Genomic DNA, 137,744 nt, shown 5'->3' on the forward strand with positions numbered 1-137,744 from the left:
TGTCGGTGCTGAGAGTTGGATCCAGGTCCTCTGCAAGAGCAATACATGCTCTAAACTGCTGAGCCATTGCTCTGGCCCCTTCAAATTTATGCTTTTGATTTGTTTTTTCAATAATTTCTCACTTTGGTTTTGATGTCATCTCCCTGGTTAGCAGTGATGCTGAGCGTTTTTATTCATACCTCTTGCCATTTGCTTATCTTCTTTAGGAAAATGCCTGTTCCTGTCTTTTGCCCATTTATAAATTGAAATACTTATTTTTGTTTCCTTTTGGCCATTGAGAAATTTTAGTGCCTTTTATATTCTGGATGTTAACTCCCCGTCAAATGCACAATTTTCAAATACCTCCAACTCCTTCCATAGGTTATCTCTTCATTCTGTAGTTTACTTTGCTATGTAGCAGCATTTTTTATTTGATTTGTTACCAGGTGTGATGGCACATACCTGTATTCTCAGAACCTGAGGGGTGGAAACAGAAGGATCAGGGGTTCAGGGAAAGGGTCATCTATCAATACACAAGAGTTCAGAGCCAGCTTAGGCCATACAAGGCCCAGCCTCAAAGAAAGATTACCACTTATCATTTTGCTTTTGTTCTCTGTTCTTTTGAGGTCTTGACCCAAAAGTTTTTGTCCAGATCAGTGGCATGAAGTTCCCCTCCCCGTGTTTTCTTCTAATAGTTTAATAGTTTTAGTCTCATGTATAAGTTCATTTTTAGTTGATTTTTGAAGGTGATGAGCAGTGGGGTCTAGTTCCAATTCTGGCTGTAGAATATCGAGATTTTTCTGGCACTATTTATTGGAGAGTTTTCCTTTCCCCCAGAGTGTGTTCTTGGCGCATCCATCAAAATGTGATTGGCTGTAAGTGTGTTTGCATATTGGTGAGTTTTCCATCCTGCTTTATTGATCCTTACATTTATTCTTATGACTACCATGATGTTTTGGTTACTATTGCTTTGTAGTATATTTTGAAGTCAGGTGGTATGAACAGTCCTCCCATTTTGCTTATTTGTTCTCAAAACATCCTGAGGCTGTTCAGGTCTTTTGTGGATCTGAAGGACTAGGCGTCAGACGGACTTTTCCCTACTATGGAAAAGAGGCTCTAAGAGGATTAGTGGACTCTTCACTCAAACATTTGAGGTGGCTAACATCTTGATTCTTCTCATTCTCAAAGCAAAGACATGGTAGGCTTTTTCCTGCCAGAGGGAACTGTTCCTGGAGACTTTCAAATACCGTGTGTGTCTGTGTGTGTGTGTGTGTGTGTGTGTGTGTGTGTGTGTGTGTGTGTGTGTGTGTGTCTGTGTCTGTGTGTCTGTGTCTGTGTGTGTGTGTGTGTCTGTCTCTGTGTGTGTGTGTGTCTGTGTCTGTGTGTCTGTGTGTGGTGTGTGTGTGTGTTTGCTTTAAATAACATATGGCTGAGTGCTAAGACCTTGCTTTTCCTGCCTTTTTACTTTTAAGTCGACAGATGGAAAGCTGTTTCTGCAGCCCTCGATGACCTCACCCTGATGGCATCAGTTCCATATGAATTTTTGTATTGATTTCTGTTTCTGTGAAGAATATCCTTCTCACTGGCACTCTGAGCACAGTGCCTGGACTCTGTAGACCCTTGGACAGTCCTTGGCTTTCCTTTGATGACAGATTTTCACTACTGAATGTCTCAATATTCCTTATCAGTCCACCTAGGATTTCTATTTCTTACCGATATGGGTATTATAGGCTGTCTGGTTTCAGCAAGTTTTTCCAGCTCTTCTTGCTGTGGATATCACTCTATATAAATAAAACACTGATGGCCAGTGACCAGGCAGGAAGTATAGGCGGGACAAAGAGAGAGGAGAATTGGGGAAACAGGAAGAAGGAGGAGAGACACTGCAGCCACCGCCAGGAGAAGCAGCATGTAAAGACACCGGTAAGCCACCAGCCACATGGCAAGGTATAGATTTATAAAAATGGGTTAATTTAAGATATAAGAACAGTTAGCAAGAAGCCTGCCACAGCCATACAGTTTATAAGTAATATAAGTGTCTGAGTGATTATTTTATATGTGGATTGTGGGACTGTGGGGCTTGGTGGAAGCTGGAGAGAAGCCCTCCAACAACACTTCTAAATTCCAAATTATTGACATATGCTTCTTCACAGAAGTGGGGCCTGGAAGCTGGCTGAGTGGGTAAAGTATTTGCTGTCTAGACTGATGCAGAGTCTGAAGAAGAGAAACTTTGCTTCAAAGTGTCCTCTGGCCTCCACCTGTGTTCAGTGGCATAGCCATTGTCTGCCCCACCACCAAATAAACAAGTAAGTTTAAAAAGGAAAAAGAGATCCTGCCCACAACTTCCCTTCTGGACCAGCAAAGCGACAGCCTACAGAATGGGAAAAGATCTTCACCAATCCCACATGTGACAGAGGACTGATATCCAGAATATATAAGGAACTCAAGAAATTAGACATCAAAACAGTCCAATTGAGAAATGGGCTTTAGAATTAAACAGAGAATTCTCAACAGAGGAAACCCAAATGGCTGAAAGACATTTAAGGAATTGCTCAACATCCCTAATCATCAGGGAAATGCAAATCAAAACAACTCTGAGATACCACCTTACGCCTGTCAGAGTGGCTAAGATCAAAAACACTGAAGACACTTTATGCTAGAGAGGATGTGGAACTAGGGGAACTCTCCTCCACTGCTGGTGGGAATGCAAGCTTGTACAACCACTTTGGAAATCAATATGGCGCTTTCTTAGAAAATTGGGAATCAATCTCCCCCAAGATCCAGCTATACCACTCCTGGGCATATACCCAAGAAATGCTCAATCATACCACAAGAGCACTTGCTCAGCTATGTTCATATCAGCATTGTTTGTAATAGCCAAAACCTGGAAACAACCTAGATGCCCTTCAACTGAAGAATGGATAAAGAAATTGTGGCACATATACACAATGGAATACTACTCAGCAGAGAAAAACAATGACATCATACGGTTTGCAGGCAAATGGATAGATCTAGAAAAAATCATCCTGAGTGAGGTAACCCAGACTCAGAAAGACAAATATGGTATGTACTCACTCATAGGAAGATGCTAGATGTGGAACAAGGATGACTGGACTGCTACTCACATCACCAGTGAGGCTACCTGGAAAACGGGACCCCAAAAAAAGACATGGAGAAATGGACGAGATCTACATGAACAGCCTGGTCATGAGTGGGAACAATGAAGGGCGACGGTCGAGGGAAAGAGAGTGGGAGATCCTAGCTGGATCAAGAAAAGAGAGGGAGAACAAGGAATAGGAGACCATGGTAAATGAAGACCACATGAGAAGGGGAGGAAGCAGAGAGCTAGGGAGGCCCACGGAGATCCACAAAGATACCCCCGCAAAAGACTGCTGGCAATGGTCGAGAGACGGCAGGAACTGACCTACTCTGGTGATGGGATGGCCAGACACCCTGATAATTGTGTCATAAACCCCGTCCAAGGACTGAGGAATCTGGATGCAGACATCCACGGCTGGGCCCCTGGTGGAGCACTGGGAGTCTAATTAGTGAGAAAGAGGAGGGTTTATATGAGCGAGAATTGTTGAAGCCAAGGTTGGATAAAGCACAGGGACAAATAGCCAAGTGAATGGAAGCACAGGATCTATGAACCAAAGGCTGAGGGGCCCCCAACTGGATCAGGCCCCCTGAATGGGTGAGACAGTCATTTGGCTTGATCTGTTTGGGAGGCAGCTGTGCGTTGGTGCCGGGTCCTGGGCTCGTTGCATGAGTTGGCTGTTTGAATCCTGGTACTTATGCAGGGACACTTGGCTCGGTCTGGGAGGAGGGGAATGGACCTGCCTGGACTGAGTCTACCAGGTCGATCCCGGTCCTCGGGGGAGACCTTGATCTGGAGGAGGTGGGAATCGGGGGTGAGTTGGGGGGAGGGAGAGGGGGGTGAGAGGGGGAGAACAGGGGAATCTGTGGCTATTATGTTGAACTGAATGGTGTTGTAAAATAAAAAAAATAAATAAATAAATTTTTAAAAAAAAGGAAAAAGAAAAGAAATCCCTAGTGGACCTGTGTCATATTAGTTGTATTTCTTTCTCATCTGTTATTTTATCTGAGTCTTTCAAAACTTCTTTTTCTTCATTAATCTGGCTGAAGTGTTAGCAACTTTATCTTTTCAAAGGATCAACTCCTTGTTTTATTAATCTTGTGTGTGTGCTGTTTTACTTTTTATGTGTATGGATGTTTTGCCTGCATGTGTGTAAGTGCACTCCAGTGCACCCCATCTGTGACAAGTGTCAAAGGAAGCCAGAAGAGGGCACATCTGGAGTCACAGATGTGAGCCACCATGTGGGTGCCAGGAATTGAACTCAGGATCTCTGGAATAGCAGCCAGTGTTCTTATCCATTGAACCATCTCTCCAGCCCCATCTTGTGTTTTTTAAAGTTTCTATTTCACTTGTTGCTCTGACCCTTCTCCCCCACCCCCCAGAAAGGGTTTCTCTGTGTAGTTTTGGTGCCTGTCCTGGATCTCGCTCTGTAGCCCAGGCTGGCCTCAAATTCACAGAGATCCACCTGGCTCTGCCTCCCCAGTGCTGGGATTAAAAGCGTGGGCCACCACCACCCGCCCCCCCTTTAATTATTTATGTGTGTGGATGTTTAGTCTGCATGTATGTCTACACAGCACATGTGTGTCTGGTGCCCATGGTGCTGGAAATTGATCTCGGCTCTCTTGCAAGAACAATCAGTGCCCTTACCTGTTGGGCCAGCCCCTCTATAGTCTGTCATTATGATTTATCCTGTATCCAAAGCTATGGAGAAGAATGCACATTCAGCATTGGGTGGGTGGAATGTTCTACAAATGTCTGTTAGACCCTTTTAGGCTATAATCCAGTGGTGGTGGTGCTGGTGCTGGTGCTGGTGGTGGAGTAGTGGTGGTGAGGAGCTATGGCAAGGTTTATTTATTCACCAGATTTTGCATGGAAAGGAAAACTGACAAGGAGGATATTTCGGAGCTGGTGAACCGCAGGGAAGGGTCATTTACTGTGCAGGTTCTCACATCCAGGCTGAGTCTGAAGGGGAAGCGACAGAATCCCACACAGCACTGTGGGTCTGAGAACAGGGAACACCCTCGGTTTGCTGTCCAGAAGGCTCGGAGGCAGTGGCCATTGATGGAGAAGGAAAGCCGTACTGAATTTCTAGGCCGGTGGAAACTTCAAAAGCATCAGCGCTTTCTGCAGCTCAGAAAAGGACAGAGAAAAAGCAGTGAAGCCAGACTGCCCCAGAGGGGTGTGAAAGCTGCAGGGAGGGAGGCCTTTCCAGCCCCTGAGGGCTTGGCTGCTGAGACCAAGGATGACACACCAGCTCCCTCTCTCTGTGAACTGATGACTTAGGGTAGGCTGGAAGGCTGCAAGAGGGCAGGAGCAGGGAGTCTGGAGGCTTCTTTGCCTCTCCCACCTCCTCAGAACATCAACACAGCTCTAATGTCAACACAACTCTGATGAAAAGTGTCCTGGGAGAGAACTTAAAATTGATTGCAATTTAATTTCTACTATCAGGTTAATAGGGTGTCTAGGGAAATTAAGCTCGATTTTTAAGTACCTAGGAAATTAAATTTTGTGCACACATGAGTTTGCAAATTGAGATTAGTGCTTACTTGGCATCAGATAGTGTCATTTAAATATTTACATTAAATTCACAAAGAGTACAAGTATACATATCAGACTGGCGTGAACTTTGCCATGCAAACATAATTTAATTCACTGATCTTTTCTCAATAAACATGTGGAAATGTTTAACTGCTCTGAGGGCCGGTGTCTTGCTCTATAAACTATGTGATATAGTGGGAAATTTGTTGATGTTAAAGCCAAAAAGTCTCCCAGCTGGTGACCTTTTTTCTCTGAGTGTCATTATTCTTATACCTAATAAATGCTCCATGCAAGGTAGTTTATTTTTCTGTTGTTACATTTAGGGTGTGTGTATGTTTTCTATTTATCTGTTGGATTTATATATGGAGTATGCTTTTCTTTCAGGGTCAGATATTGAACTCAGCGTATGAGAATATTGAGCTATATAATCAGCCCTTATTTCAGGGCTTCAGGTAGCTGACCTTGAACTTGCTGTGTAGTGCAGGCTGGCTTCCAACTAGCAACCCTCTGTCTTCCTTGTGCTGGGATTATAGTCATCCATCACCTATTCTTTTTTTTAAAGATTTATTATTTTTTATGAGTGTATATGTTTCACCTACATGCATATATGTGCATCACTTGCATGCCTGGTGCCCACAGAGGCCAGAAGAGTGTGTCAGATCCCCCAGCACCGGCGTTGCAGATAGTTGTGCGCTATTGTGTGGGTTCTGGAAAGTGAACCTATAGCTGAATGTTTTCCTGTGTCCCACCCGGTCCGCAGCCACTCAGACCCAAGTAAACACACAGAGGCTTATGTTAATTAAAACTGCTCAGCCGTTAGTTCAGGCCTACCACTGACTACCTCAGTCCATTTCTGTTCATCTCTATGTTGCCACGTGTTCTTTACCTGTGTGTTGTTACATGCTGTTCCCTGCACGGCGGGCTGACATCTACTCACTCAGCCTTCCACTTCCCAGAATTCCCCTTGTCTGTCTATCCCGCCTATACTTTCCTGCCTGGTTACTGGCCAATCAGTGTTTTATTTATCAACCAATCAGAGCAACACATTCACAGAATACAGAACATCCCACAGTATGAACCTGAGTCCTCTGCAAGCAAGAGGATGTTCTTAACTGCAGAGCCATCTTTCCAGCCCCCTACATACACTGTACTTGATGAATGTATTTATAATATTGTTTCTTATCTATTTTAAGCAACATCTATGTATTTTCTTCATAAAACCTAAGGGAATGTGTTCATGTCTCCCCCTAGGGCTGCATGGGTGTTGTCAAGACATGCTAATTCCTTCTTAGTGAGTGGTCCAGGATGAGTTGGAAGTTTCAGTGGCTTTCATAATTGAGCTCTCAAACTCATGCTCCATTCTCTGCCAGTGTCCTGTTTGTTCATCCTTGTTAGCTCCATTCAGTGTGAAAGCAAACTGCAAATGCCATGAATAATAGGAGGCAAGTCATACAGTTGTTGTCAGCTGTGAACTTCTAGAGACCGTCTAGAGGCTGTGTTTTGTTTGAGGGTTATCTGCTTTACATACAGTCAGGCCATTTCTCTCAAATTAGTCATGTTCCCCAAAAAATTCTACCTGGCATAAAAAAATATTTTATGCCTTGTATTATGGAATACAAGCTCTAGAGAGAATTTAGCATCAGAATGCCCATATGCCTTGATCTCCCCGCTTCCAGTATGCTACCCACATCATCAGCCAACCTTCGAATTTCTGTTAGAATAGATTTGACTTCCTTATTCCCAACTACGTATGTGTTATTTATTCTTTTGCATTGCTTATTCATTTGTGTATTTAAGTTACAATCTGGGTTAAAGCCCTCTCCTGCCACCCTCTTCTGTGTGTGTGTGCATGTGCATGTGCATGTGCATGTGCGCGTGCGTGTGCGTGTGCATGTGTGCATGTGTGCGTGTGCATGTGCGTGTGCGTGTGTTGCTGGACAGTGAAGCCAGAGCTTTAAAGATGCTAAGCAAGCAATCTGCTGCTGAGCTACACCCCTCCTGGCACCAATTTCTGTTTTGAGCCATGCTCGTTCTGTTGTTTACCCCCGTTAAATTTTAATTTCAATTATTAGCCATTTTAGATGTTCTGTTTGGCTCCTTTCAAAAACTGCCTAATCTTTCTTAGTGTCTTTTGATTTCTGTTTCTTCTATCTCTTCAATAGTTTTTTAAAGTATTTATTTTAGCAGGCTGGGGAGATATCTCAGTGGGTAATAACATTGACTGCACAAGCATAAAGACCTGAGTTTGAGTACCCAGAACCCATGTAAGAAGCTTGGTGTGCCTACACTTTCCTGTAACACCTATGTTGTGGAGGGATAGAGATAGGAAGGTTGCTGGGGTTTGTTCACCACCAGCCTAACTCTAGGTTCAGTGAGAGACCCTGTCTCAGAAGGATAAGGTCAAAATTGATGGAACAAGACACCAAATGTTCTCTGACTTCCGTGGATATGACAGATATACAAACCTGAACACATATGTGTACATAGACCACACACACACACACACACACACACACACACACACACACACACACACACCATTCATTTTATATTCAAAGTATTTCAATAGTATCTTCTGTATTCTTGATAATAGTCTTTTTAGTGGACGTGTAGTAGTGTCTCACTGTTGTTTTAATTTGGATCTCATAATTAATGATAGTGATCACCTTTAAAAGTTATTGCTGGCGTGGACATATCAAAAAGAAATGTCAATACTTTGTCATATTAAAATTGGATTGTCTTTGTATTGAATCATAGTGTGTGTGTGTGTGTGTGTGTGTGTGAGAGAGAGAGAGAGAGAGAGAGAGAGAGAGAGAGAGAGAGAGAGAGAGAGAGAGAGAGAGAGTGTCCCACAATGTAAGCCAGGCTGTTTAGAACTCACAGAAATCCTCCTGCCTCAATCTTCCAACTTTCCAACTGCTGGAATTGCAGGTTTGAGCCAGCATGCCTGGCGTGAATGTTTTCTGTATTTTGTAAATACAAGCTATTACTGGATAGATGAGTTTCAGATATTTCCCCTTAGTCTATGGCTTATATTTTCATATTCTTAATGTAGTATTTTGAAATTTTAAAAATGTGTTTTTTCTTTTAAAATCCAATTTGTTCATTTTTTTATTTTTATTCTTCTCATATATTACATCCCAACTGCAGTTTCTCATCCCTCTCCTCACCCCCATCTCTCCCCCTCACCATCCCTTTCCTCCAGATCCACCTGCCTCTGTCTCCCCTCAGAAAAGAGAAGGTCTTCCAGGGACATCAACCAATCATACATTTGGTATCATTTCTAATAAATCTTTGGCTTTATCCATTTTATTCTAGAAAATTTGCCAACTTAGAACTTACCTTTAAATCTCTGATGCATTTTGATTTTTTTTTTAGTGGATGAATTAAAGAGTCTAAGTTCAGTTTTTAAAAAGAATGAATGTCCTATTTTGCATCACTGTTTTAAAGACTTGGCTGCTGCTAGTGTTTCTGCCAAGTGCATGTGTGCATTAGCATGTGGATGTCAGCAGAGGCATGTGCGTGTGTGCATTAGTGTGTGGGAGTCAGTAGAGGTGTGTGCATGTGTGCATTAGTGTGTGGATGTCAGTAGAGACATGTGCATGTGTGCATTAGCATGTGGATGTCAGTAGAGGCGTGTGCATGTGTGCATTAGTGTGTGGATGTCAGTAGAGGCGTGTGCATGTGTGCATTAGCATGTGGATGTCAGTAGAGGCGTGTGCGTGTGTGCATTAGCGTGTGGATGTCAGTAGAGGCGTGTGCATGTGTGCATTAGTGTGTGGGTGTCAGTAGAGGCGTGTGCATGTGTGCATTAGTGTGTGGATGTCAGTAGAGACATGTGCATGTGTGCATTAGTGTGTGGATGTCAGTAGAGGCATGTGCATGTGTGCATTAGTATGTGGATAGAGGCATATGCATGTGTGCATTAGCGTGTGGATGTCAGTAGAGGCGTGTGCGTGTGTGCATTAGTGTGTGGGTGTCAGTAGAGGCGTGTGCGTGTGTGCATTAGTGTGTGGGTGTCAGTAGAGGCGTGTGTGTGTGTGCATTAGCGTGTGGATGTCAGTAGAGGCGTGTGCATGTGTGCATTAGTGTGTGGGTGTCAGTAGAGGCGTGTGCATGTGTGCATTAGTGTGTGGATGTCAGTAGAGACATGTGCATGTGTGCATTAGTGTGTGGATGTCAGTAGAGGCATGTGCATGTGTGCATTAGTATGTGGATAGAGGCATATGCATGTGTGCATTAGCGTGTGGATGTCAGTAGAGGCGTGTGCGTGTGTGCATTAGTGTGTGGGTGTCAGTAGAGGCGTGTGCGTGTGTGCATTAGTGTGTGGATGTCAGTAGAGGCGTGTGCGTGTGTGCATTAGTGTGTGGATGTCAGTAGAGGCGTGTGCGTGTGTGCATTAGTGTGTGGGAGTCAGTAGAGGCGTGTGAGTGTGTGCATTAGTGTGTGGATGTCAGTAGAGGCGTGTGCGTGTGTGCATTAGTGTGTGGGTGTCAGTAGAAGCGTGTGTGTGTGTGCATTAGTGTGTGGATGTCAGTAGAGGCATGTGCATATGTGCATTAGTGTGTGGATAGAGGCATGTGCATGTGTGCATTAGTGTGTGGATGTCAGTAGAGGCGTGTGCATGTGTGCATTAGTGTGTGGATGTCAGTAGAAGCACACATGTGGAGGTCAGAGGACAAGCCTGGTGTTGGTCCTGGCCATCCACCCTGTTTGGAAGTTGGCCTTCAAGTGTCCCAGAATGCTCCTGTCTCTGCCTCGCATCTCACCATATCTGAGTGCTGGGGTCACTGACATTCATGTTAAGCATTTAGCTTAGCCCAGTCTAAAAGACTTTAAATAACCATCTGTCATCCCGTTCAATGGCTTTGGCACTGTTATCAAACCGACTGACTAGACGTCTGAAGTTGTAAATCTCTTCAATCTCATTTTATTTCATTAGAGTCTCTTTTCTGATTTTTAAAATTATATTTAGTTATTTATTGTGCGTGTGCCTTGTGTATGGAAGTCCGAGTTCTCTCTTTCCACCACGTGTGCAGCAGGGATGTGAACTCAGGTAGTCAGGCAGTGTTCACCCCTTACCTGACGAGCCATCTCAACAGACCCAATCTGCTTTGTGCTAATACCATGTGTCCTGATAGTTGTAGTTTATTCTTAGTTTAGAGATTAAAAAATTACTTTTTGAATATTTTTATTTATTCTTTGACAATATCATACATGCATACAATGTATCCCATTCACTTCGGCCTTTTTCAGCAGCTTTTGCATGAAAGTAAAATGTTTCAAATACAGACATTCTCTGTGGCTTCCTTGCTTGCCTTGGATGGAACTTTCCCAAGAGCATCAGCACCTTTTGACATTTTGTTTTGTTGCCTTTATTTTCTCACCTTTTAAATCTGCCACAGTGATGAAGCCTATGTAAACTTTCTTATCGAAGTTTGCAAGAGTGAGACGTCACTGACTTTCAGACGTTATGAAATTTAACAAGAGTGGGTTTGCTTTCCCACAGCAATTTGACATGAGGGTCCCAGACAAGGGCCTGCAGCTGACACACTCGGCTGCAGCTCTGTTTTCCAGCCGTATGATTTAGCTGATGATTGGGAGTCGCCTGCCGTTGCCTTCAGAAATGGATGGCATCAGTACTAGGAAACAGGCAATGTTCTCTTTATCTCTCTTTAGCTCTGAAGCTATGCTCTTCTTATCACTGTGAGTTGAAGAACATCTCTGTACCCGACCCTTTCGAGGATGATGCCCAACACATTTGACTCGAATAAATACTCAGGTGTTGGAAAATGACAGAATCTTTTTGACCCTGTTCAATCAGGAGAGCTGTAAAATGAACTGTTTTTTATGTACTACAAAATAATTTATGTTCCTCATAAAAAATTTTTTTAGGAAATTCAGGCAAGGTAAAAGAGAATCCTAAAAACTACTTGCATTTTTTCTACTTACATGCAATAATCATTAATATTTTGGAATATGTATCTTGGACATATGCATGTATACCACCAGATGTTTGAAAAATGGATGATATTATTAAGTGTCTGAATTTAAAATGCTTTTTAAAATAGGGCTGGAGAGGCTGCTCAGTGGTTATGAGCACTTGGTGCTCCTGCAGAGGACCCGGGCTCAGTTTCCAGCACCAACTTGACAGCTCATAACTGCCTCTAACTCCAGTACCATGGGACCTGATGCCCTCTTCTGGCCTCCACAGGCACTGCATACATGTGGTGCTCATACGTGCGGATAAAACAATTATAAACATAAGATTTTAAAAATCTTTTAAAGTATTTTGTAATTACGTTTATGTATTGGTGTATGTATGAGAGAGAGTGCCGGTGTGCCATGTGCATGTGTAGAGATCAGAGAACTACATGTAGAAATTGGTTCTCTCCGTCCACCATGTGGGTACCAGGACTTGAACTCAGGCCACTGGCCTTGGCAGCGGGCACCTGTATTTGCTGAGCCATCTCTCTGACCAAAGCATCTGGATTTTTTTTTTTCCGTTAGGAGAGAATTTTATCTTAAAAGTATCATCTTAAACTGCAAGGCTGTCTGTTAAACATCCCAATTAAACATGTCAAAGGAGAAGACATGTCACAATGACCACTTCCCCCCACCAGACCCCTCAAACCCACCCTTGCTGACCGTCTATGGCTCCTTTTTTCCACTTTCCTTTTTCTTTTTATTAAACAAGAGAAAGTAGGCAGGTACATGTTGGTAAATGCTAACTGTCTGTATTCACATAGAGACACAGTGTAATCTCTGAGCCCAATATACAAAGAAAGGAACAAAGCTAGAAGTCTATGCACACAGGGGTCTGGCACCCCGCAGCCTCCAGCAGAGCCAAGGGGGCCGGAGGGCTTTTCTTCTTTCCCACAGAGCACGGCGGCAGTGTTGACTCCACAGTTTGAGACAAGAAAGGATAAAAAGGAGTTTAGGACAGAATCGTGGAGATTTTTTTCCCTGTTGTATTTTGCTCAAGTTGTTTCCCCCCAAATAGGTTGAGAACCATGATGTTGAGAAAAGAGAGACCTCAAGCAGGGGTGACTGAGCACAAGAGGGCTTGGGGCGTGAGGGAAATGACTGCTACTTGGTCCCAGGGACTGGAGAAAGTCAAAAAAGAAAAAGAGGGCTGGAATCCATCAGTCTTCTGTGCTAGTCATCCTCGCCTTCATCCTCCTCCCCTTCCTCCCCTTCATCATCTTCATCTTCTTCACCTTCATCTTCTTCCCCTTCTTCATCAATGTCTTCCAAGTCTTCCTCTTCATCATCATCAATCATAATTTTCATCATCATCTTCATCATCTTCTTCATCATCTTCATCTTCCACCTCTCCTTCATCATTCATATCAGGAACCAAATAGTACTGCAAGGGCTTTGACCAAACGCCGTCTCTGGTGACCTCTCCTAACTCATCTGCACCTACAGCAGAATGGTCAGTGAACCAGGCAAAGCAGCTCTCCGGCTCTTCGGGCTGCCTCTTCCTGCTGGCCTTATTCTATGTTTGACTTGAGCGTTTTGTCAAATCCTTTCCAGATTTTCATTTGATTTAGGGACTTTGAAGGTGGGTTACCACTCTCATTCAGAGGAAATTCTTTGGAGAGAACTTTATTTTCAGAGTAAAGATTTTCATCAAAATAAAAATCTATTTTGTAACCTGATTTAATATCTTCAAAATTCTGTTACTTCAACTCTGGTCAAGTAATGCCGATCCTCCCCAAGCAGAATAGACACTTTTGGGTGATTGACAAATGTTGTTACCCAAAATTTGGAATTTTGTAGATCAATTCTAACCTCTTCTGGGGGAAAAAAAAAAAAAAAAAGGCTGGCGCAGTTTGTTGTATTTTTGTTCTGCTTTCAAAATTTCCTCACTGGCTTGTTCATTAAGTCTGTGTATTTCATTTTGTACTTCATCAACATGTTCAATTGCTTCTTGCTGTTCTTTTTCGGAAGTCTCATCCACCCGTTGTGGTTGGAGTTGAGCTCCTTTTTTCTGGCTTGGGCCATCGGTGCCAGCATGGTGCGAAAGAAGAGCAAGGGACGGCCAGCCAGTGGGGCCTGCTTGCTCCGGCCTCCTCCTCCTGGCTAGCCCTCGCCGACCTGACACCAAGGCTGGCCAGGGTGGGGGTGTTGTGGCGGCTGGGAGAGGCAGCAGCAGCTCAGCTGGGAATCAAACCTGGGTCCTCTGGAAGAGCAGCCAGTGCTCTTAACTGCAGCCTCACATCTGGAATTTTTGTTATAGTTTCACCCCTGCCTTGTAGGTTTCTGGGTTTCAATTTTTTTTTTTTACATTTATTTACCTTGTGTTATATATGAGTGTTTTACCTGCATATACATATATATGAGCCATGTGCATTCCTGGTGCTTCCTAGAGGTCAGAAGAGGAAGTCCAATTGCCAGAAACTATAGTGATTGGGAGCCATCATACGGGTGCTGGGAACTGAACCCATGTGTGTTACATGCACGAGCAACAGATGCTCTTAATCACTGAGCTGTTCTTCAGCCTCAATCTGGATTTTTTAAATAAAATATACTATAGAGTTATTTTCATGTTAGTAAATATATAAAAATCAATTTAAATTATTTGGATCACTCTCCTATTAATCTCTCAATAGAAAATCTGACAATAGAACATCATCAATTATATCATTATAAACACTTTTAATGCTTGATACAATTTTCAGTTTTTGAACAAATGAAAATTCAAACACTATTGAAGATATAATATAGATACAGATACAGATAAAATCAAAACTTTGCTTTCCTGTTCTCCTCGTTCAATTTCCCACTAACATCATCAGGGATGCTTTGTGGCTGGGCTGTTCTTATGATTATTATTTTGTCTTTAAATATTGTTTCTACTGTTAGTAATATACCTGATGGTTCCTTGATCTGTCATCTTGAGAAATAATATGGGTACGCTTTGAAATATGGGAAATTGATTGAACTTTCCTTGACCCCTCCAACGTCACACGGTGGTTATGTTTTGTTGATGTAATTCATGAAACAGCATGCTAGACTCTCTATTTTTTTTTTTTAGATTTATTTATTTATTATGTATACAGCATGTATGACTACAGGCCAGAAGAGGGCACTAGATCTGATTACGGATGGTTGTGAGCCACCATGTGGTTGCTGGGAATTAAACTCAGGACCTCTGGAAGAGCAGTCAGTGCTCTTAACCTCTGAGCCATCTCTCCAGCCCTAGACTCTCTATTCTTATTGTCACCGTTAGCTACTATTCCTAGCTAGCCCGCTACCAAAGACTAGTCAAATAGCTGGCCTTCCAATGCATTAGTATTTTTAGTTGTATTAGTATTTTTATATTGCCAAGATTTATAACATCCTTGTGATGTTCCATGACTTCAACTAAATCTTTGTATCTTAGCTACAGGTTAATGAAGAAGTAGAAAAAAAATTAGTATACAATTTATCCTATCATTGAGTAAATATTACTGTAATTTTATTGGAACTGGGGAAACATATAATTCATTTCATTTATACTTTGCTGCTTGAAGAACATCATCCAGATAGTTAGATCTAGCTAAGGATGAACCCAGGCTTTGTTGGTCTTGAACTTTGTAACATTTAGGAGGTCTGCCAAGGGGAAAACATACAAATTTACAAACGCTACACCACAAGATCCATCCTTTGGCCTTCAAGAGAGCTTGGATAAGCAGAAGAGCCAAACCCCAGCTTTCCCAACTCCATGGTAAATTACCTTATTCCCTTGAGACAAGCTCTCACTAACGCTGGAGCTGGGATAGTAGTTCACACCCCAGCAATCCCCCTACCTCTGCATCTCCTGCGTGGGGTTCCAGGCTCACATGCAACTGTGTGGGCTTCTTCTTCTTCAGGTATGCTTTCACGAGTGCTCTTACTCACAGAGCCGTCTCCCCAGGCCTTAACAGGCGCTTTAAACACAAATCGTAGGCTCATAGAGATGTTCAGGGAAAGAACAAGACGTACCCAACAAGGGGATGAACTTCTCAAGGCAGAATTGTACTTAGGTGTCTTTTCAATGAGTATTTACAGATTTGGGGAGCGCTCAAGTTACATCTGTAAAGGTTGCTGAGAATTCCTCCCCCTTTTCACATTGCCCAAAGAGTGACACTTAGAGCAAGGTTCAAGGTTAAAGAATGTTCTTCTGTAAACAGAGTGGTAAGGTGGATTTATGGGGAGTGTGGTTTAGATTGAGGAATGAGCAGGAATGCCAGAACCGCAAAGTTATGCATCGTTGGCCCTAAGTAAGCACAGTTTATTGTTTTCAAAAGATGCCCTTGGAAAACAGCCCTTTCCTGTGTGCAGTCTAGACTATGAGGAGCATTTGAAGTTTCTCAACAGATAAGGTAGACCAGACCCTGGGACAAAGGGCCTGTTTTCCCCCCACGCCTTCCTTCCCATGTCACCATAACTTTCCTATCTTTCCATCTTGCCTCAGTCCTGTTGGTCTTTAGACCTTTTGTCCTCTGCTTACAGCTGATCTGCCTTCAGATGGCCTTAGGGAAACTTAACCCATATCCCTGAGTCCTTGATTGTCTTTGAAAGTCAATGAGAGTGGTCACCCTAAGTCCCTCTATGCCCCGTTTCATCCAGAAGTGGCCATTTCCTGACTGATTTTAGAGTCTTAGCTCTTGAGGGGGTTGATGTGGTAGCTAGTTGTGTATCAGAGACTGCCCCTGCAGGACTCTGGCCACTGGTCAAGAGGGATAAGGTTTAGGTCTTATCTCTAGCCCTTGTGGAACAAGACAGTCTGAACTGCCTATGAGGTCATAATACAATTATCTAGCATGAAGCTTTCTGCTAAAGAACAAGGACATAGCACTGTCCCCTCCCTGAGAGTCAATCCAAATGAGCCTGTCAATCATCTGTACAAGAAAAACGCCTCTGAGGAAAAGCTGACTGTTCTAGAAGCTTTAGAAATATTACAAAGCCTACATGAAATATAGGTCAGCACAGTGGCCCCTTAGGCCATTTTCTGCTCTTACCCTTTGAGTGGGCCCAACGGCAATGGTCCCCTCGGCTATTGCTCCATTCTCAGTCCTCGAGAGTACCGCACTTTACCTTGTAATGAACTCAAATTATCTTCCATGCTATGCTTTATGTGTTCATCTGAATTCTTTCAACAGAGTTCATAAAGCCCAGGGCTCCACAGTGAGACCCGGGGACAGGGAAATTTAGCATTTTTTCCTTTCTTTTCTTTCTTTTTCCATCTTTGTAAAAATGTTCCCAAAGTTTTAAGATTATTTCTATTTATTTATGTGTGCACACATACAGTGGCATGTAGGGTGGTCATTGTGTATATTCGTTGTACATGGTGTTATATTACAGAAGGACATTTTTATCCAAGCATATGTTGTATATTAAGTGTATTCTCTATACCATCTTTCTATCCTCTTTTCTCCTCTTCTTCTCCTATTCCCTATGTTTCTCTACACATTTTTGCTTCTGCATCCATGTCATGTATACGTACATGATTTTCTGTATATGTATAACATCTAGAAACACAAATAAGAGAATACATATCTTTGTTTGAGAGTGGCTTAATTAATTTAATCTGATAATCTTTAGTTTTATCCATTTTCCTGCAAATGATTTAATTTCATTCTTCTTTATGACTGAAAATATATAAATATATATAAGTTTAATATATATTTATATATCAGTATATATTATATGTGTGTAATATATATTTACATTATAGATATTTATATATGAGTATATTTTTATATATTTATCTATAAGTATATGTATTTTATATATTAGATAAAATATGCAAGTATAAATATATAAAACAAATATGAAGATATATAGAATAAAATAAAAAATTTTAAATATATATATTTTTTTACTCCTCTGTTGTTAGACACCTAGGATGGTTCCATAACTTAACTGTTGTGGATAGTACTGGAATAAACATTGAAGTGCAAGTATCTCTATAATGTGTTGACTTGGAGTGCTTTAGGTAAATACCCATGTCAGGTCCTGTCTGACTATCAAACAGTCTTGAATGGAAGAGTGAGGATTAAGAAATAATAGATATGAAAAATGGAGACATAGACATAAAAGAAAAATGCAGAGACACAAAATAGCAATAGGAGAGCTCTGAGTCAATACCAGAGTCACCCTGAGTTTATTTCTCAGGACTTTTTTATACCCAAAGCAAAGGGGGCAAAAAACCTCCCCCTCTCAATGACATCATGGTTCAAAGTACAAACAAGTGCAAACACCTCCTTAATTCTCAAGACATCTGATAACCACATCTTTGGCAAAAACATCCTGTTATTCATCCTTGAAGGGCAAAGCAAGCTCAGACTCTCTGACCTTGAGCCAAGATGGAAGAAGGCCACACCACAGAGTCCCTGAGGCCCCCACATACCCACAAATGGTCATATGTAGCTTGGCTTTTAGTTTCTGAGAAGCTTCTCAGCACAGTCCATGGTGGTGCACTAGTTCACATTCCCACCAGCCGTATATAATGGTCCCCTTTCTCCTTTGTCCTGCCAGCGTTTATCTGCTTTCTTAATGACTGCAGTTCTGACTGGCGGGAGCTGGAATCTCAATATGGTTCTGATTTTCATTTATCTGATAGCTACTGAGTTGAGCACTTTTTATAAGTTTATTGTCTGTATTTCACCTTTTGAGAACTGTTGTCCATTTACTGATTGGGTTGTTTGATTTCCTGTTGATTAGTTTTGAGTGTGTGTGTGTGTGTGTGTGTGTGTGTGTGTGTGTGTGTGTGTGTGTGTGTGTTAGCTGGTCATCCGCCGTCAGATGTACAGCCATCAGACACTTTCTTCCATCTATAGACTCTTTTCCCTCAGTTGTTTCCTTTGCTGTGGAGCTTTGTACTTTCATGAGGCTCCGTTTGGCAGTGATTGACATATTTCTGAGTGACTAGAGTCTTACTCAGAAAAAAAGTCTTTGTCCACAGTTGAATATTGAAGTACATACTCTATTTTTTCTTCCAACAGTTTTAGATACTTTGGAGTTGATTTTTTGTGTGTGTGCAGATTGAGAGGCAGATCTACATCTGAGAGATAAACCCATCTGCACCTCCAGTTTTCCCAGCACCATTTGTAGACGAGCCTATCTTTTCTCCAATGTAATATTTTGGGCGTCTGTTAGATCAGGGTATGCCCTACTTATTTTTTATTTATTTTTTTTTTGAAATGGGAGAAGTTTATTTTTTTAGTAGTTGCATGTTTATTTTATTATGTCGTTTATTTTTGAAATTATAATATAACTCCATTATTTCCCCCTTTCCCTTTCCTCCCTCCAAAGCCTCCCATGTGCCTCTCCCTTGTACTCTTTCAAATTCATGGCCTCTTTTTTCATGAATTGTTGTTACATGCAAATATGTATGTACATATGTAAATATAACCTGCTCGGTCTGTATAAGGTTACTCGTATGTATGTTTTCTGGGCCGGCCGTTTGGTAATCTATAACCCACTGGTGCCCTCTTCCCTGGGGAAGACTTTCTCCCACTCTCGGCATTTCTTAGTTGCCTGCAGTTCCTTGTGTGGGTTTGGGGCCTTGTGGGCTCCCCCCTCTCCCCCCCCCCCCCCCGTCCCTTTAGCATGACTGTTGTTATTGTCCTTGTTCAGCTCATGCTTAGGCAGCCATGATGGTGAGACTTAATGGGTGTAGTCTCTGGTGTTACTAGGAGACACAGTCTCACAGCAAAATCCCTGCTCCCTCTGGCTTTCATAATCCTTCCACCACTCACCCCCCTCCAGAATGTTCTCTGAGTCTTACATGTGGGAGTTCATTTTGTAGATATAGCCTCTGGGACTGGGCTCCATAACTCTGCCTTTTGATTGGTTGTGGTTTTTGTGATGGTCTCCAACAGTTGCAAAGAGAAGTTTCTTTGGTGAGGACTACATTCATCTATGTGTATAAGAATGAATATTTGGAATGTAGTTGGGGATTAGGCTGGTTTAGTAAAGTGATGTTTGTGGGTTCTTCTCCAAGATCCATTGTAGATGTCACCAACCATCTTATTAAATAAGAAACACAGAACCAATGCAAAGAAGAAAGTCAAGAGATCAGAGCTAAGAGCCTTACCCGTCTGCTGCAGCTAGCCTCTTCAGCCAAGAGAGACCTACTTCCTGTGGTTTTGTCTTTATATAGACTTTCTGTTCTGCCTTCTCATTGGTTGTAAACCCAACCACATGACTGCTTCGACACTGCCTGTCTGTACAGACCTCCAGGTCTTCTATGGTTGGTATTGAGATTAAAGGCATGTGTCTCCAGTGCTGACTGTATCCTTGAACACACAGAGATCTACCTAGCTCTGCCTACCAAGTGCTGGGATTAAAGGTGTGCACCACCACTGCCCAGCTTTCGCTAAGGCTCTAATAGCTCTGACCCCCGGGCAACTTTATTTATTAACATACAAATAACATTTTAGTACAAATAAAATACCACCATAATCCATGACCTCACTAGCCACACCCTACTCTAAGTGGTTCTTCGGGCTATACCTTGCCCTAGGGGGCTCCACTTTACAAACAGTTGTTTATTCCATTTTGAGGAAGGAGGATGACAGCAGTCCTGGTAGGGGGGCTGCAAACCATACCGTCTCTGCAGCACCACCCACTTAGCATAGACTGATAAATGTGTCCCACTTCAAGTATATTGGGGGTAAACTGAGAGCACCTGGGCATATTAAAACCCTCTCAGGCAAACCAGGCTCAAGAACTAAACAGGCACGTTGAAACCAAGGAAGGGTATAACTCCCTCAATTGGACTCCGTAAAGAATGGGTGTGCAGCCCTGTGACCTGACCTGACCCTGTGGGTGTTAGGATATACACGTGCTGGTGGGTGGTTCTGGCCGATAGAGCCAAGGTGCCCCACGGTGGGTGAGAGACAGAGATGCCATGCAGACAGAGCTCAGTGAAGAGTTTTATTTGGTGGTAGGAAGACAGGGGGAAGAGAAAGAGGAAGAGGAAGAGAGAGAGAGAGAGAGAGAGAGAGAGAGAGAGAGAGAGAGAGAGAGAGAGAGAGAAATGGGCGGAGTTTTCCCTTAAGAATAGGCTTTTATGTCAGGGCATAGGGTGGCGCCAAAGGGCGGGATCAGAATATTAACAGTGGGCATTAAGGATAAACAGAAAGAAAAAATCAAACTGCCCTATGAGCTCCAGTTCAACAGACAAGAGTCCCTGCCATTAACGTGGCCCACTTGAGTGCCTCCCACCTGTTTGCCAATCTCAATGAAAAGCTCCTGCCTCATGCTCTGACCGGTTCTGCTCTTTTGCTAAGCAGCTGGACTCTACCCTGTAGCCTTTACTTCAGCAGGGCCTCAGCCCCAGCAGCGATTCCATTCGGCCACTGGTCTTGGGTTCCTTATCTATACGGATTATACTAACATTTCCATCAACCACTTCTGAAACTTTTTTAACTCAACCATAGCCTCTGTATTAGTCAGGCTTCTCTACAGTAACAGAATTTATATATGTGGAATTTATTAGAATGACTTACAGGCTGCGGTCCAGCTAATCCAACAATGTCTGGCTATGAATAGAAAGTCCAGGAATCCAATAGTTACTCAGTCTACATGTCTCTGCTGGTCTTCAGCATATGTTGGAATCCCAAAGAAGTAGGTTCTAATGCCAGTGAAGGAATGGACTTGCTATGTTAGCAAAATGAGATTAAGCAGGCAAAGAGCAAAAGCATGAGATTCTAGGAAAATTCCAGTTTCTTGGGGGCCATTGTCTCACTAGTCCCTTAGCCAGGTAAAGGGACTTGAGGTTCCTTAAATAACTTCAACCCTACCAAGCTGTTTCTATTGTCCCCCATTTTCTGTTTTAACACTTCAATCTGGAGGTAGAATGTCTGTGTCTAAAACAAATGTCACAAATCAGGACCAAGGTTAGTGCTAAATATCCTTGTAAAGAGCAGCATGACCCGGCTGCCCTGGGAAGGGAGCTGACACGTGACTGCTCTTCGGGAATGAGGCCCATCAGGAGAAAGGGCACCAAGCCGGGGAGCATTAGAGAGAAACAGCAATGTGTCAAAAACAGCTTAGTGAGACCTAACAGAGGCTTCCCTTTAAAGCCTTGAAAGGCAGGCACTTATTTTTTTTTTTAATTAAGAGATTTTTCTATTCATTTTATATATCAACCACAGATTCCCCATCCTCCCTCCTGCCACCCAACCCACCCCCATTCCCACCTCCTCCAAGGCAATGTCTCCCATGGGGAGTCAGCAGAGCCTGGTACACTCTGTTGAGGCAGGTCCAAGCCCCTCCTCTCTGCACCAAAGCTGCACAAAGTGTCTCACCATAGGCACCAGGCTCCAAAAAGCTCATGTACCAGGGACAGGTCCCGGTCCCACTGCCTGCCCCCCTCCCCAAACAGTTCAAGCTAAACAACTGTCTCACCTACCCAGAGGGCCTAGTCCAGTACCATGGGGGCTCCTCAGCTATTGGTCCACAGTTCATGTGTTTCCACTAGTTTGGCTAGTTGTCTCTGTACTCTTTCCAATCATGGTCTCGATATCTCTTGCTCATAGAATCCCACCTCTCTCTCTTCAATTAGACTCCTGGAGCTCTACCTGGGGCCTGGCCATGGATCTCTGCATCTGCTTCCATCAGTCACTAGATGAGGGTTCTATGATGACAGTTAGGGTATTCAACCATCCAATCACCAGAGCAGGTCAGCTCAGGCACCCTCTTGACCATCATCAGTAGTCTATGGTGGAGTCATCTTTGTGGATTCCTGGGGACCTCCCTAGTACTCTACTTCTCTCTATTCCCATGGTGCCTTCATTTATTATGGTATCTCTTTCCTTGTTCTCCCATTCTGTTCCTGATCCAGCTCGAATCTCCCACTCCCCTAAGCTCTCATTCCCCTGTCCCTTGCCCTACATTAACCCCCCTCACTCCCAGCTTGCTCATGTAGATCTCATCCATTTCTCCATCGCTGGGCAATCCCTGTGTCATTCCTAGGGTCCTCTGTAGTATGAATCTTAGAAGGTCTTATTAATAAAAATAAACCCAGAGCCAGGTGTTGGGGTGAACACTGGGAGATCAGAGAAACAGAAGAGGCCACAGCCACCTCACCTTGCCAGTTCCTCAGCTAATCCTGTTTCTCAGACTGGAAGCTTCTGTGTCCTCATCCAGAATGGATCTCAGCTGAACTGCTGCTCAAAAGCTGAAATGCTTAGCCAGTTCTAGTTACTGGTCCTCACGCCTTATATACCTTTCTGCTTTCTTTCATCACTTCCTGGGATTAAAGGCTCACTTCCTGGGATTAAAGGCGTGAATCACCATGTCTGGCTGTTTACAGTGTGGCTTTAAACCCACAGAGATCCAGATGGATCTCTGCCTCCCAAGTGATAGGATTAAAGGCATGTGTGCCACCATTTTCTGGCCTCTATATCTAGTGGCTGTTCTGTTCTCTGACCCCAGATAAGTTTATTAGGGTGTACAATATTTTGGGGAATACAATATCACCACAGTCCTCCTTACTATCTAGTCTCACTGGAGGTATGGGTTGCAGTCTGGTTATCCTTTGCATTACATCTAGTATCCATTTTTAAGTGAGTACATACCATGTTTGTCTTTCTGATTCTGGGTTACCTCACTCAGGATGATATTTTCTAGTTTCATCCATTTGCCTGCAAACCTCATGATGTCATTGTTTTTCTCTGCTGAGTAGTATTCCATTGTGTATATGTACCACATTTTCTTTAACCATTCCTCAGTTGAGGGGCATCTAGGTTGTTTCCAGGTTCTGGCTATTACAAATAATGCTGCTATGAACATAGTTGAGCATGTGTCCTTGTGGTTTGATTGAGCATTCCTTGGGTATATGCCCAAGAGTGGTATAGCTGGGTCTTGAGGAAAGTTGATTCCCAAATTTCTGAGAAAGTGCTATACTAATTTCCAGAGTGGCTGTACAAGTTTGCACTCCCACCAACAGTGTAGTAGTGTTCTGTTCCCCTTGCTCCACATCCTCTCCAACATAAGCTGTCTTCAGTGTTTTTGATCTTAGCCATTCTGACAGGTGTAAGATGGTATCTCAGAGTCATTTTAATTTGCATTTCCTTAATGACTAAGGATGTTGAGCAATTCCTTAAATGTCTCTCAGCCATTTGAGATTCTTCTGTTGAGAATTCTCTGTTTAGCTCTATAGCCCATTTTTTAATGGTCAATAAGACAAAACGACAGCCTACAGAAAGGGAAAAGATCTTCACCATCCCCACATCTGACAGAGGACTGATCTCCAAAATATATAAAGAACTCAAAAAGCTAGACATCAAAATGCCTGACAGTCCAATTAAAAAATGGGCAGGCACTTCTTTTAGGCATTTTAAGTGAGAGAAAGAGGGGCAGCTGCACGAGGGGTGGCTGGGGATGGGGAGGCAATTGAACTTGCAGAGAAATCTCCTGAACACAGAAGAATATCTGGCTTTTATAACTTGGGCAGGGTGGGGGGAACTTGTCGGAAGTTTATACCACACCGTTTTGTGCTCTTAGCCACTGAATGTCTCTCTAGAACCTCATTCCTATTTATCAGGAAGATTCCTAAACATGTACACAGATATCTCTTCCCTGCCCAGAGGCGATAAGGCACAGGGGCCTGACATCAGCGACTCAGAATGGCTTTCTACTTTAAAAACCCCTTTGTCATTTTTTTTCTTGTTTGACAGGGACTCACTCATAGCTGTCCTGGAACTCACTATGTAGGCCAGGCTGGCTTCAAACTGACAGCGATCCACCTGCCTCAGCCTCCCAAGTGCAATTTCTTTTTATTTTGTGTGTATGGGTGTTTTTCTGCATATATGTCTATATACCATGTGCATGTGTGGTACCCATAGGAGCCACAAAAGGGGAGCCAAATTCCCTGCAATTGGGTTGGGATGTGAGTGCTGGAAATGGAACCCAGTGCTCTGGAAGATTAGCTAATGCTTATAACCCATAAGCCATCTGTTATTTTTGAAAACAACATAAATTTAACCTCTATCAATATTCCCTTGAAAATGTATCTCAAAGGACTTGGAGGCAGCATGCCTGCTTGGTAGGCAAGAAGTTCTGAACTGAGTTGTTTATGATCAAAGAAGTTGGGGTTAATTCCACCACTACCACAAAAAAAAAAAAAAAAAAAAAAAGGATAAACTCACCCTCCATTTCCATGCCTGACTTTGCTTGTCTCTAGAATCTGTCGAGTATGGCTGACAGTCTCCCCCACTCCCCAGTCCTCTCTTGCACACCTCCAGAGTGAGCTTTATTAGGAGGTGACCGGATCCAACCACTTCTAAGTACAAAACTCATTAATGGCTTCCCTTTGTGTGGTAAATCAGGTGCTCCACCAGCCTGCCTCTCAGCGACTCAGCACCCATAGCTTACATCACCTGCCACCCCCAGGTACAGTGCATTTCCACTATCATTACAAGCTGCATATTTTCCTATGAAACACATGCACCCTTTAAAAGTTCCCTCCACACATCACAGTTCTCTCTCTCTCTCTCTCTCTCTCTCTCTCTCTCTCTCCCTCTCTCCCTCTCTCTCTCTCTCCCTCTCTCTCTCTGTCTGTCTCTGTTTTTTTCTCTCTCATGTCCCCACTTCCAATGGCCTTTTACTCCCTACACTACCAACACACACACACACACACACACACACACACACACACACACACACACACACACACACTAAACCTCTTGGATTAGATCAGTTAGATCCTGTTGTTAGATCTGTTGCATGGTGTGATCTACACAGCATACTTTGGCCTGGATTGCCAAGGTACCATCCCCTGATTGATCCTAACATTGGTGTTGCTAACTGGAAGGCTCTCTTGGTACCTATGCACCCACCCACCTATGGCCTGAGCCACACTGGGACCCCACCCACCCGCTCTACCTGCAACAGATCCACCTTCTAGTCCACCAATCACTTGGCCTTCCATCAATCACCAGCAACTGGTGAGTGATCTCTCTCAGTCGGTATAAATGCTTCCCTGAGTCTCTGGTACTCTTGGAGGCAGAGGTACCCATCTCTGACCATTTCCCTTGGGTGAAGCTTCATTTTCTAGAACGAATTTTCACCTTCTGGCTTCGTTTAAAAGTCCTGGTACCAGGTGGCCCTGTCTCCTCCGGCTTTAGCCCTGGTCCTTGAACTGTGTGGACTGATGACCCACTATTCAACTTGCCTTCATTCAGTCCTCCCTGAGTCCTTGGGATGCCTTGGACTCTGGGTTCTGGACCTTCCTCTCCACCTCACTTATGGGAACTGCATCATCCACCTCCTCACTCCCCCTTGGGATGTCTTTTGGAGAGCATCCAACCACTCCTCTCCAGTCAAATCTGCTGGCCTCAATACCCCTCAGATAATCAATCCAAATGCCACCACCAACCAAGCAATGCAGGAATGTAAAAAAAATCCCCATTCCCTATGTCTTTTTCTTTGCTCCAAGTCGTTTGTTTCTCCAGCCCCACATTGTATAAATGTCATGTTTTAAGTTATGGTTGATGGATCTTAAGTTTGTTGCAAAGTGGGAGTTGGAACTACCGAAAAGCTGGAGGTGGGGAGAGAATCAGGCCAGCTACAGGTGCTCAGCAGTGTCCAATGAGCTAAGCTTCCTAAGGTATGTACAGATCATTTGTTTGTGAATTTGATTCCAAGTTCTAGAGTCCAGTTCTTCAGCGGCTGCTCCCTCTAGCCTGGTATCTCCCATGTGGCTCTGGCTCTTGTAACCTGCTGACCCACGTGTGCAGCCCCCTTCTCTCCTGCTCTCTCCTGGCCACCTCTGGCTCCAGCCTGCAGTCCCACAACTTCAGCTCTCACCTCCCGCTTGGAACTTACAGGACACACCCACACAGCGTTACACTTTTCCCTCCACGGACTCGGATTTTGTTATAACAGCTTGGCCTCAGCACAAATCAATGGCCAAAAATTGGTGAACCTGATTTCCAAATTCTCACAAATCATTAACAACTACTACTGCCACAAACAAATGATCCCCAAAAATCTTATGTCTAAACTTGCTCTGCTCTCCACTTCCAAAAATCTCTTCCCGCCAAGGTTCTGCTCCTCACTCTTCAGATCTTTTATCTCTATTTCTTTGCATTCTGCTCTCAAAAAGAAAAATTTAAGATTATGCTGTAAACTCTTATCTCAGGATTTGTAAGTTGCTCATCTGTTATGGTTTAAAATCTATATAATCTGTAACAAAATTCGGCTTTAAACTTATAACAAAAGGCTTATAATTAAAATTCTATACATGGGCGTCTACATATGTGATTCAGCTCTATATGTGTAAATGTAACTTGGACTCAACTTAATGTGTGTGTGTGTGTAACTTGGATTCAACTCTCATTTAAAAATATAGATAGAAGATAGATAGATAGATAGATAGATAGATAGATAGATAGATAGATAGATAGATAGATAGATAAAGTTGCCAGTCTCTCTGTGGACTGTATCTATTATTAAAAGTTTTATTTTGATACTAGAAGAGTTTCAATTCAAAATTCTTATTTTTAAGGCTAAACCTAGCAGGGATGGAACATAAAGTCCTAGTCTTATAAAGGCTACTAAATTATTGTAAACTGTTAAGGATAATTAAAGGGAATGCAAGTTAATAATTAGTCACCTTATAAATCATCAAATTCTTTAATGTGTTCAGAACTATACTTGTAGTCATGCTAAATACTAATGTAATTAATTACAGAAATAGGCCTTATTTAGCTTCATATGTATGTTTTCAAAATTAAACCTAAAGCAAGTAGCTAAATAAGGTATACTTAACAGACAAATGGTCTTCAAACTCTCAGAGATCTGCAGAATATGGTATTTAAAATGTTTAATAAAAAGGCTTTTTATAGCCAGGCAGTAGTGGTTCATGCCTTTAATCTCAGTACTTGGGAGGCAGAGGCAGGTGGCTCTCAATGAGTTCAAGTCCAGCCTGGTCTACAAAACAAGTTCCAAGACAGTCAGGACTGTACACAGAAATCCTGTCTCAAAAAAGAAAAAAAGGGGGGGAGCTTTTTTTCATGATAGAGAGACATGCCAGCTCCTGGCAGCACCCTTTCTCCTCCAAAGAAGATGATGGGGCACAGAAGAACCTCCACCTGGAGCTTGCTTTAAATGTGGCAAAGCTGGCCACTGGGCAAAAAAACTGTCCTTCACCTTAAATGCTACCAGGACTCTGTCCAAACTGTGGACAAGCAGGACACTGGGGAGTTGATTGCCCCACTTTGCCTAGACAAGGTAGGCCAGTCCCCTCAAGTTCCTCCTCCACAGGAAAGTCTGTCAGGGCTTCTGGACCTGGTAGCTGAAAACTGACATCACCCTGGGACCTCAGTCCCCAATGACCACAGAGGAACCTAGGGTGATTGTCATTTTTTTTTTTAATAAATTTGGAAGCTACAAGGTCTATGCTTCCTTTTTACTTGGGTGAAATTCATCCTTCTCAGGTCTCTGATAATGACTAGGCTAGTAATAGCTTTGTTGGTTTTAACGGCAGCAACCAAAGCTTTAGCTGGCTTCTCAGTTCTCTTCATTTGTAAAAAAAAAAAAAAAAATCAGGCCACAGGCCTCACTTTCCTAGAGCTACTACTAGGTCTAGACACAGGTGACCTTGTTATCAGATTCAGAAAATAGATAAACTCACAAAACCGATATCAATGTAACTTTTTACTATGCCTTTATTTAAAGGAACTTGCTTTACGATGACTGCCCTCAGTAGTCAACCACCTGTGTCTGGTGGTGAATGATTAAATAAAAAAAGGTATAAGGTCTGAGGATACATAAGCTTAAGTTGTGAGGAGCTAAGAAAATGTTTTAGGGTCTAAGATGGTGTTCTAAGGTATGTAAATGCAAGTTATACTCTAAGGTGGGTAAATGCAGGTTATAAAACTTGGAGGACATGAGAGCTTAAGTGGTGATGAGAAAGTGACTTAAGGTGCATAAAAAGAATGGAAAGCGTTTCGGATTTCTCTCCCTTGCTCTGCTACTGTTGTATTAAGACTTCAAAGTTCAGAGTTTTTAACATTAATCCGTGGCGTTCTGATGAGCTAAGCCTACTACTGTTATCACAGCCACAGCTCAAGATTTTAAATTTCCTTTGATTAACTTCTAAGTAGAGACTTTAAAGTAATTCACATTGTGCTAAAAAAAAGTCTATCTAATCTATATACATCCAGTCTTCTGGATAGAGGAAAGAGGCCCCGCTTTCATGGTCTGTATTCATGCCGAAAATCAAGACCAAGAGAGCCATAGCCCTCTGCTCCAGGGGAGGTTTCCACCCTCCCTGAGCACGCCGTAATGAGTGTTCCTGCTTTAACCCACAGTCACTGCCCAAGCTCCTACTATGACCCAAAGGCGTACATCCACTGCCTTTCCTACGATGTGGAATTCAGTCTAGAGTACAAACAATGGTAATGCTAATGGGTCTAAAACTTATCTCTTCTTGTAAACTTAAAAAAATTTCATAAACTTCAGGGAATTGACGCCTGTTCTCCCCCACCCCCACCCATCTATTCCGCTTATTCCTAAAGGTGGGATCTCTCTCTCTTTTCCTGGTCCTGGGACTCCCCTCCCTCAACTACCAGGACCATGGGCCCAAAAGTTTCCAGTGTACAGCTAGAAAAACATTTCCCCCTAAACTCCTTAACCTTATCTTCTGCCCCTAATATATATCTATTCCAGCAGCCTGCCAGGTCCAGGTGTTCCCTCAAAAATCTGTACCCCAGGCAGCTTCAAAGCAGCTACCCCAGGCGGTCCAGCCTCACAGATTGCTCCAACTAGACCTGCACTTTCCTAGCCCCAGAGGGTCCCACAGAGCCTGGATAGCAAGTGATGCAGTTGCCTCTCCCAGCTTGGGCCGGCATCCCAGCTTTCTTGAGTCTCCAAAAACGTCATCAGGAAACAGTCTGAAGAGCATGGGACCCCCATTCCTGCATCACCAGCACCCCTTCCTATTTCCTTGCCTTTTATAAAATGGGCCAGGCAGTGGTGGCGCACATCTTTAATCCCAGTACTTGGGAGGCACAGGCAGGAGGACCTCTCTGAGTTCAAGGCCAGCCTGGTCTACAGAGCAAGTTCCAGGACAGGCACCAAAGCTACACAGAGAAACCCTGTCTCAAAATAAAAAGGGGGGAGGGGTAAATCGGGTGCTCCTCCAGCCTGCCTTTCAGCGAGTCAATGCCAGCACCTTACGTCATCACCCACTAATACCAGGTGCAGTGCATTTCCACTGTCGCTATGAGTTGCGTATTTTCCCATGCAACACGCACACCCTTTGAAAGGTCCCTCTGGACAGCACGGCTTGCTCTCTCTCATTCTTTCTGTCTCCCAGGCTCTCTGTCTGTCTGTCTGTCTGTCTCTTTCTCAGTGTCTCATGCCCCCACTCCAAGATGGACTTTCGCTCCCTACCCAATAACCTCTTTCATTAGATCTGTTGTACGTTGTATGCAGACCCATCAAAGGTACCTTCTGCCGCTCCATCCTAACACTTCGGTCTTCAACTAAAACCTTACATCTTAGTGTCCTATGCCAGTTCTGAGGTCATTGGAATTTTATTTCACTTATTTATTTGTTTGTTTATTTATTTATTTATTTATTTATTGTGTTATTTATTTATTGTGTTATACACACACACACACACACACACACACACACACACACACACACACACACACTGATTCCATGGTATATATGTGAAGGCCAAAGGACAATTTACAGGAATCATTCTCTCCTCCCACCATATTGAACTCCGGTTATCAGGCTTAGCAGTGCCTTTACCCCTGTCCCACTGCGCTATCCCTGGCCGCTGGACTTTCTGAGACGCCCCGGCTGACTGACCTTGTCTGGCCCAGGCCTCCCTGCCAAGCTGCTACCTTTTACTCCTTGCCCATCCATCCTCCAGCCATACTCCCTCCACTAAGGTCTGGACCACTCTCTGCTTTTCGTACACTTGAGGCCTATCAAGGACTTTCCTCCAGAGAGGTGCTTTCTCCATTCTGCCTGTGAGTTCAGCCCACTCTTCAGATTTCTACTTAAATGTTATTCTCCAGGGATGTCTTCCCTGACCACTCTACCTATATACATTCTTTCACCCTACAGGTCCTTTCTTTCTCAAATTTATTTCATTCACAGCACTTCAAATTGAACACTGGGGCTGGAGAGAAGAAGTCTTAGCAGATAGGAACACAGACTGATCTTGCAGAGACCTGAGTTCAGATCCCAGTACCCAAATCAAGTAGTTTGTAGATGCTTATAACTCTAGCTCTAGGGGGTCCAATACCTTCATCTGGCCTCTGCAGGCACCCTGCACACACACACACACACACACACACACACACACACACACACACACACACTACAAGTACACACAATTTGAAAATTAAATCCTAAAAATTTAAAGCTAACCCTTTCTTATCCCCACTTCACTAAAAGCGTGCTCAAGACAGGGTCATCTTCTTCAGGCGGGCGCCCTGCTGTGCCAGCTTTCTTCCTGCTGGCTGTTGTTATTGCATTCCCTTTTGCTGTGTGCAGAGAGAACAAGTCCCCTCTGTATTTACTGCCCATGTGGTGGGGCCCCAGAGTGTGTAGCCGGGAGATACCCACAAGGTGGTCAGCAGGAGGCCATAGCAGGGAGATGCTCATGTGGCGAGTGTGTTGGGTCCGGGGTCCCGCAATAATGGGGGACAAACCACCAAAGTCTATTAAACCAGAAGCAGAGTTTATTAAAAAAAAAAAAAAAAGTTAGAATAGAAATATCACCGCGGGGCACAAAAGCTTGTCAGTGAGTGAGACCACAGCCAGTTTTCAGGATTCTGAGGCTGTGGCAGCTGGAGGGGACTATGAGCCCCTTTTTATAGTAAGGGGTAAGCATGAGACATAGACAAAGGAATTTTTACAATTTTGAAGTTAAACTTTTAGAGACAAGTTGTTTTAGGTTTTTACAATTTTCCATGAACAAGGTTTTAGGGAGTTTTATCTAAACAATATTTGTATATCCTGCAGCCTTTCCTGACTCAGTTAACTGATGTTTGCCCAAACCTGCAACTTCTCCTGCAGCTGGGTTCCCATGGGCGGGGGGTGGGGGGGATAGGAAACAATACAAGGCAGCTTGTCACGTAGAACTCATATTAAAAGTTAACTTTGGTTTCGGTAGTGAGTGGTAGGGGGTTATCAAAGAATAGCTAACCCCAGGGCTGCTAAAAGAAAACTGACATTTGGGTTGTTGACAGAGCTGCCCATCGTGAAACAGGGAGGGGCCCAGTTAAAAGTTAATCCCTTTCTGCTAGCCAAGCTGATGGCTGTCACTTTCCATTCCTTAAGTTTATTCCTTTATTCCTATCTTATTCCAGCGTCCACCTGCTATGGTGTGTTAACTGGCACTTCAGCCATTGTCCTGGGTTCCTGGAACCTACTACCTACTTTATGTTTTAAACTTCTGTTTTATTTCTGTCAAAACAACGACAACATTTTAACACATGGGTGCACTCATTCAGCTTCTTCCCCAGGGGCTGAGAACTCCACCTCTGCTTTAACACACGGAATCATTTGGAGAGGAAATTCCAACTAAAACCCATTCCCGTCCTCTCTTCCTAGAGAGCCGGAGCAGGAGCCCGGGACTTCAGAGTGGCCTCTCTCATCCCACTGTCCACTGTTGTCCCACATGAAGTCCCCAAAAGGAGGAGAAAAGAAAACTGGCCACTGAAAAACACATGAAGACATTAACCTGGGCTCTCTCAATTCCATAAATAATATCCAAAGGCTGGGGACATAGCTCAGTGGTAGAGCACCTACCTGACATGTTCAAAGCCCTGGGTTCAATCCCTAGTCCCCTAGTCCTGAAAGGGTGGGAGGAAAGAGAGAGAGAGAGAGAGAGAGAGAGAGAGAGAGAGAGAGAGAGAGAGAGAGAGAGAGAGAGAGAGAGAGAACCATAAATACTTTGTGAAGTTCCCAGGCACATAGGCCTCACCTATATTGAAGGTTCTACTGATTGGAACCTGTGTGATTCTGGAGAGAGAGCTGAGGTGATCCCGAGACAAGTTCTCTTGGGCCGTCTTGAGTTCTCTTACTGGCTCTTTATTGCTCACCACGCTGTCTAGTAAAACCACTGCCTCTTAGATCAGAGGCCAGTGCTGTGAGCAACCTGAGGAGGTTAGGGCAGCACCAGGAATTCCAGGAATGCAAAAGACCAGAATGTTCTCTCACGCTTGGGGAAGCACGCTTGCCTGAAGGAGATTGTGGCCTTTTGGATTTAAAAGCGTCCCTCCCCTTTTCGCTGGGCTGCAGTCCCAAATCTGACCGCGGGAACTGAGGACAGCCGCAGCTTTAAGGAGAAATCAGCTGATCACAACTTGTGACTCTCAGGTAGGTCCTTTTGGAATGTGTTGGCAGACCACTGGCCCCCACCAACCCAAAAGCTGAGCGTCATCTGACAGCATGTGGGGCCGATACCAGAGGTGCCCGTGCTTTGCCGAGACGCCCACCTGATGTTTCCACGGATGTATTGGAAGAGGCCGTAACAGTCTTTCATTCTGTTGATCTAAAAACATCATGAAACCATTTCCACCTTGGAATCTGTGTTCCCAGGCCAGGGCCATTTAAATCTGACTCAAGAATAAATTAGCTTATTCCTTTTGAGATGAGAGTTGCGCATTACATCAAAAAAATGTCCGGGTGGAAACTTTCTTCTGAGTGAAATGTCCCTGCCCCGAAAGGGTGTAGTGGGGCTCTTTGGAACCTGTTCTCTGGGGCTACTTCCAAGCAAAACCTTTCCTGCCTGATCGGCATTTTCCCCACATTTTCCATGTCATCATTGTGGAATAAGATCCAGTCTGTGGAGCTGAATACCACTCAAAACCAAGGTTACAAATATGTCCTAGGCAGGGCGGTGGTGGCGCACGACTTTAATCCCAGCACTCTGGGAGGCAGAGCCAGGAGGATCTCTGTGAGTTCGAGGCCAGCCTGGTCTACAGAGCGAGTTCCAGGATAGGCTCAAAGCTATACAGAGAAACCCTGTCTCAAAAAACAAAAAATAAAGTCTTAATGTGTTTCCAATTGCCTCTCCTTCCCACCAGATAATTCTCTTTTAGGTCATCTGCCTTCAAAGAAGAAAGGGAAACTGAGTCATTGCTGGAGGAAGACATAATGAGTTTTGTAAAAACGGTGAGAAAGAGGCCTTGGAGGATGAAGCCAAGGTGTCCCACAGTGAGGGAGACACGCTGTGCAGACCGTGGCCAAGGGGGCACCATGGAAAGTCACTCACACCATGCAGATGAGGCACCATGTGGAAAACTGTGGGGGGGGGGACAGGCAGGATCTGAGGAGAGGAGAAGAAAAAGAGAAAGAGAAAAGGAAGGGAGGAGGCACGTGCTACTTCATGGCAAGAGAGGAAGGGGGAGAAGGAGGAGGAGGAGGAGGAGGAGGAGAATAGTTTTCTCTTAAAGAGGACTTTACTAAGATGATGTTGTCAGGGCACTGGGCAGGCCAGAGTCGGGTCTGAATGCTAACAGTGCGATTTGGGGATTTCTTGCTGACCCTCTGTGAATAGTACTGACCAGCACTGAAATGTTGAGATTGGATAGAGAGCATTAGCCATGGCCACACCAGTCAGTAAAGCTCCTCCATTTTGGTTAAATAATGAGAATTCCTGAAACTAAAATAACTTGTTTCTCTAGAGTCTAATGTGAGGGCTAAAGTTATGTTTTAAGTTTAATTTACCGTGCTTAAGAGAGCTACAAAACAAAAATGCTCTGACCTGTAAGCCCCACCTGCCCAAGGACAGATACCTTACTGGTTGCTAGGAGCTGTTCATGTAAGATAACAAGCCATGTGTTTTCACTTCAGTAACCAAGGTTGGTTGCCCCAACTGTACAGGATGTGCTCGATCACATGTAGGCAGGAGATACATAGGCAGGAAGTATGTCAGGATGTGTGCTTGCCCCCATTGGACTAAGGTAGAAAGTACGCACGCATGTAGCCTTGTGGATTTTGCCTTTATAGCACCCGACTAAGGTAATTTGGAGCCATTCTCTGGGAATTCTGGGTATGGACCAGCCCAGTGTCCATCATCTTGGCCAGTATTTAATGAAGCTTTCTTCAAATTTGGCTCAAAAAATGTGGTAGTATCTTATTCTCAACCCGCAGGATTAACACTAACCCTCTTGAGCCCTATCGACCCCCAGTGACTCCAGGGGATGGCTGACACGAAGGATGTTCATAAATCACTTGACAAGCATTACCTCACCTCTCACCTCATTTCCCAGCTACTCCTAGCAATGGCCAAGCATGGACCAGGAAAGGAAACTTCTCAGCCCCTTTCTCCCTTCCTCTTTCCTGCCCCAAAGTTACCCCAGCCTGTAAGCAGCCAACGGATGAGCTCTGGGGTTCTTACTCTGGAGACCCCCTTGGGTCTTTTCCTTAATAAAGCCCATGTTGTTATTAAGTCACTCATTCCCTGGTCTGCCCTTCCTTCTCTCTGACCCGATAGAGGAAAGGCCATTAAAAGATGACAAGAAAGGGGAACCAGTCCCCAGTTGTGGAATATTAACAAGCATGGTCTGGGAATCCCAAACTGGGAGCTCCCGGACACTGTAAGCTGACACCTCAAAGCTAGAGCGCCACCCCATCCTGTGACCCAAAGCTTAGACCAAGAGTGCCTTTATTTGCATGGCAGAGGTTCAAAATGGAGATGGCTATGTACACAGAGGCTTGCATTGACTACCAGAGCAGCACACCGGCCACTCTGGACTTCCCTCCTTAATAGAGCACGAATTACACACCAGGAAACTGCTCACAAGAAACTCACCCGCTCCATGAAAATACTTCTTCCACACAGAAGAAGTACCTGCCCAAGCCTAGCCTACACATGCTATGGGTGATATTGTGTCCATCCTTGTTCTTCTGACTCAGAAGGTAAGTGCATTCTTGCCCACCAACTCCTCTCCTGACTCAAGCTACCATACTATAAGCTGCCTATTCCCTAAAGCACTTTGTGCCATAATGGCCTCCACATTAGCTAACCGGCAAAGCTGTATGTATAAATAAAGGCTAGTGGATTAGAACTTCAGTAACTGGAGAGGTTGGAATGCTACAAGTGCAGAGCCTAATGACAATATCGGAGGCTATCTTTTACTCCCCCTAAATAGCCATTCTTTGTTGCTTAGCTCTGTGTCATGACTAACTGATAAAGCCAAAGCTAGCATCCTGTGACTAGCACATTTAAAATAAATAAATAAATAAAATAAATTAACAAACTCTAGCTCCACCAAAAGTGGCTAATTCTCTCAGATAGTGTCTAAGGCCTATAACAGTCTGATGTTTATAATAGTGAGCTGCTGTAAGCTGCTTACCTGATGTACCTGCCAATATATTTGAAAAGTATCTTAACTCATAACTTTTGTTTTTGGTTTGTTTGTTTGGTTTTTGTTGTTGTTTGTTTTTTTTTTTTTTTCAAGATAGGATTGCTCTGTGTAGCCCTGGCTATCCTGGAACTCACTCTGTAGACCAGGCTGGGCTCAAACTTGGAGATCCCTCTGCCTCTTGCCTCCTAAGTCATGCACCACCACCGTCCGGCAGTTCATAATTCTTTTTGTTGTTATTCTGTTCTGTTGTTATAAAAACTTCATGAAAGTGCTTCCATATAAAATACAGAAATTTGAGCAATCTAAATCTGTGTCCCCAAAACACGCTTAGCTCCAGAATGAACTGGTTTTTTATCCACTTTGAAGTGAGAGTTGTGGGGTTTTTGTCCACACATTCAATCACTCATCAGTTTAAGAACACTGTGTTGCTATGGCCTATGTTAGGAGACAGGTATGATTTGAATGCTCAAGTAGTTCATTTCTACAGAGGCAAGATCACACACACACACATGTAACTGGAGTGCAGCCTGAGCTGAGTCCTGTGGGGCATCGTGACACACACATGCACCTGGAATGGCGTCTGAGCTGAGGGGTATGGTGCCAAAGTGAATGTTCATAGTCAGTAGATCTCAGAATAGCCTGAAGATGAAAAGAAACCAAAAGTTCAACCAGGAGGAAATGCCTGAAGTAAGCATTGAAAGAGAAGCCAGAACAGATAAGCAAAAGAAACCGGGGCCCCTGACTGTGGGAACAGCGCTGGCAAAGGCCAGAGCCTGGAATACGGCGGAAGCTCTCCGAAAGCACCGAGCTGAGAAGAACAAAGCAGACTTCTCATTAGACCCACACCAGCTTCCATCTCCTTCTAAAGGCATAGTGAAATTTTGTTCAGAGATTGTGTGTGAGCTAGGCATCTTTTAACTGGGTGGCTTATAATTAAAGCATTGTCTCTAGTCATTGTTAGGTAGCCTCCCAGAAAAGCAGTTACCCCCATGCTAATGTATAACTCCTTTGTTTTCTGTAAAATAGCCAGCTCTGCTCTACAAAGGAGCTTCATGCCTCTATTCAAGTGGAATGAATACCCCTCTCTGGCTGAATAAGAGAAAATCTTGGGCTTTAATGATCTGTAGACCTTTCTTGGACACACAGAGCCAGGGCACCATGTAACCCTGTTCCTTCTACAGCACAGAGAAAGAAAGCCCACAGCGAGACTGAAGAAGGAGCCAAGGCCTTGCCATCCCTGAGTGAGCACTGCTGGAAGGAGAAAGGGGAAGGCTCCTGAGGCAGAGTGAAAAGACGGAGCATGGAGAGGCAAAGAGGCCCCGATCCCCTGGAGGCTGCTGAAGCCTCACCAGCTAAGAAGCAAGAATCCCAATGATTGACATGTGCTGTCAAGACTGCGGACACAGAATAGGGCTTCTCCGTTTTATGTTAAAATCACAATGAAAAGGCTTACGACCTTAGGGAGGACTCCATTCCTTTCCCAGACATTCCCTAAGACTCTCAAGACCTTAACTTGGTTTTTAGAAAAAGTATCCTACCTTCCTGCATTCCTGTGATAGTTTTAGTTTTAGTTTATCTATTGTAATCCCATCAGAACCCACCCTGTGACCTCATTCAGGTTCCTTAATGACCTTCTGAAAATAACAGTTTCAACCTCACAAAATCCTGTCTATGCAGAAAGCACCACTCCCTTAAAAGGGAAAGAAAGGTGATTCATTCTGAGACCAATATGAGTGACCATGGCCCAGGAATACACAATTTGGTTACCCCAAATCCCATGTCCCCAAGGGATAACTGTTCATGAAGTTTTTATAGTAAAAGGACAAAGAAAGTCTTAAATCAAAAAACTCTTTAAATACATTGGTGGGTACACTGGGTAAGTAGGTTGTAGCCAACAGTGGAAACCTCTGCTATAGGTCTCAGATGTAATCTGGTGACATTCTTAGCTTTTGAGTGGGTGGAAGCCAGGCATCTGTTCGTGCATTCCAAAAGTCTTCGCCAGATAATCACAAGGTTATTAGGTCAGACACAGAGGTGGACAAGGGATGGCTATCAATGGTGCCAAAGATAGCCCAGGATATATTATAATTAAGCTCCAGACTCACAACATCCCATAGTCACTGAGTTCTAATCAGTTCATCAACCTCGTAGAGCACTCAACGCAAAGTTCATCTCCTTTCCAGGAACTTCACACACAGTCCTAGTCATGACCACCGTTTACAGAGCCACCCCACCCCCCTCTGGGAAGGCCACCTATGCTCTCAGGTGTCTTATCTTCTTCCTGCGCATCTTTTTCCTTCTCTTAACCCTTGTGCTTAAGATCTGTATTAGAGATGTCGCTTTATACAGCACAGTTGTGCCCCCACCGTTCTATGCCGCATGTCTGCCTGTTAGCTGAGACTATGTTAATAAAGCTCTTCCCTGAAGGACAATTTGACTCACCAACTCTCTCTCAACCCTTCCCCTCAATAATTCTACATGCCCCACATCTGAGGCTGTCTTACAACTACATGGGACAAACAGCAGTAGATGTGTGACTTTGGCTATGAGACACTTTACCCAGCCCTTCGCTGGGGGAAAGACAAGTTTACCTGCATCGACTCCTTTGCTACAGAGACTGTTAGTTCTTCAAATCCAGGCTTAAGGAAAATGGGGCAGGCATTTCCTCTTAAAGAGCCACCACTTTTTGCATGGATGGGAGTTGAAAGGTGTATTAGTGACTTTCCTGTTGCTGTGATGGAATATATCCTGGCTAAAAGCAACTTGGGGAAGAAGGGGTTTGTTTTGGTTTCCGACTCCAGAGAGATACAGTCACAATGCTTGTGAGAAAACAAGACACAAGTTTTGGACCCCAGTTTCTTCAGAACACAGAACTGTTCTTGGAATGTGCTTTTGTACCCCTCTCAGGTGTAGTAGAGAGAAGTGAGCTTACTTCAGATTATTCTTTACAACTGGCTATTGTTATATGTTCATATGTGACTATGGGAAAACCTGTTTTTGCCACATGAGACTTGTCCTTGTGATTGTACACTTTACTCCGATGACTGTTCTTAACCCTGAGTAGAAATCGTCTGATGCTCTGAATAAAGGTGGCTATAGCATGAGACTTTGGTCTGCCTGATTTATCGGTTCTATTCCCCAGGTCCCATCACCTCTTTCTCAATGACAAGTAACCAAAGCAGGCTATGGAGGAACACTGCTTCCTGACTTGTTTTCCATGACTTGCTCAGCTACCTTTTGTGGTGGTAATCTAATTGTACTGAATTATTATTTTGATTGTATGTTAATAAATAAAGTTGTCTGGGGGTCAGAGCTATTAGAGCCATAGCAAGAGTGTGGCGGTGGTGGCACACGCCTTTAATCCCATAAGATCTCTGTGTGTTCAGGGATATAGTCAGCATTGGAGACATATGCCTTTAAGACCTAGGGGGCTGTACATTCAGACAGTGACGAGGCAGTCATGTGTTTGGGTTTACAACCAATGAGAAAGCAGAACAACATACTATAAAAAAACGAACCAACAGGAAGTAGGTCTCTTTTCGCGAAGCTGGGACAGCAGGAGGAAGGGTGAGATTTTAGCTCTGAGCTCTGACCTCTCGGCTTTCTCTTTTACATTGTTTCTGTGTTTCTTATTTAATAAGACGGTTGGTTACATCTATAACCTTTCTTATATAAAAAGGATCACCTAACCAAAGATGACACTACCCACCACAGGCTGGGCCCTCCCACATCATTCAGCGATCAGGAGAATGTCTGAGGGACATGCCTGGTAGAAGCAATTCCTCAATTGAATTTCCCTTTTCCTGGGTGATTTTAGTTTGTGTCAAGTTAACAAAAACTAGCCAGCACCAGACATAAATAGCCAAAGGCCAAAGAACTTGGAAAGATGTATTCCAAGTTCTGAAAGGTCATAAAGGTCTTAAATGCCAAGCCTTACTATTATACCCAACAAAACTATCTATTGAAATTGAGCCAAGACAGCAAATGGCAGACTTCAATACCTATCACAGCCTGGCAGTCCAGCCTACAGCAGCTTCAGTGGTGGTACAGGGCATGGTGACTGTGCTGGTGGCCACGGGTGACAAAGTCCCCTTACACAGCTTACACAGGAAATCTCCCTTTTAATATAATTCAGGACAACAAAACGCTGTCTTTAAGGATCTCAGCCTATGGAGTGTACAGCTAGTCACAAAGACCCAGGCAAACTTGAAGGGTTAAGTTCTGTCAAATTCCCTGAAGGAATGGATTCCCTGAAGGAGGCTTTGATGTACAATAGTACGCTCTTAGGTGGAGTGGACATTAGAGAAGGCAGAAAACAAAATGAAGGTGAGTTTGGATTCAGGAAAGGTGGACCCAACAGCAGAGGAATGGGTGGCTTTTAAAAACCACGAGGCAGATGGGACACTTCAGTTCTGGCAGCACCAATGGAGAGTCATGCAGACTTCAGAAAGAACCTACAGATAAGAAAAAAGCACAAAGACCATGTGAAGGTTACAGCTCTGAAGAGAAAGGCTTCCTCGGTGAAAGTGTTAAAACTCTGCTCAGGTCGGGAGAAGGTTTCCCTGATGTGAAGGGTTACAGCTCTGAAGGGAAAGGTATCCTAGCAGTCAGGGAGCCAAGGAATACCAAAGTCACACCACACAGCAAACCTCACACAAGAGATTTATTGGGAGAGAAAACCCCAGGAGGGCGGCTGCCTCTGCTCAGGTGAGAAGCAGCAGAGAACTGAGCAGAAGACAGGGTTTATATAGGGTTTCTTCGGGAGGTGGGGTGCTCTCCAGGGTGACCTGGGATTTGGAAGGATAATACGGCCTGATCTTGGAGAAAGCTCAGGGATGGCTGAAATTTTTTGCCTCTAGGACAGGACCTGGCCACTCTCCCACCTTGGGGCTGAGAATGGCCCTTAGGGATGTCTGGGGGTAGGGCCCAGCCATTGGAGCTCCTCAGGTGAGGCCTTGGCCATTGGAGCTCCTCAGGCAGGGGCCTGGTCTCTCAAGGCCTGTGCCATATAGTCTAGGGGTGGAGCCTGGCAGCTGGAGGTCTCCAGGGACAGGGCTTACAAAAGGAGTGTCTGCATGTGGCAGAGAAAACTGTCCCTGCAGCTTGAGTTGGCGTGACAGACCACCACCGCCCATTAAACCTGGGCAGTGGCAACACGGCTCAACTCAGCATCCAACACTGACTCCACCATCTTCAGGGGAACCAGAAGAGAAGAAGTGGTTCAGAAGGAGCCAGAAGGAGCTTGGGTTGGAAGGAAATGGGATGTGGGGAAGCTGGAGCAAGACCACAGGCTGGCAGCAGGAGCTGGTTACCCTGCAGGCTTCATTCCCTGTGCCTGGCACTGCCCTCCTTACAGCCGGAAACAGCTTGTGGGTGCATGTCATCTGTTCACAAGTGGTTTCCAGTAAAAGGAGAAGGAGAAGGAGAAATTCGGATTTTCCAGAATGAAAATAGATGAAGGAGTTTATGAGTACTTCACCAGCGCTGCAAAGGATGCTGGGAAGAATACCTTAAACTGAAAAGGATAAATCACCCACAGGAGATAAACACTAGCAAACTGCTCACCAAAAGTGGTCTAAGAAAGCGCCGCAAAATCAGCAAAATAACAGGAATAAATGCACACCTTTCCATAATAACTCGGGAATATTAGAAGTTTCGATTCACTGATAAAAAGAGACAGGCTAGCACACTGGCTTAGAAAACAGGACCCATCAGCTTGTTGCCTCCAGCTTTTATGACCCATCACCCATGCTGGGATGGACTTTGATGATGCAGCTCTCTTTAAGTCGTTTCTGCTCCTGTAAATAACTCCAGTACAACTCACTGCCGGGCAGTGGTGGCACATGCCTTTAATCTCAGCACTCAGACAGCAGAGGCAGGCGGATCTCTGAGTTCAAGGCCAGCCTGGTCTACAGAGGAAGGCCAAGGGACAGGAAGAAATAATTAAAATCAAGGCAGAAACTGAAATGTCACTTGAAGTGGGAATTGCTGGCGTTTTCCTTCCATCACCTATAGTCAGAGCCTGGCAACTACTAAAAGCACAAGTGCCATATTTAAAGACTATCTACTACTACATAGCAGGCAGGGACAGCAGAAGTTAGACTCAGCACAAATCATCTGAGCTATTGGCAATACGGCAGCAGCTATGAGATGAGAAAGATACTCAATAAATATGGTTGTAAGTGCCAGACCCAGGAGGAAGATAAAGGCTATTGCTCTCCTGGTGCTGAAGTGGCCAGGACCATCAGATGTAGGAAAATGAAGTGACTTCTGCTGCTTGACAGCCACTTGCTTCCAGCTTTATGAATTGTCAAGAGTTTCTGCCTCATTGTGAGATAATTATTTCTACTGACAAAGACCTGGAAAGACTTAAGATACGTCCTCTAGGCATAGGAATTTTTCCCCTAGGAAGGATGAGTAATTGCATAAGCCACTTCAGCAGCTAGTAGAAACTAATAAAAGCTGATGTTGTTTCCATTAAAAAGTCAGGGCAATTCCCAGCAACAACATGGTGGCTCACAACCATCTATAATGGGATCCGATGCCCTCTTCTGGCATGCTGGCATGCGTACATGTAGATAGAGTACTTGTACATATAAAATAAATAAATGAAATAAATCTTTTTTTTAAAAGTCAGGGTAGAAATTAATGAACTAGAAAAGAATAAAACAGGGGCTGGAAAGATGGTTTAACGGTTGTGAGCATGTATTGCTCTTTCAGAGGACTCAAGTTTGGCTCACAGTGTTTGGCTCACCAGGCAATCACCTGTAACTCCAGCTCTAGGATATAACTGCAGCTCTAGGGGAATTCAACATCCTCTTCTGGCTTCCATGAACACTTTCATTCACGTGCACATATCCACACACAGACACACACCTAATTAAAAATAAATCTTTTAAGAAGAATGAAAGAAAAAAAGGAAATCAAAAAACAATGCAAAGAATTAATGAAATAGGCTGGGCAGTGGTGGCGCACGCCTTTAATCCCAGCACTCGGGAGTTCGAGGCCAGCCTGGTCTACAGAGTGAGATCCAGGAAAGGTGCAAAGCTACACAGAGAAACCCTGTCTCAAAAAACCAAAAGGAAAAAAAAAGAATTAATGAAATAAAGAGTTAGTCCTCACAGTCGTGGCTCTCCCACTCACCCCATACCGTCCATGTCTTGCAGGACTGGGCAGGAGGGTATCAATATGATGAGCAAATATAGAGAGAAATGGGAGAGAAGGAGAAGCAGAATGGTTCATGTGCTGTGGAAAGAGGCAGAACTGAAGAAGAGAAGGCAGTGAGGAACAGGCTGATGTGGGTGGCATCCAGGCCTACGCTGTTGCCAAGGGTCGTGTCTGGGCTCATGGTCCTATCCCAGCCAGGGTCTGTGTTGATATCCATGACTCCTGTTACCACCCAGGGTCTGGTCAGCCACCAGAAACCATGTTGGTGTCTGAGGGCCACGCTGCCACCAGGGCCATACTGATCTAGGTGGCCTGAGATGCCACCAAGGGCCATGTCTGGGTCCATGGTCCTGCTGCAGCTAGAGTCTATGTTGATGTCCATGGCCCATATGATCACAGGGGGCCATAGGAGCCATGCATGTTGAAATCTGAGGGCCATGCTGAGCCCGCCCCGCCCTTCCCTGGCCCTGGGATGGCTGGCCCTGCCCCTCTCTGGATACTGCAATAGAAGAGCTTGTGGAGGCCCAAATTACTCAGGGTCAGAGAATCTGAGTTTGCTTTACCCAGCACTTGGCTGTGCGGTGTGCTTTGATCTTGCAAGGGGGAGGTCTTTTGCTCCACCCCTTGGCATTGTTATAAATCCTTTTGAATAAATGGAAGAGACCGTTGGGTTTTGATCCAGGTCCTCCTGAAGCTATCCTTTACTATCTTTCTATCTAATATTTTTTTATCCCTCTCTCTTCCTCATAGGAATCCTGGGAAAGATGGGAGCTGGCCTCTCACAAGAGCTGGCCCCACCTCTCATGGGGGAGCTGGCCCCCTGCACTTGGGAGAGATGGCCCCAACCCTCACCACGAGCATGAGAGAGCTGTCTCTGCCCCTCACCTGAGGTGGGGGCAGTCCCAGCAGCCCAGACTGACTAGCTCAGCTACCACCGAGGCCCACATCCTGGGCCTTGGGTTGGCCCACCCTAACATCTACCCATCTATGACCTTCTGGAGCACATGAAGGAACCGGTCCTTCATGCAGAAGGATAGCCACAGGATCTCCATGACTCAGGGAAACAGCAGGATATCTGACAGGAGCTTCAGTGAGGGTCCAGTGATGATGGTGTCCAGAAACCAGAGGCCTTGACCCAGACCAATGACTTATTGCAGTGAACAGTTGCAGGTGCAGCTGGCTGAATAAAAAGGTATACCGCATGACATACCATAGCTCCCAATGCACTAGGACAAATGAGGTGTTGGAGAGGCTGGAAAGGCGGAGGAGTGAGGTGGGGTTTTTGTTTGTTTTGTTTTGTGTTAATTTTGGGGAGGTTCTTTGGGGAGGATACTGCAGGAGTGAGGAGCAGATATGGAGGATGCTGCAGGAATGGGAGGTGTGAGTTGGGGTACATGATTAAAAATTCCCAAAAAGGGCTAGAGAGATGGCTCACTGGTTAAGGACAATAGCTGCTCTTCCAGAGGTCCTGAGTTCAATTCTCAGCACTCACATAGTGGCTCACAACCACCTGTAATGAGATCTGATGCCCTCTTCTGGCCTGCAGGGACACATGCAGGCAGAACACTGTATACATAGTAAATAAATAAATCTTTAAGAAAAAAAAGAAGATTCCCAAAAAATCAATAAAGAATTATGTTATTAAATAAATAAAAATAGCCGGGCGGTGGTGGCGCACGCCTTTAATCCCAGCACTCGGGAGGCAGAGGCAGGCGGATCTTTGTGAGTTCGAGGCCAGCCTGGGCTACCAAGTGAGTTCCAGGAAAGGCGCAAAGCTACACAGAGAAACCCTGTCTCGAAAAAACCAAAATAAATAAATAAATAAATAAATGAATAAATAAATAAATAAATAAATAAATAAATAAATAAAAATAAATTTTAAAAAGTCCAGGACCAGATTCACTGCAGAATTCTACCAGACTTTGAAGAAAAACTAACACCAATACTATTCAAATTATTCCATAAAATAGAAAAGGAAGGAAGGTTTCCAAGTTCTTTTTATGAATAGAAAGCAGTATTTCCATGATACCAAAACCAAAAAAAAAAGATACCACAAAAGAAAAAGATAAAAAGGAAATAACAGAAGCCAGGTGGTGATGATGCACGCCTTTAATCCTAGCACTCCAGAGACAGAGGCAGATCTCTATGAGTTTGAGGCCAGCCTGGACTACAGAGGTCTTCCAGGACAGGCTCCAAAATCCAAAAGCTACACAGAGAAACCCTGTCTCAAAAAACTAAAAAAAAAGGGGGGGGGCAAATAACAGACCAATCTCCCTGTTAAATATAGATTTAAAAATCAAAAAGATCATCCATGGGGCTAGAAAGAATGGTTCAGTGGTTAAGCATGCTTGCTGCTCTTGTAGAGGACCCAGGTTCTGTTCTCAGCATCTACATAGTAGCTCACAACCATCTGTAAATCCAGTTCCAGTAGATAAGATGCCTTCTTCTGGCCTGCTTGAGTAATACATGCATACAATACACATTTCTACATGCAGCCAAAACACTCATACACATAAAAATAAATAATAAGTAAAAGATCATTCATTACAATCAATTAAGCTTTATTCTAGCAGAGAAAGGATGGTTCAGTGTACATAAAACAAAAAATGTAATTTACCATATAAATGGGCATAAAGTCAGAAATCACATGATTGTCTCAATAAACCCAGAAAAAGGCCTTTGACAAAAATCCAACATCACTTCATGATAAAAAAAAAAAGTCATGGAAGCCGGGGGGTGGGGGGGTGGGGGGATGGGGGGGTGGGGGGGGGCGACGACACCTTTAATCCCAGCACTTGGGAAGCAGAGCCAGGTGGATCTCCATGAGTTCAAGGCCAGCCTGGGCTACAGAGTGAGTTCCAGGAAATGCACAAAGCTGCGTAGAGAAACTCTGCCTCACAAAAAAGTCATGGAGAGGCTAAGGGATGGAGGGAACATACCTCAACATAATAAAAGCTCTACATAGCAAACTATGGCCAACATTGTACTAAAAGGGGAAAAACTCAAAGCATTCCCACTAATATCAAGAACAAGACAAGGGTGTCGTCTCTCTCTGCTTCTATTCAATATGGTACATGAAGTATCAACTAGAGAAATAAAACAAGAGAAAGAAATAAAAGAGGTACAAACAAGAAAAGAGGTCAAAGTACCCTTGTTTGGGATGACATAATTCTAGGCAGAAGAGACCCTAAAGACAATTACATTCAAAAATCAGTAGTTTTCCTACATACCAATGACAAATACACTGGAAATGAAATCAAGGAAACAACCTATTCACAATAAATAAATAAATAAATAAATAAATAAATAAATAAATAAATAAATAAATAAATAAATAAATAAATAAATAATAAAATAAGATGCTGGATAAACCTAAGGAAATGAAAGGCCTCTATAGACAATGAAAACTTTAAGACACTAAAGAAAATAGAGTAAAACCATAGAAAATGGATCAAAAAATAATAATCTTGTAAAAATGACCCTCCTACAAAAGTTAGTCTACAGATTCAATGCAATACCAATCAAAATTCCAGAGTTGTTGTTCACAAGTATAAGAAAAACAATCTCAAATTTTATATGGAGGTACAAAAGACCAAGAGAGCCAACACAATCCTAAACAAAAGCTAGACTGCTTAGAGGTAACACCTTATCTGGTTTCAAATCATACTACTGAGCCATAGTAACAAAAACAGCATGGTATTGGCACCAAAACAGATATATTGATCAATGGGATATAATAGAAGACTAAGATATAAGACCACAAAACTACAGTTGATTTTTTTTTACAAATATGCCAAGAATATACACTGGAGAAAAAACAGCAGCTTCAACAAACAGTACTGAGGAAACTGGATTTCAGCATGCAGAAAAATGAAACTATATCTTACTTCTCACCTTGCAGAAAACTCAGCTCCAAGAACTTCAGTGTAAGGCCTGATACCCCAAAACTGCTAAGAGAAAAGGTAAGGAAGGAGTATGCTAGAAATATAGGAAATAGGATCAACATTTGAAAAATGGCATCATGAAACTAAAACCCTTCTGGACAACAAAGGAAACTGTTAAGAAAGAGATGAAGCAGCCCACAGAATGGGATAAAATGCCAACTGTACATCTGACAGAGGACTGGTGTCTTAAATACACAAAGAACTCAAAAAACTAAATATCAAGAAAATAAATAACCCAATTCAAAAATAGGCTATTGGGACTGTCTTAGTTACTTTTCAATTACTATGACAAAATGTCAATTTCAAGGCAATTCACAAAAGAATGAATTTTAATTGGGGACTTCTGGTTTGGTTTCAGACAGTTAGAGTCCATGACCATTATGGTAGGGAGCATAGCGTGCAGGCATGGAGCTGGAGCGGTAGCTGAGAGCTTAAATATTAATCCGTAAGATGGAAGCACAGAGAGCTGACTGGGAATGGCTTTTGAAACCTCAAAGCCTACCCGGAGTGGCACACCTCCCCCAAGGCCACACCTCCCCAAGGCCACACCTCCCCCAAGGCCACACCTCCCCCAAAGCCACACCTCCTAATCCTTCCTAAACAGTTCTATCAACTGTGGACCAAGCATTCAAATGTGTGAGCCTATGGGGGCCATTCTCATTCAAACCACCACAGGAACTGACTAGAGAAATCTCAACAGAAGAAACACAAATGGCTAGTAAACACTTTTAAAAGTGTTCAACACCTTTAGTGTGTGGGGAAATACAGAGGTTAAACCTACTTTAAGATTCCATCTCAGTCCAGTCAGAATGGCTATCATCTGAAATACCAAAGACAACAAAGGCTGGTGTGGGTGTGGTGAAGAGGGAATACTTATTGAAGCGTGATCCTAATTAGTCTTATCAATAAAAACCAGGAGTAAGATATCACAGTGAAAGCTGAAAATCAGAGAAGCAAAGGAGCAGCCACAGTCACTTCTTATCTTTACAAATCCTCAGACTGAATGGGGCCGAGATCCTGTCTCCACCCACCTTATATTCCTGTCTCCACCTCCCTAGTGCTGGGATTAAAGGCATGCACCACCACCACCGAGCTCTGTTTCTCCTTTAGACTGGATAAATCTTGTGTAGCCCAGGGTGGCCTCAAACTCCTGATCTTCCTGCTTCCTCCTCCCACCACTGCCTGGCCTCTATGGTTAACTAGTGGTTAGCTCTGCCCTCTGATCTCCAGGCAAGCTTTATTTGTCAGAACACAAACAAAATATCATACAATACTTATACTATGTTGGTGGAGTGTAAACTAGTATGGCCTCTTTGAAAATCAATCTGAGGTTTTCTCCAAAAAACTAGAAATAAAACTGCCATATGACCCGGATTTGCCACTGCTGGGCACATACCCAAAGGACATATATCATACTATAGAGACACTTACACATCCATGCTCTATTCACAATAGTTAGAAAATGAAATCAAACTACATGTTCATGAATAGATGACTGGATTAGGAAAATGTAGAACATAATACACAATGGACTCTTAATCAGCTATAAAGAAAAACGAAATCTGCAGGTAAATGGATGGAACCGGGAAAAATTATATTGAGTGAGGTCACCAAGGCTGAGAAACATAAATGCTTCATGTTCTCTATCATGTATAGATCCCAGCTTCTAATTTTCTGTGTGTTTAACTTGGAGCCAGGAACCTAGACCGGGGCCGGGGTGAGGTGGGAATGCATTGATGGAAGAGGGTGGTAGAGTAGAGGAAAAATGAAAGCAGAGAAGCAGAATAGTGGGGGTGGGAGGCCTAACAGTGAGAGGGGGCAGATAAGGAAAATGAGGGAGAGAGAGAGAGAGGGGGGAATAACCAAAAAGAAAGGAAAGATATATGAAAATGCCTTATGGAAACATATTTATCTTGCAACTCAATTAAAAAATATAATTGGAGGAGATAGTTGAACACATATGATATTTTTTAAAAAAAGGAGGAAGACTCTAGAAGTTAAAGGTTTACATGGGGGTGGGGCTGGAGGGTTAACTCAGCAGTTAAGAACAGATGTTGCTCTTGCAGAGGACCGGGGCTCAGTTCCCAGCACCCACACAGTGGCTTACAACCATCTGTAACTAGTTCCAAGGGGTCCAGTTCCAATGTCCTCTTCTGTCCTCCATGAACACCGAGCTCACACTTGTACACGGATATACATGCAGGCAAAACAGTTACACTTACAAATAAAGAAATCTTTTTTTAATGTTTTGGAAAAAAGGCTTATATGGGGATGAGGAGACAGGGAGAGAAGGGGGTAATGAGTGGTTATATTAGTCAGTATCACACAGAATTGATAGAATAGATATGTATATACGAAAGTGGAATTTATTAGATTGGCTTACATGGAATGGTCTAAGTAATGCAACAACAGCTGTCTCATACCAGAGAGGCCAAAACCCCAGCAATGTCTCAGTCCACAAGGCAACCCCAATCTGAAGCTGAAGGATTCCTGGACAGCAACTGGTCATCAGTCAACCCTGGAAGCTGGAAGAATCTGGTTCTAATATTAGTGAAGGAATGCCGCAGCAATGGACTTGTCAACAAGAGCGAGGCCAAGCAGACAAATAAACAGTCTCCTTCTTCCATGTCCTTTTACCTGGGCTGCCTACACTTACAGTGTCTTTCTACTTAAAGTGACCTGATCAAGAAAATGTCTCGCAGGAGTACCCAGCCACTTGCATTTTAGTTGATTCCAGACCCAGTCAAATCAACAACTAAGACGAACCATCATAGTAGGCTAGGGATTATAAAAAAGCATTATAGAAACTCACTAGTTAGTAAGCTAATTTCAAAATAAGTAAATAAAAATAAAGCAGTTCCAATGGAGGTGCCCCACATGAATCTTCAAAACAAGACAACCTGTTGCCATTACTCTTGGTTGTTCATTATAACTATATGGCAAGACTTTTGTCCTAGTTAGCTTTAATTGTCAACTTAATACAGCCTGGAGTCATCAGAAAGGAAAGCCTCAGTTGAGGAGTTATCTAGATCAGATTCCCCTATGTGTGTGTCTGTGAAGGATCATCTTGACTATCAATTGATGCAGGAGGCCCCAGCCCACTTTGGGCAGCACCATCCCTAGGCAGATAGTCCTGGGCTGCCTAAAAATGTTAGCTAAACATAAGCAAGTGAGCAAGCCAGGGAACTGTAGGTGGATTTTTCTGTCCCACCAACCAGCTCCCAAATCATGACACGGAGACTTATTATTAATTATGAAAGCTCAGCCCATAGCGTAGGCTTGTTTCTAACTAGTTCTTATAACTTAAATTAACCCATATCTTTTAATCTATGTTCTACCATGTGGCTTTTACCTCTATCCCATCTTGTGTATCTAACTTGTTCCTCATCTGGCTGACTTCTCCTGATGTCTCCGCCCATCTTCTTCCCAGCATTCTCTCTGCCCCCAAAAACCTGCCTAGCTATTGGACGTTTAGCTTTTTATTAAACCAATCACAGGGACATAAATTCACACAGTGTAAAGGAATATTCCACAACAGGGAGCAAACCTGAAAGCAATATTCCTCCATGGTTTCTGCTTCAGGTTCCTGCCTTCAGTGCCTGTCCTGACTTCCTTCAATGATAGACTGTGATTCAAAAGTTTTAGATGAAATAAATACTTTACTCCTCTAAGTTGCTTTGGGTTAGGGTGTTTTTATCACATTAAGTGAAAAGAAACCATAATAACACTATTACTAAGACATCACACACAATTTGACTATTATATACAGAGAAATCAATTTCAGACCACTTTGGAAACTTCCTCCCAGCTGGCTAACATGCCTAATGTTCAGACTGTTAGAAGAAAAGGCATCAGTGATCTTACTCAGCACTGGACCTGCATGCTGCAGTACTAACTTGCCAAGAGAGAGGAATGCCATAGTGGCATGACTGTTACAGGGTAACCAACTGGTTTCTAACTGGATTCCACAGGTGGGAATTCATGCCTAACACTGTAAAGCTGGTCAGAAGCCCATAACTGGGGCATTCATAGTGCTGGGGCAGAGCCTGCTGCTGTTATTCTAAATGGTTGTGTTGTTAAACTACCCTCTACCTACTTATGTTCATACCATAGATATGATTGGCTCTCAGGCTTGACCAGAGAGGCTTCTTCTTTAAATGGATAATATCAATGCAGAAATTCATAACTGATCGAAGTTATCAGTCCTAAATGGGACATTGTTATCAACCTCCTCCCCAAGGTTCAGAGAACATTGAGAAAGAAGAGGCTGAAAGAATGTAGAACCAGAGGATGGAAAGGAGTGATGTGAAATGCTGTCCCCTGAACTCACTCATGAACTCAGAGCAGCGATGGTAACCTCCACCAGGTCTACATGAGATGGAGCCAATTAAAAACTCCAGCATGGATTAGGGAGAGGCTCCTGAGGTCCCACCCCTGGGCTAAGGAGCTTTGGCAATTGGTAGCTACTAGGGAGGGAGAGCTGCTTTTCTTTACAAGTGTAGCCACTGGCAAGTTGCCCGTGCTCTAGTGGATGACCCCATGCTCGCTTGCATATTGTATTTAGTGGGTTAAAATTAATAATTTTCAAGATGAACATGAAAATAGAGAATTACAAAAGGAAAATATGAAGTTGGGAGGGAGATGTGACGGGTAGTCCTGGCAGAAACTGAAGGAGGTGAGTAAGGGGTGGGTGTAATCAAGATATATTGATGTATGAATACATGTATGAAATTTTCAGAGAATAAATAAGATTTTTAAATTTTGAAAATAAATCAATCAATAAATGGAACTTCACCAGTTATTGTTTCCAGAAAAGACCAGTTGAATCTCATTAATTTCAAATTATTAAAGGTCATACCTTGCCCAGGTATAATGACTAATGCCTAGCACTTGGAAGATAAAGGTAGGTGGATCAGAGCCAAGCCCAGTTACAGAGTGAGTTCAAGGCCAGCTTGGGATACGTGAAATAATTTTTAAAGAACAAATATAGACACGATTTACATTTCTTATGCTCTTTAAAATTATGGCCGGGCGTTGGTGGCGCACGCCTTTAATCCCAGCACTCGGGAGGCAGAGCCAGGCGGATCTCTGTGAGTTCGAGGCCAGCCTGGGCTACCGAGTGAGCTCCAGGAAAGGCGCAAAGCTACACAGAGAAACCCTGTCTCGAAAAACCAAAAAAAAAAAAAAAAAAAAAAAATTACATTGTACTGTACTGTACACACACACACCTGAGCCACGGTGTGCATGTAGAGACCCAAGAAGACTCATAGGACTCAGTTCTTCCCTTCTATCATGGGAACACTGGGCACTGGACACAGATCATCAGGCTGAGCCATCTCATCTGCCTCCACAGGTTTTTTGTTTTATCAATAAACAATAATAAGCTAATAAGCTAACTAAGAGACGATAGATGATTCAGCTTCTTGTGGTGGTTTTTTCATCTGGTTTAGCAGTTTTGTGTTTTTATTTCAGCACAAATAAAATGTGTTTGTAAGCTTTGATGCACCTGCCTTCCAGCTCCTCGTCCTTGTCAATGAGGAACTTCCAGAGACCACTGGTCAGCATGGGCTGTGACTTCTTGTTGCTCCCACTCAGGATCTTGAATCTTCTCTACACCTTGTGGCCAGTACCTCTGGGTTCATTGAGAGAATTATTCACTTTTTGGCATATGTTAATTCCAGAAAAAAATGTTAATATTTTTAATAATAGTAGTAATAATGTAAGTATTGGTTGCAAAATAAAGATTTGTGTTATCTCACTTAAAGCTCACAACAGTCTTATGTGATGCCTTTACAGGTGAGGAAACCTATACTTAGAAAAAGTTACTGAGGTCTCGAAAGATACCCAGCTTTGTATCATCAGGATACAAACCTTCCTTCCATCTGAGGCGACCCCCACTAACAGCCGCTGTTCTTTCCAGCCAAATATAAAAGACTTGAGCAATTGTTCCACACTGTTAGAAATTCAAGTAACTGTTTTGTACGCTGTTGGTAATGAGCACTCGCTAAACCAAAATCACTGTAGTTACTGTTATTCTGAACGATGGATTCGATGAGTACTTTTACTTGTTAATACTCATGAGCCAGTAACATACATTACACAGTAAATTGTCATGTGCTGTTTAAGCTCACCGAGAAGCCGGCTCTGAGGGCAGGTTCCGCCCCACTTCAGACCGGAGCATGTTCGTTTTAGAGTGCCCTTCAAGGCCTCTTGTCTGGAAACTGCCTGGGCCCTCAGCTGTGTGAGAAAGGAAAGGAGGGCTAAAGTGAAAATGTCGTGTCCTGGAGAATGGGAGAAGAGCAAACCATTTGAGTAAAACCGTTGTGTCCTTGGACCCTGGGAGGTAACTCATTCCCAGGCACTTCCCCAGAGCAAACGTCTTAGCTGTTGTTTATCCCACGATATAAAACATCCGCTGTGAGAACCCCTAATTGGAATTCTCACCCAGGAGAACTCATCTGCCTGAGCTGCTCTGTGGGGATCGAGGCCAGGACTGACACTCTTGGTCTCTGGGGCTTCTGTGGAATGGCGGAAGTGTCTGATCCAGACTTGATCTTTTGTTCTTCCACTCCTGCTTGCTGAATACTCAGCAAACTCACTCAGTGGAAACCCAAAGCTTGTGGATCATTTCAATGATTTAGAACCGGCAAGTGCCACTTAACTCTTCTTCCCTGGCTTCCGGAACATCATACTCCTTCTCTGTCCACTTTAGTAAACACTGTGGAGGTCAGTTCATCTTTCAGGAGGTCCAGAAGTTTAACAAATGAACATTGCTCTCAACCTAAGTCCAAAGAGTGCAATAAACAACAACTCATATGGTGCTTTTCTGCCCTCCAGAGGCCATTTGACTTCCAACCCGGGGTCAGGGGTGGTTAGAGTTGAAGATGCCTACCCATCTCTATCCTGACCATGAAGCCTCTTAGAAAGCCAACTGATTCCAAAGCCCATCTATGATGTGTGCTGCACTCCGGGGCTGACCTGAAAAGCCTCTTCCTATCCCCCTCCAGCCAATCCAGCCTCCATATGGCATGTTTCTGTCTTGCTCTGGGGAAGCCCTGATGAGAACAGAAACAGAGAAAACCAAGACTTGAAGAGGCTCTGCCCATGCACACCCAGAGTGCTGGTGGCTCGTCCTTCACATTCTTCTCCCTTCCTGTTTTTATTGATTCTCTTCCCCTCTTCTCAGTAGACCAGTGGTTCTCAACCTTCCTGATGCTGCTACCCTTTAGTACAGTTTCTCATGTTGTGCTGACCCCCAACCACAAAATTATCTTTGTTGCTACTTCACGACTGTACTGTTATGTTATACTACTACTATTATGAACTGTAATGTAAATACCTGTGTTTTCCCCATGGTCTTAGGTGACCCCTGTGAAAGGGTTATTCAACCCCCAAAGGGGTTGTGATCCACAGGTTCACTACCCTGTATGTGCTACACTAAACATAATTAACCTTCAAGCATTAATCACTTTAAGTTATAAAATATCCCAGCACAGTGGAATGTCTTCAGGTGCCAGATTCTTACTTTGAAAATCTTGAAGAGTGTGAGAGTCTCACTAAGGGGACGGATGAGCATCCTGGTGGCTCTTCCTCCTTCCTTCACCTCCTTGCCCGTCCTGAGAAGGAGGCAGCATAGCACAAAAGAGACATAGACAGCCCCAGTAAGGCCGCAAAGCAAAGCAGATTTGGGGCCATGAGACATCACTCAGAGCTGGACCGGACAGGTCAGCAGCTCAAGGAGAAAGCCAGAGAGAAAGCCAACCATGCGATTGAAACACTGGTTATGTACAGAGGTTGAGAACATAAGAAAACATGTCAAATGTGAGAGCCATATTTGCTGATAATCAACACAGGACTTTACTTGAGTGGAACTGGAGAAGACCAAGGGGGGGCGGGGAAAACTGAAGCACTAAATTGGAATTGGAGGTACTGATGTTAGTTTATGCTTGACAGATGATGAAAAAGATGGATGGATAAGTAAATACAATTAATGTGTGTATGTGGATATCCTAGTTACAATGAACTTTCTAAGCACTAAAGATTTTGGTTTACAAATATCATTTTCCAAAGAAAACTCTCAGAAGAAATGGGCAATTCCAGAACTGGGGTATAAGATGAGCTTGGAACATCGCATCTTCTTGAACAAGAAAAGCAATTCTCAACGAAGGATGGGGAGATGTTCAAAGGGCCTAGGGCTCAGATTGACAGGATTCTCACTAACCAAAACTGACACAGTTTGAGCTTCATACTAATAATGAGAGTAACAAATCCTAATCCACCAACTAACACAGAATTTGGGATATTCATATTGATATGGATAAATTAATGATGTTATTAAATAAGAAAAAAATTGGGGCAGAGAATGTAGCTCGGTGGGTGCTTGCCTAATCGTTCCCACCCGTTCATTTTAAAGGTGGGGTGGGGGCAGATGGAGAAAGAGCTCAACAGTTAAGATTACTAGCAGCTCACAGCTCCCTGTAACTCCAGGTGTCTGATGCCCTCTTCTGGCCTCGGTGGGCACTAGGCATGCACAAAGTGCTCATACATGCATGTAAGCACTCACACATACACAAAGAATACACATGCCTATAATCCCAGCACCCTGGAGGATCATCCTCAGGGATAAAGTAAATTCAAGGCCGGCCTGCACTACATGAGAGTTACTCTCATTTAACTTAAAGAGAAAAAAAAAAAAGAATGAAATGTTCTTCTTTAGGGGAGACTTTAACTCATAATGCAGAAGGAATAATGCCTTTTAACGGTTGGCATGTAAGGCAAGGGATGTAGTTTAGTTGGTAGAGTGCTTGCTTGGCAGTCACAAAGTCCTGGGTTCAATCCCCAATACCCCATACCCCAGATGCAGTGGGACATGCCTGTAATCTCAGCACTCAGGAAACTCAGGAAACAACTCAGGAAGGCAGGAGGATCTGGAGTTTAAGGCTGTCTTTCCCAACATGGGGATGTCAAGGCCAACCTGGGATACATGAGGCCCTACCCCTCAAAACATTAATAAATAAAAAATTGCCATGTGGCAAATATCACAATAATGACTGAATAGGTTCAAGTACGAAGGCAGGTGCGTGAATGTTTGCAGAGTGTCCTGGTCCTGGTTTCTTTCGGTTACTGTGATAAACACTATGACCAAAAGCAACTTAAGGAGGAAGGTTTGTTGTGTTTTACACTTCCAGGTAACAATTCATCTCTGAGTGGGGGAGCTAGAGACAGAAACCAAGGAGGAACACTGTTTACTGGCTCATTCCCAGGCTCAGTGTAGGCTTCTTTCTTATTCTTCCCAGGACCACTTGGAGTGGCCTTGTCCACGGTAGGCTGGGCCAATCAAAAAAACACCACACAGATATGCCTACAGAACAATCAAGAAAACACCACACAGATATGCCTACAGGACAACCAAGAAAATACCACACATATATGCCTACAGGACAATCAAGAAAACACCACACAGATATGCCTACAGGACAACCAAGAAAATACCACACATATATGCCTACAGGACAACCAAGAAAACACCACACAGATATGCCTACAGGACAACCAAGAAAACACCACACAGATATGCCTACAGGACAACCAAGAAAACACCACACATATATGCCTACAGGACAACCAAGAAAACACCACACAGATATGCCTACAGGACAACCAAGAAAACACCACACAGATATACCTACAGGCCAATCTGATGAAGACGGTTCCTCATTCAAGGTCCTCTCCTCCCAGGTGACTCTAGTTTGTGTCAAGCTGACAAAAAACTAACCAGGACACAGAACCACAGAACAACGGCACAGTCGTGAACTGTTTCCCACAAAATACTACTCGACTGCTCATGAGGAAGTGAACTTAGCAGATGGCAATGTGACCAGGTGATCAAGGTTACCTAACCTCCAGCAACAGGAAAGGCAGAGAAGAGTATAGAATCAACTGTCGGGGCAGCAGGGGTCACTCTTGCCAAAAAAATCCATGACCTGAGGCCGGACATGAAAAAGCATAAGACGAACCCCCAGCTGAGTGAAAGGGTGCACTTTTTTAAACTACCAAGGTCCTAAAAGACAGAAAAAAGAACCAAGAGCTATTATTTGACACCAGCTGACATGCCAACATGGTTGGGGGCAATCTCCCAAGACCCCACCCTTAGATGAAGACTGAAGAAAATCAGCAGTTTCTGAGAGGAGAAATGTCTTCTCCAAGGAGGAGCTTCCTGATAGATTATCCAATTCCAAGTGGACTGTGATAAACACATATACATACAAAGAATACTGAATGGACTCAATAGTGTGTGTGTGTGTGTGTGTGTGTGTGTGTGTGTGAAACAATAATCAAAGAAGAGGACACAGAAGGAGTTGAAATGGGAGAAGAAGGTCTAGAAATGATGTGAATATGGTACACATGTATAAAATTCTCAAAAAAGGTAATTAAAAAAAAGAATAAATATGTAGTCATATTTTTCTTTAGGCCACCAGCTCACAAATAGACATGAAGATTTATTATTAATTATGGAAGCTTGGCCTTAGCTTAGGCTTTTTTCTAACTAGCTCTCATAACTTATTTAACCTGTTTCTATTCATCTACATTCTATCATGTGGCTCAGTTACCTTTCCTCTGTCCCGTATGTCCGACTTGTTCCATGTCCCACTGTCATCTCTCGTACACACAGATTCATCCCTCTGACTTCCTCTCTCCGCCCAGGAAGTCCCGCCTATTCTAGCCTGCCTAGCTATTGGCCATTCAGCTCTTTTTTATACCAATCACAGCAACACATCTTCACACAGTGTACAAATATCCCACAACATAAGAAGCTATTCTAAATTAAAGAAGGGGTCTCAGGAAACAACCCAGTTGGTAAATTACTTGCCTTGCAGTCATGAGAAGTTGAGTTTGATCTAGTCAAGCCAGCCAAGTACTTGACTAAAGGTCCATACCTCGGGAAGGCAGATTCACCTAACACCATATCCCTTTGAGCTGCTGTGATTCCTTCCCAGAATTCTGTTCTCTGTGAGTCACTTATGGAGCTGCAGCCGTCAGCTTTGGTAAACCTTCCTGTCTTTTTTAACGACTCAGAAAACAGTGTTTTCCTGTTCTTTCTTCTCTCTTCTTTCTTAGTATGCTTTCACTGACACTTTGGGCTTCGCTCTTTCTCTGAGCTCCATTGTCTGCCATGTAGTTGACCTCCAGGCCAACTTAGTTACTGTGGCTTTCTCACCTCTTCTTCATCTTCTTCTCTGGGCAGCTGCTGCAACTTAGTTGGCCTCCCCTGAAGCTTTCCTTTTAAATTCTAATAAAAATTTCTTTCATATTCTTTTTGTTTTATTTTTTATTTATTTATTTATTTATTTATTTATTTATTTATTTATTTATTTATTTAGGGTTTTTTTTTTTTGAGACAGGGTTTCTCTTTGTAGCTTTCTGCCTTTCCTGGGGAACTCACTCTTTAGTCCAGGCTGGCCTCGAACTCACAGAGATCCACCTGCCTCTGCCTCCCGAGTGCTGGGATTAAAAGTGTGTGCCACCACCACCCGGCTTGTTTTTGTTTTTCAAGACAGGGATTTCTCTGTAACTGCCCTGGATGTCGTAGAACTCATTCTGTCGACCATGCTGGACTCAGTCTCACAGAGATCCATCTGCCTCTGCCCCCCAAGTGCTGGGATTAAAGGCGTGCACCACTACTGCCCGGCCCATATTGTTTTTGATGGCAGGGGAGGTGGGAAATATTTTATATTTTTGCCTGTTTGATGTCTATGCACTACAGTGCATGCATGCATGCATGCATGCATGTCAAGAACTTTTGGAAGCCAGAAGTGGGAGTCAATCCCAACTCACAGTTATGAGCCACAGTGTGGGTCCTGGACTCGAACCTTGACTCGTCTTGAACCTTGAGCCATCTCTCTGGCTTCTTTGATATTCTTTTTTGAGCACATTCTTAAATTCTTTTATTAACAAGAATAAAGACCTCAACAGGGGACCCCAATTTCCCTGTTAACAAAATGGTAGGATCCAATGATAGAAGTGGGAACAAAAATTTCTGCCTTCCATGTGACTCAGGGACTTTTCCTGGTGATCCTGCAGAAAAAGATTTTGAAAGAGACTGGGACAAGAATGTAGTTATAGCCAAAAGAAAACTTAATATTGTTAGATTGGAATTGATTGAAGTGATGTAAAAATGAAGAAGACTGAAGTCAAGTTCAACAGAAACAGATGGTTCTTTCATTGGTTTGAGGGGCAAGCAACCTTCCAAGAGAATGAAGATCCTACAATGTACAGACAGGGAAACCAAGGTTTAGAGGAGATGGGTGGAGGTAGGAAATAGGGGTCAAGGCAAGGATTTTTGTGGCTTTTCTGAGAATTAGTGGTTGGGTGGACACCTGGGCCTTTCCTGGACCTGAGGATTTGGCTTGGGTTGGGCTTCCTTATTGGAAAGGGCCAATGTTCTTCTCAGGGGACTGGAGATTCCTTAGCTTAGGAGGCTGCACAGTCCTCTGGACTTGCTTATCAGGAGCAATGTTCTTGTTAGGAGAGAAAAGAGTCCTTAATTCACAGGGCCACACAGACCTTCAAGGATGAGCATTTTTTATTTTTTATTTATTTATTTATTTTTGTCTTTCAAGGGATTCTCTGTGTATCCCTGCCTGTCCTGGAACTCACTCTGTAGACCAGGCTGGCCTCAAAATCACAGATATATCCACCTGCCTCTGCCTCCTGAGTGCTGGGATTAAAGGTGTGCGCCACCGCCGCCGCCGCCGCCGCCACACCACCACCACCTGCCTGGCTTTTCTTAATTTTATTTTATTTATTATTGTTATTATTTGTGTATGATGTGTCCACATAGTAAATCCAAACTCCAAACAATTCAGCATTTTCCCAAAACTTGATGTCATATGAAAGTCATTTTGAAGCCAGTAGTTCAATGAGGGGATAAATCTCAATACATTATAAACACAGTGAACAATCAATCTCTAGGGTATCAGTGTGGTCATTTCATGTACTTTTCCACAACCACCCCTCCTCTGAGGGAGTGAGAGTTCATTTTGAAGAATCCCTCAAATGTGGTGGGGAAGGTATAGCGGAAGAAGCAGCATGGCTTGTGGCCCCTGTAAGGAAACAGAGAAAGGAAAATGTCAACCCTCAGCTGGCTTTCTCCTCCAATTCAGGAGAGGGAGCTGCCCATGTTCAGGACAGGCCTTTCCCTTTCAAACTTCCCAACTGCTCTGGAAAATCCCTCATGGGCGTATCCAAAGGTATACCTCATCAAGGCCCAAAGTGCATCTTTATCTAACTGGCAATCACAATTAACTATCACAAGCCAACTTGGCACCCACACACATCACTTTAAACCATAATATTTCACTCCTGTCCCTTAAGTCTCATATTCATTCCATAATTCAGAACACTTTTAGTCCATACCTGAGGGTCCCCTAAGTCCTAACAGTTACATCGGTGTTCAAAAGTCTAAGTTCAAAGTTTTCTCTGAGAATCAAGGTATTCTTTTGCTGTGGAACAATCTTTGTACACTGTAAATATGTATTTCTCTCATTGGTTAATAAAGAGCTGACTGGCCTATAGTTGGGCAGGAAGAGATTGGGTGGGAGAGCCAGACTAGGAAGACGCCGGGAAGAAGAAGGGCAGAGTCTGAGGAGTTTGGTGGAGATGCCATGTGATGCAGAGTGAGCAGGATGGGCAGTACACAGATTAATAGAAATGGGTTAATTTAAGTTAGAAGAGCTAGTTAGTAACAAACCTAAACTATCGACTGAGCAAATCTAAATAATAATAAGTCTCTGTGTGGTTATTTGGAAACTGGCTGGTGAGAAAGAAAAATCCATCTACATTCTTTTAGCTTTGAGTCCCTATAAAAATAAAGGGAGGCAGAGGCAGATGGATCCCTAAATTCGAGGCCAGCCTGGTCTACAGAGCAAGTTCCAGGACAGTCAGGGCTACACATAGAAACCCTGTCTCAAAAAAAACGAAAAAGAAAAATTCAAGTCACAGGCTACAGAGTCAGGTCCGGCAAGGCCGTAAGAGGATGCTGACTCCTCGGGAGCTATGCTGACTCCTCGGGAGCTGCGCTTACACAGGCAGTTGTAAGACAATTGACACAGGTGCAAACTCAGGTTCTCTACAGGAGCAGTATGTGCTCTTAACCACTGAGCCACCTCTCCAGCCTCAGTGCCAAGTTCTGCTGTCCGCCTAAGACGCCACCTAGACAGGGCTGCAGCAGCCTCTGTGTGCCGTCAGGTGACAGTTTTCCAAAGAGATACTCTACAGGGTCTGTTGTTGTTGTTGTTGTTGTTGTTGTTTGTTGTGGAATATTTGTTTACACTGTGTGAAGATGTGCCACTGTGGTTGGTTTAATGAAGAGCGGAATGGCCCACAGCTAGGTGGGAGAGAAGAGGCAGAACTTCCAGGGAAAGAGAGGACTCTGGGAAGAAGAGAAGCAGAGAAGCCAGAGACACACAGAAGAAGTCAGACATCGGGTACAGAGGAGAGGTAACTGAGCCATGTGGCAGAACATAGATTAAAAAAAAAAAAAACAGGTTAATTTAAGTTATAAGAGTTAGTTAGGAAAAGCCTAAGTTAAGGCCAAGCTTCCATAGTTTATACAAAGTCTCCATGTCATTATTTGTGAGCTGGCAGCCCAAAGGAAAGTTCAGCTACAAAGTCTGATGAGAAAGCTTGCTACAGTTCTTGTTGTTGTTGTTGTTGCTGCTGTTGCTGCTGCTGCTGCTGCTATTTTCTGGCACTATCTTTTCAAATGAGTAGTTTCCCCCATGGATTTTTAGGGTTGAAGTGGGTTACTTCAGGGTAGTTCTTCTTTCTCTTATTCTTGAGACAGGGTCTGACTCTGTACTCCAGGCTGTCCTGGAACTCACCTTGCAGTCCAGGCAGGCCACACACTGCAGTGAACCTCTTTCCTCAGGCACCTTCTCCCTGTGCAAAGCACTAGCTTTCCTTAGCTCACCAATCTCTCTAAAAATTAGAACTACTTTGTCCACATTCACCACGTGCAAAACTTTAATTGGGTTCTCTCTCCTCTCCTCACCAGACCGCACACCTCTCTCTGTCTTTCTGCCTCTGTCTCTGTCCTTCTGTGTGTGTGTGTGTGTGTGTGTGTGTGTGTGTGTGTGTGTGTGTGTGTGTCTATCACAAAATCTGGGTATGTACAGTGAACAATAACCATGCCACAGACTGAATGATAGGCTGCCTTGAAAGACCCAACAGAATGAAGCCAAATATTTTGCAAAAATGTCCTAAAATTGGATTCTGGCCCAGCTTCTAACAGAGTCCTTGTTCTCCTCTACAACTTCATGAGTAAACCTTAATAATCACTAAGCTGGTCTTCTAAGCATTCACAAAATAGCCCACTAAGCTCTGTTGACAACATTCTAATGCTTCTATAGCCCACAGCTCCAAATTCTTCCACATTCCTCCAAAAATCCAGTTTTGAAAGCCTAAGAACCACATGGTGAGATTTTAGCACATCAGTGACCCCACTTCTGGTACCGATTCTCTGTTGGTTACTTTTCTGGTTGCTGTGACTAAATATCTGACAAAAGAAACTTGAGGGGGGAGTTTATTTTGACTCACAATTTGGATGAATACAGTCCATGATGCCAGGAAGGTATGGCTATGGGAGTGTCTCAGTCCACGATGCCAAACAGGAAGCAGAGGAAGGAGAATGGAAGGCCAGCACACCTATTTTACCTTCTCTCTTACTGCTCTCTCTCTACTGTAGTCAGACTTGTCCTGTTTCTACTTGAGTATTATCAACAATATGCCAAATACTTTTTTAAATAGTGAATAGTATTTTAAATAGATTGAATTGTATCTCCTCCAAAATTCACATGTTGAAGTCTTAACCTGATACCTCCAAATATAATTACACTTAGACATAATATTTTTAAATGTAATTTTTTTCATTTTTATTTACATATATGGCAGGGTACATGTGCACATGAGTTCAGTGCCCATCATGGAGCTGGAGTTTCAAGAAGCTGTAAATCACCTGCATGGGTGCTAGGAACTGAACTCAGGTCCTCTGTAAAAGCAGTACATGCTCTTAACTACAAAACCATCTTTCTAGCCCCCCAAAAAAATGAAGTCTTTAAACGGTTTATTAAATTAAAATGAGGTTTTTCTTCCTTTGGGAGAGTTGGGTTGGAAGAGGCTTATGTGTTTGGTTGTTTTAGGAAGAACCCTAATCCAATATGACTTGCATTCTTCTAAGAGGAAACTTTCTGGATGTAATGACATGTACCTATAAGCCTAGCACTCAGGAAGCTGAGACAGGAGGATCATAAATTCAAGGTGTACCTAGGCTACATACATTTTATGAATAGCTTCATGTTTGATCATTGCTATAATTTGGACCCTGAGTGTCCCCTAAAGGCTTGACATTGGAGACTGGCATTATTTGGAGTCAGTAGCAGAAGTTAAGTCATTGAGAGTGTGCCTTTGAGAAGAATATTGGAACTCTGGCCCCTTCCCACCCTTTGCCTCCCATTCACCCTCAGGTGAACAGACACTCTCTGCCATGTGCCTTTGCCACAAAGTAATGTGTCACCATGGTGGAAGCAATAAAGCTAAACAATCTCTGTTTTCCATGGTTTCCTTCACTACTAAGCTTGACTGTCCTGGAACTTGTTCTGTAGACCAGGTTGGCCTCAAACTCAGAAATCTGCCCACCTCTGCCTTCTGGGTGCTGGGATTAAAAGTGTGTACCACCACATTGGGCCTAAGCTTTTCTTTAATTCCTTTTACAAGTTGGAAACTGAGTTGGGTGAGATCTGCCTGCCTCTGCCTCCCAAGTACTGGGATTAAAGGTGTGCACCACTACCCTCCCCCTTCACCCTCTGCCTAAGCTTTTCTTTAATTTCTCTTCACAAGTTGGAAACTTAGCTGGGGGAATCTTGCCCCACCACTCCCTTTATTCCATTTTTTAATGTGTTTATCTCCTTTACTTCCATTCTACTTCCTCCTGCTCTTTTTCTCCTCAAATTATATATTTTGTATTTTCTCTTGCTCTCACATGCTCCTTTTCATTATACATCCTTATAAGCATGAACACTAGTAACCACATGACAGAGTCTATACTAGGCTGCTTTAGAATTTCCTCTGAAATCTCTTGAGCCATCCCTCCACAGTTCAAATCATTCTCAGCACCATTGTCTTCCATGTCCCTACTAGTATGGCCAATTAAGCAGTGCTTAAAACATTACATGGCTTTCCTAACCCAAAGTACCAAAGTCCAAATTCCTCTGAACAAAAGAATGGTCAGGCCTATCACAGCAATACTCCCAGTCCCTGGTACCAACTTCTGTCTTAGTTAAGGTTTCTATTGCTGTGAAGAGACATCATGACCATACCAATTCTTATAAAGGAAAACATTTAATGGGGTAGCTTATAGTTTCAGAGATTTAATCTATTATCATCATGGTAAGACATGATGGTGTGTGGGCAGACATGGTACTGGAGCTGAGAATCCTACATCTTGATCAGCAGGCAACAGGAAGTGAACTGAACCACTGGGTATGGCTTGAGCATATATGAGACCTCAAAGCCCACCTCCTCAGTGACACACTTCCTCCAACAAGACCACACCTACTCCAACAAAGCCACATCTCCTAATAGAGCCACTCCCCATAGGCTTATAGGGGCCAATTACATTCAAACTACATCAACTACAATTACATGTATATTATACCATTAAATATTATCTCACAGGCCACTGAGTCTATGTATAAATTTTTAGCCTTTCCCCTGCCCTGTGCCTTAGTTTAAATGGTCTCTATTGTCATCTTCAAATTCACTGGTATTTTCTTTTACAGACTAATATGCTGTTAGTTGATCTAATGAATGAATCATTCACTTTCAAATATTCTATTTCTTTTCTTTCTTTTTTTCTAAGACAGAGTCTCATTATGTAGCTCAGACTGGCCTCAAACTTACTATACAGTGAAGGATGACCTTGAACTTATGATCTACCTGCCTCTATCTCCAAGTGATGGGATTACAAGTATGTGTCACAATGCCCAGTATATTTAGTGCCGGGATCAAACCCAGGGTTTTGTGCATGCTAGGCAAACACTCTACCCATCTGAGCTACATCCCCAGCTATCTGTGAACTGTGTCTTCAATCTCTACATTTTCCACTTGGTTTTTATTTAAGTTCTCTGATTTTGCCTTTGGCTCTCATTATACTAATTTTTCTTTTAAATTATTTTTCTTTTATCTTGGTTTTTGCTTAATTGTACTTGTTTTGATTTTGGTTCTAGAGAGCAAATCAAGAGCCTCATACATGCTAAGTATGGTTTTGTTACCTTTTAACTCTGAAACCTGGCTGTTTCAACATCATTTTCTGCTAACTCATCATCTCTGTTATTTCTAGGTGTGTTCATTCATTTTCTCTGTTCCTATTGATATTTCAATTTTTTTAATCACTTACTTTTATTTCATGTGCATGAGTGTTTGCCTGCATGTATGCTTGTGCACTACATGGGTACCTGGTGCCTGATAAGACCAAAAGAGGATGTCTGATCCCCTGAAACTAGAATGAGAGGCATTATGAGCCACTGTGTGGATGTAACCACTGAACAACTTCGCCAGCCCTGATTTTTCAGTCTTTTAAATGTCTATTAATTTTTATCAGATACTGAATAGTGTGAACATTACATTGTTGAGTGTCTAGATTGTATTATTGTCCTTAAAGTATTGTTCTATTTTGTTTGGGCATTTTTGTGTAGATTAGATTAATCTCTTTTTTAAAAAATTTGTTTTGTTTTGCTTGTTTGTTGAGACAGGGTCTCACTATGTAGCTCTGGCTGTCCTGGAACTCACTGTGTAGACTAGTCTGGTCTCAAACTCACAGAGAGCCACCTAACTCTGCCTTCTCAGTGCTGGGATTAAAGGTGTGCACCACCACATCTTGTAGGTGGAGTTTTTTTTTTTTTTAATCAGGATAGTAGGTCAGGTCTGTCCTGCCAGCCAGCTCCCAAATAAACACACAGAGACTTGTTATTAATTATATGTGCTCAGGCAACAGCTTAGGCTTGTTTTTAAGCTAGCTCCTATAACTTAAATTAACACATTTCCATCAACCTATGTGCTGCCCCAAGGCTCATTCACCTCATCTATGTACTTTACATCCTGTTCACTCTGTCTTGTTGTGTCTCCTTGCCCTTAACTCCGCCCCTCTTCTTCCCAGCCTCCTCTTAGTTTGGCTTTCCCACCAAACTTATTTTCACCTAGCTACCAGACAGTCAGCTCTTTATTAATCCAATAAGAAAGCACCTTGGCAATGACACATCTTCACGGTGTGCAAAAAGATTATTTTATAACAACATTTGGCTTTAAAGAAGTTTCTTATGTGCATGCATGTTGTATTTGCATGTATGTATGTGCATCACTTGCCTGGTACACACAGAGGCCAGAAGAGGGTGTAAATGCCCTGGAACAGGAGTTACAAATGGTTGTGAGCTGCCATATGGGTGCTAGGAACCAAATCAACTCCTCTGCAAAAGCAGAGTGTTTTTAACCACTGAGGCATCACACCAGCCCCTATTGATAAACTTGTTTGTTTATTTAGTCCACAAATTTAAAATATCAACCACTAGTGACTTCAAGATTATTTATTCTTGCTGGGCAGTGGTGGTACATTTTTTTTTGTTTGTTTGGTTTTGGTTTTTGGTTTTTTGAGACAGGGTTTCTCTGTGTAGTTTTGGTGCCTGTCCTGGATCTCGCTCTGTAGACCAGGCTGGCCTCGAGCTCACTGAGGTCTACCTGGCTCTGCCTCCCAAGTGCTGGGATTAAAGGTGTGCACCACCACCACCTGGCTATGGCACACATCTTTAATCCCAGCACTCAGGCAGCAGAGGCAGGTGGATCTCAGAGTTCTAAGCCAGCCTGGTCTACAGAGTGAGTTCCAGGACAGCCAGGGCTACATACAACCCTGTCTTTGAAAAAAAAAAAAAAAACTGAGCAAGCATAGCAACTGCCTATAATCCCAGCACCTAAGGAGGCAGAGAGAACAGACCTCACCAGGGCAAGCTGGCAAGCTAGACTAGCTGGAATTGATTAGCTCCAGGTTCGGCAAGAGATCCTGCCTCAATAGAGACTGACTGAAGAAGACACCCAAAGCTTACTTTGGGCCTTCATATGCGTGGTGAGTCTTTCCTTGTCCCACCTATCAACTCCCAAATAACCACATGGAGACTTCTTATTAATTATGAAAGCTTGGCTGATAGCTTAGGCTTGTTTCTAACTAACTTTTATAAATTAAATTAACCTATTTCTATTAATTTACGTGCTGCTACATGGCTCATAGCTTGTTACCTCATCTCCTACAGGTCATGCTTCCTCTGCATCTACTGGTGACTCCATCCTTCTTCTTCCCAGCATTCTCTGTGCCTGGAAATCCTGCCTAGCTATTGGCCATTTGGCTTTTTATTAAACCAATCAGAAGTGACATATCTTTACAGTGTTCAAAAAGATTATTCCACAACATACATAAGACCATGTACACACACACAATACACTCCAAAATAAAAGTCACAAAATAAATTTAAAGCCTGGATATAGCTCAGTGGTTAAGAGTGCTTGCTGCACTATGCTGAGTACCAGAGTTTGGATCCCAGCACTCATGTAACAAACACCTCCAACTCCAGCTCAGAGAGATCCAACGCCCTCTTCTGGCCTCAGAGAATGCACACCCTTGCACACACACACACACACACACACACACACACACACACACACACACACAGTTTTTTTAAGTTAAAAAAAATCTATCAGATAAACTTTAAATACGTCTTTATTCCCCCAGAAAATCAGTAGCTTCTAAGCATATGGAGAACTACATATGATCAATCCCCACCTTTCTGAGCATTAATTATTTTTCACATTACACATTTTTTAAGACAAGTTCTCTATTTGTAACCCAGGCTGACCTTGAACTCATCATCTCCCTGCATCAACCTCCTCCTCAGTGCGAGGATCACAGGCAAGCAACACCATGCCCAGCTTGCTTCGCCTTACACTTTAAGGAGGCTTTCAGTTCCAAGAAATAAATAACTAAGTCTACAAATAGTTGATAACAAGCTCGAAACAGCAGATCAATGACAGAAAGTTCAATTTTCATACTTAGTCTCATTTCCTCATGGACACAGTTATTTCCCAGAAGCTGCCTTCCACACAGTTCTGTCAGATTTCAGGCTACTTTCAAATTTCATTGGATCTGTAATTACAGTATTATCTTTCAGTAAGAATTGAATGTCATTAGACAAAAACCCATGCCAAGTACAGATATGAAGGCTCTTGTTTTGTCTTGACTTTTCTGGTTTGCCTGTTTGTGGGGTTATTTCTGGTTTGGGTTTTTTGTTTCTTTGCTTTTTTTTTTTTTTTACAAGGTCTCTCTCTTGCAGTCCTGGCTGGCCTTAAATACACTAGGGAACCCAGACTGACCTCGAACTACTAGTCATCCTCCTGCCTCTGCCTCCCAAATGCTGAGATTATAGACGCAGGGCACCCTTCCAAACGTGAAGGCTATTTTTAACCAAGAAATCAGGGGACAATTAAGGTTTAGAAAATGGAAGGGGAAAAAAGGGGGAAATATGCCATGTTAAACAATGTCAATAAACAGCGGCCACCAACCTGTCTCTTTGCTTCAATCTCTGCGCTATCTTGTTGCCGACGTCACCTGTTGAGGCTTCTTAACCACTTCAAATATGACCGCCTTAGCTTCATTCTCCCTCGCTACTGTGACGACAGGCCTGACTTCCTGCCCATTTCCAAAATGGCCTCTCCCGCAGCGTCAAAGTTCCGAGTGCGCACGCGCGAAAGTAAGTTCTCTTCCCGGCAAAATGGCGCTGAGTTTAGTGTGCGGCCGCCGGCAGCTTTTGCGCCTCCTACGGCCTCAGCGTTCGGTAAGGTTGCGTCCGTACCGCCGGGATGCTGCCTCGTCCCTGTCACCTGAGCTGAGGTCACGAGCAGACGCTGACCTGGTCCCTGGGACCTGCGTGTCATGACCTCGGGTCGCGTGAGGACAGAGCAGGGTTGCGGCCAGGGGTGGGTGGCCCGGTTCCTCTGTAGCTGTCTGGGAGCTGCCTTCGACCCTGAGCCCTGACCTCCGGGCCCCGTCGCCGGGCTTCAGGAACGGGATGCGGGGGAGCAGGGCCCGGGCTGCACCCTGCACGCTCCAGGGCACGCCTGCGGGGCCTGCAGTCTGCACGCCCTGAACAGCGGTGCCCCGAGTGCTGCAGCAGACTGCCTGCGGGAGAGCGGGGTCGGCTGGGACTCAAGGGCTTCCTTCCCTTCTCCCTTCACACGGTCAGTTCCACAGCGTCGCAGGGTCCCAGAAACCGCTGGCCACTGAGCTCCTCGTCGCAGCCCGCCTGGGTAGTGGGCGGCCACACTACGCTCTGCTCGCCTTAAGTCCTCGCTGCATCAGTACTTCCGCTACCTTCTTTGCAGAAGCCCAGGTAAGAGGTTCCCACGGATGTCTGGAGCATAGGTCGTGGGCCAGTTTCTTTTGTTCTGTTTGTTGTTTTGTTTTGTTTTGTTTTGTTTTATTTTGTTTTGTTTTGTTTTGTTTTGTTTTGTTTTGTTTTGTTTTGCGGGAGAGAGAGAATGTGTAGCAGAGTTCTTTTCCACACTCCACGCAGTTCCACATCATTAGCCTCTCTGTTTGGAATAGAAATAGATGCACAGTAACTCAGCGGGCAAACTCTTGAAAGTACACGAGAAGTTTGCCGGGCAGGTGAGATGGCCCAGCAGTGCAAATGCGATTGCCTTGCAACCTTGGTAACCTGGGTGCCAGTCCTGGAACCCAAGTAAAGGTGGAGCCGGTTGTGGCTCAGCCCCTGGAATCCCAGCACTTGGGAGGCAAAGGCGGACAGATCTCTGAGTTCAAAGCCAGCCTGGTCAGCATAGCAAGTCAGGGATACATAGTGAGACCCTGTCAAAAAAAGAAAAAGAAAAGAAAAAAAGTAAAGGAGAAAGGCAAGAACTGGCTAAACAAAGTTGTTCTCTGACTTCCACACATGCCGTGGCATGCATGAATGCCTACACACATCATGCACGCACAATAATGCTAAATTTATTTAAGTTTTGTATTGTATTTCAAAGTGTGTCGCACACAAGACAATAATGTGAAATGTGATTATGAGTTTGTGTATTTATATGCTGAATAGATGTGATTCTGTGAATACTGTTTCTTAGAAGACTATGTAGATTTTTGTTGGGTTTATTTTTTTAATTTATTTTATTATGTGTATGTGTGTGACTGTGTACATGTGGTCATGGGTGCCCATGAACACCAGAAGAGGGCAATAAAAACCCCCAAAGGTGAAGTTATAGGTGATTGAGTGCTGCCCTCCAAGGGTGCTGGGAACCAAAATTGGACCCTCTTCAAGAGCTCTTAACCCCTGGGCCATCTCTTGGGGATATACTCAATAATAGACCTCTTAGCATGCACAAGGCCAGCCCAGGCTGCAGAGCAACCAAGATCCCGCCTCCAAAACTAACCCTCTCCCCCCCCCCCAAAAAAAAAACAACTGAGTTGACTTAAAGAGAAACTGGGGGCTGGAGGCTAACTCAGTGGTCTATGTACTTGTCAGATGTGTGTGAGGCCCTGAGTTCAGTCCCCAACACAAAACAATAAAAGAATCTCAAGGACTGTAGTTTCAGAATATGAAAAGGTTGATGACCATGATGCTCAAACACAAAGTCTGGGAAGTGTGACGTGGGAAGCAGTTTCCCTGCCTCCCCAGGGGGAAGCCATGAGACACTCATGTAATTCTTCTTCTGCTAGTGGCAAATCTAATGTCCTTTGAAAGCGGGAATGTGTAGACCCATTGGGCATCTGGGAGAACGAGAAGTAAAAGAACTGGTTAGTCTGAGGGAACCTCGCCTTTTGTACGTCCCACTTATTATGATACTTGGCCTCCTTCCTCACAGGTCCAGGCACCTCCTGTTGTTCCCGCCACCCCCACCCCTCCTGCAGTACCGGAGGTGGCTTCCGGAGGAGCTGCAGATGTCGTCCAGTGTGCTGCAGAACAGAGCTTCACTGAACTGGGGCTTGGGTCTCACACCCCAGTGGGATTCATCCAGAACTTGTTGGAATTTATGCATGTTGACCTGGGCCTACCTTGGTGGGGGGCCATTGCCATATGTGAGAGTCCATCCTGAGTGAGGGTAGAGGGCATGGGGACTGAGAAATGGGGGCAGAACCTCAACGACGGCGGTTCTGTCGGTGGATTAAGGAAACGGGTGCAGAATTTAGAGGTCAGAAGCAGATGATTCAAAGAGGGATGATAACGCTCAACCTTTATTTCCTAAAGAGCATTAGAAAAGTATGTCATATGTGATTCAAAACATACAGATATTTTAAGAGGGTTTAAATAGCCGGACTGTGGTATTGCAGAGGCAGGTGGATCTCTGTGATTTGGGGGTCAGGCTGGTCTGCCAAGTAGGTTCCAGGACAGCCAGGGCTGTTATACAGACAAACCCTATCTTGAAAAAAAAAAAATGTTTTTCAACAACTTTGATTGAGCTAGGTGTGGTGGTATACACCATTACTCCCTGGAGGATCTCTGAGTTTGAGGCCAGTCTGGTCTACATAGCAAGTTTCATGCCTGCAAAGGTAACAGAAACCCTGACTGGAAAAAGCGGGGAAAGGGAGCTGGAGATGACTCAGTGGTTAAGAGCACAACTACTTTTGCAAAGAACCCAGGTTTTATTCCCAGCACCCACACAGTGGCTTACAACTGTCTTACCTCCATTTCCAGAGGATCTGATGCCTATTTTGGCCTTCATGGGCATATATATATATATATACACATAGACAGGCAAAACACCCATACTCATTAAATAAAAATGAATCTCTTGTTCTTACTTTATTTTTGTTCTATATGTATGAGTGTTTGTCTGAAAGTGTGCCTGTGCATCACGTGTATGCACTGCCTGAGTGCAGTGATCTTGCAACTGTGAGGCAAGGGCAAGTTCTCAAGCCCCTCGGTTTTTAGGTTGGTTTGTTTGTTTTTTGTTGTTGTTGTTGTTTTAAAGATTAATTTTAGCATGCGTGCACTAAATTTCATCTTTAAAAACTCATGAATGTGTATTCATGCATGCATTTGCCTGTGAGTACGTCCACTTTCCTGCAGAAGCCAAAAGAGTATTGGGTCCCTTGGAGTTACAGGGAGTAGTGAACTATCCCACATGGGTTCCGGGAACCAAACTCAGGTCCTCTGCAAAAACAGCAGTCACCCTTAACCACCAAGCATCGTCTTGACTGTTTGAAGTGTGGGACAGTAAGACCTCAAACTCTTTTTTTTTTTTTTTTTTTTTTTTTTTGGTTTTTCGACACAGGGTTTCTCTTGTGTAGCTTTGCACCTTTCCTGAAACTCACTTGGTAGCCCAGGCTGGCCTCGAACTCACAAGAGATCTGCCTGGCTCTGCCTCCCAAGTGCTGGGATTAAAGGCGTGCGCCACCAACGCCCGGCTTGTTTGTTTGTTTGTTTGTTTGTTTTTGGGTTTTTTTTGTTTTTTTTTTGGTTGACCTCAAACTCTTGATCCTCTTGGCCTCTCTGGTGCTGGCCGAGATTAGAAGCCTGCCCCACCATTCTGGGTTTCAGTGCTTCCGGTTTACGCTGAGTATGCAGACAGCTGTCACGTGCTTGTGTGTTCTTTGAGGGACCCGGTGGACCCACCACTTTCTAGTCTTTGACCCTCAGCCCTCTGGGTTTTGCTAAAGTCACCTCACTGTGACTGCTGGTGATGCTGTTACTCAGTCCGCTTTCTCCTCAAACTTGGTCTTCCTGCATTTGACACTTTAGAGCCTGAAGGTTATCCTTTGGCTTTTGTGAAAATCTCTCCTGTCCCCTCCCCGTCTTTTCTTGTTTTTCTATCCACACTCTCCCATGTTTGTTACCTGATACTCCACCTTTCTTCAGTGATGTCTTCTGGGTTGTACCCTTGCTTTCTTCCTAGCCCAGACCCACTGACATGGCTACAGACAGTGTGAACTAAGTAGTGGAATGGCCAGTAGACAGGAGTGTAAGGGAGGAGAAAAGGTGAAGCCACCAGAATGTGGTGGAGCACTACTTTAGGGACCTGTAAAGTGGCTGGCCAGCTTTGTTCTAAGCCGGGCATGGCGGGTGACACATACCTGTGTCTATAGCACTAGGGAGGCTGAGGGAGGATGATCATGAGTTCAAGGCCAGCTTGTACACACCAAGACCCTGTCCCAAAAAACAAAATCATGCTTCATTCCAAGACTCAGAGTTGTGTAGAGGTGCTAAACAGGGTGAAGGTTCTGGGTGGATGTTTCTCCTTTATCGTGGGTGACTTAGTGTGTGTATTTTCATTTACACTTACCAGTTGAGGAGAAAGTGTCCACTGGTAATAGAAAAGTTTGGAGGCTATTGAAGTTCCAAAGGAACTTTTGCTGGATGGTGGTGGTGGTGGTGGTTGTGGTGGTGGATTTTCAGGGAAACAAGATCCCTGCTCATCTTCTTAGAGAAGTTGTGCTGAACTTGTATTCTAACACAGCAGTCTGAGCCTCGAAGAGCTAGGTGTAGCCTGTTCTTTCTTCTGGGCCCCTTGGGTGAGAGCCATAGTGTAGAAAAGACTGGAATAAGACTTGGAGTGGGGACCCTAACCCTTCAGCCTTCCAGCTTTTCACTGCACTCCAAGTCCATGGTGTATCTTCCAGGTACGGTCCTCGCCCGCTGCCTCGTCTTTCCTCTGATTGTGAAGGGCCAGCGAGAAGCAGCCAAGATCCACAACCACATGCCAGTGATACAGAAGTTTTCTACTAAAATCAGAGAGGCCAAGTTGACAGGAGACTATGCTGAGTGTGAGTTGGTTACAGGGCAAGTGTGGGATAGAAGCGCTTTGCACTTGGGGCATTCTGCTTTGGAAGAGGGGCAGGCGCTGTGTATGGTTGGGCAGTTCTGATAAGTCTAAAGGTTTATCCATTCCTCGAAAAGTTCACGGACCCAAGACGAGGATGTTCACCTTCTCTGATGTCTCTCTTAACCCAGTAACGCATATTCATATTCCTCCCCTTACAGTTCACAGGGCCACCTTAGAGATGACACGCTATCAGAAGAAGCATGATCTTAAACTCTCCAGGCCGCTCATTCTACCTCTCACTCAGGTGAGCAAAAATGTTCTCCTGCTTGTTCACCCTGAGCCCACCAAGTTGTCTCCTGCTTCCCATGTCCCAGGATCCCCAGAGAAGCAGGCGACGGTGACATGCATGGCTTGTAGTGGTGGGGTTAGATGTGCTGATGGTTTCTCCTGTGTGACAGGCCCCCATCTTCATCTCCTTCTTCATTGCCTTGAGAGAGATGGCCAATCTGCCTGTGCCCAGCCTGCAGACAGGTGGGCTCTGGTGGTTCCAAGACCTCACAGTATCTGATCCCATCTACGCCCTGCCCCTGGTAGTCACTGCCACCATGTGGGCTGTCCTTGAGGTAAGCTGGGGCTGGCCAAGCACGAGACCTACCAGTAAACAGTGAGTAGGGATGAAGCGCTGTGCAGAATGGACCTCCCATCCCCTGGAAGAGCAAAGTTGATGGGCCAGGGGTTGGCATTTACTGTTCTTTTTCCTCAACCCTTTTGACAGCTAGGAGCCGAGACAGGCGTGCAGAGCGCTGACCTCCAATTCATGAGGACTGTTTTCAGAGTGATGCCCCTGATGCTCTTGCCCGTGACCATCCACTTCCCCTCGGTAGGTAATGGCCTTGTGGCTGTCTCCAGGTCCTTCCACCTAGTGCCTCTGAACAAGCTGACTGGACACTCAGCTCTGAGCATCTTCTCTTCCCTCATGCAGGCAGTGTGCATGTACTGGCTCTCCTCCAATATGTTCTCCCTGTGCCAAGTGGCCTGCCTCCGGATTCCAGCTGTGCGCACAGCGCTGAAAATCCCCCAGCGTGTCAAGCATGACACTGACACACTGCCTCCTCAGGAAGGCTTCCTGGAGAGCTTCAAAAAAGGTAAGGGGTGTTGGGCAGTGTGGTGAGGAGAACCTGTAATCCCAACAGGCAGGAAGCCAAAGCAGGATTGCACTCACTACCTAACCAACCGAGGCTCCCTGGTGGGCTCAAGACCAGCCTGGGCTTTGGAACTTAAGACTTCTTGAAAAGGAAAGGGCAGGGAGGTCAGGACCAGGAGAAAGTAGCCTAAAAATAGAGGGTGACTGCTTCTCTCCTCACACAGGCTGGAAGAAAGCCGAAATTGCACATCAGCTCCAAGAGCGTGAGCATCGAATGCAGAAGCAGTTGGATCTAGCAGCCAGAGGTAAGGAAGCCTTTCAGGCTAAGTTCTGTCTTCTGTTTCTTTCTCTTCGTTCATTGAGATTTGTTCTCTCTTCTCCCAGGGCCCTTACGACAGACTTTTACCCACAACCCTCTGCTACAGCATGATCCAAGTCACCCTCCCAACACCCCCAAAAGCAGCAAGCCAAAGTCAAAGCCTTGGCATGACACACTTGGCTGATTTCTAGTCTGTGCTCATTCTGACAAGAACTCTGCATCTTCAGGGACTCCTCCTCCAAACAGACTTGATGGTGTGTCCTCGCCTCCGACCTGGCAACTCCAGGACTTGGAAGTGTCCGTTTTAAAACGTATTGCCACTACAGACTCTTACTCCTGTGTATAAAAGCACTAGAGAGCCAACCGGCCTTCTCATCCAGCGTCAGTAAACGTCTGTCTTGTCTGGGCTTCTTGATGTCTCTTAAATACGGAAGGGGAGTTGTGCTTCGGAACTTCCACAGGGTGGAAGGCAATTGCCCACACTCGCCCTTGCTCTTGGGAAGGAGCTTCGTGTTTTAATCTGGGCTTCAAAGCTCAGACCTACCTCACACACTGTCCATCTACATTTGCATCTGCATTGTAGAGGTATGGTGGGCAAGACTGTATGGCAGTCTCTTGTGGTACCAGGGATTGATCCTAGATCTCCAGCCCTGAACCATGTTTCTTCACACACACACACACACACACACACACACACACACACACACACACACACACACACACACACGCCCAGGATTGCCTATACAATTTCTTTAAGAAGTAGATGTACCGAAATTCTTAGTGGTGATTTAGAAGAATGCAGGGGGCTATGGAGTGACTCGGCAGGTAAGAGTGCAAATCCCAGCACTCGTGAAAAGCTGAGCGTGGCCCTGTTCTGTGGGGCGTGGAGACAGGAGGATCACTTGGGCTTGCTGGCCATCAGCCTAGCTCCAGGGGTCAGTGAGAGAGCCTGTCTCAAGGGAATAAGGTGGAGAGTGACAGGGCAGGACACCTAATGTCCTCCTCTGGCCTCTACATGCACCACACATAAAAAAATGGGGACGTTTATATGCACTAGCTTTTTACATTGATAACATTTTAGTAGGGCAGTTTACATGTATTTATTTGTAGAAGTTGGCTTTATAACCTGTCGGCAACTGGCTCCTGAGAGAGAAATTGATTCATTTAGTTTCTGTGTGTGTTTTTGAACTGCATAAATACCCCAGAGTCACTAAATAGAGTAAAGCCATTCAGACTTCAAGAACGTAACCTTTTTATTGTTTTGCAACTATGACAGTTTTGTGTCCCTCTAAAGGAGACAAGTTTGGAGCATTGTTGGCCCTTGTAAAGGAAAAGAGGAGTGGGTAGGCACACCCAGGTACTTCCAGAACCAAGCTCCAGAAGTGAGTGGCCTGCTTCCTGCCACGGTCTGCAGTATCCCTTTATGAAGTCTGAAACAGCACGTAGCAAAACAAATAAATTACTGTTCATCCCTCGAAAGCAAGTTCGAAGTTGAAGCTGTCAAGACTGGGCTCCTGGATGGGGGCCTCCAGAGGTCCTGGCCGATGAGACATAAGAAGCACCCCGGATTCCAAGGTCTAGTTAGACTTGCGACCTTTTTGTTCGGGCGTCTCTCCATCTTCCAAATCCAGTTCTGTAGCAACTGACATGCAGAGGATCTGGAGGTACCACGTGGTGGAGGCTGCAGAGAGAATTCTGAGTTACAAGTGAGAACAGGTTTGGGGGGGCTGAGTTCAGTGGCACCAGAGGGGTCTGGGTCTGAAAGAAGGGACTCAGTTAAGCCATATGGTTAATAACAGGAACCAGTTGTGGGAAGGGGGGCTGGGGAGCTTGGGTTTACAGAAAATGGCAAAAAGGAACAAAACCAACGTCTCTCCGGGTAGCTGACGAACTTGAAGACCCAAAGCGTACCTACAATCTTTCGAAGACCGAGAGGTCGCTTGTGCTCCGGCACTCTGATGATGAGGAAGTAGAAGGGTAACCCTGAGAGGGCGATGGCGATGCCGATGAGGGAGTTGATGGTGTCACTGTAGAGTGGAACAGCCACCAGGAAGATGGTACACAGGCAGAAGACAATGGGGAAGAAAAGGCTGAGCTAGGTACAGAGGAAACAGCTGGGAGTTAGCTCAGCATGTTGTGGTCTGCTCACAGTTTTGAGATGGTCTCACTTTTAGCCCAAGCTAGCCTTAAACCCTAACCCTGCCTCAGCCTGATTAGTGCCAAGATGGTAGGCATGGGTCACTCCACCCAGTCAGAATTGCTGGCAACCAAAATAATCCTAATCCCATAAAGATAAAAACACTCAGGCCGGGCAGTGGTGGCACACGCCTTTTATCCCAGCACTTGGGAGGCAGAGGCAGGTGGGTCTCCATGAGTTCGAGGCCAGCCTAGTCTACAAAATGAGTTCCAGAACAGCCACAGCTATTACACAGAGAAACCCCCATCTTGGAAAAAACAAAACAAAACAAAACTGAAGGGCTAGAGCTAGAACACAGTGGTATAGCACTTGCCAGACCTAAGTACTCCGCCTTCTTTCCGTCGTCTGCATGCAAGTCCTACCTAGCTTTGTTTGTGGGGTTTGGCTGAGTCTTGTTGAGGGTTTTTTTCAGGGGTTGGTTGCTTATTTTAGGGCCGTGGGGTGAGACAGTGCTGAAGATCCAACCTAAGGCCTGTGTACACTAGATAGGTGTTCTACCACTGAGCTGTATCCCAGTCCTTGATGGATGGGTTGTTGGGGGGGGGGGCGTTGTTGGTTTGGTTTTTTTATTTAAAAAAAAAAAAAATGGTCTTATACAGCCTAGCCTGACCTTGAACTCCTGATCTTCCTGCCTTCACCTCCCAAGGATTGGGGTGACGGGCACATGCTACTGTGCCCGGCTTCCCAGCCCTTGTGGTTTTCATTGTTTCAGAGTGGTGTTTTGAGTCTTGTTTCTTTAATGCATATGGGTGTTTTGTTGCATGTATGTCTGCACCACATACATGTCTGGGACCAGAGGAAGCCAGAAAAAGGTATTGGATCCCTTGGAAGTGGAGTTAGACAATTTTGAGCCAACATGTGGGTGCTGGGAATCGAACCTGGGTCCTCTTCAAGAGCCAGTGCTCTTAACCACTAAGCCATCTCTTTAACCCCGAGATGTTTTGTTGTTAGTTTTTTAAAGATTTATTTATTTTCATTTTATGTGTATGAGTTTGTCTGTACATATATATGCCTAGAACCCACAGAGGCCAAAAGGTTATTGGATCCCCTAGAACTAGAATTACAGACAATTGTGAGCTGCCATGTGAGTGCTGGGAATCAAACCCAGGTACTTTGCAAAAGCATCAAGTACTCTTGACTACTGAACCATCCTCTCTCTAGCCCAAGCCTCGATTTCTTCATTGCAGATATGTGCCACTCTGCCTGACGTAGGGAAAGGATGAGCTCCTGTGAGATGCCTGCAGCAGCAGCAGTAGCTGACTAAATACAACAGAGGCGGATAAGGGACATAAATTACCTTGAGAGGGCGAGGCCGGTCGGGTTCCTTCCAGCGGAGATAAAGCTGACCCACAATAGAAAGCCCCACAAAGAACCAGTAGCTGAAGCTATAGTAGTTAATGAGCTTGAAAATGTCTTCCACACACAAGTAGACCAGTGCCAAGATACCCTGTTGATGCAAGTCCAAGTCAGCTCCTCTCGGGCCCCGGGTATTCTAGGTGCTTTCCACCACATTAACCCCTCACAAGCCCGTCCCAGGTCACATCTTCAGTCTCCATGTCTGCCTTCTGCTCCAACCCCTGCAGCACTCTTGTCTTGGGACTTCATTCCTCCTCTAGTAGAAGAAACTTGCCTTTAGTCAGGTGGTGGCAGTGCACGTCTTTAATCGCAGCACTAGGAAGGTAGAGGCGGGGAACTGTCTGTGGGTTCAAGGCCAGCCTAGTCTACAGGAGTTTCAGGGCAGCCAGGGCTACACAGAGAAACCCTGCCGGGGAGAGGGGGGGGGCAGACAGATGTGGTGGCACACGCCTTTAATCCCAGCCCTCAGGAGGCAGAGGCAGGTGGATCTCTGCGAGTCTGAGACCAGCCTGGTCTACAGAGTGAGTTCCAGGGCAGCAAGAACTGTTATGCAGAGAAACCCTGTCTGGGGGCAGGGAGGAGTTGGGTAGATACTTGCCTCTCATCTAGATTTTCAGTGCATTCTTCAAACCTTCACCAAAGTTAACTCTGACAGTTCAAAGCCTGCAGAAGTCTTGGGCAAAACCCTCCCTGTGGAATGCCTTCAACTAACATTTCTAGTTCTCCGGTGACAAAATCCACAAAGCTTTACCGAAGGACTTTGTGACGCTGTCTCCCTTACCTAAAGCTCATCTCTGCAAGCCTAACCATCATATTCCACCCTAACAGGCCCTCCACAAATGTTTTTCTCGGCCAACTTCTGCCCCCATGGAAGTGATCATTTCTTCTCTTAAAGAGTGCATCACACACCATCATGGCAATTAATCATTACCATGTAGTCATGCAGTCTGTGTACCTTACTCCTTTCTTAGACCACAGGTAGTAGCACCTCTCACAGAAGTTTGAGTCATAGGAGCTTCAGCAATGGGCACACTGCATCAATACTTTTTAGGTCAGAACCCCCTTTATGGCTTCAGGAACCTAGAGTAGCTACATCCTGTACTACCCAGTCTGCCCCACAGTCTGGCTTCCAGGGTCATCCCTGAGATCACTCACATTGAAGAGTAGAGAAGGCACTGGAGTGAACCGCTCAACATGAATCATACTGATGGCATCAGGGAGGTGGCCTTCTCTTGAGCCCACAAATAAAAGCCTGTTGAGGTAATGAGAGGTTGATAAAACTGGTACACATAAGGCAGCCTGGGTCACCTGTCACATCATCCTCCCTCTCTGTGGTCCCTTCAAAAGGTCTGGATAACAAAAAAAAAGAGTTCAGTGTGGAGCTTAGACATGGAGGCTGCTAATGGGAACAAGAAAGGGATTGGGTAACACTAACACTGGCCACTGAAATCCCAGTCCTAAAGTTGAACTGTCTCCACCAAAGCTTTCCATGATCTCCATCCTATCAGCAAAAAAAAATGGCAGCCTTACCTAGAAGCAGCCACAATAGAAGCATTGAGACCCCCGAAGCAGGATAATGCAACTGCCACTGGAATTGTCCAGTTGAATATTCCAAAAATCCGGTCTGCAAAGGTCTAAGAAAAAGGAATAGAAGTCATTAGCAGGTCCTAAAAGGGGTGAAAAGCATGCACAGGCACATGCCCAAAGTCCTCTATCAGGAATCCAATCCCTTCCACAGTGAAGGTGACGGGACCGTCTTGCAAGCCCAGTATCCTAATGTACTCTTATCAGGCTGTCTACTCCGTTTCCAGGACTGACACCGGGATATTCCAGAAGCCCACAACACACACCCTCATCACACTAGTGAAAATCCTTTACCACAGCCACAGCTTCACTCGCCAAGATGTCCTTCATGTCTAGCACGCTGTAATAGGCCACATTGGTCAAGAGGTAGATGATGGTGACGATGGGCATGGAAATGCCAATGGAGAGGGGCAAGTTTCTACAGCCAAACAGAAGATAAAAGGGTGTGTCAGTCCTGCCATTTTATCCATGCCTCTCAGTCCTCAAACTCTGCCATGCCATCTCTCTAGGGATGCAGACAGCTGTGTTTCCCAGTTCCTTTGCCTTTGAGGTTGCCTGAGGTATTGACGTAAGCTCTGCTGAACTCTTACGCTAAAAAGTAGTAGGGAGAAGAAATACTCCCTTAGAAACGTTATGCAGAAAAAGTGAAGTTGCATGTAGTGTTCTTTGTAATCCCAGCTACTCTGGAGGCTGAGATAGGAGGATCCCAAGTTTAAAACCTGTGTGGACGATTTAGTGAGACTGTCCAAAATAAAAACAGAGGCTCGACATGGCTCAGTGGTTAAGAGTGTTCATTGCTCCTGCAGAAGACCTGGGTTCAATTCCTAGCACCCATGTGGCAGCTCACAATCATCTGTAACTCCAGTTCCAGAAGAGCTGAACTGGCCTCTGAGGGCACTGAGCACACATGTGGTGCACACCTGTATGCAGAAAAACACCCACACAGAAATTTTTAAAAGGGCTGAACCGGGCGGTGGTAGCGCATAACTTTAATCCCAGCACTCGGGAAGCAGAGGCAGACAGATCTCTGAGTTCGAGGCCAGCCTGATCTACAGAGTTCCCGGACAGCCAGGGCTAGACAGAGAAACCCTGTCCTGAAAGCCAAAAAATAAAAAATAGAAGGGCTGAAGGCAGAGCTTAGTGGTCAAGTATTTTTCTAGCATGCCTGAGGTCATGTGCTCAATCTCCAGAACCACCAAAAGACAACAAAAGGGGGACTTGACCAAGAGCTATGTTATGTTCCAGCCTGACGCCAGGAAAGTGGAGCTGATTTGTTTCTGCGACCAGTGGTCAGGGTCAGGATTCCGTCTCTGAGCGCTGGGAAGTGTGTCTTCAGACTGAGAAACAGAAGACTGTGGAATCTCCCATCTTCAGTAGAAAGAACAGTGTGTGCACCCAAACAGGATGTCATTTCAGAGAACTCCAGGTATCATCCTAACTGACAGCCAAGGAAAGGATACCAAGACCCCTTAAGGTCTCTCAAGTGCCAAGAGATCACTATCTATATCAATGCTTGACAATGAGACCGCCAGAGGAAGAGGGGAACAAATATGGTCTGCATCTGTTTTTCTGGTAGTGGGAATTGAATCCAGAATCAAGGACACATCGCTCTAGAGCCTTGAGCATGCTAACAAATGCTCTACATGAGCCATACCCCAAGCCCTCTTTTTTTGTTGTTGTTGATAGGATCTCAGTAAGTTGCGCAGAGAGGTCTTGAATTCACTCTGTTCCTGGGCTTTGAACTTGTGATGCTCCTGCCTCAGCCTCCAGAGTAGCGGAGTTACAAGCCTTCATGAGGCAGGGTTGCAAATAATCCAGTCATTCAGCTTCTGGCCAGTAGGTGGAAGCACGACTCCCCAGCCTCCACTGGCATCCAGGAGCCCTGCTCCTCCATTGGTGCAGGCAGACGGGTACCAAAAAGGTTTTTTGTTTTTTCAAAGCCAAAAGTTGAGTGGTATGGGAATTGTTATAATTTAGGGAAATTATTTCCTGGCATATCTTAGTTTCTAGGATCATAATGTTTTAGAGCCAGGAAAAGCCATGAAATCCTATAATTCAACCCCCTTAATTTTCTATTAAAGGAGCAGGCAAGGGCTAGGGAAACAGCTCAGTCGATGAAGGCCGGCAAGGAGGGCCTGGGTCTGAGCTCAGAGCCCACACACAGATGCTGGGTGGGCTGTGGAGGATGGTGTGCACTTGTAGCCCCAGAAACAGAGAGGTCGGAACAGGAGGACCTCTGGGGTTCCATGGCCAGCCAGCTTAGCCTCATTAGCAAGCTCCAAGCAAGTGAAAGAACAGGTCTCCAAAATAAACAAAAAAAGAAGGGGGCCTGGAGAAATGGTTCAGCAGTTAAGAACACATGTTCTTTCAGAGGACCGAGCTTCGGTGAGTGCACATTGGTGGTTCACAACTGTCCATAGCTCTGGTTCCAGGAGCTCCTAGCCCTCTTCTGACCTCCGCATGTTCCTGCACTAATGTGGTGCACACCCATGCACTCAGGCACACACACACATACATAGAAAATAGATATTTTTTAAGTAGTCAGTACCTGCAGAATAACACCCAAGTGGTTTCCACAACATGTGTGCACGCACAGCAGACATACACAAAAAGAGCACCAGGCAAGCTGGGCATTGGTAAGAAGGTTACAAATTCGAGGCCAACCTGGACTACATACATAGTGAGATGCTGTCACAGAAAAAAAAAAAGAGTCTTACTAAAGGAAAAAAGGAAGGGCCAAGCATGGTGGCACATGGGAGGCAGAAGCAGCCCAATCGCTATGAGTTTGAGGCCAGCCTGGTCTACAAAGGGAGCTCCGGGCCAGCCAGGGCTACACCATGAGAGCTGGTCTCAAAACAAAGCCAAGGAAGAACAGCAAGTACCTGGCTGCAGTGAGCAAGGGCTGCTCTTGGCCCTCTAACAAATCAAGGCCAGACGGATTCCAAGACCCGGGGCCCTCAGTCCCGCGCTCCTTATTCTGCACAACTGTGAGGCAATTCAGAGCAGCACTGGTGGGGTGACCCGGTGAATGGCTGGAACAAGTCCACACCGCCAGCATGAATCAGGGCAAAGAGAAACGGTTCAGAAAGGAACCGGAAGAAGGAAGTCTATGACCTCAAGTTATCTATGTAGGTATAAGGGTGAGTGGAGGTCTTAAGACAGAAAAAGCTTTAAGACACTATCTCATAGTGTTGCTCAGATTAGCTTACAGATGCGAGGGCAAAAGCAATCCTCTTGCTTCAGCCTCCTGAGCAGCTGGCAAGGACCTGTTGAAGAGCAGATGTAAGCAGGAAGGATATAACCTACTTTATTTAATGTAGAAATGGATGAAGGTACAAACGTTTTTCTAAAAGGATTTGCAAAGCATTCTCGAGAAAGTGCACATCTTAGCACAGTTACTGCGATCATGGACAGTTACCATCTCTAGGTCCCAACTCTGCTCAAATCAGGCTGATGAAATGAACCCCCGAGTTGAGAAGGCACGGTGCTGGGCGCGGAAAGGCGACGGTGAAGTACCTACCTCTCAGGATCCCTGATCTCTTCAGTGACATAGTTAAGGGTGTCCCACCCCGAGTAGGAGAATAAAGCTGAGTACAGCGCCAAGGCGATGTCACCCATTGCAAATGACGACCCCTCAAAGGAGTTCTCGAAGTTAGTGGTGGCTCCTGGAAGGTGAGAACAATGGAAGACAAGATTTAATGGCCCACTCTCGCTTCAGCTGATCCTGTAAAGGAGAGAAAGCATAGGGTAATGTCCGCAGGCAAAGCGCTGCAAGAGGCACCTGCAGCGCGGAGCATCATGGACGTGGTCCTGAAGGGAAGAACTCAAGTGAGTGCAGGATGAGAAACTACCGCAGAGCCGAACAGGGCTAGACACTGGGTGGTGCTCTGCCCTACACCACAGGCCGCCTGAGTCCTATCCGCTTTCTAACACTAGACAGGGATGTCACGGGAGGAGAGACAGGGTTCAGGATGCCCAGATCAACAGGGGAGTTGTAGGGAAGGCTTCATACCTGGAAACCAGGTAGGAGTGAGGACAAGGAGCGCATTTCTGACTGCTCACTTCCAAGGGCAGAAATGGCAGAGCAATAGCACTGGCCCAGCAAGCTGTAAAAGCCAATCCCCAGGGCGTGGCTCTCAGCCCCCTTGCCAAGGTCAGTTTCCTGTGGAAAGCAGCATAGTAGAAGTTGAAGGGCGGGCTTTGGAGTCAGACTGTGGGGCCGAAGCTTCAGCTCTTCTAACTCACCACTAGGAACTTGAGGAGGATAATCTGGGAAATCTGTCTGGGGGCTTTGGGGTTTTGTTTTAAAATAGGGTCTCACTGTACAGCCCAGGCTGGTCTGGAACTTGCTATGTAGACCAGCCTGGCCTCAAACTTGGAGATCCATTCTACCTGTGAGTGCTGGAATAAAGCATAAACCACCACACCCAATTTTTTTGTTTTTATTCTGAGACAGGGTCTTCTGTGTCCCGGGCTGGCCTCAAATTTCTCTATATAGCGGAGGATGATCTTTAACTCCTGGTCCCCTGGCCATCACCTCACAAGTACTGGGACTATAGATATGTACCACTCTGCCTGGCTTAAGATAGGTAATTCTGGGGCCTGTTTCCTCGCCTATCTATATAAAAGGATTAATAATAGTGCCTACCAAGTATGTTAAAGTAAGGCTGAAGTTGTAGATCTGAGATATATAGCTTGCCTAGCACGGCCCAAAACTCGGTTTGATCCCGAACACTCCAAAGAAAAAGACAAGAAGAAAGCGTTTAATGAAGGCTAGTTGCTGTTTTGCTCGTTTGTTTTTCTTACCCTTGCCAAGTGTAACAATGCCTGCAATGATGACGGCGATCAGTGCCAACACTTTAGCATAGGTGAAGATATCCTGGACCAGGGTCCCCCACTTGACATAGGCACAGTTAATGAAGGTTAAGAGACCTGAAAGAAAAAGAACACGGATCGGGACCTGCCCTTCCCACCTGGAGGACCTGAGACTCCAGAGCAATTTTTCCAGCACTGGTCATGGAGAAGAACCCATCGGGCAGCCAGCCACGTGTCTGGGCTGTGCCTGCTTGACGCCCCTCCCCCATGAGCCTCAATGCCATCACTGCAAGACATGTGCTGAACACCTGTGTTTCCAGGGCCACACTCCCAATCCCCAGTACCTGAAACTGGAGTCACAGAGCAAGGTGGCAAAATTCCTGGTCAAGTGGGAAGCACCTGGGAGTTGTGCAGATTGGTGACATATTCTGGTCCTTGGTTCTTTAAAATCAGTCTTTCCTTCCTATGTGCGCACGCACACGCACAAACACACACACACACACACACACACACACACACACACACGCACGCACGCACGCACGCACGCACGCACGCACAGGTCTAGAACCCAAAAACATCCTGGCTCTCTGCTGTTGGTATTAACCTTGACAAGTCCTGCCGTAACTTACTCAATGTCTAGGCCAGCAGGTCAGTGTGTGTGTCCAAGGATTAGGGTGAAGACCAAACTTCCTGCCCCCTGCTCACTGGCCCCGCTATTTGTTTTGTGCCTGGTAAAATTCTTGCAGCTAAAACAAGTTCCTGTAGAAAGAGGGCAGGGCACTTTTCCTGCCTGAACAGTATGAGCCATAAACATTCCTCAAGTCCCTCTACCCTGGGCTAGAGGCAGCCCCTCTACTTGGATGAACTCAGGCAAAGTTCACAGACCATCCTCAGAGAAGTGTTCGTAACAGGGCGTGACAGTCTCTTGCAAAGTGTTATGGCATACGAACATACATATTGCCCTAAAAAGAGTCCACATCTTTCATCAAAATCTCAAGAGTCCCATCAGGAAGCACAGCTCAGTGGTAGATAGTGTGTTCAAATGCACAAAGCCCTAGGTTCAAATCTTTTCACAGAAAAAAACAATAATCTCAGAAAAATGCATTAGCCCAAAAGTTACAATCCACTACTTTGGCAGGAAATCAAGAAGGGAAGCCCACACATGCTGTGAGGCTGGCTAGCAGCCCAGGGATTCTGGACCCGGAGGAAGAAAGGCTTTCGAGCACCAGAAGACCGAGACAGCAGAATTGCCTAATGTTAGATCCAAAGGAGACTGCAATTCCCCAGACTCCAAAAGGTAGTCCAAACATCCAGAAATGAGCCCAGCCCAGACTACAGGAGGATTTCTGGAGGTCAGATAAAAGCCAGCATTCCTCAGGAACTTGGGAAGCCAGTTCACCTGGACCAAAAGGAGTCATTTCCCTTATCACTGGCGGAAAGGACAAATGGCTGCCTGTGGTACCTACTAACACTCCAAAGCACAGGCTGACCTCCAGGCTCCTCAGCATCACAAGTACCTGTCACACATCTCAAAGTCTGTGCTAGCACCCCAGCTCTTCTCCCTTTCTCCCTACTGTAAGTTCCCCCCAGCTCACAGGCTTCCCTCCCCCTCCAGCTGTTCATACTTGTTATAACCCTGCTATTACCACTATTCACTATGCTCTCCCTCCCTCCCTCCCTCCCTCCCTCCCTCCCTCCCTCCCTCCCTCCCTCCCTCCCTCCCTCCCTCCCTCCCTCTCTCTCTCTCTCTCTCTCTCTCTCTCTCTCTCTCTCTCTCTCTCATTTCTACATTTAAACCTTCCCCTTCACCATACCATGGAGCACTCACATTGTCAGTTTATACACCTACAAATTTTAACTTGAGGACAGCCTGGATCCCAGTGAATCTCAGGCCAGCCTGGGCTACAGAGACCCTCCTTAGGAAGGAAAGAAAGCAACTTAAGCCCTCTGCATCCTGATGACGCCCTCAGGGTCCACAGACCTTCTGTGCTTGTTAGGTCCTGGCTCCCTTCTCGTTCTAGCCCGGAAGGCCACTACACTAAGAAATAGGGAAAATTAGCCACCCTCCTTCCAATCTTCCTTCTAACCTGTGTGCGTGCATGTGTGTGTGTGCTTGTGTGTGCGTGTGCATGTGTGTGCGTGTGTCTGCGTGTGTCTGTGTGTATGTCTGTGTATGTGTCTGTGTGTGTCTGTGTGTGTCTGTGTATGTCTGTGTGTGTCTCTGTGTGTCTCTATGTGTGTGTCTCTGTGTCAATGTCTCTGTGTATGTCCCTGTGTGTCTGTGTCTGTATGTGTCTCTGTGTGTGTCTGTGTCTGCATCTGTGTGTCTGTGTCTGCATCTGTGTGTCTGTGTGTGTCTTTCTGTGTGTGTCTGTGTCTGTGTGAGTCTGTGTATGTCTGTGTGTGTGTCTCTGTGCGTCTCTGTGTGTATGTGTGTCTGTGAGTCTGTGTGTACATGCGTGTACTCACTCGTGTAGGCCCCTGCGGAAGCCAACGTCAGGCGTTTTCCTCAATCACTTCCCCGCCTTACCTTTCACTATAACTATCCCATGTCAATGTGCATGTCACAGCACACACGTGGAGGTCAGAGGGCAACTTGAGGGAGACAGTCCTCTCCTTCCACCACGTGCGACCTGGGGATCAAACTTGGGCTTGGTGGCAGGAGCCATCTTGTCAACTCTCCACCCTACTTTTTTGCGATAATCTCACTGCACCTGGAGCGTATCGATGTTTCCTCAAGCACTCAGCAACCTGGCACTTCCAGCAGGGGCTGAGGATCTGAACTCGGGTCTCCTCGCTTGGGCAGCAGGCACTCGGCCTAGAGCCACCTCCCCGGCCCCCCTCTGACTCCTTTCTATTCATTGCCTACATTGTTTTCTAATTTCACCGAGGGGCTTTCCAGCTCTATTCAAATATATGTCTTTGTGCCTAATAGACATGACAATAAACAACCAAACCTTATCGCAAGGCTGAGCAAACATGTACCCATCGCTCCAGGTCACCCCAGTGCTAAGTTAATAATTAAAGACACAAGTGTACTGACTCTCCAGCAATTCCACAAACCTTTAGGGTGCCCTCCACTAGCCTGTCAAAGGCTGACCTTCCTCAGCAGTCATCCATCCCTCACTCTCCACTGGACTTCCAGCCTCAGCTATTCGAGCCCGGTCTCCCCATCCTGTAATCTCTAACCCTCACCTTTCGGCTCTGCTCTGACTTAGAAACACAACACAAACCACCAGGTTTCCTTTAGAAACACTAAGCACAGATTCGCTGATGCTGATGATCGGGAGAGTGGGATCCCGGACTGGAACCACCCGGCAGAAATGAAGACATTCTAAAAAGTCAAACTTCCATCCCTCCCAGCGTGTGGCTAGCAGACTGTTGAAGCAATGGTCCCCAAGAAGTTGGAATCTCCCTAGAAGTCTCACGCTGGGAGAAGAAAAAAGCTGAAGCCTGGTGCCAACCAGAGGAAAACCTTGTCACTCAAAGAGATTTCACACAGTTCCGACAATTTCTCAGACCACTTTGCAAGAGAGGCTAGAGCTAAGACAATGAGGGGCGTGGGTGGGCAAAAACACTCTTTTACTGAGACCGCTTAGCTATATACACCTCTTACCCTCTATTTAAACCCGAAGCTCCTGATAGGATCTACTGGAACTCTTCACTGGCTTCTCTTCCCAGTGTAGCCATATCAAGTCAATCCCCTGCCTCTGCTTCTACTCTGACTTTGTCTCTTTGGGGCCTACTATGGACCGGGGTGGCCCAGCCTAGCTCTGTAAGGCTGCCAGGGCCCAGGGTCTTCCCCTCGCAGCTCTGGTAACATAACAAGTTCCTGGTTAGGCTGCAGAGTAACTATCGGTCACAGCTGGAGTAGACAGAGGGAAGAGTTCTGGTTCACAGCGTCTGCAGCTCTACACCACAGGGCTCTTGTCTCGAGTCTGTTCGTGGGCATGAGCACAGAAAAGCAGAGCCAGCCGACTCACTGCCCTTCCTTACAGCAAGCCCCTGCCATGAGAACGTAGAGCAGTGGTTCTCAGCCTTCCTAATGCTGTGACTCTTTAACACAGTTCCTCATGGTGTGGTGACCCCCAACCATAAAATTTTGTTGCTACTTCATAACTGTAATTTTCTACTGTTATGATTGTAATGTAAATATCTGACATGCAGGATATCTAATATGCAGCCCCTGTGAAAGGGTCATTTGACACCCCCCAGGGGTTGTGACCCACGGGTTGAGAATTGCTGATGTCGAGGTTGTTTCTATTTTGATTGCTACTGCTTCTCCATCCATTCACTTCATCCCTCCTGTGACCTCCCGTGGTCCCCGCTACTGTACTGACTTTTCAGCCACAGCCCCACCATCATGGCCTGCTCTTCTCTCTGGACTGCACATGGGGAGGGAGGCTCAGTTTGAATGCCGTACAACGAGAACAGAGCACTGAGAGAACCACATGAAGAGAGCTGGCTCTCCCTTTCCACAGCCCCCAGCTTCCTCCAGAGCTCCCGGTCCTGGGAACAGGAAATGGATAAGGCAAGCCTCGGTGCTGAGTAGGCTCTTTGTCCCCACCCCTAGCAGATACAGCTGACCAGAGTCCCCAGAGCTCAGGCTCTCGAAACAAAGCCCAACCTCTTGCTTCAGAGTCTGAGACCAGAAAGGAAAAGTCGGGTTAGAATAACAGATGCAGCTGCAAATTAACCTCCAGACAGACAGCCTACCCTTCTACCTCTGGGGGTAATTCAGTCCCCACCCAACGCTGAGCCAAGTCCATGGGAGGATTGCCTAAAATGACCTTTAACCTTGACCCAGCTGCTACTCCATTCCTGCTTTAACTTCAGTGGGCGGAAAGCAGCTGCTGCAGAGATATCACCCCCGTAACCTGAAGAGGTCCTCCAGGAAAGGTCATCCCAGCAGATGCCAGGTCCCCAGGGAGGAGGCTGGCTCTGCCACTAAGGCCTAGAATCAGCACTGCTTAGAACAAAATGGAAACTCCCAGCTGAGGTTGTTCAGAAAAGGAACAATGAGGGGCTATGTAGTTAAGAGCACTCATGTCTGATTCCCAGTACCCACACAGCGTCTCACAACTACCCATCATTCCAGTTCTAGGGGACCATGCACACTTTCTAACCTCTGCCAGTTCCGGCATGCACGTGACACATACATACACTCAGGTACATATACATGAAATAGTCTTTAATCAAAAAGGAACAATGTCTTTAGCCTGCTCTGATCAATGCCCAGGTTCACTTCGAATAGTCTAAAGTCCTACACATTGGAAGTCCTTATCCTGTAGAGATTAATGCTGAAGTCTTTATAAGTTAAATGTTAATGATGCCTTAGATAAGCTTCAATAATCTCGTGGGGATGTCAAGAGTGACCATTTACACTGTGCCGAAACCCCTTACACTCCTCCGGTCACTCACTCTACCTTTGCACTAACACACGTTTGCCGTTCTCAGTAACATGACCTTTTTTTTTTTTAAGATTTATTTATTTATTATGTATACAGCATGTATGACTGCAGACCAGAAGAGGGCGCCAAATCTCATTACACATGGTTGTGAGCCATCATGTGGTTGCTGGGAATTGAACTCAGCACCTCTGGAAGAGCAATCAGTGCTCTTAACCTCTGAGCCATCTCTCCAGCCCTAATATGACCTTCTTAATTCATAGAGGTTCAATATCTAATAGAATGAAATCCATACCAGCAAAGGATGCTCAAGGAACCGGTTTCCTTTTCTATTTTGTACATATTTTATAATCTTTATTAGGAAAGCAAACTTTCTTTTTCTAATCTGATAACGTGCACCACAGGCCACAAGTACAGAACTTCTCTCTGGCCCTGCATCTGTCCTAGCCTGTTTTTCTCAGCACAACTTGTCCTTCAGCATAGGTATTTATTTTCTTAAAAATGTTTACTTCTTGGGCTGGAGAGATGGCTCAGAGGTTAAGAGCACTGGCTGCTCTTCCAGAGGTCCTGAGTTCAATTCCCAGCAACCACATGGTGGCTCACAACCATCTGTAACGAGATCTGGTGCCCTCTTCTGGTCTGCAGTCATACATGCTGTATACATAATAAATAAATAAATCTTTTTAAAAAATGTTTACTTCCTTACATATATATGTACATGTGTACATACATATGTGTATGTGTACAAATGTATGAGTGCCTGCTTGTCTGCATGTACAACACAACAGTGCAGGTGCCTGAGAAGGCCAGAGGCCTGAGCTACAGGCAGGTGTAAGCTACTCATTGTGGGTGCTGAGAATCAAACCCAGGTCCTCTACAAGAGCAACAAGCGCTCTTACCGGCTGAGCTATCTCCCCAGCCCTGATTTTCATGCACAATTATGATAGCAGACCTGGTTGCGCACGGTGGTGCAGTTCTTTACTCCCACCATCGGAGAGGCAGAGGCTGATGAACCTCTGATTTTGAGGCCCGTCTGGTCTACATAGTGAGTTCCAGGCCAGCCAAAGCTATACAGTAAGACCCTGTCTCAAATTTGAGAGAGAAAGAGAGAGCACTTCAGAGAAAGTGTAAATAGAACATGAGAGTCCAGCAGTGTTAGTAACCCTCCTCCCTAAGGTAGGAAGGAACAACTCTGAGGCTGGCATCTTTGTGTCCCTTCTAAGATATGGGCCACATCTCTTAAGTAACAGAAGCACACAAAGAAGCCTCCCTGCAAGCAGGCAAAGAACTGGTAGTGCTCAGCAGAACTGTTCATGACATTAGCTGGAAAGTAAAGAAAGGGGACTCTTTGGGCAGGCCTCAGTATCTTGGTGTGCTGAAGTTTCCTCTTGCTGCCACCAAACACAAACGTGACCTTGGCAGAGGAGCAGGCATACCTTATTATGGCAGCGCCTCATACAAATCTCTCCCTTTCGCACCGCACACCCCAGTTCCAGCAAATCCATCCAATTGCCGTCTTTCACTGTCCGACTCTAACTGCCTAGCGTAATGATTCCTAGTGTCTTCTTGGAGTGGAAAGTCAAAGATGCTTCTCGGTCTTGCTTATGGTATTTGTAGATATAAGTCATCAGCTTCTTTCTGATCTCTAAACACTGCACTGAGCAACTCTGCCCCACTTATCTTGCGGTGTGGCGCCAGATATCATCAAAATACGCATCCTCTGGGGCTGGGAGATGACGGACGGGCAGCAGTGCTTGCCACGGCAGCTTGAGGGCCTGAGTTTGGGTCTCCAGCACCCACCACACTCAGGCACAGTGCTGTAACCACGCTGTGTAGGGCACAGCCAGGAGGGGCCCTGGGGCTTGCCGCTCACCAGGTCCAGGTGCAACGAGACCGTGTTTCCAAAGGAGCAGGCGGGAGTCATACAGGACATCCGCCGTGGGCAGGGCATGCAGGCGCGCAGAGCGTGCCCACGTTTCCCTTTATCTTCACTCTGTTTCTCCTTGCCTCCAAATTCCAGCTTTCTTAAACGTGTCTCTCCCGTCGCGTCTTGGCTTCTTAGGGAAAGTCAAGTGTAAACATCTCTCTACCAAGCACATGAAAGCTGCTGCCCTTTTCCCTGCACCAACTCTTTCTGGTGTGAGTGTTTGCAGTCCAGCACTGTGTATTCTGCACTCTTTCTTCAGCAGAGGGCATCAGAGCCCCCGACGCTAGAGTTACAGGCTGTGGTGAGCCGTCTGATGGGAGTGCTGGGAACCCATCGCGGGGCCTCTCCAAGAGCAGCAAGCACTCTTAACCACTGAGCCGTCTCTCCAGCCTCCTCTTCCGCACTCTTTATTCTTTCACAAATATGCCCTTCAACTGACAGAGGAAGAACACTCCACAGAAGTTCGGTTTGCTGTCTTGAAGGTCAGTGCAACCAGTACATATTTTTTGGCATCTTCTACTAGGCGGCAGTATCATTTACCCCATAGCAATCTGCAGAAGGACGGCAGTCCACAGGCTTAGCCGTCACGAGAAAGTTCTCTATCACACTGTGCAAAAACTACACATGTCTCCACCAAGCCAGCTGTACATACGTGGAGCTAGAGAGCAGCCTCGGGGAAGAGTCCAAGCCCTGTGACTAGTACGCTCAGACCTCCGGAACACTCTACACTGTTTGCCCAGAAGGCCTAATTTAAGCTGTCTGGAAAGCCTCGTCGCTGTTTCTTCTTTCTTTCTCCTTCCCTCTATTAGATGCTCGTTTCTGTTTTGTTTTGTTGGTTCCTAATGCTACTTCGGATCCAGGCTGACCCCAAATTCACTCTCTTCCCGATGCTCTTGTCTCCACCTCCCCCGTACCGAGATTACAGCTTGTACCACCGCGCCTGGCTTAAGGTCATGTTTTTCTTCCTGGCTGTCTTGTGTGGTTACCTCCCAGGTGCTATTCCGGGTCACAGAAGCGGTTCGCTGACTCAGGTGAAGATGATACAACCACCAAACGACCATGGGTCACTGAATCAGACCCCTCCCTGCACCTCTCCTAAAACTCAGTCAGCACTTTAACCCCTGTGACTCTGACATCTCCGAGGAAGCAGGCACATAATGTGTACATCCCTTCTCGAAGCAGCTAGAGGGCCAGCAAGATGACCCAGTGAAGAAAGGTACCTGCAGCCAAGCTTGGGAACCCAAATTTGATCCCCAGGACCAACATGGTGGAAACCAGAACCCACAAGCTGTCCCCCGACCTTCACAGACGCACCCTGGTACATATGCACACACACACACACACACACACACACACACACACACACACACACACACACACAATAAATAAACAAAACGCTTTTTTTTGTTTTTAAAGCAGCCAGATCCTTAATGTTTGCTGAGCTCTCAGTTCAGTTCAAGTCCTCAGAAGCCAGGCATGAGACCTGAGCAGGCCCGAGAATCACCTGCCACAGCAAGGCTCCTGGGGAGTTCTGATTCGGGGTGTCAGCACAGGGTTTCCCAGAGTAGTCTGGTGGCTGACTGCTTGGCATTTAACCGAGGTAATTACCTAGCGAGATAATCACGCACAGACCAACTTTGGGCAGAACGCGCCTGATCTTTCACTTAACTTGAGTTCCTACATCCCTGCAGCTCATTGCCATCGCTGGACAAGCTCAGGTGCCACCCAAGCAATGAAGTCAAAACCTGGGGACTGGAGAGATGGCTCAGAGGTTCAGAGCACTGCCTGCTCTTCCAGAGGTCCTGAGTTCAATTCCTGGCAACCACATGGTGGCTCACAACCATCTGTAATGAGATCTGGTGCCCTCTTTTGGCCCGAAGTGCAGGCCTACATGCAGACAGAACACTGTATACATAATATGAAAAAGGAGTCAAAACCTGTGGGGCCGCCCTGCTGTCAACAAGTTGTTAAGGCTCCAGGTATCCATGGCAACATTGAGAACTAGTCTTTTGTCCCCTTCAACGGGAGATCCCCAGTTCTCAGCAGTAATCACTTTGGCTTCCTTGAGTCTTATCTTCCCAGTCTTCCCGCTGGCCCCCATCTTCTTTGGGCGGCTCAGATACTTTCAGGCAGGGAGTAAGTGATGAATGTTCTGGAGTTCCGGGTTTTAAATTCTCTGGATGAGCTGACAGTGGTGGCCCATGCCTTTAGTAAGGCAGATCTCTATGAGTTTGAGGCTATCCTGGTTTACAGAACAAGTTCCAGGCTTATACAGGAAGACCCCAACTCCAAAAAAAAAAAAAAAAAAAAGGAGGCTACAGAGATGGGTCAGCAGTTATGAGCGCTGGATGCTCTTCCAGAGAAACTGAGTTTGACTCCCAGCACCCACATGGTGCCTCAAAGCCATCTGTAGCTTCAGTTCCAGTGGGTCCAACACCTTCTTCTGGTCTCCTTAGGCACCAGGCATGAACATGGTGCACAGACATGCATGCAGGTAAAACACCCATGCACACAAAACAAACAATTTTTTTTTTTTTTTTGAGCTGAGGACCGAACCCAGGGCCTTGCGCTTGCTAGGCAAGCGCTCTACCACTGAGCTAAATCCCCAACCCAACAATTTTTTTTTTTAATTCTCTGGATGATTTCATTATACAACCAGGATTCAGCCCCACTGTCCCAAGCTCCTCCCCTAGCCTCCTCTGGACCATCCCCTTGGTACTTCTGAAGCGGAGACAAAAGGAACAGAGCCAAGAGACCAAGAATGAATCCCTAAGAGCCACACAGGCCAAACCCTCACACAGCCCTTCCCTTTCATTTCTGGTGGGAAATTTGCCCTCAGATTCGCATTGATCCTATACTAGGAAGAGCCCAAGACTCTGGTGCCACCCTAATTGTTAAGGTGACTGTGGGACGTGACCTCACCTCTAACTTAAGATGGCTCTTGGGAAAACCTTTTCCAAACTAGGAAACTAGCTTCCAAGTAGGAATTCAAGGGGCAAAAGTCCGTTGGAGGCCCCGCTGTTCCACCTCATTAGTCACAGCACATGAGATCAGTCTCTCTAGTCAGGAAAAACTACATGGTCAAAGATCTCAGACAGACACACACAGAGATCCGAAGTCCTTCACAGTCCACTGTCTGTGCCAGCCAGCTCACAGGGAACTGCCTGCCCTCAGCAGTATCCACAGCAGCCCTCAGGCCTCAAGCAGACCCTTGAGAGTCCACAGCATGAAATGCCCCGCCTCAGAGGTGCTGAATCCTCAGTTCTGTCTCCTGTATAGTCAGCAAGGCAGCGTCTGCCGAAGATCCTATTAGTACATACGGTTCCGTAGGGCCAAGTGTGAGGCACCCAAAGACGCTTTTGCCTGCTCCCCAAAGAACAGTAGGTGCCCTGTCCACATTTACTGAGGTAAATGCTGCTGATGTCTGGGCAGCAGGCTGACTAAAGACAGGTCCTGTTAACAAAAGGGAAGAAATATATAAACCAAACTAACTAGTTCACAGAGAGCAAGACTAGGCGGGAACAGCACAGTGTCTAACCACGCCAACAGTGGCCGGCGCATCCGAGCTCTGAGAAAGGGCCAGATGGACAGGCACGGACCCCTGGTTGCTCAGGCCCCACTCTGCCAAGAGAAAACTCTACCTCCTACCTCTTCTGCAAAACTGACGGGAAAAAAGCTTCAGCTTTCTTTTCCCTCTTTTTGTTTGTTTGTTTGTTTGTTTGTTTGTTTGTTTTTTAAGACAGGGTTTCTTTGTGTAGTCCTGGCTGTCCTGGAACTCTCTCTATAGACCAGGTTGACCTCAAACTTACAGAGATCCACCTGCCTGTGCCTCCAGAATGCTGGGATTAAAGGCGTGCGCCACCACGCCCAGCTTCCTTTCTTTTTTTTTTAATTATTTTATTATTTTACATGTATGGACGCTTCACCTGCATGTGCACCATGTGTGAGCCTGGTACACTAAGCAACGAGAGGAGGGCATCAAAGCCCCTAGAACCGGCGTTACAGTCAGGAGCCACCATGTGGGTGCTGGGAACTAAACCTGGGGCTTCTGGAAGAGCAGTCGGTGCTCCTAACCACTGAGCCATCCCTCCAGCCCCCCTGCTTTCTCTCCTGCTTTCTGGAATATTACAAAATTAAAGCTGCCTTTAGGTCATCCAAAGACAGGATGCAGAAAATAAAATTTTTAGACACTAATAAAAGTAGAGAGCATGCTTTACCGCCAGGTATATTCCAGGGCATGTGTATATGTACACATATTCTCTAATTTAGCCTGACAATAGGTTTCTTTTTTTTTTTTATTGTTTTGATTACGTTTACTCGCTAGGGACGCATGCACCATAACACACATTTTTAGGTCAAGGGCAACGGCAACCTGCAGGCGTTGGTTCTCTCCTTCCTCCACACGGGTCCCCATCGACCTCCAGTCACCAGGATCCCGGGCAAGCTCTTTACCTGGCACGGAGCCATCCATCTTGAGACCCAGTGGTACTGTTGCTATCTTAGTGCTGAGAAAATCACACCTTTCAGTCAGCAAGCAGCCCTAGGTCCGTGTCCCTTTCACCAGAGTCCAGCCTTCCTTTTGTACAAACATGTAGGCCTGGAGGAGGAATTCTCCTACGTGATAATGCAGATCGCACCTGCGGAGAGCCAGAGCACTCCACGCGGCTCTGAGAAACCAGACCGGCCACCCTCAGATGACGCTGGTTGGGAAAGCAACCATTTTTAGTAGCCCGGACTGGACTCAGAACCTAGAATTTAGACTCAACAAGCATCCATATCGAGCACCCACTGTGCTTCAGACAGCGCAGGATCTGGGACCAAGCCCCAAGCCTGGCCTGCCCAGAAAAACAGAACACGGACAATTCCAAGAACTGTGCACCAGGAAAGTCCCTGAGAGCAAGCATCCTGTCTGGGGCTGCAGGGGCTGTGGACGGCCGCCAGGATCACTGTATAGACAGTGCAAGCTGCAGCAAGCGCAGTGTCCCTCCCAGAGATGGCAGCATGTCACTACCCTGAAGACGAAGCCAGCCGTGAGCAAAGTCACCCACTCACACACACTCCAGCCATGTCTGCCTGTGCCTCAACAGTTCCTGTGGGGGACTGCGCCCGCCAAGGGCCAATAAAGAGCAGAAATCCGGTCGGCTGTTTGAAATCATTGCCGTTTGAATAGGAAAAAGATGACAATAAAGCTGAAATACAGATCACGCCTCTAGGGGCCAAGGGCCTCATCCTACGGAAATGAAAACCTGAAACCAATACGGAGTTGACTTCGGCTTAAGCCCAGCCCTGCCTGACTCTTTGCCCTTCACCACCATGCATGGATCCCTCCAAAGGCGGAGGGTATCCCTATACCATACCAGGAAGAGCCATTACTAAGGGCATCCGAAGCCAGAGGAGGTCTTGACTCTTCCCACCAACAGCCCCCCTTGCTTTCAGAGTCAGTCCTGGGTGTGCAAGCCAGAGGCTGAGATCAGGTGTCACCTCTGGTGATTTCACCCTATGGCCAGGGACCCTCCTCCTGTCTCCACATCCAGCACCAGGCCTGCAGACTTGCACCTCAGCACCCCAGCTTTTACATGGGTACTGGAGATCCAAACTCAAGCACTGTATCCACTGAGCCTTTCCCTTCTTTATCCTGTGCTGACCATCCAACTTGGGTCCTTAGTCATGAAAGAACTCCATTGCTCAGCTATACTCCTAGCCTCTCCCTCCTCCCCCCCCCCAACTCTCTCTCTCTCTCTCACACACACACACACATACACACACACACACACACACACACACACACACACACACACACAAATTCACCAGGTGTGGTGGTACACACCTTTAATCCAGCACTCAGGAGGCAAAGGCAGATGGATCTCTATGATTTCAAGGCCAGCCTGGTCTACATAGTGAGAATCTGGAGATAGACAACAGAGACAGAAAGAGACAAAGACAGAACATCTTTATGCCCTTCCCTACAAGGCAGTCTAGCATCTCCTCTCCCTTGTCCATCACGCCAAAGTTTCCTTGAGCTCCTGTTCATTCCAAATGATACTGCATTTCTTCTTAACATTTCTTCCAGAAAGACTGCTTTGAGTATGAACACACCAGCCCTAGCACACTGCTCTTCCTCTGTACGCCCTCTTTTCCACACGACCACAGTGGCTTAGAATGGTTTGCATATCCACCGCGAACTAAATAAAGGCAGGCTGTTTAATGGACCTTTGTCTGCCCCAGGTGTAGAACAGAAACAAGCTCACAGTAACACTGAGTAGATTTTTCTTAGTGAATAGCTCTGAAATCCGGTTCCCACCTCACTGCCTTGAAATTGCCTTAGGAGAAAGTCCACGTGGGAAGTCACCCTGTCGCTCATCCCTACCTAGCTTGACCTCTTAGAGCATCAGACACTGCTGCTCCCCGGCTATTTCTCAAACGGCTCTCTCGCAGTCACCGTCTCGTCTGCCCGCTTCACAGGTTTCCGTCGTCATCACTTTGCAGAAGTGACCTCTCTCAAACAGTGGTTTCCTTGGATTCCATTCTTTGTCCTCCCTTTGCACCACCCAAGGTCACCTCCTCCGTGCCCGTGGTTTCTGTTACTATATGATAGCATCCCCAAACCCTTAGCAGCCAACTGACTACCCAGTTACTGCTAGAGGGGCTGGAGAGACTGCTCAGCAGTTATGAGTGCTTGCTGCCCTCTCCAAAGGACCAGGGTTCAGGTCCACTGGGCAACTTAACCACTGTGTGTAATTCTAGCTCTAGGGGATCTGACACCGTCTTCTGACTTCTGAGTGAAATGTCAAGGAATTAATAAAAAGATATTCCACTTAAAAGCACTAACAAAGGTTGGAGAGACGGCTCCGTGGTTAAGAGTACGTGTTACTTTTGCAGAAGACCCTGGTTCAGTTCCTAGCACCCTCATGCCAGCTCACAACCATCTGTAACACCCGTTCCCAGAGGATAGGATGCCCTCTTCTGGCCTCTCTGGGCACCAGGTACACACCCTGGGTGTGCTCACCCCTAAAAAAATAAAATCAAATATCCAGCTGGTTGTGGTAATCCAGCACTCCAAAAGCAGAGACAGGTCGACCTTACTTAGAGAGTCCCAGGTCAGCCAAGGCCACACAGTGAGACCCTGTCTCCAACATAAGAACAAGCGGGCAGAAGTGAAGTTGCTTACACGTATGAAACTGTAGAAGAATTAATAAAGACACTGCAAACCCCTCACTGTTTGCACCAATGGTAACTTCTACACTGCTCTCAGAGCCATTGTCTCCTGTCCACCCAAGCGCCATTTCCCCAGTCCAGGTTTGTCATTTGCTTCCCTATTGGCAACTGTAAAAGTTTCTTCTCCTTGGGGTTGGGGATTTAGCTCAGTGGTAGAGTGCTTGCCTAGCAAGCGCAAGGCCCTGGGTTCAGTCCTCAGCTCCAGAAAAAAAAAAAAAAAGAAAGTTTCTTCTCCTTTTTTTAAATTTATTTGTTTGTTTGTTTTTAATGTGTATGGATGTTTTTTCTGCTTGTATATATGTGAACTGCATGCATGCCCGGTGCCTGTGGAGGTCAAAAACAGGCTTCAGACATCCTGGTAATAGAGTTAGGCAGTTGTGAGCCACCATGTAGGTGCTAGGAATCGAACCCAGGTCCTCTACAAGAGCTCATAAGCACTGAGCCATCTTTCCAGCCGCTTGAAAGAGCTTCTGAATGGTATGTCTGCCACTGGCGTTGCCCTTGTTCCAATCCAGCTGTATTGGTCCCCCGTTTAAAATCCTCGCCCACCCCCAGGTTTCAGGGAAATTCTGAATCCTCACGAAGGCACAACTCCAGCTCTAGCCCTGTGCTTCATTTGCCCCTTTATGTCCCACGGTCTCCTCATAACACCCACACCTATATTGTCTCTCACTTGTGTGTCTTTCTACTGCCTTCCCCAGGGTCTAGAAAGTCACACACCCCTTCTTCAAAAGCTTCAATGAGTCCCTAGAAGGAGGAAGGCACTGATGTAGGTGCTGGAGCGCCAACAATAACCAACAGAAAGTTCTTATTCCCGTAATGTTTGCACTGAAGAGGAAAAGGCAGACAATCAACAAATCAATCTTTGATGCCCGCTGGTAACGAGCGCCACAGGGAAAAATGAAGCCGGGCGCTGGGGTGTGGCTCGGCAGGAGAGTGCTTGTCTGGCGCGGATCCCAGCACTGCAAATGAAACAACAAAAAGACAAGGAGGAAACAGAGAAAGAAAAGAGGGGCCCAGTGAGACGGCTCCGTGGGTGAAGGCATCTGTCTCCAAGCCTAATGGCCTGAGTTTGATCCCCAGAATTCACATGATGGAAGGAGAGAGAAAACTTATTCCTGCACATTGTCCTCTGACCCCTACACGTGTGTTACACACATACACACACACCATCAATAAACACAACCTTTAGTTTTTTTAGGGAGGGGCTGGAGAGATGGTTTGCTGGTTAAGCACACTTGCTGCTCCTGCAGACCGGCATTCAGTTCAAGGCACCCACAGGGCAGCTCACAACAATCTGTAACTCAAGTCCTAAGAAGTCTGATGCCTCTTGGTGTACCCTCTGAGTGTACCGGCACACCACACACACACACACACACACACACACACACACACACACACACGGAAAAGAAGAAAATATTTTGTAAAATGTTTTAAAGAGCCCGGCACTCAGGAGACAGAGCCAGGCGGATCTCTGTGAGTTCAAGGCCAGCCTGGTCTACAGAGGGAGATTCAGGACAGGCACCAAAAACTACACAGAGAAACCCTGTCTTGAAAAACCAAAAAAGAAAAGAGAGAGAGAGAGAGAGAGAGAGAGAGAGAGAGAGAGAGAGAGAGAGAGAGAGAGAGAAACAGGAAGAGTAATTGAGGAGAAGTTACTCCTGTTGTGGTTGGTTGGTTGGTTTCCGGTGTTGAAGATCAAGCCTGGGGCATTACACACACTAGACACATGCTCTACCACGGAGCTACACCCCATCCCACAAGAAAGACCATTTTGACAGGTCTCTGGTAAGGTGGTATTTATACCAAGAAGTGCATGGAGTTGGTCTGGGAACCTCTGGGGAAAGAGCCTTCCTGGCAGAAGGAATGACCCAAGCCCAAAGCAGAAACACACCAGGCAGCCTTCAGAGAAGCGAGAGGCAAGTGTGGGTGAAGCAGAAGGCAAAGAAAACAGGGAAGCCAGGCAACGCAGAGCCTTTAGGCCGCGGTAGGAATGTGAGCGCTTCATCCCAACTTTGATCGCTCCTCCTTTCAACCCAGATGCAGACACCATCCCCTGAGTCTCCGCCTGTAGAGCCTGCCACATACACGGTTTGACTTATGTTTGCCTGGATCCCCTGCCACACTGCCGGCTACTTCAGCTCCGTATTTTATAAAGCCCACGACATTTAGTACGTTTTTCCAGCTCAAATTCTCATTCCTGGTCCTGATTCTGTGTTCTACAAGCAGCTTCCAGATGATGACTTTGTTTCCCAGTGACTGTGGTTTTTCACTCTGCTAAAGGAAGGGAATGTGAACATTCCCTTCATAGTGAACATTTGATCACTCGCAATTAGAGATGCATTGTGGGTCGTTTGAATGGGTATGCCCCCCCCCCCCCCCCCCCGCCCCAGACTTAGGTGTTTGAATACTTGGTCATAGTGAGTGAGACTATTAGGAGGTGTGGCCTTGTTGGAGTAGGTGTGGCTTTGTTGGAGGAAGTGTGTCATTAGGGGGTGGGCTTTGAGGTCTCAGAAGCTCAAGCCAGTTCCCTGCCTGCTGCCTGAAGATCCAGATGTAGAGCTCTCGGCTCCTTCTCCAGCACCATGTCTGCCTTCATGCTGCCATGCTTCCTGCCATGACGAAAATGGACTAAACCTCTAAAACCACAAGCCAGCCCCAATTAAATGTTTTCCTTTATAAGAGTAGCTGTAGTCATGGTGTCTCTTCATAGCAACAGAACCCTAACTGGCATACACATGCTCACCACTGTACACTAATACCTGGCACATCAATTTCTTTTTAAAGTAAACATGACTCAGCTCCCCGGAAAATGACCCAACTCTAGGTCACAGTGACCCACAGAAGGCATTGCTGACAGAAATAAGACAGGGTAAAAGGTCGAGAGAAATGAAGGGGAATGAGAAGAAGCAGCCTCTCACTCCTGAGTCTAGTTAACATCCCTCACGACAACGGAGAAAAATCTGCCACAAAGATTACCTAAAGGAACAATATTCCTTCCATACAGAAATAGTTATAATAAAAATGGACCATGCTTACATGATCTTTTAATTCAACCTCATTCTTTTCCCAGATGCAAACCTGTCATTTTTTTTAGGATCTCACTAATAAGATTATTGACTTAGTTTATAATCAAAACACATTTCTTTTTTTTAAGATTTATTTATTTATGTATATAAGTGCTTTATCTCCATGTACAACTTTGTTCCAGAAGAGGGCATCAGATCCCACTAGAGATGGTTCTGAGTCGCCATGTGGTGACTTGAACTCAGGACCTCTAGAAGAGCAGCCAGTGTTCTTAAGCACTGAGCCATCTCTCCAGCCCCCAAAACTCATTTCTTAACTCCTTTGTATATTATGAACCACCCTATGATCTCATTTACCAAAGGGAGGGGGGAGTTCCTGGCAATGCTTTGAACCACATTACTTCAGAAACCATGCAAATTATATAAATGGATATTGTTGAACGCTCAAGAGCAAACTTTTCTGGAGAGATCCACCCCACATTTGTATAAATAACTCCTTGTCCTGAGCACCTCTCCCTCCCCACCATGGTCATGCTCAAACCTATGTTAAAACCTTTTGCTTAGAAACTCCAACTTTGGGGGGCTGGAGAGATGGCTCAACCATTAAGAGCACTGGCTGCTCTTCCAGAGGATCCAGGTTCAATTCCCAGCACCCACATGGTGGTCCACAACCATCTTCAATCACTTTCAAGTCATCTGATGCCCTCTTCCTGACTCTGTGGGTACCAGGCAAGCAAGTGGCGTGCTTTACACACATGCAGACAAAACACTCATACACATAAATAAAAAATAAATAAATTCAGACTGGGGAGACAGCTCAGCGACTGAGAGCACTTGCTGCTCAGTTATAAGGTCCCGAGTTCAGATCCCAGCACCTCCATCAGTTGGCTCACAAACACCTGTACCTCCAACTTCAATGTACCTCCAACTTCAAGCCTCTTCTGGCTTCTATGATTTACAGGCACACATATATATACATAGACACACACACATAAAAAAAATTAAATCTTTAAAAAGAAAGGAAAGTCCAACTTTCCGGATGGGCAAAGGACTCAGTGGCTAGAGTGTGTGCCAGACTTGCAGAGACCTAAGTGTTATTCTCAGTACCCACTTTGGGTGACTCACAACTGCCTATAACTCCAGGTCCATAAGGATTCAATGCCTCTGGCCTCTTTGGGTACCTGCACAGTCATGCATCTATCCACATGTGTATATGTACATGCACATAACTAAAAATAAAAGAAGTCTTTAAAAAGATATTATATAGTGAAGAGCCAAATGTGGTGGTACATGCTTTTCATCCCAGAACTCAGGAGGCTGAGGCGGTGGACCCCTATGAGTTTGTTTGCGCCTGTCTACATTTTTTTTAATTCTGTATTCCAAGCACGGTGCCACATCTTTAATCTCAACACTCAGGATGCAGAGGCAGGTGGATCTCTGTGAGATAGAGACCAGGCTGGCCTGCCTGGCAAGTTCCAGGCCAGTCAATGCTATATAGTGAGTCTCTCTCTCTCTCTCTCTCTCTCTCTCTCTCTCTCTCTCTTCCTCCCTCCCTCCTTCTCTCTGATATATATTGAGTCTCTTTTTCTCTCTCTCTCTAAATACATATATATATGCATATATATATATATATATATATATATATATATATATATATATATGACTCCAATTTTGCTTCATACTGACCCATACTGAACTACTTTCCACCACGAGGCTGCGAATCCTGGATTCGCCTGAGTGGAACTCTACAAAGAACTCCTCAGCTGCTGCTGCTGCAGTGTGGATCTGGGCCTCTCACTCCTCTGCTGTGGACAGGACTTCAGGAGCCCAGCACAAGCCCAGAAGCCTCTACCTCATCACTCGGTCCCCCACTTCAAACGGTGGCCCCGCCATGCTGACCCGTTCACTTCTGAGAGCTCCCACACACTTCTCGTCACAGAAGTCCCCGGAATTCTTGCTCCAACCCCCCACCTCTGTCCCTAAGACCACTCCTTTTCACTACTCTCCACGAGTGAAACCACGTCAAAGCACAAAGCAAAACTAGAGTTGTGATGTCGGCTCCTCTCATGCCTGTCCCCACGCTTGCACTGCATGGCACACTCCAGGACAGCATGTCTGTCTGTCTCCCGCCTGCCATGTGAGCTCTTCAATGGAAAGAGATGTGCATTATTACCCTTTACCAGCACCAAATAAAATGTCTGGCACACAGTATGCCTACATCATGCTTTCTGAAGAAGAGAGTGGATGCGGGCTGTATAGTAAAGCCTTTCTCCTGTTAAACATGAAGAGTTAGCTTGAGAATGTCCTTCTAATTCAGAATGTCCTTCCCGGCCTCGGCATCTGACTTGCACTATGAGCTTATGAAACAGTGACTGAAGAACTGAAACCATCAGTCACGTCACTAAATTCTTACCATCTTGACTGCCCTTCTGAGCCAGCTTCCCAATCTCCGTCTCTCGCTGAACAAAGTCCAGATACTCCCTAGGTAGCATCTCATGTATGTGACCGCTCTCAGACTGCAGGAAAAGTAAAGGCCACAAACACCCAACGAGACAGTAACTTCGAGCATAATTATAATCAAAACACTTGTTCAATGTATGGTTTTCACTGACTCTTTCTTACATATGGGTTCTGTTTGTTTTGAGACAGAATATCATTCACTGTGTCCCCTTGGTTGGCTTAGAACTCACTAAATAGACCAGGCTGGCCTTGAACTCACAGAGTTCACCTGCCTCTACCTCCAGAGTGCTGGGATTGAAGGCATGTACCCCACCACCATACCCTGTTTGTTTTTGGTTTTGTTTTGAGACAGGGTCTTGCTTTTTGTAGGCTAGACTGGCCTTGAATTCATGATACATCCACTTTCACCTTCCAAACGCTGGAATTGGAGACAAGTGCCATATCCCCAGCTGCTTTTCACCAAATCTCTGAAATATGTTATCCAGAACTCATGGGCTCAAGTAAGCATCCTGTGTCTGGAGTAGTGACATCACAGCAGCGAGGTTCCCTGACTCTCAATTCATTCTCACAATATACTGGAAGTAAAGTCACTGCTCCTTACACCTAGACGCACACAACTGTTGAGCTCAGCCTCAAACACACATGGAGCACACTCTTCACTCTACCAGGGTTGTCTTAAAAGTATGCCCTGAACCCACATGCACACCTCGTGCCCTTTACTCACTGGGGAAGTCCAAAGATTCTTCAGAACTGTGGCTACTCTGCATGTTTTCTTGTGCATGTGTTCATGATTTGAGTACATTTCTACTCCCAAATTAGAAACGGCAAATTAGAGGGAGTGACAGATGTAGGAGGGCAGAATGCCAGAATCCAGGAGTGACAGGCAGCTGTCACAGGTGGCACAAACAGACATCAGGGAAGAATAAGACCCAGAGAACCAAAGTCATACTGCTAAGGAAGCAAATGTTCTTCCCTACCCAAGGGGCCCGAGGAGACCTCACAGTTACAGGAAAAAAAAAAAAATTAAGATGCGTTTAGAGCCAGCCTTCATTATTTAGCAAGACCTTGTCTTGAGAGGAAGGGAGGGAAGGAAAAAAAAAAAAAAGGAACTGTGCAATAATAACCCTGCGTCATCAGAAGAAATGTCCAATTACAAAGGCAAGCAAATGCAGCACTGGCTTGAAAGAGATGTCAGCAAAAGTGGTTAAAATAATAGAGGCCTGGTGCTTAGAGAGTGATGCAGTCGCTTAAAAATATCACTTAGGAAAGTGATCCTTCTCTACACAAGCTACGTTACTTTATACCACATGCGGGGAGCCCAAGGCTTAACATACTCAAAGGAGTTTCACCAGTGAGTGACCTACCAGATCACACAAAAGTGACACAAGAGAAATCACAGGTCACATCTGAGACCTCCTGGGAAAGGCTTCCTTCCCCAAGAGTGCCTTCTGGTCTTCCTAACTATTGCCTTGCATGACAAACCTCCCCCACACAGAGATCAGTGTCAGCCCCAAACATGGGTGTGTAAGTCACAAGAGACAGCCGGCTGTTTGCATAGCGGTGAAGCAGGGAAGGGAAGAAGCTGAGCAAAGATGGCAATGAGGAAAGCAAGAGAGCAGGAAATAAGGGCAGTGGAATCAGCCCCCGGAACAGCCGCACAGGTGTAAAATCCTGCACACGCTGCTGCTGCTGCTGCTGCTCAGCTGCACTGGCGTAAAGTTCCTGCATGTAATGCTGCTGCTCCAGAAACTGACAGACTGTCTACACTTCACAGCTGGGGGATCAGAGTAATCTCCAAGGTCCTACGATCACCCAGGTTAGAACAGGAGTTGGAAAGAAGGGACTAGCACAGTGGTTCTCAGCCTTCCTAACACTGAGACCCTTTAATACATACAGCTCCTCGTGCTGTGCTGACCCCCCTCCACGAAATTATATCGTTGTTACTTCATAACTGTAATTTTGCTACTGCTTTGAATCATAATATAAATATATGATATGCAGGATATCTGATATGTGAGTGTGGGGTCGAGACCCGTCAGTTGAGAATCACTGGACAGCAGAGTAGCTGCCTCTGGGCCCCACTATGGCTCTATTCATACAGATTTTAAGAGAAGAAAAAGTCAAGATGGATCAAAATGGTAAGTCTACAACTCTAGCCCATAGAAATAGTCATGCAAACTGCCTCCAAGAAATTTGCTTCACCAATAAAACTCACACAGACTAAGAAGAAGGAAGGAAAAAATGGATCATGAAATGGAAACCAAAGTAGCTGGCTTTTTATCAAACAGAATACACTTGAATTAAAAAAACTATAAAGTATCTCAGCATAGTGACGCACACTGTTAATCCCAGCATTCAGGAGGTGGAGGCAGATGGGTTTCTGTAAATTGGAGGCCAGCCTGGTCTACACAGAGAGTTCCAGGCAGAACAGGACTACATACTAAGACCCTATCTCAAAACACAAACAAACAAAGACCCTACAAAGAAGAGGGTAGAGTGAAGTGCACTTGTATTCCCAGTTGAAACAAGAGGATCACATGAACCCAAGAATTCAAGAACTATAGAATACTCTAAGAAGCCGGCAGTGGTGCACACCTTTAATCCCAGCACTCGGGAAGTAGAGCCAGGCAGATCTCTGTGAGTTCAAGGCCAGCCTGGTCCACAGAGCGAGATCCAGGACAGGCACCAAAAAAACACAGAGAAACTGTCTCAAAAAAAAACTATAAGAATAACAAAACTATAAGAATAGAAACTATAAAAGGTCAAAAAAAAAAAGTCAAAGTCACAATGGTAAAGAGATCAATCCAACGAGAGGCTACAGAGATGACCCAGCAGATAAGACATTTGCTGCTCTTGCAAAGGACCTGGGTTCTGTTTCCAGCACCCACCTGGCAGCTCACAACTACCTGTAACTCTGGTTCTGGGGGATCCAACACCCTCTTCTGGCTTCATTAGGTACTACATGCACATGACACATAACATGCAGGCAAAACACTCATACAAGTTAAAATAGGTAGGTAATCAGGTAGGTAGGGAAAAAGAGAGAGAAAAAAAAAATTGCTGGGCAGTGATGGTGCACACCTTTAATCCCAGCACCTGAGAAGCAGAAGAAAGCAGATCTCTAAGTTCAAGGCCTACTTGGTCTACAGAGTGAGTTCTAGGACATCCAGGGCTACACAGAGAAACTCAATCTAAAAATAAAGAAATAAAGAAATCTTTTTTTTTTCCTTTTGAGATAAGGTCTCACTATATAACTCAGCTAGCCTGGAACTTTCTATGTAGACAAGGCTAGCCTTGAACTCACAGAAATCTGTTTGCCTCTGCCTTGGAATGTTGAGATTAAAGGTGTGGACTACCACATCTGGCCTAACAAACAAATCTTTGAAAAGAAAGAGGAGGGAGGAGGAAATAATTGTAAATATCCACCATCTCTGGCTTTTATAATCTTCCGACTCCTTCCACAAAAGTCCCTGAGCCTTAAGGAAGTGGGTCTGATGAGACATCCCATCTAGTAGCTAGCTCCTCAGAGAACTAACTCCTCCATCTCTTGGTCTCTGACTTTGACCAGCTGTGGGCCTCTGTGTTAATTGCTGTCTCCTGCAAGAAGGAACCTCCCTGCTGAGGACTGAAAGATGCATGTAGAGGTTTGAATGAGAATGCCCTCGTGGGCTCCTGTGTTTGAATGTTCGGCCTCCAGTTTGTTTAAACTGGAGGAGGTGTGTCACTGGAGCAGGCTTTGGGGTTTCAAAAGACTCATGCCATTTCAAGTTAGCTCTCTCTCTCTCTCTCTCTCTCTCTCTCTCTCTCTCTCTCTCTCTCTCTCACTCACTCACTCACTTTCGGATCAAGATGTGAGCTCTCACGGGTGCCTGCCACCATACCTTTGCTCTGCCATCATGAACTCTAACCCTCTGAAACCATAAGGCCAATTAAATGTTTTCATTTATATGTTGACTTGGTCACAGTGTTTTGTCAACACAATAGAAAAGCATCTGATATGATTTGTTAATCTACAGTAAGTCATTAGGAGTCAGTTTAATGCTATATTCATTTAGCAGAATAACAGTAGTAGTGTCTCCCCAGGGCCACTGACCTATCTACTCACAGGTCATGGCCCTAATAATAGTGCCAGAAATGGGTTCCATCTCACAGGATAGGGATGTGTGTGTGTGTGTGTGTGTGTGTGTGTGTGTGTGTGTGTGTGTGTGTTTTAAATGTATATGAGTGTTTTGATGTATGTCTGTGTACAACATGTGTGCCTGCCACCCATGTAGGTCAGAAGAAGGCCTCAGATCTCTTGGAACTGGAGTTACAGAATGTTGTTTGTTGAGAATCAAGCCTGGGTCCACTGGAAGATCAGCAAGTATTCTGAACTGATGAGCCATCTCTCCAGCCCTGTATGTAGATCAGGCTTAAATCCATTCAGGAAGCAGCTGGTTATTCCTCTAACATTCAGGCCACCATTGTACTCATGGGACTGTCTTGCCAAGCAGGCTGTTATTATAGTTCTCAAGGCTCATAGCTGGGTGAGACTGGCCATTATTTTTCTCCTCCAGTAGTATGTATAAACCTTCCAGCACTATGAACACTAGCCATTAGAGACAAAACTTCCAGGTCAGTACCAGCTTGGCATTGCACGTGGGGTATGTCTTCAGCAATGGTGTCTTACCATCACATTCTGAAGGTGACAATCACTGGCAATGGCCTGTAATATTTGGAAGTCTATTGTACTCACTGGCCAATAATTCCAAAAGGTATAACCCATTCCTAGCACTGGGCTTTTTATGGGTTAGCCTGTGGTATCTAGCAAGAGCTAGACTAAACAAGAAAAAAAAAAAGAGAGAATCTCAAATAAGTGAAATCTGAGATGAAAGGGAGACATTACAAGTGAAATACAGAGAATCATTAGGGATCGTTAGGAATATATGACAAAAACTGGAAAACCTAGAAGAACTGAGTAAATTTCTGAACACATATAATCTACAGATGGAATTGTGAGGAACATACAAAACGAAGCAGACCACTAACAAATAATAAGATTGAATCACAGAAAAAAAAAATCTCTCAAGAAAAAAATTCTTGCTCGGCATAATGGTGCTTGTCACCAAGTCTGTTGACCTGGGTTTGATCCCTGTGACTGACATGGTGGAAAGACAGAACAGACTCGCACAAGTGGTCCTCTGACCTACACCACACACACACACACACACACACACACACACACACACACACACACACACACACAATCTTTTTTTTTGTTTTGGTTTTGGTTTTTGGAGACAGGGTTTCTCTGTGTAGTTTTGGTGCCTGTCCTAGATCTCACTCTGTTAAAGTTGCTGGAGGAAAAGGAGGAATTATTTATTTTCTTCAGTGGTCTAGCCCATGCACCAGTAAATAACTGTCCACAAATGCTCATGCAAGCAAGCCTTATCAAACTCAGCAGGTCACAAATAAACAAAAAAGATGTGAAGTGGGAGGGGATGAGAGAGAGCAACAGGAGTGAAAATGACCCAAATACATTGTATAAATGGATGAAATTATCAAAAAATAATACTTTTAAAGACACATTTTTCTCACTAGGCAGTGGTGGCGCACACCTTTAATCCCAGCACTTGGGAGGCAGAGACCAGTGAATCCAAGACCAGCCTGGTCTACAAAGTGAGTTCCAGGACAGTTCCCAAAGCCACAGAGAAACCTGTCTCAAAAAACAAAAACAAAACAAAACAAAACAAGACACATTTTCTCAAGCGGATGGTTAGGACCAACACCTGACTTGTCTTCTGACTGTGGTACAGACATACCCACAGAACAGGTGAAGGTGTGTACACACACACACACACACACACACACACACACACACACACACGATAAATACACATATTTCAGTACTTGCAGCCTGGGTCACAAACAAATTGAGGCCAGGCTCAACTAAATAGTCAGACCTCATCTCCAAAAAAAAAGTGAACTTTTGAACTCCCGATCTTCTTGCACCCTACCACCACCACCAAGTACTGGGATTACAGGCATGCACCACCACGCCTGCTTGACTCTTATAGAGTACAGAATGAGAAGTGTTGGCCACAGAAGTAAGGCAAGTGAGGAGCACTGAAACAGGATAGAGGAAGTCAGACTATCCCTGTTTGCACAAGACACCATGTCATACATAGAAAAACTCGAGACTCCAGCCCAAAACTGTCAGAACTGACAAATTCAGTAAGGTTGCAAAATAGAACACCAGCATTTAAAAAATAATTAGCTCTTTAAACGAGAATTCTCAAAAGAAGAATCTTGAATGGTTGAAAGACATTTAAGGAAATGCTCAACATCCTTAGTCATCAGAGAAATGCAAATCAAAACAACTCTGAGATACCACTTTACACCTGTCAGAATGGCTATGATCAAAAACACCAATGACAGTTAATGTTGGAGAGGATGCGGAGCAAGGGGAACATTCCTCCACTGTTGGTGGGAATACAAACTTGTACAACCACTGTGGAAATCAGTATGGCAGTTTCTCAGAAAATTGGCAATCGATCTACCTCAAGACCCAGCCATACCACTCTTGGGCATATACCCAAGGAATGCTGATTCATACCACAAAGATACATGCTCAACTATGTTCATTGCAGCATTATTTGTAATGGAATACGAATAATCGAAACAACCTAGATGCCCGTCAACTGAAAAATGGATTAAGAAAATCCATTTGGTACATATACATAATGGAGTACTACTCAGCAGAGAAAAACAATGACATCATGAAATTTGTAGGCAAATGGATGGAACTAGAAAATATCATCCTGAGTGAGGTAACCCAGACTCAGAAGGACAAACATGGTATGTACTCACTCATAAGTGGATACTAGATGTAAACAAAGGACAATCAGACTGCAACCCATAGATCCAGGGAGGCTACCTAGCAGGGAGGACCCTAGGATGACTGTGGCTTATAATAAGTTTTGGTTTTGCTCAATCACTGGGCAAGCTTTAGTGAAACATTTCACCATTAGGATAAGAATTTGTACCGTATCAAGCTGATGAAAGAATATGCTGACTGTACTTCCAGGAGGGAAGGCTAAAATCTTTTTAGGTTATGGATTAGCCTGTAGAAAAATGTCTGTGGTAAATCAAACAGTGAAGGGGAAAATGAATAGGAATCTCACTCACACAACTTAAGTAGCACATAGCTCTCTGAACAGATGAAGATAGGTTTCTTCTGTATCCCAGAATCTAATCAATATTTATATGTATAATTCAGCTATTATTTGGCTTAAAAGTGCTCATTGGGAAATGTTATCATTTTTACTATTTTCTACAGAAAAAATACTTTCCAGTTTCAAATAACCCTGGACTTTTGAATTATAACCTGTTTTTATGTTAAAAAAAAAAAAAGTCTGTATGATAAAAAAAATAATAATTAGCTCTTCTATATACCAATACTGAAATTGCTGGAAGACAAATCAGGACCCATTCTCATTCATAATAGCCACCAAAAAGAAGGTCCCCGGAATAAATGTAAACAAGGAAAGTAATGATTTCTACAAGGAAAACCACAAAACAAGACTTAAAGCTAAAGTGGATACATATACACACATGAAAACTAAAAAGGACACACACACACACACTCACAAGAAAAAAGGGGAACTGGGCATGGTGGGGTCTTGATCCTTTGATCCCAGCACTTGGGGACAGGAGACAAGTGGATCTTCATGAGTTTGAGGCCAGCCTGGTCTAAATAGAGTTCCAAGACAGACAGGACTACATAGAGGGATCTTGTCATAATAGAGGGATAAAAATTCACAAAAAAAAGCTTGTCATATGACCCTGAAATGCAAAGGCTTGTACCCTAGCTTGCAGGTTTGCCCTTTAAAAACCCTTCACTCTGAGAGCTCAGGGTCGTCCTCCTTCCCCTGGCCAGCCAGTGTGTTGGAGGCAGACCAAGTCCAGGCTCGCTTGTTTTAATAAACCCCTTTGTCCTTGCATCAAACATGGGCTCTGTGGCGGGCTTGCTTGAGGGTCTCGCGACACAGGCACAAACCCACTCACAAGTCTGGGCATGGTCACACTGTCAGTGGCAGACACAGAAGCATCCTGGGTTTGCTGGTCACCAGCTTCAATCCAGGTTCAGAAGATCACCCTGTCTGTTGCAGCCCATTTAGGTTTCTAGTGGCTTTACCTAGCACGTCTGCATAAAGAAGATGATTGGGTCACGGGCCTGGGTCCCAGTTGTCTGGGATGATCTGCACTTGGCGGTGCTGGGGAGAGGTCTTTTGCTCCACCCCTTGGCATTGCTTTAAAAACCCTATGGCAGAGACAGTCAGGGCCGACAGATTAGGATCCAGGCCCTCCTGAGGCTATCCTGTATTTTCTGTTTCTCTCCCCTCTATACATATATATTTTTGGTTTTTGGTTTTTCGAGACAGGGTTTCTCTGTGTAGCTTTGCACCTTTCCTGGAACTTACTTTGTAGACCAGGCTGGCCTTGAACTCACAGAGATCCACCTGCCTCTGCCTCCCAAGTGCTGGGATTAAAGGTGTGCGCCACCACCGCCCGGCTATATGTCTATCTAATATTTCCTGCTGCTCCTACTCAAGAGTACTCTGGGGAAAAGTGGGGGTCGGATGGCCCCCCACACCTGTCTCGGTGCATCTCGGTGGAGTAAGGTAGACAGCGAGAGATCAGAACACCTGACATCTCCCTCTGGGTTCTGCTTGTGCACACAGTTTTTGTTTTTAAGTCACAAAATTCACTGGAGGGGGGAGGTGCTTAATACCTAGAGCAATCCTGAACATGCAGGTTTGAAGCCAGCCTGGTCTACACAGCAAGTTCCAGGCCAGAAAAGGCTACACAGTGAGACCCTGTCTTGATTTAAAAAAAAATAAAAATAAAAATAAAAAAGTGATTTAAACAGGGGTTTAAAAAAAAAAAAAAAAAAGAGGCGGGGGAGGAGGGTTACCAGAACCTGGGAAGGGAAAAGGAAGTCAAGGGGTGGGGACAGGAGATTGACAGCACAGGGGTGCAACTGGAAAGGACAAATAACTTCTAAGATTCTACAGCACAGTCAAACAGTGGTTGACAACAGTTTATCGAATGTTTCAGAATAGCTGAGCAGATTTTGAACATTCCCAACACAAAGAAATGACGACATGACAGAATGCCGTCACCGGGCTGATTGTCCATGCTGTATATACCAATTAAAATGCCACACTGGGGCTGGAGAGGGGACTCAGCCATTAAAGGGTAGGCTCACAACCAAAAAATATAAAATCCACACTATCTCTCACAATCCATACAGCTACTGTGTGTCAATATACCCATAATCAAGAATCACTCATGACCCAGGCACAGGGGCACAGGCCTACAATCCTAGCACTGCAGAGGCTGAGCCATGAAGATCCCAAGTTCAAGATCAGACCGGATAATGTACAGAGTTCCAGGTCAGTCTGTGCTATACAGCAAGGCCCTATCTCAGAAAAAAAAGGAGGAGGGGGAGGAGGAAAGGAAGGAAGGAAGGAAGGAAAACTGGAAGTACATAAACTAAGCGGATAACTAATGCAGGCACCATTACCCATGATCCCCTGTAAATCTGAGAAACTGGAACTAGTGTACAAGGCCATGAACAGGACTAGCAGCTAGGCAATCTGATAATGCTAAGAATTACAGGTACAATGGTATTGTCCTACGTCATTAGAAAAGGAAAGAGAATAAAGCTACCCTTGAAGGAGAACAACCAGGAAGAACATGAGAATGTGCCAATTGCTATACGCCACCAGACTTAGGGAAAGGTGAGGTGGGGCTTCTTCCTTTTCCAAGACAGGGTTTCTCTGTGTAGTCCTGCCTGACTGTCCTGGAACTCACTCTGTAGCCCAGGCTGGCCTTGAACTCACAGAGATCTGCATGGGTCTGCTTTCCAAGCGCTGGAATTAAAGGCGTGCACCACCACTGTCCTTTATTTTTTAGCACCGTACTAAATTGTTTGTTTGTTTGAGACAGAGTTTTACTATGTAGACCAGGCTGGCCTCAGAAAGCTATCCAGCTGCCTTCTGGAATTAAAGGCATCACACCCAACCTGTTTGTTTGCTTTTTGAGACAGGGTTTCTTGTAGACAAGCCTGGCCTCAAACTTGCTAAGGACGAAATGACCTTGAACTCCTGACCCTCAAGAGGACTCCATCTCCAGGACGGCAGGGCTACAGGTACCACCACACACAATTTATACAGTGCTGGGAATCAAACCCACAGCCTCATGCATGCTAGACAAGCTCTGTATTCACCCTTAAATTGCGATGAACTGAATTTTCACACAAAACTCTTTTTTTTGTTTTTTGTTTTTTGTTTTTTCGAGACAGGGTTTCTCCGTAGCTTTGGAGCCTGTCCTGGACTAGCTCTGTAGCCCAGGCTGGCCTCAAACTCACAGAGATCCACCTGCCTCTGCCTCCCGAGTGCTGGGATTACAGGTGTGCGCCGCCACCGTCCGGCCACACAAAACTCTTTAGGAGTAGTCCTGGTGGGGTTGAACTCAGAGCCTCCACTTGAGGGCTTGTTAAGCTAGACGCCCTCGGTATACATTAATTTACAATCACAAAAACTTGTCATAGGCATTCATTCCCCAACTCCTTCGTCTTGACTGGACTCACACACACACACTTCTGCCCAGTCCCCCACATCGCCGTTCCTGCCCCCCACCTCTACTTACAGATGCAGGCTGCGGCCAGCAGGCGGCCAGCAGCATACGGAGCAGCACAGCTCGGGAAGAGGGGCTGCACCATGTAGTTGGCAAAGGTGATGGCGATGACGGCCTGGCTGGTGGGTTCGATGATGAGCAGAGACGTCCAGAGGCGGATGAAGGCAAGAAATCCCCCGAAGGCCTCCAGGATGTAAGCATAGCTGGCCCCAGATTTCTTAATGGTGGTACCCAGTTCGGCATAACAAAGGGCCCCAAAGACGGAGAAAATGCCCCCAACAGCCCAGATGACGAGTGAGAGGCCAAAAGAGGCACTGTACATGAGGACACCCTTGGGGGACACAAAGATGCCGGAGCCAATCATGTTCCCCACTATCAGGCACACGCCGTTAAGTAGCGAGATCTCCTTCTTCAGTTTTACCTGCTCGGCCCCTGGGCTGGCCCCATCTCCCAGATCGGAGGTATTTCCCTCGTGCTGGGCCGCCACTTCATACTTGGTGCTGTCGACCATGGTGGAGAGGAGGAAGGCCTTCACCAGCTTGCTTGCATTGCCCTCTAAGGAAGAAAGAAGATGAGGTTGGTAACCACACAGCATCTCTCCCCTCCGACTCCATGGGGTCCAACACAGTCAGCACCCACCACAATTCCGACTCACTTCCAACTTCCCGAAAACCTCTTCCCCCAAGCCTTGTCAACGTGATCCCAACTTGACTTTTCCCCCAGAAGAACAGCACCCTGGTCTCTCATTCTTACGATGTAGCATGCCTTATTTACCCTGACAACTACTGTGACAGAGGACAGGCATGAGGCCGTTCAGTAGCTCTCCATACAATCATAGTGGTTTGAACCTTTTGTTCAGCCTCCCCACCCCCCACGGCCCCCCAAACAGCCTGTCTTCCCTCCGATTTCAGTTACAAATGTCACTCTGCTGAGATGCCTGCATGAGGAACCAGCCCTTGCAAGCGACTAATTTGCCAGATCCTCTTTTTGCTGGCATGCCGCGCTCTCCCCTAAGGACTCTGGGTGCGAGCCTGGAGCTTTCAAAGTGCTCCTGCTAGGGATGCACAGCCACCTCCCTGCTCGGGAATATCCATTAACAAATGGTCAGCTGGCATCTTTGACGTTGGCAAAGCCCAAGCAGCCCCACCCATCCTGAAAAGAGACAGGGCAATTCCCTTGATGTTGCTTTTCCTTTCCCAGACAGACACCTGTCCCAGCCTCTACCGTCCCAAGCCTCCTGCCACCAAATCACTCACATCCACATCAGCCACAAAATAGCAATGATCTTTCAGAAGGGTGGCCCAAATGCACAGCAGAACCCAGAGGTGACCGGGGGCAGTGGGCGGTGGCCGCCCACCCACCGCAGAACTGCTGGTGACATACCAGACCAAACCAAGGAAAGGAAAGAGCTCAAGCCGGGCAGCAGATGCCTGGAAATACAGAGCTCGAGACAGCTGCACAAACTCGGCAAGCTTAGTAAGACAAATGGGGAAACGCTAGAACGAAAGGTTCTGGAGCTGGAGGAAGTGACCGGACACGCAGAACAGCAGAGAGAGGGGGTTCGCAAGGGGGCAGGGTGGGGCACACTCACTCCCTGGCTCTGGATACAGGCAGGTTCCTACAGCAATGGCCAGCAGCAGTCGCAGAGACAAAGAGGCACGCACCCCACCAGAGCAGTGGTCTGACCCGCTCCTCCTTCCTCAACCAGTAAAAGGGAAGCCTAGACAAATGCCTGCCGGACTTAAGTCAGGTCAAGAAGGGAGGAGGAGGTGGGGGAGCTAGAAAAGGAAGGGGTGAGGAAAAGGGAGAGGAGTGTTAAGCAAGAATCTGGGTCCAAGGTTCACAGGCCTTTCACATCTGCAAAAGGGGCAGCTAGGAGCTCTTGGCTCAGCACTTTCTGTGATAAGAAGGTGCTCGCTCAGGAGTCTCCTTTGTCAGCTCGGCCCCAGGACAGGAGGCCCAGAGGGAAGGGACAGCCAACTGGGTGTGTCACCTGCAACCCTGGAGTGTCTTAATAAGTCAGCAAGGACACAGCGGTGGCGCAGACCTCTTCTCCGGTGTCCTCCGTGTCCCACTCTCATCATAAGAAGGGCAGGAAGGGCTACAGAATGCGACACATTGTTCATATGCTGAGATTACAGGAAGTGTGAGAACAGTTCAGACGCCCTGTGTGGGCGCCCGAAGCGAGAGCTCTGTACACTTCCCCAAGCCGAGAGGAGGGCGGCAGCCTCTAAACTCGGGCCACCACCCCAAAGTCTGAGCCTCAAGTTGTTTCAAAAGAAATACGGTCCAGAAATGAGACCAAACTTCTGGGTACAACTCCATCCCACCAGTGGGCGCTTTCATCCTTAGGGAAACATACTAAGTAAGACCTCTGGGGCATCCAGAAATTCCTATAGGGGTGATGGTGGCTCACGCCTTTAATCCCAGCCCTAGGGAGGCAGAGGCAGGCGGATCTATGAGTTCAAGGCCAGCCTGGTCTACAGAGTGAGTTCCAGGACAGCCAAGGTTATGCAGAGAAACCCTGTCTCAAGAATAATAACAAACAATAAGTGAATAAATAAGTATATACATACATATGGAGGGCTGGAGTGTCCCTCAGTGGTAGAGTGTTTATCTACCCCCACATACAAATAAGCGTGGAAATAAGGTTTCACTGAACTATGCTAGGCAGGCCCAGAATAAACAGAAAAGGTTTCGCATTTTGGAAATCATAGTTTAGTCTGTCTTTATAGTACTTTAAATCTGGTATTCTGAGTCTTTGACAGTCTACCTGTTCTGAAACTGAGCTGCCTGTCCCTCCTTCTATCCTTCCTACCCCTTTTTGGTTATTCTAAAAAAATATCATAGAGGTTAATCTCTATGGCTCACCTTTCCATTCTGGCCCCTTAAAATTTTTAGCTAAACCAAGATGGAATGCTGGGCTTAGGCCTTCCACAGACCACACTTGAGGATGGAGAGATAGCTCAGCAGTTAAGAGCACTGGCCGTTCTTGAGAAGACCCGGGTTCAATTCCCAGCACCCACATGGTGGCTCACAATTTCAGGTCCAGTTCTGATGCCTTCTTCTGGACTCCATGGGCACTGTCCATACATGCAGACAAAACACCCGTACACGTAAAATTAAATTAAAACAAAACTTTTAAAGCTCATGTCCCTCACAAGACAGCCCTACATACATCTGAAAACCACCTGGACGACACTGTCCTTTTCTCCCAGCATCCCCTGAAAGGTTTCCATAAGAGTAGTCCCAGCATTGCTTGAGTTCTTATCCAGGCCAGACACACGGCTAGGCAGGTCAGTGCCTTATCTCACTGAACTGTATGCAGCCCCATAAGGCAGGTACCACACACTCTGTGGGGTGCCAAAGTAGAGGGGAGGTAGGCAGCAAAGATCACAGAGCTATGCTATCTGCTCAACCTCCTGCTCTCCGGCCCTTGCTGGTCACTGGTCTCTTGGCCTTCCCTTTAGACAGGAAACCACTCCGGGTGGCTCCTAATGAGTTACCTAGAGCAGCTTGGATCAGATCGGAAAGAAAGCCCCTGCCGTCTGTAGGTGGCCGTAGCCGACACTGCCACTGCCTTCAGGCTGCTCCTCCCTGTCCCTGGGTGAGAATGAGCGCTGATGATGTCTGCCCAGAGTGCTGTGATGTCTAGGGTGCCCACTACTAAAGACACAGAAACACACATCAGGACACCTGCCCTTTTAGGATCAGAATACTCCGGCACCAAGGGAGTACAAATCCAAATGTGAAACCCAGAAAAGAGAGGGGAAAAAGAAAATGGAGGGTGGGGTGCACAAGGTTGAATTCATGGCTGGCTATCCTAAAAGTGAAATCCTCAAAGCACTGGGCCAGATCAGCCCAAGACAGAGTCCACACCCCAGCAAACAGCATGCCCTAGCGGTCTCACCAGGAAGTGCTACACATGGATTCATCTTCCCAGCCCCGCCAGTCAGGCACAAGAGGCTGCCAGTCATGGAAAGTCCCCCCCTTTTCTCAACCACTGCCTGGCACCAAAGACAAGAAGACGACGCCTTTGGCAGCTGACTTTCCTCCCCGAGACCCCGGCTCTCTGTGGAACACTTCCTCCGCTCAGACAGCCTGGTAGAGCAGCCTGCCCCCGGGGCTCTCCTAAAGGAACTCAGCAAAGCGGGCGTCACAGAAGCCTCCATACTCTTTGTCATTTCCCCCTTTCCTTTGGGTGCCCATCTCTGGGGACATCGTGGCTATGCCAGGAAAAAATAAATAAACACACTCATTCTACAGCCTAGAGGAGTCTTCAGTCCTGCACTTCCAGGGAGCGGGCAACAGAGCATCAGGCACGGAGTGCTCAGAAAGCAGCCGGCCAGGGTTGAGCTACCACGCTCCAGCAGCAGCCCTGAAACACCCTTCCTCCAGGCACCTGCACACAGTTCAGACTCTTGACTCCTCAGCCAAGCCCCAGGAGCTCCTGTGAGAACATGCTTTCTCCCTCAGAGACCCCAGGGTTTGCCTTCCGCTATCCAACTGGTCTGTGTGCCTCCCTTAACAACAGAAACAAAACAGATACTGGCTGGTGCGCTTAGACTCCTCATCACTCACTCCACAGTAGCTGCCCGGCCCCTCCCTCTCCAGCTCTCCATTTGTTTTGCTATATTCCACTATAACTAAGACCGTCCCTTTAAAAAAAAAAAGGGGGGGGGGTTTAAAAAAAGAAACTGTTTACTGTTCTGCCCAGGACTTCCCATTAACCAGAAGTCTCCAGACAGAAGGCTCTCCCTAGACAGGGCCAGGGCTAGGAGCAAGAAATAAGGTTCTTGGTCTCCCCTTGGCCAGTTTTCAGGGACTCCATCCTCCTCCTGTGCTTCCCCACACATCCACTTTCCCTGCTTCCCCGCCTCTTACCTGTCTGGAGACCTTTGGGCAAAGTGCAGGGAGGAGGGGGGCTATCAGCACCCTGGGGTGAGGGGTGGCCGTTAGGACAGCCAGGGGTGTGACTTCAGCAGCTGTTGACTCTGAGGAGCAGAAAAGGCAGAGGGTGACGGACCGAAATGGAAAACAGGAAAACACATGTGTGACTCGGGCCGGCGGTGGGGAGGGGCCAGAGGACGGGCTGGAGCTGAGGCTGCCTGGTCAGACCCAGAGGACCTCGGAGCAGGAGCGCGCCGCCGGCACCCAGGCATCCTCTCCTCTGTTCGGCTCCTCCTCCCCGCATCACCCCCTCGTGGTCCTCACTGCCCTCGCTGGCTGGGCACTTAAGTGGACCCTGCAATTTAAAGTGCCCCCCCCCCCCCCCCGAGCCCCTCTCTACCTCTCCTTCATTCTATTTCCTAACTCTCCTACCCTACCTCCCGGCTGGGCTTACAGCATTTGGTCCCGGGATCCCTCCGTCAGGCCAGAGAAACTCTGCAGTCCCATCTCAAGAGTTTGTGCCACTTCAGCCTCTAAAACAAACCAAGGAAGCCGGCGCATACCGATGAAGGCCACCTGTGGGTACAGCCAAGTGTGTACCCAGATATCAACAAGCCCACTCACAGCTCAGATCCCTAATTGGCTGCGGAGTTGTTAACAATGAGGTTGAGTTGCTAGGTTAAAAAAAACTAGACCTGCGCCACCCTGGGCACATTCCGAGGTTGGCAGCCTTTCAAGCCACGTTATTTAAATATCTGTTGAATGTTTACTTTGCAGAAACAGGGGAAATGTGATCTTGGAATAAAAAGTAGAAGAGGACTGGGGGGGGAGGAGGGGGGAATGTTTCTGCAGGTAAAAGTGCTTGCCTTCAAATCCTGACAAGCTGATCCAAGCCCTGGAACCCGCAGAGGAAAGGGGAAAAGCAACTCCCCAGGCATGGTGCAACAGGTCTTTAATCCTTTAATCCCAGCAGACCTCTGTGAGTTCGAACCCAGACTGGCCTACCTAGTGAGTTCCAGGACAAAAAAAAAAAAAAAAAAAAAAAGCTGTCCTCTGGCACACTTGCACTGTGGCATGTACACACACATTCACACATAAGAACACAAAAAAATAAAATGTTTAAAAACTGTATGAGCTGCTTTATACTAGAGATGTCATTTTCAGAAACTACCTCTTGGTAGGCATGTTAAACCACAGAAAACGTAGACAGCATAAATCTCCGTCCCGGGGAGGGCCACTTCACAGCCCAATCCCAGGTGTGACTGCTGCCTTTAGGCAACCATCAGTTTGCTGGTCTCCAGTCCACACCCTGCAACTCACATCCGTGTTCTGCAAATTACTCCCGATTGGTCCAGCTCAGGGCTCTAGAATTCTGACGGGGACTAGAGAGGTGACACTGTTGGGAGCACGTCCTGCTATTCCAGAGCCACCTCACGCCTCACACCCGCCAGGCAGCTCCTAATTGCCCGTCTCTCCGCACAGGCGACGCCCTCTGCTGGCCTCTGCACGCACTTGCATTCACGTGCAGTACTGTGCACAGCGCGTATACACGCAGAAAAGTAGTAAAATAAACTTCAAAACTCATTCTGGCTGCATCACTAGATAGGAGCCAAGTCCCATGCTACCAAAAGGCAGACATCAGAATTCACTGGCACCCAACGAGAATTAGTCCAAGGAAAATGCGAGGCCCTTTTAGAGCTACGCTGTTCCCTGGCCGACCTGCCCTTTAATCTTACTCTGGGGAGAGGTCCAGGTTATCAAGTGGGGGGTGAGGGCCATAGGAAGAGAGGGAGTTACCCCTGCTTTGTATCACAAAAGTCTGGCCTCGCTCCTGGGACCACACAACAACCTCTCTCCCGCCACAGAGCTTAGCTTTTGCAAGGCCTGTTCGACCGTCCTCCCTGCTGGGAACATTCTTTCCTGTGACATTTTTCATTCCTGGTATTATGGGTTGGTCTTCACCTCAGCCAACAGGAGATAAACATCAGAAGAGCTCTGTTCACCATTGTACCCTGTGGGGGAGGGAGGCTCACACAAACCACTGAGAGATGTTTGCTGGATAAATAAGTCAAAAGATGAACAATGCTCCCCTCTGAGGTCCCAGCTGGCTGGGCTCCTGGGTGGGTCCTTCAATTTGCCCCCCAGGCCACCTAGTGTGACTACACTGGGGTTAGTTAGAGTAAGGAGAATTCACAGATACTTAATCTTTTCCATCTTAATGGCTTTAGGGGAGGAGTGTGGTTTTCATTTTTACTGACAGATGGAGAACAGTTTGAAATTGACTTTCAGGGCTTGGTGGCAGAGCACTTACCTGGCCTGCACACGATCCGGGGTTCCATCTCTAGCAGCCGGTGGGGGTGGGGGTGGGGTATGAGAATTTTAGAGCTAGTCACGATGATAGCTCGAACCCAGCATTTGGGATGTGGAGGCAGGAGGATCTGGAGTTCAAGGCCAGCCTCAATACATACTGAGTCTAAGGCTAACCTAGACTGCAAAAATCATGTCTCCCAAAAAAAATTTTTTAGGAAAGAAAGAGAGAGAGAGAGAGAGAGAGAGAGAGAGAGAGAGAGAGAGAGAGAGAGAGAGAGAAAGGAATGAAGGAAGGGAGGAGGGAAGAGGAGGGGAAGGACTGTAGGAACTGAGTTCTAATCCCAGCGCCCTGGTAAAAAGCTCCTCTGGGTGGAGACTGGAGGACTGCTGAGTCTTGCTGGCTGCCACCCTAGCTCCAGATGGGGTGAGAGACCTTGTCTCAAGGGAATCGGTAGGGTGATCGAGTGTGCACGCCTTGCATCCTTTTGACACAGGCACAAGTACACACACACACACACACACACACACACACATACACACACACACACACACACACACACACACACACACACGTGCTCATACACCACACTCAACATATATGCACACCAGAAACGAAACTGACTTTGGTTTAGCTAATGGAAAAAACTAAAAGGCCCGTCCATCCCTAACGTTCTTTTCCAGGGCCCCGGACTAGCTGCGGCCCATCCCCCTCGACCAGCGGGCTCACCTTTGCCTCTTTCTCCCACGCTCCCTCCCCAGCCACTCTCATTTCACTGGGGCCCCGCCGCCGGCACCTCCCTTTAGTTGGCTCTTCCTCTCGGTCTGCAGCGCTAAAATCTGGGCCGCTCAATACCCGACCTAGCCACAATGCCCTCGATGCCCTCAAATGGGCAGGCGCCGGACAGGGCTCATTCGGGGTGGGGATCAAGACCCTACCCCACCCTACCCGGCGTCCCTTCTATTCCCTTCCCTTGTATCTAAGAAGCTCTGGAAAAAGGAACTGTGGTGAATGAGAGAGAAGGAAACAAAGGTCTGAGAACCCAAAGGCCCGGCAAGCCGACGCCCCCACCCCCTACCCCCAAGCAGGCCGCAAGATGAGTCCCCGGGGAATGAAAATGACAGCAGATACCCTTAGAGATGTGTCCTCTGCCCCAGGCCCCCAGCCTCCTCTTCCCTCCCCTCCCAATCGAGCTGGAGCTGGCAGCCAGACAGCAGCGGTCTGACCAAAAACCCCAACCCCAGACAGCGCCTGCCTCCAACCGAGGAGCTGGCTGAACCTCGGAAGGACCCCTGGCCGTGAAGCCCCGGGGCAGCGGGGGGTGGGGTGGGGTGGGGAGCGGGGCCTGCTTGCAGCCCGGCCTGGGGGTCTCCTGGACTTCATGTCTGCCTGCCTTCACGTTCAGACTCTCCGCCCCCGAGGGGGAACTGTTGCATCAGCTCCAAGGTTCCAGATTAAAGAAAGTGACCAGGTTGCCCCAAAGGTGTCCTGAGTAGTCGCCAGGAGGCAGCATTTAACCAAAAATGGAGGCAGCCAGGGTGCCGCGCAGCCTGAACTTGCCAGTGCACCTTCTCCTCACACCCAGATGCGAGGGAGTCTGAACCTGGCAAGCTGGCAAACGCTTCTAATTCCGGCACTCAGGAGGTGGAGCCACGAGGATCAGAAGTTCAAAGCCATCCTCCGCTACATAGCAAGTTGAAGGCCCGCCAGTCGCAAAAAGAATGGAAGAAGAGGTTTTTGGAGGAGTCTGTGCTGAATGGCATATGTATGTATGTACCTGTGTGTAGGATTGAGTGGGGGTGTTCAGGCATGCGGAGACCAGAGGAGTACCTTAGGTGTCTTCCTCTACTGATTTTTCACCTCATTCCTTGAGACAGGGTCTCTCCCTGGACCTGAAGCTCACCATTTTTGCTAGGCTGGCTGGCCAGAAAGCTCCCAGGACCCGCCTATTTCTGTTGCCCCATATTAAGATAATAATTCATTGAGCCAATCCTGGTTTTCTGGTGGGTGCTAGGGAGCTGAAGGGAACAGATTCAGTTACATGGCCTACTCTCCCAGAAGCAGTCCAGGATTCATGAGCCAAGGTTGTGAGTTCATGTGTCGGGATGTCAACATACAGGTCCTGGCATCTAGTCCATGAAAATGTTGAACCAAACATCCATGTTTCCCAGTTTTTCATCTGCACTTCCTGAGAGCCGGACTGGCGGTACGGCAAGGACGCAATCTTTGGGAAGATGAAAGATGGTGGTGTGAGCATTGCAGAAGCCGTGGGGTGCTTTCACCAGGAGCATCAAGGCCAGCAAGAAGCTGACCATTGCCCACTGTGAATGGCTCTGACACTCTGGCTTGTGTGCATCTGAACCAGCAAGCCATCGCTCAGGAGATCACCCTCCAGGAGCCTGTGATCTCTGTGTTCTCACTGCGGTCCTGCGGTCTTCATATTCTCCTCCAAGGCCAACTGGATGGCAGAATTAAATTATGAATAAAAAATAAACAGTAAAAAAAAAAGGGGGGGGGGCATCTAATTTCCCAGACTAACGTTCTTGAGCAAAAGTAACAGTGTCTAAACCCACAGAACAGAGAGGTATTTGGATAACGTTGGGCAGGCGGAGGGGGATGAGTGCATAACAAAATGCAAATGCTAACTTTGGAACCTGGCATCCTTGAAAAGCAAAGGAGTCTAGGAGAGGAAACGCAGGAATCTCAAACTCGATTTTCTATAGCTCTTGATTCCATTGTTCTCAGACGAAGTGCAGAGGACATTCAGTGTGACAAGACAGAGCCACTTTCCTGTGGTTGACAGAGCTGAAGAAGTCATTAGAGAGGACTGAGCAGATGCCAGACCCAACTGTTCCATAATGTTCAAAAGCTGGTGGACTAGAGAGATGGCTCAGCAGTACTCACGGCTCTTACAGAAGACCCAGGGTCCATTCCCAGCACCCACATGGCAGCTCACAACCGCCTGTAACTCCAGTTCTAGGGACCTGATGCCCTCTGCTGACCTCCAAGGGCTCCTGCACATGCATGGCACACATACATGCACTCAGGTACACACACATTCATAAAAATAAATAAACATTTTTAAAAAGAATGGTGGCAGCCATGTGTGGTGGCACACACCTTTATTTCCAGCACTTGAGAGGCAGAGGCAGATCTCTATGAGTTCGAGACCAGCCTGGTCTACAAAGTGAGTTCAAGGACAGCCAGGACTGGTACACAGAGAGAAACCCTATCTTGGGGAGGGGGGGCAAAAAACAAAAAAATGATGGTAATGTTAGTGGTTTATTTATTTATTGGTTTTTCAAGACAGGGTTTCTCTGTACAGCCCTGGCTGTCCTGGGACTCACTTTGTAGACCAGGCTGGCCTCAAACTCAGAGATCTGCCAGCCTTTGCCTCTCAAGTGCTGGGATTAAAGGCACGTGCAACCACCCCCACCTGCAGTCTATTTATAACCCATGGATCGAATCTCTGCTACAGCAATCTAACCATGTCAAAAGTTGGACTTGCCTTTCTTTCCTAGAGTTTCTCTTCCATATTTTGGAGTTCTGATCAAACGTCCTATCCTGCCCCCCAAATCCTCTAGCTCTTGCTCGATGACTACACGGAGGTTTTGTTGTTTTGTTTTGTTTGACTGGACCTTACCGTGTAGTCTCGACTGGCCTGTAACACACTACGTAGACCAGGCGGCCTCAAATCCACAGAGATCTGCCTGCCTTTGCCTCCCAAGTGCTGGGATCCAAAGCCAGTGTTATCAGACTTATCACATTTTTCCAGGTCTTATTGTCCATATTATTATTCCCCAAAAGGCATTTCTATCACTTTGAATGATTTTGCCAACTGATGGCATCCCCTTCCTGTGTAAGCTACTAACGAGATGGGAAAGCTGCTGGTCCAATTCCCTTATGTACCAAAGGTGATAGTATGAAGTTATCGTCTTCCTTATTTCTGCAGAATATTGACTCTTATCCTGTTCTTCAAGCTTTTGGCTTCTACTTACTTCCTCAATTGAAAACTATGGGACTCCAGTGATGTCTGGAGACCACAGGCTTAGTAACATAAATTTAAGAACAGTGTGGTTCAGTCTCTATTCTGACACTATCTGTTAAAAAAAAAAAAAAAAGTAAATCAAGCCGGGCGGTGGTGGTGGCGGTGGCGGCGGCGGCGGCGGCTCACGCCTTTGATCTCAGCACTTGAGAGGCAGAGCCAAGTGGATCTCTGTGAGTTCGAGGCCAGCTTGGCCTACAAAGCAAGATCCAGGACAGGCACCAAAACTACACAGAGAAACCCTGTCTCGGGGGGAAAAAAAAAAGAAGAAGAAAAAAAGGAAATCAATGGTAATTTTGTGCAAGTGTATGTGCGTGTGCGTGTGTGTTGCTAGAGATCAAACCAGGGCCTCTCATATGGCAAGTGTATCAATGGGCTACAATCCCAACAGCCACATTTGCGTCACTCTCCTGAGCCTTGAAAAGGTCAAGAAAAGCTGCAGTGATTGCTCCAGCACTGTCTCTTCCCCGTAGGATCAGTGAGAAAAACATACGAAGTCATTTATGTAGAAGTGCTTTGAAAGATTTATTTTTGTTACTTTTAGTTATGTGTATGTGTGTGGTGGTATTTTGTTTGTGCTCTAACAAATAAAGCCTGCCTGAAGGTCAGAAGGTGGAGCCAGCCATTAGCTAAGGATAGGTCTGGAGGTCTAGATAGATAACGGACAGGAAGTGACAAGGTGGGGCGGAGACAGGAGCTCAACCCTTTATCAGTCTGAGAAGTGGAGAGGTAAAAAGTTTCTAGTGGCTGGTTGCTCTGCTTCTCTGATCTTTCAGCATCTACCCCTCTATCTGACTCTGGATTTTTATTATTAAGACCAATTAGAGGGGCTGGAGAGATGGCTCAGTGGTTAAGAGCACTGACTGCTCTTCCAGAGGTCCCGAGTTCAATTCCCAGCAACCACATGGTGGCTCACAACCATCTGTAATGAGATCTGGTGCCCTCTTCTGGCCTGCAAGGATACATGCAAGCAGAACACTATATACATAATAAATAAATCTTAAAAAAAAAAAAAAAAGACCAATTAGAATTCACACTACGGGAGCCGGGCGTTGGTGGCGCACGCCTTTAATCCCAGCACTTGGGAGGCAGAGCCAGGCGGATCTCTGTGAGTTCGAGGCCAGCCTGGGCTACCAAGTGAGCTCCAGGAAAGGCGCAAAGCTACACAGAGAAACCCTGTCTCGAAAAACCAAAAAAAAAAAAAAAAAAAAGAATTCACACTACATCTGGTGTCCAACTTGTAGAGCATGAATTCATGAAAAAGTCGTTTGCCTGTGGCTTCGCAGCCACTGGCACAGGTCAGAGCTGCATGTGGCCGGAGTCACCACCCCACCAGCTAGGTTTTTCTCTCTTTTCTCCAAGCCCTCTGAGCAGGTCTTGGCTTTTTCTGTTGCAGCCTCTCTGCAGCAAACTCCATACGTATTTGGGCTCCAAATGCTGCCAAAGTTAGCCCCTCACCACCGGCCAGCTCTGCCTTTAGGTGGCTCCTGCCACACATTTCTTCCCCACCGTCTCCTGTGTACAATTTTCAGACATCGTGTTCCCTCTCCTGGTGGGATTTCCCTGGACCCCCTACTCCCGCTACTGCCAAACTAGGTAGCTGCCTTGAAAACCGGCTCAGGCTTCTACTGTTCTACGAAGAAGCAGTCAGCCTCACACTAAACTGTCATTGTCCGCAAATTTGGTGAGTCAATTGGGAATTCTTAAAGGGAGGAATTAGTTAAAAGAGAGTTTTTTCCCCATATTAAAAGATGGGAAACACTATTACAATGGAGGAAGTTAGGTCTCTGTATGATAATATGACGGATGGCTTGAAAATGGAACAATGAAATGAGAGGATAATTTAGATGGGATTTATGTAATATCAATTATAAACATTATCTGTTTTATCATTTTTATCACTAAAAAAGTTGGTTAATATGAATGCTAAGATACAAATTTTCGAAAAACTTGATAAAACAAATCATAGAGATATTCAGAACCAGACAGAGGAATTTAAAGGAGTGTTGCAATCTCAGTGTTGCATTATAACGTTAGAGAGGAACAGTCTAAAGTTTTCAAACAATCAACTTGAATTTATCCAGTAACCTTACAGAAATTGTCAAATGATAGATATCCCCAAGGCTGTGTAAGAGCTGAATAGACTCCTATGGAAAATTTAGATTTAAGGAAATTCAAGGAAGCTATAGCCTCATATGGCATGCATTTACCTTTTGTGAAGCAGATGTTAAACTCTAAACTTGTGGTCAACTTGTAATAAAATTATCCCACAAGACTGGAGAGACTTGGTTACAGCAGTCTTGGAACCTGGTCCTCAATTACAGTGGAGGACCTGGTGGAAAGATGAGGCTAAGAGCTATTGAAATCTCCCAAGACCAACTTCTTGGAGAGGGAGATTATGCTAATGTACAAAGGCAATCTCTATATGATGACCACATCCTGGCTTTATGCCATGCAACAGATTTGAATGCTTGGGACAGAATTAAAGAAGCAGGAAAGAAAACTGAGTCATTTACTAAAGTTATACAGGGCCCAAAAAAAAAAGTTCACTGATTTCTTACAAAGGTCAACTTCAGCAGTAAATAGAATGGTACCAAATTCAGAAGCTAGACAAATAATAATTGAATCTCTGGCTTTTGAAAATGCTAATACACAATGCAAAAGGGTAATTAGGCCGTTAGAGGCAAGATCAGTACCCTTGCAGGAATGGATCTGAGATACAGTCAATATTGAATCTCATAACCATGATGATGTTTGGATAGGAGAGGTGATTTCCTGAGGTTCAAGAAAAATCGAAATGCCAAGTGTTTTAATTTCGGTAAACAAGATCACCTAAAAAAGGGATTATAAACAGGGCATTCCTAGAAACAATGTTTTTTTTAGCATAACCAAACAGAACACCCTCCCTTCTGGAGTATGCAGAAGGTGTGGCAAAGGCCGACATTGAACTAATGAATGTAGATCAACAAGAGACAGTCAAGGTAACCCTTTGCCATCGGCGAAACACCTTAAGGGGCCTCTCACAGGCCCCCAAGTCAAATTCGGTTCAGTTGTTTCCTGTCATTGTGGAGGAAACTCCTTCCCAGAACAATTAAAGAACCTAATGCCTATTGTAAAAAAAAAAAACCATACTGCTCTGTATGACAGAACAGCTATAAAAGGTAGAACAAAAATTTCAAGAGAAACCATAAATCAAAATTGATAAAGATTAGATTTGAACAAACGAGACCATTTAATTAGAAGAGATGATAGTTCATCAAACAGTGTGACCATTCAATTTAAACTTATATGACTAACATGCTTTTCATTTGACCAGATATAACTTGCCACAAGGAAACTTCTCCAAAGTTAGGGTGGGGCACTGTTTTGTTTTTCTTTTCAGGAGAAAAAAAGCATTCAGCGAAGGAATCTGAAGACCACTAGACAAATGAGACATGTAAAGAAAAAGGACAAAACATCCAGAAGAAATTTCCCAAGAGTAAATTGGTTTATTGATATATCCCATTTTCAACAGGATAAAATTTCATAAATCTTCCCAAATGTTTGTTTCTGCTGTTGTCCACAGACACATAATGCAAATGGTCTTTTTGTAGTCCCAGTCCGATTAAAAATTAAAGCTGGCTTTGGAGTTGGAGTGTGGCTCTCTTCTCTTCTCTAAACCCAAATGTGCTTGTTAAAGTAAAATCTAAAATCTCTGTCTCATGTCAGAAAGCCCACCTGATATGGGACAGAAGAAAAACCAAACTCAAGGGATGATTCTATTGATACTAATCTCAGAGTCCTTTGGTTTTATTTTGACTCTTTAAAACTTTTCCTAAGGTATTACTATTATCTCAAAGTTTATAAGATCAAGATATATATAAACTTATATATATATATATAAACATATATATATATATATATATATATATATATATATACTTTTTGTCGTGATATTAATGGTCATATAGAGTACTAACTAATTCTAGAAAATGAATTATGCAGAGACTGGACAACAAATGATACAGCTACCTCTCCCAGGACTTGACAATTAACCCAAATTTTTCCTTTCAGGATCCCCTAAAGATGCCATTTCCCCCAGACAGCAAGAAGTAATTTTAAGAACACAACACCCGGGCTGGAGATATGGCTCAGTGGTTAAGGGCACTGTCTGCTCTTCCAAAGGTCCTGAGTTCAATTCCTAGCAACCACATGGTGGTTCATACCATCTGTAATGAGATCTGGCACCCTCTTCTGGCCAGCAGGCATACATGCAGACAGAACACTGTATACATAATAAATAAATAAATCTTTTTAAAAAAATGATGCCTTTATTTTCAAGAGGTGGGGTGGGTAGTTTTTGGTCTTTCAATGGGTTATGGATATTTATCATTATTTAGGGTGGTTGGTTACAAGTTGTTATTGGTAATGGTTAAAAAAAAAAAAAAAAAAAAAAAAAAAAAAAAAAAAAAAGCTGGGCTGGAGAGATGGCTCAGAGGTTAAGAGCACTGGCTGTTCTTCCAGGGTTCCTGAGTTCAATTCCCAGTAACCATATGGTGGCTCACAACCATCTGTAATGAAGTCTGGTGCCCTCTTCTGGCATGCAGTTAGAACATACTGTATATGCATTTCTATTCTTGTTCAAAGTATATACCTATAGATCTCATTTAACAATGTAATGGAAATTTCTAGTTCTTGAAAGTTATTATTACAAACTACTTAGGAAAATAAAGAAATACAGGTTAGTAGTTAGTCACCTATTACAATCAAATTTGTAGTCATATTGGGTATATTTTCAAGGTCAAACTTTAGTAGTTAGTCACCTATTACAATCAAATTTGTAGTCATATTGGGTATATTTTCAAGGTCAAACATATATTTGAGATAGGTTGTCTTCAAACACTTCAGAGATCTACAGAATATAGCATTTAAGATTTTTCCCCCCTCTGGTTTTTTTGAGACGGGTTTCTCTGTGTTGTTTTAGTACCTGCACTGGATCTCACTCTGTAGACTAGATTGGCCTCAAACTCACAGAGATCTGCCTGGCTCTGCCTCCTGAGTTTTGGGATTAAAGGCATGCGCCACCACCACCTGGCCATTTAAGACATTTTAATAACATAGGTTCTTTTGTGTTTATGTGTGTGACAATGAGACAAGTCTTCTCCTGGCAGCACCAATCTACATCAGAGATGATCGGCATTTAAGAAACTCCATATGGAGTTTACTTTCTTTGTGGCAAAAATTAGCCACTAGGCAAGAAAGTATCCTTGCCTCAACTGCCAACAGTATGCTGTCCAAAATGGACAAGCCAGACACAAAAGAAAGTGACTGCCAAACTTTGCCAAGACAAGGTAGGATAGCCCTTCAGAATATCCTGCTTCACAGAAAAGTCTGTCAGATATGCTAGACTGGTAGGCCAAAGATGGATGCCCCAATGTTGAAGAGGAACCTTGGGTGACTGTCCAGGCAGCCAGCTGTTTCTGTCATTTCTCACATTTTTTAGAAGTCCCTTGTTTGCACTTCCTGCTTACTCAGGTAGTATTATTTCTTTCTCGGGTCTCTGGTGGAGTTGAAGCCTTTATAGTTATAGTTATAGTTTTTCTTGTTACCAGATTCAGAATAGAAGTTCACTAGAGGTGTAAATATTAAGAGATAGTTTGGCAATGCAAGTTAGAATAAGAAAGTGAATTAGGTACAACCTTTTGGACTCACCAAGATAGGATAGATAATGGAGTATTTTCTCTGAATTTGTCAATTGTTAATGAACTAGAGATTGTTGATGTATTTATTGCCTGTATATATTATAGTTATTATACTTACTGTATATAGTTTTTCTTATATTAGTTATAACCCTTTTTATTTTAGACAAAAAGGGGGAAATGTGATGATATTTTGTGCTGTAACAAATAAAGCTTGCCTGAAGATCAGAGGATGGAGCTAGCCATTAGCTAACCATAAAGGCCTGGAGGTCTGTACAGACAGACAGGAAGTGATATGGCTGGGCAGAGAGAGAAGCTCATTCTTTTTGGTCTGAGTCATCGTGGAAGTAAGAGGTTACTTTGGCTAGCTTCTTTACATCTCTGATCTTTCAGCATTTACCCCTATATCTGACTCTGGGTTTTTATTATTAAGACCAATTAGAATTCATGCTATATATATGTATGTGTCTGTGTGTGGATGCATACACAGAGATCTGCCTGCCTCTTCCTCTCGAGTGCTGGGGGTTAAGGCATGCACCGCCGCCTGGCTGCTGCATGTTATTTTTGTGTATGCTGGAGATGAACCCAAAGTCTGAGCATGCTAGGCAAGTACTCCACCACCGGCACCCTTACCAAACCGTAATGCACCTTGTTTTTGACTAAAACTCCTTCATGACTCCAGGTGTGGAATTTTCCATTGTAGCATCCTATTTGGATTCAACAAGTTTGATTTTGGAGTACTTCAGAATTCAGTTTTCTGGTTTGGACCATTCAAAGTATACTTGTGAAGGCAATATGAAGGCCTAGACTTGACTTTACAGACTCCATCTTAGACCACCTGGTGACCGGGGGCTGTACTCAGTTCCAGGAAGAACCTCGGGAATGTGCCATGACAACTTGAACAGATACCCTAGAAGCAGCCAATTAAGAAACAGAGCAGTAAAGTTTAACAAGATCCAGATGCTCCTGCAGACATCCCGTCAGCAGTTTATGGCCCTTGCAGATATCCAGATATCATGTCAGCAGGTTATAGTTTCAAGCCAAAAGTCTAACCCAACAGTTTCAAATGTGGTTTTACACCAAAAGTCTAGACCAATAGTTTCAAAAAATCACCTTGCCCCATATCCCTTCTACCCAATCCCCCAAAACCACGAAGGCATATAATTCCCAGCTTGTGGGTTTTTTTTTCCTCCTTAAAAACCCTCCAACCCCTGAGCCCGGACTGCTGCATTTCCCTCTCTCTGCCCGTGGCAGCCCAGGTTCGAACCCAGCAATAAAAAGACCCTTGTGTGCTTGCATCCGCTCCTTGGTGGCCTCTGGGGGTTTCGAGACACAGGTACAACACACTTAACTCATGAGAATGTGTCGTGGAGGTCTTGAGGAATGGTGAGGCAGAGGCAAGTGGATCTCTATGAGTTCAAGGCCAGCTTGGCCTACAGCGCCAGTTCAAGGACAGCCAGGGCTACACAGAGAAACCCTGTTTCAAAAAAAAAAAAAAAAAAGCGATCAGAGCTGCTGCCTTATGTCCAATATTCAGGAGGCAGAGGCAGGGTAATCTCTATGAGTTCAAGGCCAGCCTGGTCTACATACTAAATTCCAAGACAGTCAATAGTTACCTAGTGAGACCTTGTCTCAAAAAAAGAAATAACTTTTAGCACCCGTACAACTTCCTCAAAAAAAAGTGTTTAACAGTGTCCTCTGTGCTGTATTTCCATAAATATTCTCACAAATAGCATACACGTTCCCTCCCCAGCACTCGGCTATCGTCTTAGTCATGTCTGTGGCCATGTCTTCTCTAAACCCAACGCTGTATCTGAACTCTTTTAGCTACCTTTACAATTTCCTAAACCCACCACTCATTACTTCCTCAGTTCTCTTGGATGAGAGCCAAATTTTCCTGATTGGTTCTAACCTTGATCGTGTCTTAATTAGCAGACAAATGTTAAAAAATCCTGCAGAAAGCCGCACCAACGAGGTTCGTTGGATGCTACTCTTCTGCGGTATCCCCAAATTCCCAAGCCTGGCGACCGCCCACGACAGGTCTTGGAAACAGCCGCGCATGACGCCGCCACAGGTATCCCGACCGCCTCGGACGATGCGGGACGCACGCGGGACGCGGTTCCTCCCGCCCCAAAACACCCAGCCCGCAGCGGGCCCTCCCTTCCGTACGCGGACCCGAGATGGCGGGGCCCGCGGCTGAGAACCACACTCAAGATGTCGGCTTCCGGTTTTCCCGGCAGCGTCGCGCGTGGCCGCCGGGGGCCACGCCCACTTCCGGCCCCTTGGCTGCGGCATGGCTGCGTTGGGGATTTGGCTGTCCCGTGAGTGACGGTGGGGTTGGGGGGGCCCGGGAAGCCGCTGGGTGGCCTGCCCTCTCACTCCCTGCTCTTCCAGTAGGTGTCCGGAGGTTGCACTGCAGTGCGGCGGCTCGGGCCGGCAGCCGGTGGCGACTGCAGTGAGTGCCCGGCGGGGGCGGGCGGGGGTGCGGCGGGACCTGGAAGCCGGCCGAGCCCTCATCCCACTCTTTCCCCACCCAGGCAGGGACTGGCTGCCAACCCTTCCGGCTATGGGCCCCTCACGGAGCTTCCTGACTGGTCTTTCGCCGGTGAGCAGCGTTGATGTCAGGGTTTTTTTTCCTTTTTCCTCCGGGAGACCACCCCTGGTGGGGACTGGGGGCGTGTCTGGGAAAATATCGAACCTTTTACTTAGGAGAGTTTTTACGGAAAGGAACTCTAATTTTGTCTGACTACAGAGCTGGGTGTGGTAGCTCATACCTGAAATCTTAGCTTTGGGGAGCTGGAGCAGAGGGGTTGCTGTGTGGGCAGTGCACGTATGTGCTACGTAGGGAGTCCCAGGTTATCCTGAACTACAGAGGGAGACCCTGTGTGTAAATAAATAAATAGTAAATTGGCTTAAGGAAGGTGAGCTGTTAGGGGATCATGGCTTGTAGATATAATTCTCACTTGGGCTGTCCTAGGACTGGAAGGGTGCGTGGTGACTTTTATCTTTTCAGAAGGGGGCATGTGTGGTGAGTGTATTTTTAGAACTTGACTCCACGTATACAAGGAATTCTTTGGAAAGCTGCTGCAGGAAACACTGAGGATGGCAGACTAGACTCAATTCAGAGAAGTCTTTTTTTCTCTTTAAAAAAAAAAAAAAAAGATTATGGGGCTGGAGAGAGGCCTCAGTGCACTGACTCTTCTTCAGGAACTTGGATTCTAGTCCCAACACCCACACAGTGGCTCACAACTGCTTGTAACTCTAGTTCCAGGGAATCCACGCCATCTTCTCACTTCCACCTGCACCAGGCACCCACACAGTGCAAGCAAAACACCCATTCACATAAAAATAAAACATTTAAAAAAAAAACATAAAATGAAGAAAGAGTAATGACACATGCCTGTGATCAGGAGGCAGAAACAGGATTGAGAGCTAGGGAACAGCCTTGGCTAGGGAACAGCCTTGGCTACCTCATGAGAACCTGCCTCAAAAATGAAAAGTGAGCTGAGTGGTGGTGGTGCATACCTTTAGTCCCAACGCTCCAGAGGCAGAGGCAGGCAGATCTCTGAGTTCGAGGCCACCATGGTCTACAGAGCAAATTACAGGACAGCCAGGGATACACAGAGAAACCCTTGTCTCAAAAAACAACAACAAAACCAAAAAAAACCAAACCACATACATTTCATTATACAGTGAGATGAAGTTCAGCAAAGCCTCACATTGAGTGAAGGGTTTCTGCAGATGAACCACTGAATTCAGCACTGCAGATGACCCTAATTCCATGTGAATGACATGGCTAAATGAAATAATAGGAAGTGCCTTGGAACTGATTTTCATGATTCTGTCGTACTGAACCACTCAAGATGCTAGAAGAATTTTAAAAAAATTTAGCTAGAGCGATTGTGACCTGGTTTCCTCTTCAGTATTATTTTTGATGGGCAGTGCTGGGATTTGAATCTAGGGCCTCACACATGCTAGTCCCCGCTCCAGCTCTGGTGAATGTGAACTGGAAGAAGGGGACCTAAAGACTGACTCTTCTCTACTTCCCATGATATCACAATGTTTGGATGAGACGGCCAGACCACATTTTAACCCTTGCCTTTTTCTCACCTCTATCTGTAGATGGCCGCCCTGCTCCCCCAATGAAAGGCCAGCTTCGAAGAAAAGCTCAAAGGGAAAAGCTTGCAGTAAGTGACTGGAACTCCAGCAAGGCCTATGCTTACAATTGGAGGAGGAAAATTTAAATCATCATTTATCTTTGTTTCCTTTAAGATTAACTCTTATTTTATATGTATGTGCTTTGCCTCTGAATGTGTGTTCACCACATGTGTGCCTGGTGCCTATAGAAGTCAAAGGAGGGTGTCCGATTCCCTGGAACTGGAATTACAGATGGTTGTGAGCTGCCATGTGGGTGCTGGGAGTTGAACCTGGGTCCCAGCAAGAGCAGAACGTACTCTTAGCCACTGAGCCATCTCTCCAGCACCATAAATTATAGTTCGTTTTAAGTTGGGCTACACCTGTTTGGCAGTGCTTGGGATCAAATCCAGGGCTTCCTGCCTGCTAGACAAGTACACCAGCAGCGGCTGTATCTCCAGTGTGACAGCCATTTATTTATTTATTTAGGCAAGGTATATAGATCAGGCTGGCCTCAAACTCACAAGAGATGGGCCTGCCTTTGCCCCCTGAGTGCTAGGATCAAAGGATGCACCACCCTGCCTGCCCAAGCCAAATGTTTTACTGGCACTGTGAGAAGAGAAGACTCCAGTAGGGCAGACA

At 45.6% G+C, this 137,744-nt stretch overlaps 3 protein-coding genes, 2 long non-coding RNA genes and 1 pseudogene across 14 annotated transcripts in view; 3 read left to right on the plus strand and 3 right to left on the minus strand.

Moving 5' to 3' along the window:
* Positions 1 to 12,747: 12,747 nt before the first annotated feature.
* Positions 12,748 to 13,741, minus strand: LOC102919023 (protein SET-like; annotated as a pseudogene).
* Positions 13,742 to 32,784: 19,043 nt separating this feature from the next.
* Positions 32,785 to 39,036, plus strand: LOC143267377 (uncharacterized). 3 transcript variants are annotated; one of them, XR_013042389.1, is made up of 4 exons: positions 32,785 to 32,947; positions 33,658 to 33,745; positions 35,421 to 35,494; positions 37,125 to 39,036. It is a non-coding gene; the product is annotated as an uncharacterized LOC143267377 (long non-coding RNA). The 3 variants fall into 3 exon arrangements; XR_013042388.1 differs by having other exon boundaries at positions 35,421 to 39,036; XR_013042390.1 differs by having other exon boundaries at positions 33,673 to 33,745; positions 35,421 to 39,036.
* A 20,777-nt stretch (positions 39,037 to 59,813) lies between these two features.
* On the minus strand, positions 59,814 to 69,397 carry LOC121832289 (uncharacterized). The gene is made up of 3 exons (XR_006075902.2): positions 68,712 to 69,397; positions 68,202 to 68,295; positions 59,814 to 60,157 (listed from the first exon to the last, which is right to left on the minus strand). It is a non-coding gene; the product is annotated as an uncharacterized LOC121832289 (long non-coding RNA).
* On the plus strand, positions 68,867 to 75,784 carry Oxa1l (OXA1L mitochondrial inner membrane insertase). Its single transcript, XM_006988478.4, has 10 exons — positions 68,867 to 68,983; positions 69,392 to 69,538; positions 71,016 to 71,229; positions 73,771 to 73,914; positions 74,132 to 74,217; positions 74,372 to 74,536; positions 74,689 to 74,793; positions 74,896 to 75,058; positions 75,282 to 75,362; positions 75,442 to 75,784. Exons 1-10 carry the CDS (start codon positions 68,921 to 68,923, stop codon positions 75,558 to 75,560), a joined length of 1,287 nt encoding a protein of 428 aa, XP_006988540.2. The 5' UTR covers positions 68,867 to 68,920; the 3' UTR covers positions 75,561 to 75,784.
* An 827-nt stretch (positions 75,785 to 76,611) lies between these two features.
* Slc7a7 (solute carrier family 7 member 7) lies at positions 76,612 to 121,536 on the minus strand. 6 transcript variants are annotated; one of them, XM_042284855.2, is made up of 11 exons: positions 121,392 to 121,536; positions 120,932 to 121,041; positions 116,060 to 116,602; positions 85,320 to 85,445; positions 84,034 to 84,178; positions 80,808 to 80,931; positions 80,460 to 80,563; positions 80,085 to 80,181; positions 78,871 to 79,020; positions 77,288 to 77,471; positions 76,612 to 77,057 (listed from the first exon to the last, which is right to left on the minus strand). In XM_042284855.2, exons 3-11 carry the CDS (start codon positions 116,556 to 116,558, stop codon positions 76,954 to 76,956), a joined length of 1,533 nt encoding a protein of 510 aa, XP_042140789.1. In that variant the 5' UTR covers positions 116,559 to 116,602; positions 120,932 to 121,041; positions 121,392 to 121,536; the 3' UTR covers positions 76,612 to 76,953. The 6 variants fall into 6 exon arrangements, with proteins under 6 accessions (XP_042140789.1, XP_015862446.1, XP_076401100.1 ...); XM_016006960.3 differs by lacking the exon at positions 121,392 to 121,536 and having other exon boundaries at positions 120,932 to 121,151; XM_076544985.1 differs by lacking the exons at positions 120,932 to 121,041; positions 121,392 to 121,536 and adding an exon at positions 117,712 to 117,868.
* Positions 121,537 to 135,190: 13,654 nt separating this feature from the next.
* The window catches only part of Mrpl52 (mitochondrial ribosomal protein L52), a 2,862-nt gene continuing 308 nt past the window's right edge, over positions 135,191 to 137,744 (plus strand). Inside the window, exons 1-4 of one of the 3 annotated variants that reach the window (XM_006988480.4) lie at positions 135,191 to 135,289; positions 135,363 to 135,423; positions 135,506 to 135,573; positions 137,091 to 137,155. In XM_006988480.4, coding sequence (XP_006988542.1) covers positions 135,262 to 135,289; positions 135,363 to 135,423; positions 135,506 to 135,573; positions 137,091 to 137,155 — 222 coding nt within the window. In that variant the 5' untranslated portion in view covers positions 135,191 to 135,261. The remainder of the gene's footprint in view (positions 135,290 to 135,362; positions 135,424 to 135,505; positions 135,574 to 137,090; positions 137,156 to 137,744) is intronic. The other 2 variants (XM_006988481.4, XM_016007000.3) reach the window with 2 other exon arrangements.

The sequence above is a fragment of the Peromyscus maniculatus genome, chromosome 9 (genome assembly GCF_049852395.1).
Source record: "Peromyscus maniculatus bairdii isolate BWxNUB_F1_BW_parent chromosome 9, HU_Pman_BW_mat_3.1, whole genome shotgun sequence".
NCBI lineage: Eukaryota > Metazoa > Chordata > Mammalia > Rodentia > Cricetidae > Peromyscus > Peromyscus maniculatus.

What these genes read in the sequence shown, in the direction of transcription:
- Oxa1l (XM_006988478.4), top strand. Translation starts at nt 68,921, where the DNA reads ATGGCGCTGAGTTTAGTGTGCGGCCGCCGGCAGCTTTTGCGCCTCCTA. An exon ending in GTGGGGGGCCATTGCCATAT is followed by an intron (nt 71,230 to 73,770) that starts GTGAGAGTCCAT and finishes TGTATCTTCCAG; the next exon opens with GTACGGTCCTCGCCCGCTGC. An exon ending in CCTGGAGAGCTTCAAAAAAG is followed by an intron (nt 75,059 to 75,281) that starts GTAAGGGGTGTT and finishes CTCCTCACACAG; the next exon opens with GCTGGAAGAAAGCCGAAATT.
- Slc7a7 (XM_042284855.2), bottom strand. Translation starts at nt 116,558, where the DNA reads ATGGTCGACAGCACCAAGTATGAAGTGGCGGCCCAGCACGAGGGAAAT. An exon ending in GCTGGCCGCAGCCTGCATCT is followed by an intron (nt 85,446 to 116,059) that starts GTAAGTAGAGGT and finishes TTTTTCTTTCAG; the next exon opens with GTCTCTTAACCTTCATTAAC. An exon ending in CGAGTGAAGCTGTGGCTGTG is followed by an intron (nt 80,564 to 80,807) that starts GTAAAGGATTTT and finishes CCTTTTTCTTAG; the next exon opens with ACCTTTGCAGACCGGATTTT.